This window comes from Pinus tabuliformis, chromosome 9 (assembly GCF_031772625.1).
Source record: "Pinus tabuliformis cultivar Carrire ecotype Pingquan chromosome 9, CPIR1, whole genome shotgun sequence".
Classification (NCBI taxonomy): Eukaryota; Viridiplantae; Streptophyta; class Pinopsida; order Pinales; family Pinaceae; genus Pinus; species Pinus tabuliformis.
The window spans coordinates 980,691,998-980,836,176 of record NC_142307.1 but is presented as its reverse complement, the minus strand read 5'-3'; the positions used below and the strand labels follow the sequence as shown (position 1 = coordinate 980,836,176).

Genomic DNA, 144,179 nt, shown 5'->3' with positions numbered 1-144,179 from the left:
AAGTGTTATTTTATGGATTTTGGGTAGCATCAGATAGGTCTTCTAGTCTCTAAGTTATTAGAGAAAGAAAAATGAGCTCTCCAAAACCGAGAAAAACTTTCGAGAAAAAACACTTAGAAACCACTCAATTAAATTAATTGATCAATAATTAAAAATCACCGTGTCTAACGTAGAAAAATTGATTAATTAATGAGTATTAATTGAGGAAATTGAATTTTGCTCTAGAGACTTCCAGAAAGTGATTTGATGAAGTCTAAGATGATCTAAGCCATTAATCATGATTAGATCTTGGTTGTTGAAGCTCCAATGAGATATTATAAGAGCAAGTCAATGGGATGGAGAGAGATACAATTGTGAGAGCAACCAAGCAAGGCGGATTGAGTTACCAAGTTCACAAATTAAGTGAAGGCGCAATTCAAGCTAGAGGGAGAGCATCAGAGAAAGGGAGCAACAAAAAAATTGGGAGAATAATTCCAAAGTTTTCCAGTGTTTCTCCAGTGCTGGAGTGGCATGAGATAGGAGGCCAACTTATTTGCAGAGAGGGTCGCAAAAGCTAGTGCAAATAGCTAGAAACCCTTGAGTGAGTTTCCAAGAGAGAGAGGATTCAGTTGCCAAAGGACATATTAGCTTCTAGGAAGTAGAGCGAGTCACTTCCAGGGGCAGAGGGAGGCATGACGACTCACTTGTAGCCAATTTACAGGTAGTGCGAGTTATCTAGAGCCAGTAGTGCAAGTAGCCAGAGTGGGGTTTGAGCAGGGTAGAGGAGGACAAATTGTTTAGCAGAGGAGAGATGGGTTCTCCAGATTATTTTGTCAGTATACTTGTCGAAGGATTGCCAATTGGGCATCTAGATTATTGTACTCTAAAATATTTTACATAATAATAAAATAAACCCTCATATGTTGCATCAATTTCCCCTTCAGGGTTTTTCCGAGGACTTTTAGTCCAAAATAATTATGTCAAATTTAGGTGTGTGTGTGTGTGTTTATTTCTTAATTCTTGATTTTACTTCTGCAACATTTTTTATTTGTCAAGAATGCATCAGTGAGTTATTTTCTATTTTTCGTAAATAAATAAACTACTAATTGATTAGGAGAATAATTTCCAGTTGATGCATTCAAGGAAATTTCACACCACCTTGGCATTAATGTCCATCACATCCAAGGGTGGCGGGCTTAGCCCCAAAAAGACTTTTATTAATGCCATTTGAAATTATTATTATTATTAGTATTATTAATTATAAAAAGAATTAATATATGAGTTAAACGTATAAACATTTAATAGAACATGTAACAAGATTCTTAAAGATTGAGATTCATTTAATTTTACTGTGGAGATTCTTATCTTAAAGATAGACTTTGTTACAATACCATGGGCCAATATCAAGGCTTACTAGACCACATGCCCAAAAAACCATCACTTATATTCATATGATATATATTTTTTAATTAATTAATTTAATTAAAAGGGTAGAAAGAGCATAACTACTTTGAATACCATTAAGAGTAATCTAAAATATACCATAAAAGTTAATCCCTACTATTCACTTAATAATCACTAATAATTAAATTAAAATTATGAAAATCATATTCCAAAATAAACATGTCTATCAATATAATTAAATAATCCAATCTCAAAAAATAAATATATACTTATCACTTCTCTAAAAATTTAACAATATTAATATCAATATTAAAAATAACATTATTCATACAAAATAATTTATCCACATTAACATAATTAAATAATCCAATGTCAACAATTGAATATGTCCTTATCACTTTTCTAAAAATTTATCACATGCAAAATAATGTATCCACCAATTGCGTGCGAGACTTCTGCGAAAGTTGTGTTGTAGTCCACACAATCCAAAGAACTTAATATCCCCATAAGTCTAAACTGATAGCAGTAGATAGATAGGTTTTTTTGGGGGATTTTTGGCAACCTTTTGATCAGATATAAAAACAACACATCAATCGTAGCATCGGGCTCAAAATATCAAATTAATTAAAAGAAATATTCCAACAAAATGTATTTTATCAGCCTTTTTCCTTCCTTTTGTTCATTTTTTTTGGGATGGAATATGTTACCAGCCTAGATCCATCTAGCTTTGGATCTATCATGCGCTAAGAGGGATCAAATCTCTTGAGGTGTAAACCTTCTATTTGGAATGTAGAATTGGAGGGAAGGTTTTCACCTTGAGGGCTTCGATCCCTCTCGGCACATGATAGATCTAGACTTAGATGGATCTAGGCTAGTTCCAGCTGAGGGAAACAATGTCATATTTTTAGATGATCATTATTATGTATATGTTTGAGATAAACTTAATAATTTGAAATTTACAATATGTTTTCTTTTCCTGAAATGACCATATAATTTTGTTCTTTAGTTTAGTCTATGTTGCTTTCCTTGATCAATCTCAACTGTTTTCTTCTGCTATTGTTATTGTCACCCTTGTTAGTTTTTCCATATTTCCATATTGATTATATAAAAAGTGTAGTTGAAATTATAGACCATTTAAATCTTTAACTCAAGCTATTGTAGTAAACATCTTACCTTTTCTCTCTTGCTTTCCAATATTAATAGGTTGAATTACTATAACAAAAAAATCAATGCACATTGTCAATATTTTTTGTGCTTACAGTAAAATCAATCACAATGTTAATCCAATCACTTCAAAATTAATGTACCATCATACATCCAGTTACATCAAATCAGAAATCAACATCTACACTGAAATCAATGCAAGTAATCAAATATGATTGGAAAAAAACATCTACACTGGAATCAATGCATCTAATGTAAGCAATTAGATATAATAAAAAATCAATATCTACATTGAAATCAATACATCTAGTAAAAGAAATCAAATATAATTAGAAATCAACATCTACATTGAAATAAACGCATCTAGTGCAAGCGATCAAATAGAATTAGAAAACATCTACACTAAAATCAATGCATCTAGTATAAGCAATCAAATATCATTAGAAATCAACATCTATACTGAAATCAATGCATCTAGTGCAAGAAATAAAATAGGATTATAAATCACCATCTACAATGAAATCAATGCATCTAGTGCAAGTAATCAAATAGGATTATAAATAACCATCTCCACTAAAATCAATGTATCTAGTGCAAACAATCAAACATAATTAGAAAAAATATACGCTGAAATCAATGCATCTAGTGCAAACAATCAAATAGGATTAGAAATCAACATCCATACTGAAACCAATGCATCTAATGCAAGCAATCAAATATCATTAAAAATCAACATCTACACTGAAATTAATGCATCTAGTGCAAGCAATCAAATAGTATTAGAAATCACCATGTATGTTAAAATAAATGCATCTAATGTAAGAAATCGTCTTCCTTCTGTTCCCCCTCCATCTATATCTATATCTCCCACCATATCTCCTTTTTTGTCTCTCTATCTCACCCCCAAACATACACACACTCTCTACATCTCTCCCTTGTCACTCCCTCTCTCTCTCTCCACTTCTCTTTATTTATGTCTTTCTTCTTCCCTCCCTCTCTCCTCCTCTTTCTCGTCCTTCCTCTCTATCCCTTTCTCTCCCCCCATCGTGCTCTCTCTCTCTCTCTCTCTCTCTCTCTCTCTCTCTCTCACTCACCCTATCACTTTATCCCTCCCTCTCTCCTTCTCTCTCTCCTCCTCTCTCCCCCTCCATCTTTGTATCTCCCTCTCTCTCTTAGCCTTCTCTCCCTCTCTCATTCCTCTCCTTCTCTCTCTCCATTCCTCCTCTTCTCTCTAATTTAGTTTATCTACTTTAGTGCAAGCAATCAAATAGGATTAGAAATCACCATCTACACTGAAATCAATGAATCTAGTGCAAGAAATCTTCTTCTCTCTCTCCTCCCTCTATCTATATCTATATCTCCCTCAATCTATCCTTATTTGTCTCTCTATCTCACCCCCCCCCCCAAAAAAAAACACACATTCTCTCTCTCTCCATATTTATATATCTCTCCCTCTCTCTATCTCTCTCTCTTCTTCCTTCTCTTCACCTTCCATCTATATCTCTATCTCTTTTTGTCCCTCTATCTCTCTTGTCTTTCTATATCACCCCCAAAACATAGACACTTCGTCTCCATATCTATCTATCTCTCCCTCCCTCTTCCGCTCCCTCACTCTCTCTCGTTCCCTTCTCTCCCTCTCTCCCCCTTCTATCTCTCTTCCCTCCTGCCCTCCTCTCTCCCTCTCTCCATCTCCGTTATCACTCCATCTCACTCTCTCCACCTTTCTCCCTATGTGTCTTTCTTCTTAACTTTATCTCTATCTACCTTGCCCTTTCCTTCTCTCTCTCACGTCCTTTCTCCCTTCCTTCCCTCTCTCTCCCTTTCTCTCCCACCTCCCTCTATCTCTCCCCCTCAACTCTCTCTCTCTCTCTCACACACACACACTATCTCCCTCCCTCTCTCCTTCTCTCCCACTCCTTCTCTCCCACTCCTTCTCTGTCTCTCTATCTCACCCCCAAGCATAAACATTCTTTCTCCATCTCTTCCTTGTCACTCCCTCTCTCTCTCTCCACTTTTCTCTCTCTATGTCTTTCTTCTTCCCTCCCTTTCTCTCCTTCCAACTCCATCTGTCTATCCCTCCCTCTCTTCTCCTTTCTCTCGCTCCCTATATCTCTCCACCTCTATCACTCTGTCTTTATGACTTTGTTCTTCCCTACCATATATATCTAGAGTTAATATATGTCATTATAATATAAAAAAATTAATATTGTATTAATTAAAAGTTATTAAGTTGAATAATATTAATAATATTATTATATTTAATAATAATATTAATATGAATATTAATCTTCCAATATTAATATTAGATTTAATGATGTTTTTTTAATCTTGTTTTTTTGGATTTAATAAATATTAAAAGATTTTACAACAAGATTTTGGATTTTTTGTGTTGAATTAACCTTTTTACTTTGATTTAAGAAATGGTAGTGGCTTTAATAAAGAGTAAAGATGTTTAAAATTTTACCTAATTTGGAATTTCAATGTGGTAAATTTTTTTGTTGAAGGTAAATTTATGATCCATTCAAATTCAACGTATGTGATAAAAGAACCATTAAACACATGAGATAATTGTATTGTAATTTTTTTTATCAGCATCATATAATTGTATTGTAATTTTTTTTATCAGCATCATATAATTGTATTGTAGTTTTTTTTATTTATATGGTTATTTTCATTTATGTTTCCAGCCAACATTAATTTTTTCTATTTAATTATTATTATTTATTGGAGAACACGGGTGGGACCGCTGCAAATTGATTCCAAACACCAAAACTCCAGAGGGGCCGGAGATGCTGATGGGACTTGCATTTATTTTGCTTGTTTCTTCCTACACTATGGGCGTACGGGTGACGCCTCTAGCGATTTGAACACAGGTGGAACAGCTGCAAATCGATTCCAAACACCAAATACCAAAACATTATTTAGATTTCTAACTTTTTATTTTTATGTTGGCAAACATTAGCTAAAATTTAACTTCGAGCACAAACATACTTACACATTAGGTCATACTTTTAAGCATGAATATACTTACATATCTAGTTCAAATTCAATAAGCCTCCAGGCACGATAAATATCTTAGAATATTTCATGGAGATTAAGAAAATCATAAAAATAAATTTTCTTAAAATACTATGCATCATACCTTATTTCATATGACTTAATCTTGTATTTTAATTAATCAATTTAATTAAAATACATTTAAAAAAAATATATGTTAAAAATACCATGCAGATTGGCCTCTCGCGCAGCATGGACGCTAATTTGTCGGTTCGTATCTCACCTCGAGGCATTCCTCTTAGAAGGAATGAGCTTCTTTGGCCAATTTGGATCCCTCATCCACCAACTGGATAAGCGACACCAGCGTTTGCTTTATGACCTCCGCCATTCTAGCTTTGTTTCTTCCTGTTCCTCGTCAGGCCCGCCTTGAACGGACTCAGATAATTGTCTTCTTTATTTTTCGAGCGGTAAGAGAGGAACTTCCTTTCGGATTCCCCTTTCACAGCGCAGAAGGTTCCTTCCATCCTGCATTCATACTGCCCATAGCGGCGACTGCTCTTGCCACGAAAACGCGGTGTTCCACCCCTAGTCTTTTGACAATTTCCACGTTGTGTTCAGATGAGATATTGACCTTGAAATCGTCAACATGGTGGATCTGGTCAAAAATCTGCCCAATGCGGAAAGGGGTCAAGAATATGAATTTTGGCTTGATGATTGAGTGATTTTTAAAAATCACAACAACATTACATTGAAAATGTAATCTACTGTTTCATAATATAAAATGTTCGAAGTTGTTAAATGGTTTATTCATATCCCCCATGTCGGGGTGACATGGCCCGGGGCACGAGGCAGGGGAATAAAGCAGCATGTCGCACTCTCCTAAAATATAGGGCAGAGGTGACAACATCGCAGAAGCTTCCTCGCCAAATGAATTGATGTCAACCTGAAATGGTCGTGTATTAGATGAAAATGCGCTGAAAGGGATTGACAATTAGAAGACGGGTGGGACAACTTGTAAATCGATTCCAAACACCAAAATTCTAGAGGCCGGAGTTGGTGATGGGACTTGCATTCATATTGCTTGTATCCTTCTACACTACGGGTATATAGGTGACACTTCCAGATGATGCCATTGAAATAGAGGTGCCATTGATGGTGTTGAGACTTTGAGAATCTTAGTAAGATGGTTGAATATAAAGTGCGATTGATACTGGTATTAACATTGTTTCATTCTATCAGCAAAGCCTTGAGCTTATTTGTGTTTTTGGGAACCTTTTTTCCCTGCAACCCATGCTTATTTAGAGGAAGTGCCAAACCCTTTTGCCCTGGTCCCTCTTTCCTATTGGCATTTAAACTTGAGGGATTTTGGAGTAGAAATTTGTGCAAAATTGAGTATTGTTGGGTTTGAGTGGGTTATGTAAGTTTTTTCATGGTGTTTCTCTAAGTGGGGAGAGCACTCAATATACCAAGGGACCCTTGATTTATTAGTGATGAAATCATTCATCCATACTACATGGGTTCTAGTTATCAACTATATTCTGAGTCGCCCTGTGCCTCATGAGATTGGCATGCTTAACACATAATTGGAAGTACATGTAATGTTAAGCTATAGAAATTATATAGCCTTTATATCTTGTTGCTCACTCTGATTTTAATTGACCGTATTTGGCAGAGTTTGTCTGCCCAAGTTTGACCTTTCCTTATCCACTCATTGCCTCTACTCTTCTCCCCTTAACTTTTGTTGGGCCGAGAGACATTCTTGTCAGCTCCCCCTTTGTTTGTTTGCTCCCATCCTCACCCATGTCCCTTGTCACAACTAGCACGCAGTGGACTAGCCTGATCCACAATCCTCTTCCCCTCTACATCCTTTAAGTAATCATTGCTTGACACCATGCCCTGCCACCAAGCTTGCTCCAAGAGGGGTGTTGGTGGTTGAGGAGATTGCAACAACACTCAAGCACACTCCAAAGATCACTCCTTTGCAAGAAGATATCACCAACAAACTCCATTGGATATCCAACATGAGATTCAAAAAATTTGGCAAACTCTCACAACTGACAAAATCAATATGTACACACCATTGATCTCTATTGGCACACTAAGCACCTGTTGGGAAAAGTCTTGATTGAGAGAAATAACACGCAGATGAATTACTTCTTTGCATGGAGGAACTTCAGTGGTCTTTTTAGGATATGGACAAGCGCATGGAGCATTTGCAGACAACAATACTTCGGGACAAGGGGCCAACTCCCCTAGGGAACCCTAAACAAGCAACAATCATTGTTATCCCTTAATTTCTTTCTTATGTATGCATGCCAATGTCATCCCTTAATGCCTTTCTTGTGTAAGCATGCTATTGGCAGTGGTGTCTTATCCAATTTGGCTCTCTAGTTTTATGTTTTTACATGTTTTAGCAGCTTTGTACGTGGTTGTTAGGCCATGATTTTGTACTCATGATATCCATACTATAGAGATTGTTCAAACTTCAAAGTCATTTTGAAGTTGTGGATCAAAACTCTCAAAATTTGCCTTTGGTCTAGTTTCCAAAGTGAATTTTGCCTTTGGTCTAATTTCCAAAGTGGTAGGTCAAAGAAATTTGGGAAAACGGATATATGTATGTGTTGTATATACTTTGTTAACTAACTTAAGATTTGGAGCTTACAAAAAGAAAGATCATTCATAAATATAAATATAATAAACATTAGTATAATTTAACTAGATGAATTTTTTGGTAAACTTGTAATATTTTATCATTTAAGTTACATTTGTTAATATAAAAATAAATTTAGTGTTTAATAAAATCATAAATATTCAAATGGCTTAAACAACTTACAATTGTAATATTCTTAAATTTCAAATAAAATTAACTAAAACATTTATGAAAAAAAAATCATCATTTAAATTATATTTTTAATATGAAAACAAATTCAATTATTTGAAAATTTTATGAAATATTTAAATTATATAAACTCAACCACTTAAAATTATATTCTTAATTCCTAATTATGTTTTCAATAAAATAAACTAAAATTTTTATTATATATATATATATATATATATATATATATATATATAATCCAGTTAAAAATACAATTCAAACAATAAATATGTCAAAAATTAAAATTTAATATGCTAAGACCTTTAAACAACTCCATCCAAATTCTTTGTATATAAATATCACCCTCAACCTTGTGCACCATAAAATTGCCTTGGTCCAAAATCTGCTTAACTTTTTATTTTCCAGATGGGTATAGTTTTCCCTTTTATCTCTGTTGAATCTTTTGGCACCAATTAAAAATATCTTTTACAATTTGTATTGCTTACCATATGGTTTTGTATTTCTTGGTTCTTACCTATTTAGACATACGAATATACTAACTTCTTGTACATTGTTATGGTCAATCTTGCATTCATATTTATTAAGTAAAATCAATTTTTCCTTTTTCTTTTCATGTTAAAAAAAAATTGAAAAAATATTATTTATATAAAAATTCAAAAAATATATTATTTATATAAAAATATATTATAAAAAAGGATTTTGGAGAAAAACTTTAAATTAAAATCTATAAAATTTACAGAATTGTATAAATAATTTTATCTCTAAAAATATCTTATAACTGAAAAGGAAACTAGAAGATGGTCATTTCAAATTCTTATAACATATTCATGTTATTGATTTGAGACTCAAACATAAATTTGTTGCGATGGTTGTTGAGAAATGGCAACAAGAAATTCCAGTTTAATTTGTTCTTGAATTAAACTGTGAATTAAATTCGAATTATATTCTCATAGCAACTTAAAATTAGTTAATTAAGTTTATTTAACTTAGGAAATTCGAGTTGGAAGCCTTTTTGTCATCATGTGTATGTTCTCCCTACTATGTAGGAGTCCAGTGTCAGTTAATTGTGAGTAGTAAAATAGAAGACTCAGTCTCATGAGCCACTTCAATTAAATAGTTCTCAAACTGATTGAGAGAACTAATAGTGAGATAACAGCCAGTGGTGTCACTAATGAACTCCACTAGTGCTACTCTAGTTAACTGAATATTTACTCTCAGAAACTCGTGCATGTCGATTCTGAGAAAGACCTAGTTGAGACTAGAGTGCAGGGACATTGTACTATTTGTTTTAGAATTTTCTGAGTTGCACTGATAGCGCATGCATTCAGGGACTGACCCTTAAGGGATTGTGTAGTTTTTAGAGGCTTTATTTCCCTTTAAATACAAGCTATCCTCCATAGGAATTACGCATTGGAATAAAGACTTGGAGAGCTTGTGAAGAGGCTAAGGTTTGGCCTTGAGCTTGTTTATGAGTTGGAAATTAAATTTACTGAGTGCTGAGATTGTTCTAGAGAGAACAAGCATTGTATTTTCATCTTGATTCTTCGGATGAATACAAAAAAATGGGGTTTTGAGCTGTGGTTTTCCCCAAATATTTATTGTGTTATGTGCCTTTAATTCTCTTCCTTTATTGATTATTGTTTGCTCAATGTATATGGGTTTCCACTGTAAAGAGTAGAAGTAGATTCTTGTTTCTTGCTTTAACAAATTGCAATAGCTTGTGAATCTACGGGATTTCCTACAATGGTAGATACTAATATTAAGAGCAGTTGTCGTTCCATGATGATATTTTTTGAACTGCCAAAATTCACTATATAATATCGATCTATATTGTGATTAAAATGCTAAATGTGAAATTTCAAGATTGTGGAATGATGATGAAGAAGTGTAAAAGATAACTTCTTGATACCATTGAGTAGTCGTTTACCCATCGAAAATGATTTAAAGTTTAAAATATGGTTAAGGCATTTAGGAAATAGCGTTAAATTAGGGTTGTTATCAAATTAAGTTATCTATTAGTGTTGAATATTAGAATAAGAATAATAAGATGTAGTTATTTTTTAAGTGAGAAAACCTATCATAATTTAGTTATCATCAAATTAGTATTGAGGATAATTATTTATGGTTGTTATCTATGAATGTAGGTTGGCTCATCACTATTATTCAAGGAAAACCACAATACCTGGAATGATTGGTTGGTAGTCCATAAAGGGGTAGGCTTTCACTCTTGCCACCTCTAGGTCTTGGGTTGTTAACCTCTTTCCTTATGTCTGAATAAGACTAGCTCTTAGCCAAACACATGCAGTTTTAGCGCACAATGTAGTTATCATAATGATGGAAAAATGTTAATTTGCTTATATAAAAAATTATAATAATAAAAATTATGATAATAAAAAATGAAAAAAATATTATAATAACGTAGTCTAAACATGTGATGATTTCACTCAGAAAATAATAGTTATTTTGGCACGGTTTTGACGAAATCTGGCAGAAAGTTTTGGAAATCTAGATTATAGCTACTCTAAGGGTTCTTGAGGGTGTTGAATCCATTTACACCATTAAAAAAAACAATTCAAACACTCCCACTTTCAGATTTTTGGAAAAAATCGCCCAATTTCGACGAGAAAATTGTCTTTGAGTGAAATTGTCGTGTGCTTAGACGCCCTATTATAATTGGGCTAAGAGACCCTTTCGAGCCCAATATGGGGGAGTTTTAATGTTTATCATTTTGACTCAATGAAAATTAAATTAAATTAAATTAAAAAACATAAATTTCTCTTTTTCCCATGGTCTTTTTAACCCATGGTTTTCTTTCATGGTATTTGTCTCTAATGTGGCTTATTTAAAGACTAGTAATTAAACCAGCCTAGATCCATCTTAACTCCAAATCTACCAAGTTTGGAAAAAGATCAAATTTCTTTTTACTGTAAAAAACGTTTGCACCTCAAGAGAGAAATTTGATCCATCTTTACACTTAATAAATCTAATGTTAAAATGAATCTAAACTAATTATAAAATTTTAGAATAATATATATATATATATATATATATTTATAATAAATAAAAAATATATTTATCACATTTTTAAATTTAATAAAGTAAATAAATACACAATTACATAATAAAAACAAAAATCAAAAGATATATGGCACATGTTTAAACAAAAATCAAAAGATATATGGCACATGTTTAAGTTAGATTCTAAAAACATTTAAAAGTTCATCCATAAAATGGAAAAAATGATATAATTGGGGTGGAGGGATTATAATTTCTCTCTAATAATTCCTTTCAAATCTCCCGATATGGTACACAAAATTTTTAAACTCAAAATGTGATTGTAATTATTTTTAAAAGTAAGGTTACCAACAATCTTTCTAATTACTTTTAAGCATATTGATTAGCTTCATTCTAGCTAAGTTTTACATAGATATTTTGAGAAAGAAGAATAATATAGGGTAAAAAGTTTCCCAAAAAAACAGTGAAAAGTTAAATTAAATTAGAAGTCATTATTGAACTTTGTACTATTATAGTTAAGATTTTTGTCAAAGAGTGTTGTAATAATAAAACTATTTTCTATTATTTTTTGAACTTTAGAAAATTTTACTAACTTCTTTTCCACTGGAAAAATCGTAATCTTTCATTATGATTGAAAAATTACATGTTGTAGATACCTTTCGGCATATGATGTGTTGGCCCTTAGCCATCTCTGTGAGCTTATTCAAAAATGGTGCTCAGTTTTTGTCAAAAAAAGATGCATAGATCCTCCATCACCACGCAGGGTGTTCGGTTTTCAGGAAATAAACATTAAACAAGAATAATGTACAAATGGGGAAAAGTCAAGCTTTTCGCCCTTTTTTCTTCTCAACCTTTCTCCATCCCCCCTGTGACTCTGTTGGAGTTATAAGAGCTAGTGTTGTATCAATCACAAGTTGAAGATTTTCTTTATCAGAGTCTGATGTGTCTGATATGTGTTGTCGTTTGGATCTGCCCATATCCATAGTTTCTGATATCCTTACCAATTGTGTGTCTATATGTTCTTGTGGATTTGTGTCTTCTACTTTTGACTCTTTGTTCATCTGATTGGTCTCATTGGGGGTTACATATTCCACCTCTTCTTCCTCCTTGTCATCCGAGAGAGGTGGGGGAAATTGCCACCCCTTTGCTTGTTTCCCCGTTTTCTTCTTCCTACGGTTGTCTTTTTTGGCTGTTGGACACGTGCTTTGTAGGTGTCCTGTTTGTCGGCATGTTCTGCATCTGAATGCGGTATTTTCATAATCTAGAACCTGAGTCTAGTTCCTATGTCTATGCTTCAGCTGAATTTGGTCTGGCAAGCCTTTGCTGAGGTCTACTTCCACACATATTCGTGCAAAAGTGTAGATTCTTTCCTCCAGTCGTTGGGTGTCCATTTTGATGTAGCGCCCAATAGTATTACTGATTCCAGCTAGTACTTGTTGATTCCAGAGATGAATTGGGAGATTGTGTAGCCGCAACCAAACTGGCATCTTAGAGACAACCATTGTATTTGCATCAAATTCTGGGAACCATGGTGTGATGAAGAGTCCTGTGGATCCCGAGAACCAAGGTCCTTCTTGTATTACGAAGTCTCTATCCTCCACTGAAATAAAGTTCACTATGAAAAAACCCTTAGAACAGAGATGTATTTCACATTGTGTGGTCCAGGTCGTGAAGATCCAATGAAATAGATCAGCCGGTCTGGGCCAAAAGCAGTTGAATCTACATATTATTGCTTGTCTTTCATATATAGTGCAGTATTCATCTGTTTCTGGTATATCTATGTTGTATTCTGGAGTATGACTTAGCTGTTCCACAATGTATGGCCTTGCGTCCATGCCTGTTTGATTTGGTGTTGCTCCATATGTATTTTTCCCTTGTAGAATGTTTTTGAAGGATATACTGCCTGTTTTTTTCCCCTGTTGTATTCTTGGGCTTTTTGTTGTACCAGTCCCACTTCCCTCACCCCTGTGAGGATTCCTGTTGTTGACTGTTGTGCCCCCTCTTATTCTCAGATTGAGAATTATTGTTGACAGCGGTGCGATTTTTTAATCCCTGAGGTACATTTTGTCTTGAAGTACTCTGCCCTCATATATCAGGTTCTGTGATCTGATGGGATATCCCAGTTGTTGCATTATAAGTTTCTGCATTTGTTTTACAGAGTCTGTCTCTTTTACCCAAAATAGTTTTGATTTTCCCGCCAGGGTTTTGACAAATACTTGGAAGCTATGGCTACTTACCAGGGATCCAGATCGTGTTGTCAGCTGTGCGTGGTTTGTCCTGCCCGGCATTGTAAGGTATGGATCTGTCTGAGAAAGATCTAACCCTGACAGCCTGTTCAGAGTCATTAACTCACCACCGTTCAACTTGCCTTTCATTATTTCTTCAGCGCTTTGGCCTCGTGTGCCATATAGGTGGGGTATCGTGGCCATTGTATTCACCCAGATCTGTACTTCGCTTGGGTTTCCGTCCTCTGTGTGCCTGATTTGTATGATACCAGGGCTACTAGTATTGCCATCTTCCATGACATGGTTAGTTGTCCCAGATCCATTCAGGTTCCAGACAAGAGCAGCGCTGCCAAAATCTTTTGTGCATAACAGGTAAAAGATATGCATTCTTTCCCTTACCTTAGGATTGATGTCGTATTCTCTGTCTGCTTCTATATTTTGGTCGACGTGGATCTCTTGTCCATGGATCTATGCCTGCACAAAGACTATTGCAGCAAGAACCCCCATCATCGCTCCATCTCTGAACCCTACGCACCTTTCGCTGATCCAGCTGGTCAAGATTTTTTCTCTGTTTCCCTTCGACTCCCTTCGCTGCTCTGCTCCGCGAGTTTCTTGCCCTACGGAGATGATTTTGCCCAGGGGGATGTATGAGCTCGAAAATCTTCCATAGATCCGAGCCATGGGCGTCATTGCAGAGGCCGTGAGCTCCTTGCGGCCATTGGTGCTTCTTGTCTCCTGCAGCCCGGACGCACTGGGAACCCTTGTTACAGCCATCCCCGCCATCGACTCCTTCCACAAGAGAATTCTCCTAGACTTACTAACTTATTCATTAAGTTAAAATCATCATAAAACTAATGCATTTAATAAGTTAAAACAATTTAAGCTCATTTTGAGTTGAGAATTGTTATAATAAGATTATATGAAAATATTATTGTCAAATTTAGAAATATTGAGAGATGATTAAGAGAAATTAACTACGGAGTCTTGAACAAGATTGTGCTCTGTTCCCTATTTTTTTTGAAATATGCATTGACAAGTTAAAACTTTCTTTGCAAGATGCAAGTTGACTTAGTTCAACTTAGAGTGGTATAGTCATCATCCTTCTTCTTATGACTATAACATTTTAATAACATTAAGATGCAAGATTATGATATAATAAAATCCAAAAAAGTTACTAATAATACCTTTTTTATATTGCAATAATAACTTAGAGAAAGTGCCTTCATACAATTATTATGAAATCTATATTCATTAGAAATATTATAGAATTTATATTGATGGCAAGTTCAATTAAAACATACTAATAAAGAACTGATAAAAAAAAAAGGTTGAAAGCTTATTATAATCTTGGAAACAAATATAAATTAACACGATTATAAATTAAGCTTGAAGTAAGAAAAAATCCATGGTCATTTAAAAAAAAAAATCATTGTCATTCTTATTATTTTATATAAATATGAAATTAAAAACATAATATATTTATAAAATTTTAAAAACAAAAAGGCAACATGTGCAGGAATTATCAAAGATTGAAGCAAAAGTTGGATGTCTCTCAAACCTAAATCATCCTGGTTACTTTTCTGCTACTACTAGAGTGTTTTTGATTTATCTGGAGGGTAGGAAGATGAAGGTATTAATGGACCAGGAAACAGAGTGGTGTGTTAAGAGCAGAGTATAGTGGACTGCAGAGGGTGACAGGAATACATGTTTTTTCCATAGGCGGACATCGTCCAGGACGCAACAGAATGTTATATGGAACATTATGGACAAAGGTGATATATCCCATTTCACTCAGGAGGCCATAGAAAGGGAGGTTGTTAGATATTTCAACTCACTTTACAGGGCCAAGATAGGTGAGTTCACTGACAAACAGATGGATATTATTAATCTATTCCCACAGTTCATAGATGAGAAGGAGAGGGGTCATTTGTAGGCTTCGGTGTCTAGTGTGGAGGTACTGGGTGTTCTTAATCCTTTGGAAAAGGACAAGAGTCCAGGGTCGAATGGGTGGTTTGTGGATTTATTTCTACATTTTTAGGACATTATGATGGTGGATTTGACATCTATGGTTGAAGAGTGAAAATAGTTAGGAGTGATCTTAGGATAGGTCAATTCATTTTTCATTGCCCTCGTATCCAAGGTCACAAATCCGTGGATATTCAATGATTACTGCCCCATATCACTATGCAATTTGGTTTATAAAGTCATATATAAGATCATTGTTAATGAGATTAAGTCTACTTTGTCAAAGAATATCACTATGAAGCAATTTGGCTTTCTGGAGCATATACTGATTCATGATGTTTCTATTGTTGCACAAGAGTGTGCCCACTCGATCATGTCTAGGCAGAGGGGAGATTGTCTTCTTAAGATTGACCTAGTCAAAGCTTATGATTATGTGGACTAGGAGATCCTCAGACTAACTTTACATAAAATTTGTTTCGGGATGTTATCAATCAGATGGATCATGATGTATGTCTCAACGGCTCACATGGCAGTTATCATTAATGGGCATCCATTGACTTTTTTTAGCAGTTGTCTATAACGCGACTTTTTGAAAGTCTTTCTGGCGGGTTTTTCCGGTGAAAATCCATCAGCAATTTATTGGAATCGCAAGTTTGATAGCTAGTGTCTGCACAATCAAAGCGTCCCAGGGGTTTTTCAGGGTGCTGAATCCAAATATGCAGTTAAAAAACCATTTTAACTGCAACAAATCATGATTTAATCTCAATTTCTTTCGCCGGATTCTGTCACCGGAATCTCCAAAAAGTCGCATTATAGACAACTCCCTTTTTTTAGGGTGTCCAGGGGGTTGAGAAAGGGTTGTGCTTTGTCCCCTCTTTTATTCTTGATTGTGATTGACTGCCTGAGTAGGAGGATTTTGGATGCAAGGTCTAGGGGGATTATCTCTGGATACAAGGTGTCTAGGGATGTGACTTTGTCACACCTGATGTTTGTTGATGACACCCTCCTAATGGGATAGGGGTATGTTTTGGAATGGAATATGTTTTTCTAGATCTTGGGTGACTTTGGGGAGGCATCTAGTCTAGTCATGCATCCTAGGAAATCAGTTCTATATGCAAGAGATGAGGGGTTGGAAGAGGTAAAGGAAATTTCCACTCTTTTTTGGGTTACCATACATTCAATGAGTGGTGGATTTAGGTACCTAGGATTTTTTATCAAACCAAATCGGTACTCGGTATGTGCCTAGAAGTGGTTGGAAATGAAATTTGAAAAGAGGCTAGCATCGTGGTCTAACAAATGAATTTCTTTGGGAAAAAACTTAGTATTGGTAAAGGTTGTGCTTCAGGGCATAATGACATATTGGATGCACATCATTTGTCTTCCAGTTGCAGTTATTCATAGGATCAAGGTGATTATGGCTAATTTCCTCTAGGGTGATGTTGGGGACAAGAGGAAGTTTCATCTTGTGAAATTTGGGGTTCTATCTAAAAAGGTATCTAAGGGTGGATGGGGTATATTAGATATGTAAATTTTTAATCGGGCAGTGCTGATCAAAACGTTGTTCAGGGTGGTCTCTACAGAAGGTTTATGGCATCAAATTATCAAAAGTAAATATTTTAAGAAACATTCTATGATTTCCTGGATTAGAGTGGGTGCACCTATTAAAAATGAGGCATCCCTATGTTGGAAGAGCTCGATGAAAGTCACCCCGTGGCTTGTGAGAAATCTGAGGTGTATTGTGGGTAATGGCGAGCTAGCGAATATTGGACTGGATGCCACAATTGGTACGTTGAGGTATATCTAATTGTCTCTTCCCCTAATTAATTCTTTACATAACAAAGATATTATTTACGTCAAGGATGTGATGGTGGATAGGGATCATGAGGGCTTGCATACCCAATGGAAAGGGGGCAAGACCATTGGACTCTACGGGGACCTTATAGTTGAATGGGAAAAATATATTCTTATTCTAAAAATAACGGGAAATTGTTTTACGGAGGAGGATGATCAATTGACATGAATGGCCCCAAGGTTAAGGTGAATCCCATTGTCAAAGATATTTATGCATATTTAACTAAGGGGTAGGCTTTCACTCTTGCCACCTCTAGGTCTTGGGTTGTTAACCTCTTTCCTTATGTCTGAAGAAGACTAGCTCTTAGCCAAACACATGCAGTCTTAGCGCACAATGTAGTTATCATAATGATGGAAAAATGTTAATTTGCTTATATAAAAAATTATAATAATAAAAATTATGATAATAAAAAATGAAAAAATATTATAATAACGTAGTCTAAACATGTGATGGTTTCACTCAGAAAATAATAGTTATTTTGGCACGGTTTTGACGAAATCTGGCAGAAAGTTTTGGAAATCTAGATTATAGCTACTCTAAGGGTTCTTGAGGGTGTTGAATCCATTTACACCATTAAAAAAAACAATTCAAACACTCCCACTTTCAGATTTTTGGAAAAAATCGCCCAATTTCGACGAGAAAATTGTCTTTGAGTGAAATTGTCGTGTGCTTAGACGCCCTATTATAATTGGGCTAAGAGACCCTTTCGAGCCCAATATGGGGGAGTTTTAATGTTTATCTTTTTGACTCAGTGAAAATAAAATTAAATTAAATTAAATTAAATTAAAAAACATAAATTTCTCTTTTTCCCATGGTCTTTTTAACCCATGGTTTTCTTTCATGGTATTTGTCTCTAATGTGGCTTATTTAAAGACTAGTAATTAAACCAACCTAGATCCATCTTAACTCCAAATCTACCAAGTTTGGAAAAAGATCAAATTTCTTTTTACTGTAAAAGAAGTTTGCGCCTCAAGAGAGAAATTTGATCCATCTTTACACTTAATAAATCTAATGTTAAAATGAATCTAAACTAATTATAAAATTTTAGAATAAAATAATTTTTTATTTTTTTAAAATTTATAATAAATTAGAAATATATTTATCAAATTTTTAAATTTGATAAAGTAAATAAATACACAATTACATAATAAAAACAAAAATCAAAAGATATATGGCACATGTTTAAGTTAGATTCTAAAAACATTTAAAAGTTCATCCATAAAATGGAAAAAATGATATAATTGGGGTGGAGGGATTATAATTTCTATCTAATAATTCCTTTCAAATCTCCCAATATTGTACACAAAATTTTTAAACTCAAAATGTGATTGTAATTATTTTTAAAAGTAAGGTTACCAACAATCTTTCTAATTACTTTTAAGCATATTGATTAGCTTCATTCTAGCTAAGCTTTACATAAATATTTTGAGAAAGAAGAATAATATAGGGTAAAAAGTTTCCTTAAAAAAACAGTGAAAAGTTAAATTAAATTAGAAGTCATTATTGAACTTTGTACTATTATAGTTAAGATATTTGTCAAAGAGTGTTGTAATAATAAAACTATTTTTTGTTATTTTTTGAACTTTAGAAAATTTTACTAACTTTTTTTCCACTGGAAAAATCGTAATCTTTCATTATGATTGAAAAATTACATGTTGTAGATACCTTTCGGCATATGCTGTGTTGGCCCTTAGCCATCTCTGTAAGCTTATTCAAAAATGGTGCTCAGTTTTTGTCAAAAAAAGATGCATAGATCCTCCATCACCATGCAGGGTGTTCGGTTTTCAGAAAATAAACATTAAACAAGAATAATGTACAAATGGGGAAAAGTCAAGCTTTTCGCACTTTTTTCTTCTCAACCTTTCTCCATCCCCCCTGTGACTCTATTGGAGTTATAAGAGCTAGTGTTGTATCAATCACAAGTTGAGGATTTTCTTTATCAGACTCTGATGTGTCTGATATGTGTTGTCGTTTGGATCTGCCCATATCCATAGTTTCTGATATCCTTACCAATTGTGTGTCTATATGTTCTTGTGGATTTGTGTCTTCTACTTTTGATTCTTTGTTCATCTGATTGGTCTCATTGGGGGTTACATATTCCACCTCTTCTCCTCCTTTTCATCTGAGAGAGGTGGGGGAAATTGCCACCCCTTTGCTTGTTTCCCCGTTTTCTTCTTCCTACGGTTGTCTTTTTTGGCTGCTGGACACGTGCTTTGTAGGTGTCCTGTTTGTTGGCATGTTATGCATCTGAATGCGGTATTTTCATAATCTAGAACCTGAGTCCAGTTCCTCTGTCTATGCTTTAGCTGAATTTGGTCTGGCAGGCCTTTGCTGAGGTCTACTTCCACACATATTCGTGCAAAAGTGTAGATTCTTTCCTCCAGTCGTTGGGTGTCCATTTTGATGTAACGTCCAATAGTATTACTGATTCCAGCTAGTACTTGTTGATTCCAGAGATGAATTGGGAGATTGTGTAGCCGCACCCAAACTGGCATCTTAGAGACAACCATTGTATTTGCATCAAATTCTGGGAACTATGGTGTGATGAAGAGTCCTGTGGATCCCCAGAACCAAGGTCCTTCCTATATTACTAAGTCTCTATCCTCCACTGAAATAAAGTTCACTATGAAAAAACCCTTAGAACAGAGATGTATTTCACATTGTGTGGTCCAAGTCGTGAAGATCCAATGAAATAGATCAGCCGGTTTGGGCCAAAAGCAGTTGAATCTACATATTATTGCTTTTCTTTCATATATAGTGCAGTACTCATCTGTTTCTAGTATATCTATGTTGTATTCTGGAGTATGATTCAACTGTTCCACAATGTATGGCCTTACGTCCATGCCTGTTTGATTTGGTGCTGCTCCATCTGTATTTTTCCCTTGTAGAATGTTTTTGAAGGATATACTGCTTGTTTTTTTCCCTTGTTGTATTCCTGGGCTTTTTGTTGTACCAGTCCCACTTCCCTCACCCCTATGAGGATTCCTATTGTTTACCATTGTGCCCCCTCTTATTCTCAGATTGAGAATTATTGTTGACAGGGGTGCGATTTTTTAATCCCTGAGGTACATTTTGTCTTGAAGTACTTTGCCCTCATATATCAGGTTCTGTGATCTGATGGGATATCCCAGTTGTTTCATTATAAGTTTCTGCATTTGTTTTACAGAGTCTGTCTCCTTTACCCAAAATAGTTTTGATTTTCCCGCCAAGGTTTTGACAAATACTTGGAAGCTGTGGCTACTTACCAAGGATCCAGATCGTGTTGTCAGCTGTGCGTGATTTGTACTGCCCGGCATTGTAAGGTATGGATCTGTCTGAGAAAGATCTAACCCTGACATCCTGTTCCGAGCCATTAACTCACCACTGTTCAACTTGCCTTTCATTATTTCTTCTGCGCTTTGGCCTTGTGTGCCATATAGGTGGGGTATCGTGGCCATTGTATTCACCCAGATCTGTACTTCGCTTGGGTTTCCATCCTCTGTGTGCCTGATCTGTATGATACCAGGGCTACTAGTATTGCCATCTTCCATGACAGGGTTAGTTGTCCCAAATCCATTCACGTTCCAGACAAGAGCAGCGCTTCCAAAATCTTTTTTTCATAACAGGTAAAAGATATGCATTCTTTCCCTTACCTTAGGATTGATGTCGTATTCTCTGTCTGCTTCTATATTTTGGTCGACATGGATCTCTTGTCCATGGATCTGTGCCTGAACAAAGACTATTGCAGCAAGAACCATCATCATCGCTCCATCTCTGAACCCTACGCACCTTTCGCTGATCCGGCCGGTCAAGATTCTTTCTCTGTTTCCCTTCGACTCCCTTCGCTGCTCTGCTCTGCGAGTTTCTTGCTCTATGGAGATAATTTTGCCCAGGGGGATGTATGAGCCCGAAGATCTTCCATAGATCCGAGCCATGGGCGTCATTGCAGAGGCCGTGAGCTCCTTGCGGCCATTGGTGCTTCTTGTCTCCTACAACCCAGACGCACTGGGAACCCTTGTTATAGCCATCCCTGCCATCGACTCCTTCCACAAGAGAATTCTCCTAGACTTACTAACTTATTCATTAAGTTAAAATCATCATAAAACTAATGCATTTAATAAGTTAAAACAATTTAAGTTCATTTTGAGTTGAGAATTGTTATAATAAGATTATATGAAAATATTATTGTCAAATTTAGAAATATTGAAAGATGATTAAGAGAAATTAACTACGGAGTCTTGAACGAGATTGTGCTCTGTTCCCTATTTTTTTTTAAATATGCATTGACAAGTTAAAACTTTCTTTGCAAGATGCAAGTTGACTTAGTTCAACTTAGAGTGGTATAGTCATCATCCTTCTTCTTATGACTATAACATTTTAATAACATTAAGATGCAAGATTATGATATAATAAAATCCAAAAAAGTTACTAATATACCTTTTTATATTGCAATAATAACTTAGAGAAAGTGCCTTCATACAATTATTATGAAATCTATATTCATTATAAATATTATAGAATGTATATTGATGGCAAGTTCAATTAAAACATACTAATAAAGAAATGATAAAAAGAAAGTTGAAAGCTTATTATAATCTTGGAAACAAATATAAATTAACACAATTATAAATTAAGCTTGAAGTAAGAAATAATCCATGGTCATTTAAAAAAAAAATCATTGTCATTCTTATTATTTTATATAAATATGAAATTAAAAACATAATATATTTATAAAATTTTAAAAACGAAGAGGCAACATGTGCAAGAATTATCAGAGATTGAACCAGAAGTTGGACGTCTCTCAAACCTGAATCATCCTGGTTACTTTTCTGCTGCTACTAGGGTGTTTTTGATTTCTCTGGAGGGTAGGAAGATGAAGATATTAATGGACCAGGAAGCAGAGTGGTGTGTTAAGAGCAGAGTATAGTGGACTGCAGAGGGTGACAGGAATACATGTTTTTTCCATAGGCGGACATCGTCCAGGACGCAACAGAATGTTATATGGAACATTATGGACGAAGGTGATATATCCCATTTCACTCAACTCACTTTACAGGGCCAAGATAGGTGAGTTCACTGACAAACAAATGGATATTATTAATCTATTCCCACAGTTCATAGATGAGAAGGAGAGGGGTCATTTGGAGGTTTCGGTGTCCAGTGTGGAGGTATTGGGTGTTCTTAATCCTTTGGAAAAGGACAAGAGTCCAAGGTCGGATGGATGGTTTGTGGATTTATTTCTACATTTTTAGGACATTATGATGGTGGATTTGACATCTATGGTTGAAGAGTGCAAATAGTTAGGAGTGATCTTAGGATAGGTCAATTCATTTTTCATTGCCCTCGTATCCAAGGTCACAAATCCGTGGATATTCAATGATTACTGCCCCATATCACTATGCAATTTGGTTTATAAAGTCATATCTAAGATCATTGTTAATGAGATTAAGTCTATTTTGTCCAAGAATATCACTATGAAGCAATTTGGCTCTCCGGAGCATATACTGATTCATGATGTTTCTATTGTTGCACAAGAGTGTGCCCACTCGATCATGTCTAGGCAGAGGGGAGATTGTATTCTTAAGATTGACCTAGTCAAAGCTTATGATTATGTGGACTAGGAGATCCTCAGACTAATTTTACATAAAATTTGTTTCGGGATGTTATCAATCAGATGGATCATGACGTATGTCTCATCGGCTCACATGGCAGTTATCATTAATGGGCATCCATTGACTTTTTTCAGGGTGTCCAGGGGGTTGAGAAAGGGTTGTGATTTGTCCCCTCTTTTATTCTTGATTGTGATTGACTGTCTGAGTAGGAGGATTTCGGATGCAAGGTTTAGGGGGATTATCTCTGGATACAAGGTGTCTAGGGATGTGACTTTGTCACACCTGATGTTTGTTGATGACACCCTCCTAATGGGATAGGGGTATGTTTTGGAATGGAATATGTTTTTCCAGATCTTGGGTGACTTTGGGGAGGCATCTAGTCTAGTCATGCATCCTAGGAAATCAGTTCTATATGCAAGAGATGAGGAGTTAGAAGAGGTAAAGGAAATTTCCACTCTTTTTTGGGTTACCATACATTCAATGAGTGGTGGATTTAGGTACCTAGGATTTTTTATCAAACCAAATCGGTACTCAGTATGTGCCTAGAAGTGGTTGGAAATGAAATTTGAAAAGAGGCTAGCATCGTGGTCTAACAATTGAATTTCTTTGGGCAAAAAATTAGTATTGGTAAAGGTTGTACTTCAGGGCATAACGACATATTGGATGCACATCATTTGTTTTCCAGTTGTAGTTATTCATAAGATCAAGGTGATTATGGCTAATTTCCTCTAGGGTGATGTTAGGGACAAGAGGAAGTTTCATCTTGTGAAATTTTGGGTTCTATCTAAAAAGGTCTCTAAGGATGGATGGGGTATATTAGATATGTAAATTTTTAATCGGGCAGTGCTGATCAAAACGTTGTTCAGGGTGGTCTCTACAGAAGGTTTATGGCATCAAATTATCAAAAGTAAATATTTTAAGAAACATTCTATGATTTCCTGGATTAGAGTGGGTGCACCTATTAAAAAGGAGGCATCCCTATGTTGGAAGAGCCTGATGAAAGTCACCCCGTGGCTTGTGAGAACTCTGAGGTGGATTGTGGGTAATAGTGAGCTGGCGAATATTGGACTGGACGCCACCATTGGTACGATGAGGTATATCTAATTGTCTCTTCCCCTAATTAATTCTTTACATAACAAAGATATTATTTACATCAAGGATGTGATGGTGTATAGGGATCATGAGGGCTTGCATACCCAATGGAAAGGGGGCAAGACCATTGGACTCTACGGGGACCTTATAGTTGAATAGGAAAAATATATTCTTATTCTAAAAATAACGGGAAATTGTTTTACTGAGGAGGATGATCAATTGACATGAATGGCCCAAGGTTAAGGTGAATACCATTGTCAAAGATATTTATGCATATTTAACTAAGGGGCAATTATGCAACCCTGAATTTGGGTCGTTTCAAAATAGACTTGATAGTCTTCTTTTTATTTTTTTAACAGTGAATCTCAAATAATTTTGTGTCCATGTATAATAATCCATGGAAATCATTAAAAATAGTAAAATATGGCCCAAAAAAAAGAAAAATGATCAATTGCTCCATAGGTTAGTCATAGATTCCCGCCGAAAGAGAAGCTTCCCCCAGTTCTACATTATTCACAAAATTTGTGTGTCATACGATGAAGTTATCTCTCCAATTGTCCTCACCTGCACATTCATTACAATTCAACGTTTGTCATCCCCTTGGGTCATTTCTCTGAAACAAGAAATCTGTGAATATCTACACGTCAAGAATTAAGGTTCATTCGAATATCAATTCAGAGAGAGACACAAAGTGATTTGCCGAAACTTGTGCGATACATGTCTTTAAAAGTGTGCTTGTATACTACGAGTGGATGCACAATTGAGAGAGAGACAAAGTAATCTGCCGAAACTTCTGCGATACAAGTTTTTAAAAGCGCGCTCGTATACTACAAGTGGACGCAGAAACAATTGTGGATAGGATCGCCCTTCAAATTTGTCTTAATTTCATTTGGAAAGACATGTTCATCTAACCCTTCAAGATGAAAGGTTATAAAAAATTGTACTTTTGTCCATACAAGTGTATATTAAATAATTGCTTCATTAAAAAGAATGTCGGAATGAAATAGTGTTTTTCTAAATATCTAAATTCTTAAAAATTTAAATAGTTGCTACATTAAAACACTATAAAATCTCAATAAAACTTAGTAAATAAGTAAACATTTTTCTGAAATTCCACGGAAAAAGGTAAAAAATAAACATTTGTTTCTTCTATTTGTTCAATGATCTTCAAAAATATTTGGACTTATATCATTGAAAATATAAATCTATTCACCCGATGGAAAAATCTTTTTTAGTTTTCATTTGTTTCCTTCTATCATAAATAACATTTCAATCTACCTCATTTAGAGCATGAGGTGCACTAAGAGACAAAAACATTGACATATCTAGTGTCTCCAATGAAAGTCTTGATCTATCATCAATTTTTATCCTGTTTATCACTAAGAAGCTTCTAGTGTCTCTAATGAATGAAAGTCTTGATCTATCATCATTTTTTATCCTGTTTAACACTAAGAAGCTTCTTTCACACACTTTTATGCTTGTTGGGATAACAATAATAGCTTGCCATAATTGCACTAAGAGACAAAAACATTGACATATCTAGTGTCTCCGATGAAAGTCTTGATCTATCATCATTTTTTATCCCGTTTAATACTAAGAAGCTTCTTTCACACACTTTTATGCTTGCTGGGATAACAAGAATAGTTTGCCATAATTGAATCAAATATGGAAATCCTTCAAACCATTCAGGTTCCTCTCCACATTGATTCCATACTCCATGCACATGTTTTTTGGAGTGTGATTTATAAATAGTGTAAATAAATTCATCAATTTCACCCAAACATCTAGCAGTATCCACAATACGTGATTCCTCAACACTAAATTTTTCACATAAACATTTCAACCATCTTTTTGTTTGAGAGTCTTTATCATTCACTTCTTCATAATAATGCCAAGGACAAAAAAACTTAGCAGCATCAAATATATGTAAATTTGTGAATCTACTATTTAGATATTCAATCACCTTTACAACAAAACATTTTCCCAAAAGAATACAATCATCTAGTGTCCTCGATATTTGCATCTTTGGAAAAATTTCAAACCTTAATGGATGTAAATGCACCATACCTATGTTATCTGCAAATTCAATGGCTCCTCCTTGTGCTTTAACTAAAAAAGAGGACATGTGCACTGCACCTACCCCAAAAATGCTTCCTAAAAATCATTTGTGAAGCATGCTAATAGAAACATCTAAAGTAATGCCAATAGATGTCATATCATCATTATCCTCTTAGAACTTTTGATTCAAAATATTTAATTCAATGAGCACAACTACAAGTAGATGGATGCAAAATTTCACTTGAAGTATTGTTGCCAACTCATACATCATTTTATCCCCTAACTCCCAATCCTTTAACAAAGCAAACATCAATTTAACAAGTATTTCCATGAACTTGCCTCTAAACAGCCACCTATTTTGATGAATTTGTAAGACCTATAACTTAGTGATTTGAAATGATTTTATTATCTCTTTCAATTCTCCATGTCTTTTAGTTGATTTCCCAGGCCATGAATAAACTTTGTTTGCAAAATTGTCAATATATTGCAACTCTGGAAAATGAGATGAAGCATCATTATCTGCTAATGCTTCCCTATGAACTATGAAAAGGATATCTAATAAACTAGGAGCATCTCAATGAAGCTTATAAGCTAAACCTTCATGAATACCCCTCATGGTAGTTGCACCATTCGACCCACAACCCACTAACTTCACCAAAGATAGATCCATTTATACTAAAAGAGTTTTCACTTCATACATACGTTGAGTTGTTCCATCCTTTATTCGAAGCAAAAATATAAACTTTATTACACATTGACCTCTTCCTCCATTTTTCAATAATGTAATATAAACAATCAAATGGTGTTCCATAGTTTGATCAATGCTTTCATCAACTAAAATTGAGTAAAATGGGCTATGTAAAATCTCATTTTTTAGTTTGTCCCAATACGCCTCTTTAACAACTCGAAGAAAATCTTTCCCTAATGATGCATTTGTGTATGAAAAATATTCATTTGTTAGAAGCATGTGTGGAGTGCATTTATAGCTATTCAAGTTACATATTGACTTATACATTTCTAAAGATAAATAATGTATAGCAATGAAGTACATGTTTTCAATCACTGATATAATTCTCTCCTCGACATCTACCATTAGTTCGATATGTTTAGTGATTGGAATATTACTTTGTTTGTTTTCTCCCTCCAAAAGTTGTAAAAATAATTTATGAGCTTCTGATTCTGCATGGCCACTTAGACCACTAACTTGAAGAGTGGTACTTCCCTCTTTTGCAAATGGAGTGTCTCTTTTAAATTTAACACACTAAGAACATTTTATCCTTTCATTACCATTACAATATTTTACAACATAAGCCCATGGAAATATTGTCTTCCATTTAGATTTGAATATTCTTTTGTGTTTCTTTGATGGGTTTTCTCTTTCAACAAGCTCTACACTATCTAATTCATCATCTTCATGTAGATGAGCATCAACTTCATTTTGAAGATTACATGGTTGATTAGAATATTGTGGGAGACCACATGCATTAAGAATTGACAATTGTTTTTTATCCTTCTTAGGGTGGCCGATAGGAGACATTTTTCAATATTTACACATATAATATCAATAAAAACAATAGAATAAGTGAATACATAAATTCAAAATCAATAACATATTTGTTGGTGAAAGAAATAAAAACAAATTCATATTAATACAAAACAATTATAATTTTTTTAATTATGGTCAATTAGTTGATGGACATGGTATGATGGTCTAACAAGATCACTTTCATTCAGGTTCCAATTCCAAAATATATTCTCTTGTCTCCCTTTACATGACGAAAGATCAATTTCAAAAATATCTATCAGACAATAAAACATATTCTGAATATTATGGGACTTTTTCTCTTCATTAATGTGAAAAATAAAATAAAAAAGGAAATCCATGGATTGCGTTGCCAAACTTCAAAGCTTCATAATTTTTTTTGTAAGTGTTCATTTTCCTTGGATTTATTTTTTTTAGCTTTAATGCTTTTAAAAGTTAAAAGCCGAAATAATAGAGTTAAAAAGGAAACATGTTAATTAACTTGAAAAATATGCCTACAAACTTGAATATTCAAAGTTGAATAGAACAAAATAAAGATGAAACCACTGCAAGGAAAAGACCTTCTAACGGAGGTTATAATACAAGTTAAGTTGTGGATTACACTACCAAACTTCAAAACTTTAGAAACATCTTTGTAAGCGTTTATTTTCCTTAGATTTATAAACTTTAGCTTAAAAGATTTTAGAAACAAGAGCTAACTAAGACAATTGAAAAAGAAACATATTTAACTTGAAAAATCAACCGACAAGCTTTAGTATTCAAAGCTAAATATTGCTCTTATATTTCTAATTTGGATCTTTAACAACTTAAACTTATCCAATCGACAGATAATTCAAAGGAAGCTAAATTTACACACCTAAATGTTGATGGGTGCAATTATAGAAGAAAAAAGATAAGGCGACGCGAGTCTTTAGGAATCAAAATTCAACAAACTTAAGCTTTAAAAGAATAAAATGAAAAAGAATATGAAAACTTCCAAACAAAAGATGAAAATCAGGAAATATCTTAAACTAATTAAACTCCATTCTAATCAATTTAAAGATAAGTTAAGTCAAAGTTTTAAAAAAGCATTTCACGTTCACTTGAGAAAAATTCTCAATGTTTCTAGTCCATGTTCCAAACAATAAAATCACCTTCTTTTGCTCAATAACCTTGAGGCTACTAGTTTTAGGTGATTTAAAGTTGGCCTTTAACTCCACAATTTCACTACTGGCTCGAGGCTGACAAGATAATAAAAATCTGATTGCTATACACAACAACACAATAAGTCCGACAACAAAAATAGGCATGCGAAAGGATGAGAGATCGAATCCTTAGGCACCTATTAGTAATGAAAGTGTATACACCATGAGGTATGATATCCCTTGCTTAATAATTCCAATCAATATTACTTGGAGCCTCGAGAGTGAAAACTTTCAAGCTCAGGTCATAGGATTTTTCTTGCATGAAGCTAGGAGAAAGAGCGTTCAAGGATAATGGATGCATCATGCAGTCATGTAACTTACAACATGTAGGGAGAGGCACATGATGTTTTTGAATGGGTATCCAATACGCTCTGCCACCCTATGTAGGGTGTAATACGATCAACTTGGTGTTCAATTTAATTATAGGTGAAGTTTATTAATTGAAATTGAATCTTATCTCACACAAATTTGAATACTGCTCCAATCAAATCATAGTTGTACTATTATCACATGTGATTAACCACTGAGATTAATCAATTTCTAATCTGTAAAAACATATTTTTAAATTTAAAATCATTTGTTAATGACATTTTCTCATTAAATTTATAGCTTTGTACATAATGTAAGAGTATTCTATTGCTCACAATATTGTATTAAAGTACATATAATACCTCCTTATATAACAATGGAGGAGGCCTAGTGTTGGTTAAGGATAACTACAAACAACTAGGAAAATCAAGTCGCTATGTAAGCTTACAACTCACCATACTTAGCTCATAGGGAAATGAAGTGTTGGAAAATACCAACTCTATAACCCCACCTTAAGCGAAACATAGGGAGTAACTAAAGAAGAAATAAAATAAAGAATAGGTTCTAGAAATGAGGCCTGATTAGGTACCCATGTAAAAATTCTCATAAGTGAAGAAAGAGAGAAAAACATATAAGAAAAAACTCCCCCAAAAAATATAGAAAGATGTCAGTGCTCAAATTATCATGGAGTTAAAATTGTATATCCCATAACGATCCACTGAATGGAAAGAACATAGGTCTACTCCAATCAAGAAGTACAAAATCATGAAGTACCAATACTCTGAATATGAGAGCCATGAAACCTTAATGAGGTCGGTCAATCTATGAAGTAGAAATGTTGGAGAGGCGCAAGGGAGGTGTTGACGGTGTTGGACCCGCCAACATTTAGGGCATCTCCCCGGTAAGAAGTCCCAATTAGACCTCATACTATTTGGAGTAGGAGTCCCAGCAGTGGGTGGTGGTGTAATTCCTTGACCGTGGTAGCGCGTAGAGATAAGTATGATAAATTTGGGTTGAAGCAAGTGTGTGAACTTGTAGTGAGTCAAGTGATATGCATGGGGGTTCTAACACATGGAGGGGAAAAGGAAGTGTGCCCCTTAGAATCCTGTAATAGTACGCAACTTGAAAGGAACACACAAGCGAAATGACAAGATGAAATGCGGAATAGTCCACAAACTAAAGTGGCGGGTTAATCCAACAACACACAATCAATAAGATTCATACAATTGCATACAAAGTAGTTCATAAGAAAATGTGTAATTTAAGCAACATTCATTGCTAAAGCAACCACAATAGTCCAACTACAATAACAACATATTCCTGAAAGCGTGTTGGCTCTGTTATTATTATTATAAGTGAAATTTCCATCCATACCTACACCATTGACAACTACTAGCCCCAATAGTGGAAAACTATAGCCAAGAACACCTACTCGTCCAAATAAGTATACTCGCTCTATGTTGTGGAGAAGTTAAGGCTCGTCACAATAATCCCAAGCCTTTTCTAAGTCTAAGCCTAGCCAAAAGATTGGCTCCCAAAAGCTTGGTCTATGAGTTATGAGATTCTATTTATAATAAAGGGTGGGGTAATCCTTGACATTCCCCTTTGTGACTCTTTGACTACCCTCATGGCTCTTCAACTTCTTTACAAATAACTCATGACATTACATAGTGACTATTCACATTCCACTAATGACACTTGGAATTTCACTTACAACATATTTACAAATAATATACATTTTCCACATGTACCCATGTGAGACAAAATAGGCTAGAGACAACCTAACAAGGCAAAACACTATGACTCAGAAGTTTGGGAAAAGACCTACTCGGCAACCCCTACTTGATGCTTCTTGGCCACGTACTGATACCAAACATTGTATTGTGCGATGATGTCCCCAAATAGCTTGATGGTGTCTTTCTGATAGCGGACTCTTACCTCCATAGCTTCTGGATATATGGTCTTGGAACATTTTTCCAACTCAAACTAAAGCATGTGCGTCATGGTTTTGACCATTACAGGACCACCAATGTACTTCTGCATGTTTTGTGCACTTAGCTCCAAGTCATCGCTAGTGGCCTCTCAGCTTAGTTGCTCCATGTACTTGTTGATCTCTAACTGGACTTGGTTATTGTGCTTAGTTTCGATGAGGGAACTAATTGACGGGAGCATCCAAAATCCTATACAATCGTGCATATGAAGCTTGTATGCTCATGACGAACGGGGTGATCTGCTCATAGTTCTAGATCAACATTCAAACCTTTGCTTTTTCTAGATCTACCTGCGGCTTCACCATCTTTGGAAAGTAAAGTGGGGCACCTTTGTATCGCATTGTCCACTCTTAAACATGGAAAATGATAGCATATATGTCCTTGAGATTTTGGGCAAACCTTTTTCTATGTTGCTGAAAGCCATGCAGATGGACAATCGCCTTATGCACAGTTACGAATCTATCATAGAGCTTCTGAATGGTAGTCTCAAGTGTTGATACTTTAGTAGGTATCGCTTTGCTCATCTTTGCCATTGCGAAATCTACACTCTACTCTTTGGATTGTTCTACATATTGCCTAGCTGCCTGCATGTTATTTTCCATCTATTCATTCTTGGCTAACAGGAACTTGAAATTTGAGCTTGTGGCTCCTTCATAAGCCAAAGTGGCATCGATCATGGAAACTAGAGGCTTTCTAACATCTGACACTATCACCCTTTCCTTCATGAATGAAGGTGACACGCGATCATCCGGGAAATGATTTCTCCCCTCCTGTACAATCTTCTTCTGCAACTCGTCAAATGATAGATTGTACACATCCATCACCAGATCATCATCAAGGAGAACAACTTCTCCTTGCTCACTTGGGACTAGTTCTAACACTGGAGGTGGTGGAGATTGAGAGGTGACCTCGGGTGCTCTCAACATGAGGTCAGTGTCTTGGTCTTGTGGCTCCTGCCCCAACTCCATATCTGTCACTACACTCAGTTGCTTAATCTATTGAAAAAGCACCCGATCTTGGATCTACTCACCCTCTTCTTCAGCTTCTGATTGTTCTGACTCCTCAACATGTATGGGAATTGTTTGCTCTGTCATCGCACCTTGCCTTTCTTCTTCCTCTTGTTTCTTTTTCTCTTCCCTCTCTCTCCTTCTCAACTCCTGCTATTCCTTCAACTTCTTCTTAGTTTCCTGCAACTTCCATTCTTCTTCCTCCAGCCTTTTTCTTCTCTTTCTTCCTTCTCTCTGCTCTCTTTTAACACTACTCCCTCTTTTCCTCCACTGCCAAAGCTACTTTCTGATTGATTCGATATAATTTCATCTAGTAGATTTGCTTAGCCTTTGGGTTCTTGGAAATCTTCCTCCTTCCCTTCTCCTGTGCTGGTTTGCTGCTTATTGCTACTATTGTTGTTAATTCCTGGACTGTTGCTGCCAACAGAGAAGCTTTCCATGTTGTGGCTATACTGACCAGCTCATGGAGCTTGCATCCATTGTAACAGTATCTCCAAGGGTCCTCCTCGTGCTAGTGGAATGTCCAATAGATCCATGGTTAGTACACCTTCGCACAATGGTTCTTTCAAATACCATGGGGATCATATGGAATATAGTGTTTGGTGTCGAACTAGAACTTCATTATCTCCTTAGCTTCGGCACCTACATCCTTCAAGCTCTTAATATCGTAAAATCCAATCCGCAAAGGAAGAGGAGGCCATGGTGTCTTCGTCCTCCTATGCAACCTTGCTGATAACCCTATGGATATGTTGTCTGAGACCCCTTGCATGACCAAGTTTTCCATGGCATACCTTGGTAGAACATGCAGAGCCTTCTCTCCGCCAAACATCCCAATGAGGAGGCCATTGGGTGAGGCACACCAATCTGCAATGTCAAGTATTGCCTCCATCGTTTCATGGGACATGCAAGGTGGATCCTTCTCAAAGATAAAATTGTACAATGGGATGATGAAATCGTTAGTTAGCCTAGCCATAACTCCTCGGTAACTACAGTTGGAAAGAAAATTGCAATAAATGTTGACGACAGTCTCTTTTTGGTGTCCATGTCCAACTCATGCCAAGAAACTGATGTTGAGTACAGATTGCATCAAGTAAATATGTAGGCATGTAGAATATCACTTGCTCATCCTTGGGTGGATTCTGGGCATTAGTCACATGGACTTTCAACTGAAGAGCCAACAGATCTAGCCATTTGAATGGTTTTCCATCACTCACCAGTTGGTCCAACATAAACACCCAGTTTTCAGGAAAGGTCTTCGTGCTCTCTTGACCCTATAATTGACATGAAAATATGATAAAGAACTCGTAAGCCTTCCTGAGAGACTTTGTCTTGTAAACATGATTGGGTGTCATTCTGAAATTCATTGTCTCTTTCACCCAACACTTTACAATATCCCTAATGTTCACAAAGTTGTGGTGGCATAGAAAAGTGAGTCCATGTGGTTCACCGGATGAGGTAAATGATACATCTAAAGATACTTCTCTATCCTAAAGGTGAAAAGTTGTATCCCACTAGCATTTCTCAATGTCATAGTCTCTAGATCTGTGTGAGACAATCCAGTGGATGATGTTCACACATGGGAAGGAGGGGTACCTACATGCAACCTTGTGTAATCCTAATCGGTGGATGCTGATGTAAACCTGCCAAACCTCTAAGTCTTCCTTGAAGTCGTCAGCAAAGATATGCTTGATTTCTTGCCATGTTAACTTCATGCCCTTCTCAATTAACAAATAAGTGTCTGCATAAATTGGCAAATTCATTGACACCTTCTCAACTTCTTCCCAAGTGATACTCTCGACAGTATCCTTTGATGCAGCTCTCCTGGACGCCATGTTACTTATAACTACTATAGAGTTTCTCAACAATTGTTGTACCTGGAGATAGAGAGGACACTCATGGCATGCTTATGTTAGCTTGACACCAAAAGCACTTCAATAACAGACCAAGAAACAAACTGGTAAAATGTTGCAAGGGATTGTGAAATCTTGGCTCATAGAGGTGACTGGATGCCAGCTAGAACTGCGCATTGCGCAGTCCCAATAGGTAGTGGGGAGGTCTTGCTTATTGGAATTTCACAATGTGTAGTTCAGTCTGGGTACAGGCCAGGAGAGACTACGCATTGCGTATTCTGAGTGGCCAAGGCTCAGGGATGGCTCTTGGAATTTCACATTGCGTAGTTGGAGCTAGGCCTGGAAAACCCCTATGTAATTCTAAAAGCCAAGGTTGAAGCCTTGAGCTCCATAAATTTGCAATGCATGCTTGGGAAAACGCGATATGGGCCAAGGAAGTCCAGATCTGCCCAAGGGGAGTGAGAAATCGAATAGATATGAAGGATTGTGTGATGTTGGGTGCATATATAAGTGAATGATGATGCATGCAAGTGAAACAAGTGTAGGAATCAATCAAACTGAAGGAAAATGAAGCATGTGGAGAGAGTTTTCACAATGGCAACCGTTAGTGCAAAAGTTGGGTGATGCATGCAACACTTGGGAAAGGCAATGAAAAACTTAAAACAACACTCCTACAAGCTAAAAAAAGTTAAAAAAATAGTGTTCATTCAACAAAACGAGTGAAACAACACTCTCACGAGCTAAAAAAGCAAAAGCGACATAAAAAGCAGCAAAAGCCTAGAAAAGAAAGACTTACCTAGAAACACAACGAAGATCGGACCAAAGTTTCCTTGATCTCCTCGGGAATGCCAGAGCTCCAAGATAAAATGTGAAAATGAGCTCGAGTAGCATCATTTAAATAGGTTTGGTTGATTTAGGGTTTATGACGTGAAGGCCAAAAATCAAGGAAAAAACAACACTTGGTGACAATTTCCAAAATAACTCAAGTGTCACCTCTGGGCTGCTAAAAATAGATCCCTATTTTCTAGGGATTCTTTTTTGCTTTTTATTTTTTATTTTTTTGGGAAAAACTGCCATGCATGGCCTGGAGAGATTGAGTGGTTTTGGGAAGGACTGGGCAACTCACTAGCTCATGCACTGAGCAACTTTTGAGGGAGAAGCTTTTGCACAATTTCTAGGATGAGTGGCTCTGGGCTGTGTCTCAAGCTCTGCTCAATTTACCAATTGAAGGCTAGTTATCAGTTTTCTCTACGCAATTTTGGAGCTGAAGGTTCACTATCAAATTGGATTGCAAAATTCCCAAGAGTAAGGCTAGTTTCCCTCAAGGATTGCGCAGTTCACTAAGGAAAGGCTCGAACCGGGTTGAAACAAAGTCAAGATATCAACTTGTGGGTTAGGCAATAAAGAAAGTAATAATACACAAGCCAAATGAAAAATATAAGGCTCAATCAAAGCATAAGTACCCGGTTCAGTGCGAGATGAGCTGTTGTGATTTAGGAGGGAGGCTCCAAAACGACGCATAGTAAAAATTTTGGAGGGTGGTTTTAGCCGCTACAACATTGGTGACACACTAGTAGAACTCCGTCTCTCTGTATGGACTTTATCTCATGTAAAGTGAGTCTAACGCTTCCGGAAGTATTTTTCGATTCTTTGATTGTCATAGCTTCTTCACTATCTTGAGTTAAAGATGTAGTCCCTATCATTCTCTTTATCGGCAACACACATACCAACCCAAGTCAACTGAGTTGTTTAGATTGGGGATAAGGGGTATATAGATGCACAAGTAATATAGACTGTCAGAGTTTTAGTTTCATCTCTGGTGTTGCTCCACTACCAGTAGATCTGGACAATACCCTAGCAGAGTCACTTCATGAACACAAGCATTGCTCCGCTACCAACGAGCCAGGACAGTGTTTCAGTAGAGTCATTTGCTTCACCTCTCTGCGCAGGAAGCCTTTCTCTTTTTTCGCCTTTATTTATTTATTTATTTATTTTCCTTTCATTTTTTTTATTTTTCAAAGAACTATGTATAGGCACTTATTTATTTTAGAGGCAGAAGAGGGATCCCGACTTATTGAGAACATAAGAGGTTGTCCCTTCACAGAAGGATGTTTATATACACCTATAACATACTTGTTAAGGCCTTCCCCCTCTCCTTACTCTACTTGACTGAGTTGACAAGGGTTAACCGAATATATAAAACCGATTGGAGTAGGTAGTACTAGTTAAGAGTGCAAGCTTTTTTATTTCAACATGACTCACTCTGAAAGGAACACATTTTCCATCAGGGTATCATCGACTAGAAGAAATGCAATATATTCATAAAGAGAGGGAATAAAAACATAACCAAGTGTTGATAGTTGTACAAGTCCTCTTGTATTTCACCCTTCTTGTCTAAAGAAGCCAAACACAATTTCATGTGGAAACTAACCTAATGGTGCACAAGAAAACAAGCAAAGGAAAGAAGTAAGACAAAGCAAAACAAAGTAAACAAAACAAAACAAGAAAACAAACACTACTTCTACTCCTAAGATAGGCAGAGCACGGGCCAACTCACATGAAGTGATATTTCCAATAGAGCCATCGACGCATTGGTTGACCCATGTAGGCGATAGTATGATTGACAAGAAATATATTCAAGCATACCAATAGACGAGAAATATAAAGCAATTCAAACCAAATCGTTTGAAGTTTGAATGTGTCCACAAAAAAGAAAAGATTGAAATCACATGAAAGACACTCTACAGATGTATCACGGTGTTCTGTCACATTATGCATGGAAGACAAGCATGTACACACCTTCAAACATGAAAAACGAGAAAACATGAAGAAAGAAGAAAACTTTTGCTTCGCAACAGTGCTTGCTATGTATGACTCCTCCAATGCATGAGAAATAGGATCGTGTGATTCTGGTGGAGGATGCGAAAGTTGTGAATTGGATTGATTTTCAACGTGAACGGGAGAGTGATGAGGAGCCTAGGGAGATTCAACAGATTTCTGATCAGAATTGGAGCTGACCTCAAGGCTACGATAACCTAACATAACCATCATCTCAGTTTGAAGTGTCTTGACAAATTGAGGATTTTCCACTTCAAAGGCCGGTGGCTGAGAAAGATCAACAATAGGTAAATCAGAATCATGATCAAATGAGTGAGTGAAAATATCACGACAACCACGATACAAAGATTCAATATGAACAATGATGTCCTCATAATCTCACGAATCGTAGAGAGGGGTTGATGAAAAAAAATTCACCCTCTAAGTTTCCAGAAACGAAAGATGAGAGATCGAGTGGATCCGGGAAGATAGATTTATCCTCTCCATAATCAAATGATAGACTGACATCCTGTGCGTTCTGTGAATGGTCGGAAGTGGAAACATCCGGAGATGGATTTTCACAAGAGGAATCATGATTGGAAGAACCACAGAAGATGTCAGGATAAAGTGAATGAGGTGTAGAAAGAAGGAGATTTCACCTCACTGCAACTTCTTGTTCAGATTCCCACACATTCTCATAAAAAATGATAGTGCAGATTGACGGTTCAACACAACCTCCATCCACAACTTGATCCTCGTGAACATCACATGTGGAAAATGGAATGGATGAACACAACACACCAAAAAATGGAGGATCAGAGGAACTAGTGGATGGAGGTTGAGCGGATGAGACCACATGACAACCATCAAACTTCAAGTCCAAATTTGCGTAGAAATCCAGAGTAGGTGGGTTAGGAGGAGATGGTGACAGTTCAACAGGTGGGTCCATAACTTCTCCCACCTCATCCTGTGGAGCTAGAGCTGTTTTATGAGAAGGGGATGGTGGGTCAATAGGGATAGCAAACTCATCCGTCTCAGATGTAGCAACTCCAAAATCGAGGTATGTTCAGAGAGAGTCAGAAGTTTGTAACTTGTGCCGATTCTCATAGAGGTAAACAAGATATTGAAATATTCCTTCCAAAAATTTCCAGTCAAATTCATCTTCTAGAAATTCAAAGAAGTAATGAAGAAAACAATCATAAAAGTGCTCAAGTGATTCGATAGGTGCTTTTCACAATTTTAAAAATTTGTGCTGAAGTGCTTTATGGTCATAAAGAATGAAAGAAATTCTCTGAACATGTGCTCAAAAGAGTCTATTGAGGTTGCGGCCAATGTGTCACACCATTGCTTGACATGCCCTTCGAATGTGAAAGCGAACAACCTAGAGGCGATGTCATCCAAGGGGACATCATTCTTGTCACAGAAGCCTAAAAAGAAAATTGCATGAATGAACACGGGTGTTCTGTTTTTTTCATCAAGTTTTTATCTTGACAAGTAATTTATAACACCCACTGACACATTGAAATCAATAATGTGAGAAAAACATGTCGAGGTTGTGATTGTGATATAAGTCATAAATGATGTGCATAAATTCAAAACAAAATTCAAGGGCTTAGCTTGTCATCTGACCCTCCTTCTAGCACCATAAACTTTGATGATACTGGACCCGCCAACATTCATGGGATATGCCCAGTAAGAAGTCCCAACTAGACCTCAGATCGTTAGGAGTAGGAGTCCCAACAATGGGTGGTAGTGTAATGCCTTGATTGAAGTAGCAATTGTGTGGCCTTGCAGCGAGTCAAGTGAGATGCATGGGGGTTCTAACACACAGAGGAGAAAAGGAAGTGTGCCCCTTAAAAGCTTGTAATAGTACACAACTTGAAAGGAACACACGAGAGGAATGACAACACAAGCTGAAATGTAGAATAGTCCACAAACCAAAGTGACGGGTTAATCCAAAAACACACATTCAACAAGATTCAAACAATTGCATACAAATTAGTTCATAAGAAAATGTGTAAGTTAAACAACATGCATTGCTAAAAAACCTAGAATAGTCCAACTACAATAACAACATATGCATGAAAGCATGTTGGCTCTATTATATTAATACAAGTGAAATTTCCATCCATACATGCACCATTGACAACCACTAGCCCTAATAGTGGAACACTACAGTCAAGAACACCTGCTCCTCCAAATAAGTATGATCACTCTACGCTGTGGATAAGACAAGGCTCGTCACAATACTCCCAAGCCATTTCTAAACCTAAGCCTAGCAAAAATCTTGGCTCCCAAAAGCCTAGTCTATGAGTTATGAGGTTCTATTTATAATAAAGGGTGGGGTGACCCTTGGCATTCCCCTTTGTGACTCTTTCACTACCCTCATGACTCTTCAACTTGTTTACAAATAACTCATTCCATTACATAGTGACTGTTCACATTCCACTAATGACACTTGGAATTTCACTTACAACATATTTACAAATAATACGCATTTTCCACATGTACCCATGTGAGAAAAAATAGGCTAGAGACATCCTAACAAGGCAAAACACTATGACTTAGAAGTTTGGGGAAAGACCAACTCGGCAACCTCCACTTAATGCTTCTCGGTCACGTACTAATACCAAGCTTGGTAATGTGTGATGATGTTCCCACATAGCTTGATGGTGTCTTTCTGACGACTCTTGCCTCCATAACTTCTGGATATATGGCCTTGCAACCTTTGTCCAACTCAACCTGAAGCATGTGAAACATGGTTTTGACCATGGTAGGACCACCAATGTACTTCTGCATGTTTTGTGTGCTCAAATTCGAGTCATCGTTAGTGGCCTCTCACCTTAGCTGCTCCATGTACCTATCGATCTCTAACCGAACTTGATTCTTGTGCTTAGCTTCGGTGAGGGAACTGATTAACGGGATCCTATGCATTCTTACCATGACATCTAAACTCTTATACAACCGTGTATATGAAACTTATATGCGAGTGACGAAGAGGGAAAGTTTCTCATAGTTCTAGATCAACATCCAGACCCTTCCTTTGTCTAGCTCTACCTACGCTTTGTCATGTTTTGGAAGTAAAGTGGGGCCCCTTTGTATTGCATTGTCCACTATTGCACATGGGCAATGGGAGCATGTATTTCCCTGAGAGTTTGGACAAACATTTTGCTCCACTGCTGAAATCCATGCGAATGGAGAATCGCCTTATGCACGGTGACGAATCAATCATAGATCTTCAGCATGGTAGCCTCAAGTGTTGATACTTCAGCAAGTATTGTTTTCCTCATATCTGGCATTGCAGAAGCTGTGCTATACTCTCTGGATTGTTTTTCCTCTTGCTTGGCTGCCTGTAATTTCTTTGCCATCTGTTCATTCTCAGCTAACATGAACTTGACATTTGAACTTGCGGCTTCTGCATAAGAAAAAGTGGCATTGGCCATGGTAACTACATGATTTCTAACATCTGACACTATCATCCTTTCCTTCATAAATGTAGGTGATGCGTGATCATCCGGGAAATGATTTCTCCACCCCTATACAATCTTCTTCTACGACTCGTCAAATGATAGATTATACACATCCATCAATGGATCATCATCAAGGAGAAAAACCTCTCCTTACTCGCTCAGGACTGGTTTTGACACTGGTGGTGGTGGAGATTGAGAGGAGACCTTGGGTTCTCTCGACATGAGGTCAATGTCTTAGTATTGCGGCTCTTGCCCCAACTCCATGTCGATCACTTGAATCAATTTCTCAATCTGCTAAGCAAGTTCCCAATCCTGCATCTGCTCACCCTGTTCTTCAACTGTCAGTTGTTCTGACTCCTCAACCTGTATGGGCGTTGTTTGCTTTATCATCACGCCTTGCATTTCTTCTTCCTATTGATTCTACTCATCTTCCCTTTATCTCTTTCTTAGTTCCTTCTCTTCCTTCAACTTCTTCTCATTTTCCTGCAACTTCCGTTATGCTTCCCCCAACCTTTGCTTCTCTTTCTTCCTTCAATCTGCTCTCTTTTTCCATTGCTCCCTCTTTGCCTCCACTGCCAAAAATTCTTTCTCAGTGATGGGATCTACTTTCATCTTGTATATTTTCTCATCCTCTCGGTTCTCAGCAATCTTCTTCTTTCCCTTTTCCTGTGCTAGTTCACTAATTATTATTGTTTTTGTTGTTTCTTCCCATGTTGCTACTGCCGACAGTGCAACTTTCCATGTTTTCCCTATATTGACTGGCTCATGGATCTTGGAGTCATTGTAACAGTATCTCCAAGGGTCCTCCTTGTGCTAGTGGAATGTCCTGAGGATCCATGGGTAGTACACCTTCACACAGTGGTTCTTGCAAATACCATGGGGATCATACAGATTAGAGTTTTTGGACCTGAAATGGAACTTCACTATCTCCTTAGCTTCAACATCTGCATCCTTCAAGCTGTTAATCTTGTACAATCCAATCCATAAAGGAAGAGTAGGCCATGGTGCCTTGTTCTTCCTATGCATCCCTACTGATAACCCTATGGAGATGTGGTATGAGACCTCTTGCATGACAAACTTGTCTGTGGCATACCTTGGTAGAACATGTAGAGCCTTCTCTCTACCAGACATCCTGATGAAGGTGCCACTAAGTGAGGCATACCAATCTACAATGTCAACTATTTCCTCCATTGCTTCTTGGGACATGCAAGGTGGATCTTTCTCAAATATTAACTTGTACAATGGGATGATGAAATGGTCAGTTAACCTTTCCATAACTCCTCGGTAGCTGCAGTTAGAAAGAAACTTGCAATAAATGTTGATGGAAGTCTCTTTTGGTGTCCATGTCTAACTCATGCTCGGCACAAATTGCATCAAGTAAATATGCGGACATGTAGAATCTCTCTTGCTCATCCTTGGGCAGATACCAGGTGTTAGTCACATGGACTTTCAACTGAAGAGCCAACAAATTTGACTAGTTGAATGGTTTTCCATCACTCGCTAGCTGATCCAACATAACCACCCAATTTTCAGGAAAGTTCTTCGTTCTCTCTTGGTCATATAATCAGTATGCGAAGATGATCAAGAACTGGTAAGCCTTCCTAAGACACTTTGTCTTGTAAACATGATTGGGTGTCATTATGAAATTCAATGACTCTTTCACCCATCACTTTACAATATTCCTAGTGTTCACAAAGATATGGGTGGAATAGAAAAGTGAGTCCATGCGGTTCATCGATTGTGGAAAATGGTACATCTGATGATAGTTCTTCATCCTAAAGGTGGCAAGTTGTATCCCAATGTCATAGTCTCTAGATCTATGTGTGAGGCAATCCAGTGGATGATGTCCTCACATGGGATGGCCGGGTACCTACATGCAACCTTGTGTAAGATTGACTGGTGGATGTTGATGTAAACCTGCTGATCCTCTAAGTCTTCCTTGAAGCCATCAGCAAAGATATCCTTGATTTCTTGCCATGTTAATTTCATGCCCTTCTTAATGAAAAATTGAGTGCCTACATAAACTGGCATATTCACTGACACCTACTCAACTACTTCCTTAGTGTTACTCTCAATAGTATGCTTTAATGCGGATTTCTTGGAGGCCATGTTACCTGTAATTGCTAGAGAGTTGCTCAAAAACTGTTGTACCTAGAGACAAAGAGGACACTTATGGCATGCAAATGTTAGCTTGAAACCAAAATCACTTGAAGAATAGACCAAGCAACAAACTGGGAAAATGTTGGTAAGCATTGCGGAATCTTGGATCACAGAGGTGAATGGCTGCTAGCTGGAACTGCGCATTGTGCAGTCGCAACAGGAAGTGGGGAGGTATTTCTGACTAGAACTATGCAATGCACAGTACCAACAGGCAGTGGGGAGGTCCTGCTAACTAGAACTGCGCAATGTGCAGTTCAGTCTAGGCACAAACCATGAGAGATTGCAAATTGCACAGTCTTAGTGGCCAAGGCTTGGGGATGGCTCCTAAAACTACGCATTGCACAGTTGGATCTAGGCCTGGGAAACCTCTACGCAATTCCAGAAGACAAGGTCGTGGCATTGAGCTCCAGAAATGCGTAGTGCATGCTTGTTAAAACCAAATCCGGGCCAAGGAAGCCCAGATCTGCTCAAGGGGAGTGAGAAATCGAACAAATCTGAAGGATTGTGTGATGATGGGTGAAGATCTAAGTGAATGATGATGTATTCAAGTGAAACAAGTGTAGGAATTAATCAAACTGAAGGAAAATGAAGCATGTGCAGAGAGTTGCCACAACAACGATAGTTAGTGCAAAAATTGGGTGATGCATGCAACACTTAGGAAAGAAAATGAAAAACTTAAAACGACACTAATACAAGCTAAAACAAGTTAAAACACAGCATTCGTTCAACAAAATGAGTGAAACAAAACTCTCACGAGCTAAACAAACGAGAAAAAAAGTAGCGAAAGCCTAGAAAAGCAAGAATTACCCGGAAAAGCAATGATGATCGCACCGAAGGTTTCTTGATCTCCTCAGGAATGCCAAAGCTCCAAGATTGAATGTGAAAATGAGATCTGGAAGTATCTATTAAATATATTTGGTCGATTTAGGGTTTATGATGTGAAGGCCAAAAATCAAGGAAAAAACGACACTTGGCGGAAGTTTCCAAAATAACTCAAGTGTCTCCTTCAGGATGCAAAAAATAGATCCCTATTTTCTAGGGATGCTTTTTCGCTTTTTTTTTTGTTTTTTTTAGGAAAATCTTCCACGCATAGCCTAGAGAGCTTACATAGTTCTTGGAAGGAGTGGGAAACTCACCAGTTCATGCATTGAGCAAATTTTGAGGGAGAAACTTTTGCACAATTTTTGGGTTGAGTGGCTCTAGGATGCCTCTCAGGCTCTGCACAATTTCCCAGTTGAAGGTCGGCTATCAGGTGGCTCTACACAATTTTGGAGTTGAAGGCTTACTATCAACTTAGACTGCACAATTCCCAAGATCAAGGCTAGGTAGAACTCTGACTCTTTGTATGGACATTGTCTCCTGTAAAGTGAGTCTAACTCTTCTGGAAGTATTGTTCAATTCTTCGATTGTCATAGCTTCTTCACTAGCTTGAGTTAAAGATGTAGCCCCTACCATTCTCTTTATTGACAACACACATACCAAGAACTAGTACAAAATGGCTAATTAATTACTAAAAAAATGACTAAAATTTGCATATAAATGACCATTTTTCAGTTGGTGATCAGTAGTAGCTAATTTACAGTGTCTTATAATGTGACCAAATTTTAGTCGTTTTTAGCTTAGTCATTAATTGGTTGTCTCAATTTTATCGACTAGTAGTATATTTAGTCATTAATTTAGTCATTACTTGCCACAATTAATGACCAAATATACAAAAAATATATTACTATATAATCATCTGAGAAAACCAACTAATGATCAAAGAAATATGACCAAAATGTTGGTTGTGTTATAAGATACTGTAAATTAGCTAATAATAGTCATATATATGCAAATTTTAGTCACCGTTTGAAACCAATTAATGACCAAAGAAATATGACTGAATTTTGTTCGTGTTATAAGATACTGTAAATTAGCTACTAATAGTCGTATATATGCCAAATTTAGTCATCGTTTGTAATCACAAATTTATTATTTATAGTAGTCATTTATATTTTTTGGTATTTTCATATTCATTATATAAACGACTAATTTAGTAGTTTATATTCGTTTCATTTACTTTCATTAATAATCATTATAAACGACTAATTTAGTCGTATATTTGTTTTATTTGTGTTCATCATTAATCAATGTACACTACCAATTTAATAGTTTTAGATTGATTTTATGTGTTCATTATCAATCAACATAAATTAATTAATATGATTTTGCGACTAAATTGAAAAAATATCATACAATGTGCATGTTCATCGAATATGAAAACAAAAAGTTACATATGTTAATTACAATACTAAACACTATCAAGTGCAACTATAAATAATTTCAGCCAGAAATTATATTATATGAAATGTCAAGCACTACAATATGATTTTCCAACTTAATATTGGTTGGACTACATCAATTTACACATGAAATGTTGTTTCATCACTTCAAAACATTATCTTTGTGTTTCCAAGACATTGCAGGTGAATTCACCAACTCTGAAGACTTGACCATCAATCTCTATGTGTGTGTCTTATGTAGGATATTGGCTCTAAGGGTATCACTAGACCGATTCTATTCTCTCTCTTTTTTTCATTTGTCGCTCCAGTTTTATTGTTCTCCTCTTTCTTCAATTCTTGCTTCTTACCATCAATATTGAGTTCCTTTTCTGAAAACAAAATAATATGTAGTGCAGAGTGTAATACATGAAAGATGATGAACACTAGAATATAAAATAAAGTAGACTATAAAGGATTTATATAACATATACCTCAACATCATCAATGCCAAAACCACTTTTCCCCATAAAAGCAAGGAACTCTAACAAGTTTTCTTCGGTTGAGCGATAGTGGCCACTATGTGGCTAGATGACCTGTATAAACAAATAAAATAAAATGTCACCATAGAAAAGAACACCTTAGTAGTTCTTGTTATCAATCTTTAGCAAAATCTTAGCCACAATCATGCCAACTAAGTTACATGCTAAAAAGCTTAAGTTGTAAATAACTTATGAAAACAAATAATCTGAGGTGTGATGTCTAATCCTTGTCATTTTATTCACAATAACATTTCATTCTCTAACACATGAACTTGGTCAAGTATATAAACAACATGTGCTCAAATAACGTGAAAGTAAACTTTTCCAATAGTCATGAAAGTCTTTTAACACAAAACAATTAAAATGATTTCAATCAATATCATATAATAATAATTTCATCTTCAAGCTTTGGATGTTGTTTAAATAGACATGATACCAAGTATTTTCAATTTCATAGTTAAAACAAAAAACAAAATTAAAAGAAATGTTCAAAATACAATCAAATAATAAAGAGAGGATGTCATGGAATGGACATTGCAATTATAAAAAAAAAAATTACTTGTCCATCGATATTGTCTTTTCTAGCATTCCTAAATCATTTGTTTTCCCAAAATAACCATGAGGTGAAAGAAAAACAAACATTAAAAACCATAGGAATCCCTACTAGAAACATTTCCAAAGTCGATGACTCAGGTGCCTGAAGGATCTCTAACAACAAATGAATCATATCCAAGACATGATCTGCATTGTCTCTCCATCCTTTTTCCAATCACATTTCCTGGAACCTACCCACATGAGAATAAAGTAACAATGAAACGAAGGCATTGACATTTGCTTTTATTGTTTATATCTATAAACTTTGAATTTGATTTTTTTTAGGAACATATTAATTCATATTTAAAGTCTTCTTGCGATGAGAAGGTATTAATCAAGTAGGGCATCACAAAAATCGACATCAATGAGGTCCTCAAACAATTTCTCTAATATCAATATTTTTCTTGCTATGATATCTTGGATTGAAAAAAGAACATATCTGCAAAAGAAAAATCCATATATTATTTAATATGTTCAAAATTGTATATGGTGTATTCTTAGGTAGCTTTTTAAGACGTTCCTCTGTCTTGACCAAAGCGGCTTGTAGCATGGTTAAACTTTGTATCATTTCATTCAACATCAATTTATGCAAGATAAATGTCACACATTATTCTTTCCCATTTCTCAACACGCTACATATGATAAATTGAAAGTCACATAAAACCAAGAGCAAATCCATTTCTAACCAAAACAAGCAAACAAACAGTGCCTCTAATAAAACTTCACACCTCAAAAATTACTCTGCCACGTTCTTAGGCTAAAGGTGAGATTCTTTTAATCATCTTTGGGTCATATTTCATAGGATTTTTGTATGTTTACCGTGATGTCAATTTGGTACTAAAAGCAATACATAAATCCAATTTCATATCAGTGAAATTCAAGTATAATTCAGAAAAATAACGTCATTGCAAGGTAGTGGAGAGAGAAACACCTTCATAATTAGGTTTCTCTATTTTAGTTTGATTCGAGTTGAGTTTGTGTTTGAATATATAGTTTTCACTAAAGAAGTGAAATAGAAAGATGAGAATCGAAAGAGCCCTATGAATTTTTATTCAATTCATATTGTATATCTTTAAAATAGCCAGGCCATCCTTCTGTGTTTTTTGATAAAGATTCACTGTGCATAGAAGAATAATGAATTAAATATCAAACACAATGATGTAATATATTAACCAAGGAAAGAAAAATGACATGGTTGTGGTATTTATCTGCTTGAAGGAAATCCAACAATGATTGCATGCTTTCTTTATCATGAAATAGTCTTGAAGACAAATGTTAGTTCAAAAATTGAACTCCATTACCAATGGAAGATGAACGTGTTGGGTAAGGAAAGGATGCATTGAAGGGCTCAAGGTCTATCTCCAAGACATAGTTATCCTTGTCACTACAAAATACAAAGTTGTCATCATTTGCTTATATAGGTAAAAAGGAGAGTGAGTCTGTATTCGTGCACCTGTGAGAGTATATGGAAAATATATCACTAGTGTACCCTAGAGCACCATATTTTTCTCCTCCACAAATACTAGTGTACCCTCAACACTATTGTATAGACCACTAAAGGATGACATTGTTTATTATACTTAACACTATTGTACAATGTTCTAACTACAACCCTCCTAAAGGAAGAGCATTGTGGTTGGAACGCTATCCAAACCACATGGATAAACTAACTCTAAAGACATGGAAAAAACAAAACCTTGAAAATCCATGATTTTTTCCCAAGGGACATGAATAACACCATTTTGAGAAGAAATTTACGAAAGAAATCATTGCCCATAACCTTCTTCTTACTTCCCATAATTATCCTCTTTCTAAAAATGCACTAAATCCTACTCCCAACGCTCCAAAACATAATTAAAATGGTTGTCGTGGTTGTGGTAGCTTTTTTTTTGAAGAAAATGGGTGATAGGAAGAGGTTTCTTGCAGGAAAAAAAAACCAAGAAAACAAATGTTGATGTAAATGATAGACTTAATTCAATTCATTTCTAGATGCATGATAGAACAACATAAAGACATATTAACCTTAGATTTATTAAACTCGGAGAGAGACAAAAAACCAAAATACAAATCTTTTAATACTTAAAACATTTCGATGTGTGTGTGTGTGTGTTTATCTTTTGTGGGAGCATTGGCTTCAACAATTTTTATTTATTTATTATTATTTATAAGCTTTACCTAGTGACATATCTCAGCTATATTGGCCATAGCATGTACCTAACCTCTTTAAATTTAGTTATAGAACCCTCACCTAGTTACATCTTTCATCCATATTGAGTTGTAAAGAGGACCTGGCTACTTTAGGTGAAATTATAGATCCTTCATCAGACATAACTAGAATTTGACAAGGGCAAAGGCTAACCTATATAAAGGCACCTCTTGTGTCACAAATGTAGCAATACAACTCACCATTCTGTACTCTATTCTTTTGTGCACATATCCATTGGAACTGACCATTCAGGTTATACTCTTTGATAAGTCTATGCATTTTTTCAATTTCAACAACTTCTTCTCTATCTTTGTACTTTGATGGGTTAATATCACCAACAACCACAACAAGGTTAACTAGCTCCAGCTCTAGATAAAAGCACACATGGAGGCATTTCTAGCTCCAATGGGGCTTGGAGAAGACAAGAGGAATAGGGCTAAGGCTGTGGCTTCTAAATAAGGAATCATAAGGTAGCCACTTCTTGTAATGAAAAATAAATCTCTACTTTAATCGACCTTGTAGTTATCACCTCTGTCAAAATCAATTTCATCTATTCTATTGAGGGCATGTAACCAACAAATATATTTGTATATGATGATATGTTTTCTACATTGATAACATTTCACATCATAAGGTTTTTTATTATTTTGTTTATTTTTTCAATCGAGTTACAACATTGTACATGTTGAATTGCATAAATGTCTAATTACATGTTGAATTTGCCACAAACCATAGGAATGAATACTCTCTTACGATCAACCCACTAGTCTCAATATATATTTTTTCTTCTTTCCATTATCGACGCACATAAAGTGATCTTCTATTAATTGGTCGACAAGTTTCCATTAAAAGTGAACACAAGCATTGCTCCGCTGCTAGCGAGCCTGGACAGTACCCCGTGGAGTTATGTGCTTCACCTCTCTGCGCAGGAAGCCTTTCTCTTCTTTCGCCTTTATTTATTTATTATTTATTATTTTTCAAAGCACTGTGCAAAGGCACTTATTTATTTCAGAGGCAGAAGAGGGATCCCGACTTATTGAGAGCAGAAGAGGTTGTCCCTTCAGAGAAGGATGTTTATATATACCTCTAACATACTTGTTAAGGTTTTCCCCCTCTCCTTACTCTACTTGACTAAGTTGAAAAGGGTTAACCGAATATAGAAAACCGATTGGAGTAGGTAGTACTAGTTAAGAGTGCAAGCTTTGTGATTTCAACATGACTCACTCTGAAAGGAAAAAAAATTCCATTAGGGTATCATCGACTAGAAGAGATGCAAGATCTTCATAAAGAGAGGGAATAAATAGATAACCAAGCATTGATAGTTGTACAAGTCCTCTTGTATTTCACCCTTCTTGTCTATAGAAGCCAAACACGGTTTCATGCGGAAAGTAACCTACAGGCGCACAAGAAAACAAGCGAAGGAAAGAAGTAAGAAGAAGAAAAAAAAACAAGAAATAAAACACTAATCCTACTCCTAAGCTAGGCAGAGAATGGGCCAACTCACGTGAAGTGATATTTCCAATGCAGCCATCAAAGCATTGGTTGACCCATGTAGGCCATAGTATGATTGACAAGAAAGATATTCAAGCGTACCAATAGACAATAAATAGAAAGAAATGAAAACCAAATGGTTTGAAGTTTGAATGCGTCCATAGAAAATAAAATATTCAAATCACATGAAAAACACTCTGTAGATGTATCACGGTGTTATGTCACATTGCACATGGAAGACAAGCATGTACACACCTTCGAACATGACAAACGAGAAAACATGAATAAATAAGAAAACATTCATTTCGCAATAGTGCTTGCTACATATGACTCCTCCAATGCATGAGCAATAGGATCATGTGATTTTGGTGGAGGATGTGAAAGTTGTGAATTGGATTGATTTTCAATGTGAATAGGAGAGTGATGAGGTTCCTGGGGAGATTCAATAGATTTCTTATCGGAATTGGAGCTGACCCCAAGGCCACGAGAACTTGACATAACCATCATCTTGGGTTGAAGTGCCTTGACAGAGGAGTTTCCACTTCATTAGAACATGGATCATCAAAGACCAGTGGCTTAGAAAGATCAACTATAGGTAAATTAGAATTGTGATCAAATGAGTGAGTGAAAAGATCACGACAACCACGATACGAAGATTCAAGATGAACAACGACATCCTCATGATCTGAAAAATTGTATAGAGGGCTTGATGAAAAAAAATCACCCTCTAAGTTCCCAGAAATGAAAGATGAGAGATCGAGTGGATCCTGGAAGATAGATGTGTCCTCTTTGTAATCAAATGACAGACTAAAATCTGCACGTTCTGTGAATGATCAGAAGTGGAAACATCTAGAGATGGATTTTCACAAGAGGAATCATGGTTGGAAGAACCATAAAAGATGTCAAGATAAAGAGGATGAGGTGTAGATAGAATGATATTTCCCTTCACTGCAACTTCTTGTTCAGATTCCCACACATAATCATAAAAATGTTAGTGCAGATTGACAGTTCAACACCAACTCCGTCCAACAACTTGATCCTTGTGAAAATCACATGTGGAATATGGAATGGATGAACACAACACACCAAAATCTAGAGGATTAGAGGAACCAGTGGATGGAGGTTGAGTGGATGAGACCACATTACAAACATCAAGCTTGAATTCAAAATCTACGCAAAAATCCAGAGTAGGTGGGGTAGGAGGAGATGGTGACAGTTCAGCAGGTGGATTCATAACTTCTCCCACCTCATCCTATGGAGCTAGAGTTGTTTTATGAGAAGGGGATGGAGGTTCACTTGGGATAGAAACCTCATGCGTCTCAGACGTAGCAACTCCAACATCGAGGTATTTTCGGAGAAAGTCAGAAGTTTGTAACTTGTGCTGATTCTCAGAGAGGTAAACAAGATATTGAAATCTTCCTTCCAAAAATTTCCAGACAACTTCATCTTTTGGAAATTCAAAAAAGTAATGAAGAAAACGATCATAAAAGTTCTCAAGTGATTCGTTAGGTGCTTCTCACAATTTTAAAATTTTGTGATGAAGTGCTATACTGTCATAAAGAATGAAAGCAATTCTTTGAAAATGTGCTCAAAAGCATTTATAGAGGTTGAAGCCAATGTGTGACACCATTTATTAACGTGCCCTTCAAACATGAAAGCGAACAATCCAGATGCGATGTCATCCGAGGGGACATCATTACTGTCACAAAAGTCCAAAGAGGAAATTGTGTGAATGAAGAAACCTGAGCAACCTATTCAGTGATGCATTCGAGATTCTAACACAGAGATAAGATGACAGTTATCTAGTGCTAAACATCAAGAGATCAAGAACACAGCATATCAGGCACAAGCTTAGAACAGAGGAAAACGAACAGTGAGTAGTTAATAGCAAAAGAAGCTTGTATTTGCTGAAAATGAAGATGAGATGCTGCAAGTGACAAAGTGTCTACAGTCTCCAGAAGTTGAACCTTACATCAAATGCCAACCTTGATTACATCTTGCTCCTGGATATTTATAAGTTTTTGTTACAATGGCACTTGGCCGTTTAGGTATGGAGGGGTCATAATTGACCACCAACTGCATTTAACCACCTGATGGAGTCTCTGAACGAGGTTGCTTGTTTCAGTGGGTGAATCCGATCTGTTTAGGTGTTGTGTTGTCCTTTAGGCAGTTGGAGTGCTCGTACTGGTGGAGTCCATGACTGATAAATTCAGTTACAGAGTCGTGTTGTGTCCTTTTCTCCTTTGGCCATGCTTTATGTTAAATATGGTTGTTGGGGATATTACTGTAACTGATGCTGGCAGAGCTGGTCATCTCCTTCTTCGGGCAACAGAATGGTCATAGGACGTGGAATGCATGGGTAGGTGGACGATTTGGGTGAGCGAGAAGAATGACCGTCGGATCGGGGAAATGAACAGCGGAGATGGCTCGATGGAGGCTATCGGCCGAGGTGGGAGTGGGGTGTGTTAGGGCCGTTGGATCTTCAGCGGACAGATCGAACGGTCATCGGGTAACAGAGTTGCACGAGCGTTTAACGGGCAAGGGTGGTTTGGTCGGGTGGTAATAGTTTTCATCGCACTGCTTTCAGGCGCTAAGTGGTAAATGCCCGGGGCCGAGCAATTCCACTCAATGATCGACACGTAGCAACGGATGAGAGAGGAAAACTGCTCTCATCGCGTGCTATCACTCAATCAAGTTGACGGCACGATGTATGCAAAGACCGTCGGATCGGGCAGAGATGCATCTGACGGTGAAAATTGGTCGAGCGAGTCACCTTTATCAAGTGCGATGTGGGCCGTTAGATTATTGGGGAATGATCAACGGTGGGAAAGTGATGAGGGGTTTATGAGCATGTGAGGGCGTATGGGTAAGGTTTTATGGTTGGTTTGACTTTGCGCTTAGAACTAGGGCCAAAAGGGACTTTGTCGGATTTTAGAAGGTTTATTTCGGGAATGGGAAAGGTTTAGAGGTGATCGAGGTAAAGGGAGAAAGGGAAAAGTGACCAATGTGAGCCTCCTTCCAACACCACCAAATAGACCATGCTTCTTTCTGACCTTAGAAATTCAGTGCTACATAGCAAAGCTAACAAGACCAAATTGACAACCTCCACTTGATGCTTCTCGGTCACATACTGATACCAAGCTTGGTAATGTACGATGATGTCCCCAAACAACTTGATGGTGTCTTTCTGATAACGGACTCTTGCCTCCATAACTTCTGGATATATGGTCTTGGAACCTTTGTCCAACTCAAGTGAAGCATGTGCAACATGGTTTTGACCATAACATGACCACCAATGTACTTCTGCATGTTTTGTGTGCTCAACTCCAAGTCATCGTTAGTGGCCTCTCACCTTAGCTGCTTTGTGTACTTGTCAATCTCTAATCAAACTTGGTTCTTGTGCTTCTCTTCGGTGAGGGAACCGATTGATGGGATCTTGTGAGTTCTTACCATGAAATCTAAACTCTTATACAACCATGTATATGAAGCTTATATGCTAGTGACAAATAGGGTGAGTTTCTCATAGTTCTAGATCAACATCTAGACCTTTGCTTTATCTAGCTCTTCCTACGGCTTTGTCATCTTTGGCAAGTAAAGTGGGGGCCCTTTGTACTACATTATCGAGTCTTGCACATGGGCTATGGGAGAATGTGTTTCCCGAAGAATTTGGACAAACATTTTGCTCCACTACTGAAATCCATGCAGATGGACAAACACTTTATGCATGGTGACAAATCCATTACAGAGCTTCCGCATGGTAGCCTCAAGAGTTGATACTTCAACAAGTATCACTTTCCTCATTTCTGCCATTGCAAAACCTATGCTCTAATCGCTGGATTGTTTTGCCCTTTGCCTGGCTCCCTGCAATTTCTTTGCCATCTGTTCATTCTCAGCTAAAAAGAACTTGACATTTGAGCTTGTGGCTCTTGAATAAGAAAAAGTGGCATCGGCTATGGAAAATACATGGTTTCTAACATCTGACACTATCACCCTTTCATTCATGAATGTAGGTGACGCCTGATCATCTGGGAAATTATTTCTCTTCCCCTGTACAATCTTCTTTTTCAACTCATCAATTGATAGACTATACACATCCATCACCGGATCATCATCAAGGAGAACAACCTCTCCTTGCTCGCTCGGGACTAGTTCTGACACTAGAGGTGGTGGAGATTGATATGTGACCTTCGGTGCTCTCGGCATGAGGTCAATGTCTTGGTATTGTGGCTCCTGCCCCAACTCCATGCCCATCACTTCAATCAATTGCTCAATCTGCTGAGCAAGCTTCTGATCCTACATCTACTCACCCTTTTCTTCAACTTTCAGTTGTTCTGACTCCTCAAACTCTAGGGGTGTTGTTTTATCTATCATCACGCCTTGCCTTTGTTCTCCCTCTTGTTTCTACTTATCTTCCCTCTCTCTCTTTCTCAGTTCCTTCTCTTCCTTCAACTTCTTCTTAGTTTCCTGAAACTTCCGTTCTGATTCCTCTGGCCTTTGCTTCTCTTTCTTCCTTCGTTTTGCTCTCTTTTTCCATTTCTCACTCTTTGACTCCACTTCCAAAGCCGCTTTCTCAATGATGGGATTTGATTTCATATTGTAACTTTTCTTAGCCTTCGAGTTCTCAGCAATCTTCCTCTTTCCCTTGTCTTGTGATGGTTTTCTACTTATTGTTGTTGTTGTTGTTTCTTCTTGGAGCTTGGAGTCATTGCAATAGTATCTCCAAGGGCCCTCCTCATGCCAGTGGAATGTCCCATGGATCCATGGGTAGTACACCATCACATAGTGGTTCTTGTAAATACCATGGGGATCATATAGATTATAGTCTTTGGTGCCAAACCAAAACTTCACTATCTCCTTAGCTTCGACATCTGCATCCTTCAAGCTCTTAATCTTGTACAATCTAATCTACAAATGAAGAGCGGGCCATGGTGCCATGTTCCTCCTATGCATCCCTACTGATAACCCTATGGGGATGTGGTATGAGACCTCTTGCATTATCAACTTGTCCGTGACATACCTTGGTAGAACATGTAGAGCCTTCTCTTCACCAAACATCCTGATGAAGGTGCCACTGGGTGAGGCATACCAATCTACAATGTCAACTATTGCCTCCATCACTTCTTGGGACATTCAAGGTGAATATTTCTCAAATATTAACTTGTACAATGGGATGATGAAATGGTTAGTTAAGCCTGACCAGTGGATGTTGATATAAACATGTTGATCCTCTAAGTCTTCCTTGAAGTCGTCAGCAAAGATATCCTTGATTTCCTTCCATGTTAAGTTCATGCCCTTCTCACTGAATAGTTGTGTTTCTGCATAAACTGGAAAATTCACTGAAACCTACTCAACTACTTCATCAATGTTACTATCGAGAGTATCCTTTAATGCGGCTTTCTTGGAGGCCATGTTACCTGTAATTGCTAGAGAGTTTCTAAAAAATTGTTGTACTTGGAGACAAAGAGAACACTTATGGCATACATTTGTTAGCTTGAAACCAAAAGTACTTGAAGAACAAACCAACCAACAAACTGGGAAAATGTTGGTAGGGATTGTGCAATCTTGGCTCACAAATGTGACTGGCTTCTAGCTGGAACTGCGCATTGCGCAGTCCCAATAGGCAGTGGGGAGGTATTGCTTACTGGAACTGTGCAATGTGCAGTTTAGTCTGGGCACAGGCCATGAGAGACTGCACATTGCATAGTATCAGTGGCCAAGGCTTGGGGATGGCTCCTGGAACTTGTTAGAGTCGGTCTTGTCGCCCTCCATCAGGATCAAAACTCTTTGCATTTTGCATATGTAGGTGTCTCATCACTGTCAATTTTTGCATCCCATTAGGCATGCCATAACCCTGATGGAGGAGCTGGTATATTTTTCCCCTCTTGGCATTGCTGGCTCAGGTCATTTCAGTCATTAAGCTCTTTCAAAGCTTGTCTTGTCTTGTCCTGAGGTCAATTTCCTAGGTCTAGGGTTTTGGTCAAAAATGTCTACAAGGTCATGTTTTTGAAGGTCAATAAGTGCTCAGCAAGCTAGAGGGATGATTGTAAAGATGTTCATTCGAAATTTTTTATCTTGTACAGTTAATTTTTTACCTTGGATTTAAAAACTCTGTTTTTAAAGCCAAGGTCATTTTTCAAATGTTTGTAAAAAGTGATGAAATTTCAAAAGACTTCAGTGGACAGTATGCAACCCTGGTCCCCTTGCCAAGATCCCTCAGATGATCTACCTGCAAAAAGAATCAAGCAAAAGCACTAAATGAGTCAATTTCAGGACAAAGGAAACCAAAAAAGTCAGTTTTATAAAGTGTCAAAGAGAAACATTAGAAAATGGGTTTGAGCATGAAATTTATTCAAATGGAAATTATAAAGACCCAATCTCCCTCCTTTTACTCTCATTGTGCATCCAAAACACTTGCAAGAGAGATTGGGCGAGCTTCCAAGCGAATTTGGGCGAAACTGGTCGAAATTGGGAGCAAGACAGGCGCGCGACCCGTCAGGAGGCTTCCCGCAGTTCAAATTTTCAACGGGCGCGACCCGTCAGGCCCGCGCGACCCGTTGGGCGAGGTGCGCGACCCGTCAAGCAACCTTCCTCCCAACTCATTTCAAATTTGCTCAAGCACCCTCTAAATCATCAAATCGCTTGAGGTAGGTTCTCTAAGCTTGGAAATGGTTGCTGGTTAAGTTGAAAGCTATCATGAGTGTGTTTTTAATGATCAAATCGTGCAAGAAAAACCACTCCATATGGCTATTGTAAATTTGTAGAAAGATGTTAGGGTTTATTGCTGTTTCATTATTTTTCCCCTTGTAATTATTCTCTTCATTCCCATTTCATTTTCCCTATATTTCTATGTCAATTTCCCTTTTTAAATTTGTAAAGAAAATAAACCCTACCCCTTTCCCTTTAAAAATAAAAAAATCACATCCTAACCCTACCTCTCCTTATGGCCATGTAAACATATGAATTTGATGATGTATATGCAATGATGTTTACAGTGTATTTCCCTAAATTCCCTGCTGTATACATGTTTTCCCATTTTCCTTGTAAAAATGTCCCTCCCCTAACATTTCCCTCATGTTCCTTGTCCCTTTGAAACAACATATAAATCAACTTTTTACAGGCAGAAACAGCAGTACAGTTTGTCCACTTTACTCCTTAAACAATGTCAAAAACCGAAACTTATGAGCAAAGTCATGACCAGTCATTAGCTTCAGAGATTGAGGTACAGAGGAGGCCTCATAAGGGTGGAAAGGGTGGACACCATAAGCGAGAGGAGCCCACCTCTTTAGCAGAGTTACAGGCCTGTCCTATGGCAGTCACATGTTTCCAGTATATGTCTTGCTACGAGTTTTGTGAGAGAATCTCTCGGATTCAGCACCACAGAGAGTTGGCTCGCTTATTTGTTTTACACTTGCATGATGGACATGTCAACCTTGCAGGGGTGAACTTTACATTGACACCCGAGGTGATCTCACATGCCACAGGGATACCTAATGTTGGGGAGGTGTGGAATAAGCGCAAGGTGCTGGATAATGTTCACTTTGAGCCTTTTGTCCGGCCACCATTCATGAGACGTTTGGCAGGTGTGTTTCCATTCAGGTTTCTCAGGAGCGAGTATGCTCCCATGATGAGGCTCATCATGCACTATTTTACCTATGAGGGCAGATTTTCACAGGTATATTCATACCATATTCGCCTCTTGATGCACTTCACCCGAGTGAGGATGATGAACATCCCTGTTTTCTTCTATCAGAACATTCAGAGGATGGTGCCCATGTTGCAGAGGAAGAGCCCGGCACAACAGTATAGGAGCCTGTACCATTATGGTTTGATTCAGCTTGTAGTATTGCATCAGTTGGCTCAGCAGGGCATCTCATGGGAGGAGTTCATCTCTCGTGAGTTTTTCACAACACCACCCTCGCCACATCCTGAGGTTGTTCACGAGGAGGGAGGACCATCCCAGCAGCATGACATCCCTGTCACTAGACATGCCAGCTCCTCACCTCTGGTTACCTATCAGAAAGGCCCGAGGGCCTTATTTGTAGCAGCTCGGCGAGTACTATCTCCACAGCAGGTGGAAGGGGTCTCGCCTTCATCATCAGCTCAGCGAGTGTTATCTCCACATCAGGTGGAAGGGGCCTCGCTCTCTTCAGCAGCACAGAGGGGCAAGCAGCCCAAGATTGATGAGGGGCCATCAGGAGTTCCAGATATTGAGCTTGTTGATCTTGAGGCCATTTCTCCGAGCCAAGAGGCAAAGGAGGTCATTCAGCATCTCGGAGCTGAAAATGATGCCTTGCGGAGGAGATTAGAGGGTGAACAATGGACCATCACATACCTGGAGCAGCGCAACAAATAGTTGGAGGAGGAGAAAGCACTTGATTAGCTGTGGAGGATTCGTAGTGACCGAATCTTGAACCGAAGAAGACCCAGTGACCCATTGCCCGCTGACCGAGAGTCCATGCTCATCCAGGTAAATACACACTTGGAGAAGCTGTTGGCTAAGGCCAACCAAGAGTAGAAATTGCTGAGGAACATGAAGAACCATTATTGGGCAAGAATGCATGTGTGCAAGGCAAAGATGAAAATGTTTCAAAGGCGGTTGACCGAGGCACTAAAACGGAGAAAGAGGCCAAATCCCCTCCGTATCTTGGCTGAGGCTTCACTCAAGGATCAAGGCACTAAATAGCCTAGCCACAGCACAAATCCCAAATTTTTTTGAGAATTTTGGGTGAATTTTGGCATTTTTTGGCAATTTGCAGGTTTTTCCCATTAATGGGTCTCACCCCCCGCACGACCCTTCATCATGGCAACTCCTTTTGACCAAAAATCAGCATTTCCAGATTTTTCATGCAAAGTTACATATGCTCATGGATGGACTTGAGATTTGGTGAAGTTTTGGGCCTCCAGAAAGTCAAAAAACTAGCAAAAAATGACTTTCTGCCACTTTTTTGAATTGCAGAAAGCAGTCTTGGGAGATTTGATTTTTGACAGGGCAAATGAACTCCAAATTCAAAAATTCCAGTTGGGTTGGAAAGTAGACTCACAGACCTTTCCAACAAGCCTACTCTTGCCCAATTTGGCCACCTGAAAGTGCCCCAAAGATGGCTCCAAAGGCGCGCGACCCGTCAGGCAGGGGCGCGCGACCCGTCAGGCAGAATTTTCCAAAAATGCACTGTACAGCCCAGAAAACGCAGATTTGACTCAGTTTGACTTTTTGGGGTGAATGATGATTCTCTTTGATGTAATTATGGTACTTTTTAGACACTTTTACTCTTATGTAACATTTCTAGAAGATTCATTCATGAAAAGGGTAAATATTAAATGAATGAATTGGTTTCCAAGTTTATAGAGGCAAGTTGTTTTGACTGCCTAGTTTGTAGTGCTTAGTTTAGAAGTGGTTGAAACAGCTCCTAGGATAGTGAGCTCGACCCATGGAGGCATGGAAAGAGGTTAGATCATCTATATTATGTACTTTCTTGCTCATTTTCATGGTTGGACTCTTGAGGGAGAAACTATCATTGTATTATTTCACTGTATCTCTGCAATTTTTGGCTAAGGAAGACCAGGGTTTTGCAGTCCTCTTTGGGATTCTTGTGGACTCATGTGTTGATGGTGTGTTTCTCAATGTACTTGTAAGCTTGATTATGTGATTCATTTCCTTTCTTTTACTTCTGCACATTAAGAAAACGAAGTGTTAAAGTAAGAATTCATGGCTGTCATGCTCTGCTTTTAAGTTTGTTTAATTTCAATGTTTTCTACTGTTTAAGGAGAATTCAAAGTTATTGTTTGCTCTCCTTAGCTCCTCACCTATCATTTTGGACCATCCACCTCAATCAAAAGCATCAATACTGTCTCCTACCTCGCCCCAAAGAACCCCCTGCAGAAACTGTGTCCAATCCCCGCACCCAAAATTGCCCTCTCCTCAATTTGCCACCAAAAACCCAAAAAACCCCAAATCAACCCTTTTGATCAGTTTACTAGCCTAATATTAGTGTTACCTTATTGGTCATCTCATCTATTGAAGATTTTACCGAGATAGACCGGAGAGAGCCTTCTCCTGCCCCGTAGGGCTAGCTACGAGGCTAAATGGTTTGATGTTGCCTTGAGGTTTACCTTTCTCAGCCTGAGGTGAAATTTCAAGCGCTAACATACTGGCGACCATACTGGGGAGAACAAACTTGTCTGTGGATCGATGTGTTTGTTTCATAAGTCTTAGACGGAGCCTGAAGTTACGCCAGGTAGCCTTCGAAACGCTTTTGCTTTGCATAAGCGGAAGTAGATAAATGCTGCTTCAGTCAATCTCCGTGAGCTTGTGGATACAGCACTTCATTTGCATTTTAGCCCAGTACATGTATCAAGTTCAGATCTGATTGTTGATTGTGGACAACGATCAGACACTGACAAGGCTGAAATCATTCACTAGCAACTCCTTCACTGAAAACTCCAGAGATCAATGCTTCATGGTGACTTCACTGCAGAGAGATCAGTAGCTTTGAGATTTTCACGATGGATCGGATTGCAAGAAGATACACTCCCTTGAGCCGAGATCACATTCCAGGTTTTCCGAATAAAATTCCGAAGGTAGATTGGTCAAGGAATTTGCCTATATTTAATGATGATGGTAAGAAGGATGCTGCTTTACATCTAGTTAGATTTCATATGCATATTCGCAAGTTGAAGGTGGATTTTCCTGAAGATTGCTTGATGAAGATATTATTGGCCACTCTCGAAGGTAAAGCCGAATCATGGTATGAAAGTTTGTCACCTGCTTGTATTTACTGTTTAAAGGATTTTCATGCTATGTTCATTGAAAGATATAAGGACTCTTATCCATCATTGAATTTAGTTCAAGACTGTTGCAAGCATGCCTATAGTTTTATTGAAAACCTTGAGAAGTTTTATGAAGATGATAATTTCATGGATGAAGAGATCATGGAAGCCCTGTATGAAAAGCCGTTTCAGCAGCACATAGAAATCTTAGAGGATACTTGTCAAGATCAGCAAGTTGAAGATGGCCATATGGCTGTAATTGATGAAAGAGAAGCGCTTGTTTCAGATTTGCCCACAGAAGAAGACAGCGTGTAGGGTAGCCAAGATTCAATTTTAGAATGTATTGCAGTCAACTCAGCTATTTCAAATCAAAATTCAGATCATGGTGACCAAGAATACCTTGTGTTGAATCCTATAAAGAAGAACTCGACTGTTGAGATCAGCTGGCATGAAGAAAACGAAGTTACAAATCTAAGTGCTCCCACCTCACCGGAACTAGATCTTCATGAGGAGGTCATTCAGTCAGCTCATGAACAACAAGGTGAGATCTTTGCTCAAGCAAGTGAAAAAGTTTTTCTGCATGAATTTGTGGTAGACGATATAAATGATCATCTTGTGCTTCAAGGACCATCTTAAGTTTCTTCTCTTATGATTGATGAATGTAATAAGGAACATGATAACCTGGCCCTCATGTCATATACAAATGACCTACAGCACATTCACACCACAGAAGATCATAGCATACAGGATTACCTTTCAGATTCTTCATATGTTTCATGTTTTGAAATGTTATTTCAAGAGGAGATCTACTCACCTACTTGTTCAGAATTTTTTGAAGCCCGTGAGCATACTTTTACCGAAGCACATGATGAAGGCAGATCAGAATTTGAAACAAAAGACACCTTGTTCTTTCAGCAGGAGGTGGCAATGTCAAGTCTTCATGTTTTCCAGGATCCAATGGCAGATTTGTTACAGTCAACAGTGAAAGTGATTATTGCAGTGTTCAGTGATGAAGGAGATCATGGTCAGCTATGTTTTTGGATGCCTAGTTATCAGTTTGTACTGTTGACCAGAAGATATGATAGGAAGAATCAATCAAGAAGGCATCTGCTTGATTGGTTGCATTGGCATTTTGATATAGTTTGATGTATATTGTCTTGTAAGAAACACAGGTGGTTGTCATCATGATTTCAAATCTTGATGGACTGCTACCCTTCAATAAGCTTTGTAAGTTCTTGTTTTAGTTAAGTCAGTCATGAGTCATTTGTGAGTCAGTTTTCAGTCATGTAGGTTTCATAATCGAGTCGGTTTGAGTCAACTTTCAGTTAAGTTTCAGTCACTTTTTAGTCAAGTTTTCATTCAATAAATGTGTAAAAGTTGACTCCATTGCCCAATGTTAATAAAGCACTGGTCTGCTCTTCCAGAGGTCTAAGGTTCTTGGTACCTCCAAGGAGATACCATCCCCATTGGAGCCAATGTTAGAGTCGGTCTTGTCGCCCTCCATCAGGATCAAAACTCTTTGCATTTTGCATATGTAGGTGTCTCATCACTATCAATTTTTGCATCCCATTAGGCATGCCATAACCCTGATGGAGGAGTTGGTATATTTTTCCCCTCTTGGCATTGCTGGCTCAGGTCATTTCAGTCATTAAGCTCTTTCAAAGCTTGTCTTGTCTTGTCCTGAGGTCAATTTCCTAGGTCTAGGGTTTTGGTCAAAAATGTCTACAAGGTCATGTTTTTGAAGGTCAATAAGTGCTCAGCAAGCCAGAGGGATGATTGTAAAGATGTTCATTCGAAATTTTTTATCTTGTACAATTAATTTTTTACCTTGGATTTAAAAACTCTATTTTTAAAGCCAAGGTCATTTTTCAAATGTTTGTAAAAAGTGATGAAATTTCAAAAGACTTCAGTGGACAGTATGCAACCCTGGTCCCCTTGCCAAGATCCCTTAGATGATCTACCTGCAAAAAGAATCAAGCAAAAGCACTAAATGAGTCAATTTCAGGACAAAGGAAACCAAAAAAGTCAGTTTTATAAAGTGTCAAAGAGAAACATTAGAAAATGGGTTTGAGCATGAAATTTATTCAAATGGAAATTATAAAGACCCAATCTCCCTCATTTTACTCTCATTGTGCATCCAAAACACTTGCAAGAGAGATTGGGCGAGCTTCCAAGCGAATTTGGGCGAAACTGGTCGAAATTGGGAGCAAGACAGGCGCGCGACCCGTCAGGCCAGGCGCGCGACCCGTCAGAGGGGCGCGACCCGTCAGGAGGCTTCCCGCAGTTCAAATTTTCAACGGGCGCGACCCGTCAGGCCCGCGCGACCCGTTGGGCGAGGTGCGCGACCCGTCAAGCAACCTTCCTCCCAACTCATTTCAAATTTGCTCAAGCACCCTCTAAATCATCAAATCGCTTGAGGTAGGTTCTCTAAGCTTGGAAATGGTTGCTGGTTAAGTTGAAAGCTATCATGAGTGTGTTTTTAATGATCAAATTGTGCAAGAAAAACCACTCCATATGGCTGTATGTAAATTTGTAGAAAGATGCTAGGGTTTATTGTTGTTTCATTGTTTTTCCCCTTGTAATTATTCTCTTCATTCCCATTTCATTTTCCCTATATTTCTATGTCAATTTCCCTTTTTAAATTTGTAAAGAAAATAAACCCTACCCCTTTCCCTTTAAAAATAAAAAAATCACATCCTAACCCTACCTCTCCTTATGCCCATGTAAACATATGAATTTGATGATGTATATGCAATGATGTTTACAGTGTATTTCCCTAAATTCCCTGCTGTATACATGTTTTCCCATTTTCCTTGTAAAAATGTCCCTCCCCTAACATTTCCCTCATGTTCCTTGTCCCTTTGAAACAACATATAAATCAACTTTTTACAGGCAGAAACAGCAGTACAGTTTGTCCACTTTGCTCCTTAAACAATGTCAGAAACCGAAACTTATGAGCAAAGTGATGACCAGTCATCAGCTTCAGAGATTGAGGTACAGAGGAGGCCTCATAAGGGTGGAAAGGGTGGACATCATAAGCGAGAGGAGCCCACCTCTTTAGCAGAGTTACAGGCCTGTCCTATGGCAGTCACATGTTTCCAGTATATGTCTTGCTACGAGTTTTGTGAGAGAATCTCTCGGATTCAGCACCACAGAGAGTTGGCTCGCTTATTTGTTTTACACTTGCATGATGGACATGTCAACCTTGCAGGGGTGAACTTTACATTGACACCCGAGGTGATCTCACATGCCACAGGGATACCTAATGTTGGGGAGGTGTGGAATAAGTGCAAGGTGCTGGATAATGTTCACTTTGAGCCTTTTGTCCGGCCACCATTCATGAGACGTTTGGCAGGTGTGTTTCCATTCAGGTTTCTCAGGAGCGAGTATGCTCCCATGATGAGGCTCATCATGCACTATTTTACCTGTGAGGGCAGATTTTCACAGGTATATTCATACCATATTCGCCTCTTGATGCACTTCACCCGAGTGAGGATGATGAACATCCATGTTTTCTTCTATCAGAACATTCAGAGGATGGTGCCCATGTTGCAGAGGAAGAGCCCAGCACAGCAGTATAGGAGCCTGTACCATTATGGTTTGATTTAGCTTGTAGTATTGCATCAGTTGGCTCAGCAGGGCATCTCATGGGAGGAGTTCATCTCTCGTGAGTTTTTCACAGCACCACCCTCGCCACATCCTGAGGTTGTTCACGAGGAGGGAGGACCATCCCAGCAGCATGACATCCCTGTCACTAGACATGTCAGCTCCTCACCTCTGGTTACCTATCAAAAAGGCCCGAGGGCCTTATTTGTAGCAGCTCGGCGAGTACTATCTCCACAGCAGGTGGAAGGGGTCTCGCCTTCATCATCAGCTCAGCGAGTGTTATCTCAACATCAGGTGGAAGGGGCCTCGCTCTCTTCATCAGCACATGCAGCACAGAGGGGCAAGCAGCCCAAGATTGATGAGGGGCCATCAGGAGTTCCAGATATTGAGCTTGTTGATCTTGAGGCCATTTCTCCGAGCCAAGAGGCAAAGGAGGTCATTTAGCATCTCAGAGCTGAAAATGATGCCTTGCAGAGGAGATTAGAGGGTGCACAATGGACCATCACATACCTGGAGCAGCGCAACAAACAGTTGGAGGAGGAGAAAGCACTTGATGAGCTGTGGAGGATTCGTAGTGACCGAATCTTGAACCGAAGAAGACCCGGTGACCCATTGCCCGCTGACCGAGAGTCCATGCTCATCCAGGTAAATACACACTTGGAGAAGCTATTGGCTAAGGCCAACCAAGAAAAGAAATTGCCGAGGAACATGAAGAAGCATTACTGGGCAAGAATGCATGTGTGCAAGGCAAAGATGAAAATGTTTCAAAGGCGGTTGACCGAGGCACTAAAACGGAGAAAGAGGCCAAATCCCCTCCGTATCTTGTCTGAGGCTTCACTCAAGGATCAAGGCACTAAATAGCCTAGCCACAGCACAAATCCCAAGAAATTTTGAGAATTTTGGGTGAATTTTGGCATTTTTTGGCAATTTTCAGGTTTTTCGCATTAACGGGTCTCACCCCCCGCGCGACCCTTCATCATGGCAACTCCTTTTGACCAAAACTCAGCATTTCTAGATTTTTCATGCAAAGTTACATATGCTCATGGATGGACTTGAGATTTGGTGAAGTTTTGGGCCTCCAGAAAGTCAAAAAACTAGCAAAAAATGACTTTCTGCCACTTTTTTGAATTGCAGAAAGCAGTCTTGGGAGATTTGATTTTTGACAGGGCAAATGAACTCCAAATTAAAAAATTCTAGTTGGGTTGGAAAGTAGACTCACATACCTTTCCAACAAGGCTACTCTTGGCCAATTTGGCCACCTGAAAGTGCCCCAAAGATGGCTCCAAAGGCGCGCGACCCGTCAGGTAGGGGCGCGCGACCCGTCAGGCAGAATTTTCCAAAAATGCACTGTACAGCCCAGAAAACGCAGGTTTGACTCAGTTTGACTTTTTGGGGTGAATGGTGATTCTCTTTGATGTAATTATGGTAATTTTTAGACACTTTTACTCTTATGTAACATTTCTAGAAGATTCATTCATGAAAAGGGTAAATATTAAATGAATGAATTGGTTTCCAAGTTTATAGAGGCAAGTTGTTTTGACTGCCTAGTTTGTAGTGCTTAGTTTAGAAGTGGTTGAAACAGCTCCTAGGATAGTGAGATCGACCCATGGAGGCATGGAAAGAGGTTAGATCATCTATATTATGTAATTTCTTGCTCATTTTCATGGTTGGACTCTTGAGGGAGAAACTATCATTGTATTATTTCACTGTATCTCTGCAATTTTTGGCTAAGGAAGACCAGGGTTTTGCAGTCCTCTTTGGGATTCTTGTGGACTCATGTGTTGATGGTGTGTTTCTCAATGTACTTGTAAGCTTTATTATGTGATTCATTTCCTTTCTTTTACTTCTGCACATTAAGCAAACGAAGTGTTAAAGTAAGAATTCATGGCTGTCATGCTCTGCTTTTAAGTTTGTTTAATTTCAATGTTTTCTACTGTTTAAGGAGAATTCAAAGTTATTGTTTGCTCTCCTTAGCTCCTCACCTGTCATTCTGGACCATACACCTCAATCAAAAGCATCAATACTGTCTCCTACCTCGCCCCAAAGAACCCCCTGCAGAAACTGTGTCCAATCCCTGCACCCAAAATTGCCCTCTCCTCAATTTGCCACCAAAAACCCAAAAAACCCCAAATCAACCCTTTTGATCAGTTTACTAGCCTAATATTAGTGTTACCTTATTGGTCATCTCATCTATTGAAGATTTTACCGAGATAGACCGGAGAGAGCCTTCTCCTGCCCCGTAGGGCTAGCTACGAGGCTAAATGGTTTGATGTTGCCTTGAGGTTTACCTTTCTCAGCCTGAGGTGAAATTTCAAGCGCTAACAGAACTAAGCATTGTGTAGTTGGAGCCAGGCCTGGGAAACCTATACGCAATTCCTGAAGCCAAGGCCATGGCCTTGAGCTCCAAAAATGCGTAGTGCATGCTTGTTAAAACCAAATCTGGGCCAAGGAAGCCCAGATCTGCCCAAGGGGAGTGAGAAATTGAACAAATCTGAAGGATTGTGTGATTTTGGGTGTAGATCTAAGTGAATGATGATGTATGGAAGTGAAACACGTGCAAGAATCAATCAAACTGAAGGAAAATGAAACACGTGTAGAGAGTTTCCTCAACAACGACTGTTAGTGCAAAAATTAGGTGATGCATGCAACACTTGGGAAAGACAATGCAAAACTTAAAACAACACTTCTACAAGCTAAAATAAGTTAAAATGTCAATGATAGTTCAACAAAACAAGTGAAACAACACTCTCACAATCTAAACAAATGACAAAAAAAGTAGCAAAAGCCTAGAAAAGCAAGAATTGCCCAGAAAATCAACGACAATCACACTGAAGGTTCCTTGATCTCCTCAGGAATGTCGGAGCTCCAAGATTGAATGTGAAAATGAGCTTTGGAAACGTCCATTAAATAGATTTGTTCGATTTAGGGTTTATGACATGAAGGCCAAAAATCAAGGAAAAATGACACTTGGTGACAATTTCCAAAATAACTCAAGTGTCTCCTCCGGGCTGCTAAAAATAGATCCCTATTTTCTAGGGATGCTTTTTTGCTTTTTGTTTTTTTTTGGGGAAATATTCCATGCACAGCTTGGAGAGATTACGTAGTGTTGGAAAGGGTTGGGCAACTCACTGGTTTATGCATTGAGCAACTTCTAAGGGAGAAGCTTCTGTGCAATTTTTGGGCTGAGTGGCTTTGGGTTACCTCTCATGCTATGCACAATTTCCCAGGTGAAGGCTAGTTGTCTGCTGGATCTATGCAATTTTGGAGTTGAAGGCTCACTGTCAACTTGGAATGCACAATTCCCGAGAGCAAGGCTAGTTGCCCTCAAGGATTGCGCAGTTCACTAAGGCAATCCTGGAACCATGTTGAAACCAAGTCAAGAGACTGACTTGTGGATTAGGCAATATAGAAATTAAGAAGACACAAGCCAAATGCAAAATATAAAGCACAAGTACCTGGGTTAGTGCGAGATGAGTTGTTGTGATTTAGGAGGGAGGCTCCAAAACAAAGCATAGGAAAAATTGTGGAGGGTGGTTTTAGCTGCTACAACATTGGAGACACATTGGTAGAACTTTGACTCTCTATATGGACCTTGTCTCGTGTAAAGTGAGTCTAACTCTTTCGTAAGTATTGTTCGATTCTTCGATTGTCATAGCTTCTTCACTAGCTTGAGTTAAAGATGTAGTCCCTACCATTCTCTTTATCGACAACACACATACCATTAAGCCAAGTCAACTAAGCTGTTTCGATTTGGGATGAGGGGTATATATATGCACAAGTAATATAGACTGTCAAAGTTTTAGTTTTGTCTCTGGTGTTACTCCACTGCTAGCAGTCCTGGACAATACCCTGGTAGAGTCACTTCAGGAACACAATCATTGCTCCACTGCAAGTGAGCCTAGACAGAACCCAGACAGAGTTACTTGCTTCACCTCTCTCAACAGGAAGCCTTTCTCTTCTTTCACCTTTATTTATTTATATTTTTCATTTCATTTTTTCATTTTTCAAAGAAATTTGTATAGTAACTTATTTATTTTAGAGGCAGAAGAAGTATCCCGAATTTTTGAGAGCAGAAGAGGTTGTCCCTTCAAATAAGGATGTTTATATATCTATAACATACTTGTTAAGGTTTTCACCCTCTCCTTACTCTACTTGACTGAGTTGACAAGGGCTAACCGAATACAGAAAATCGATTGGAGTAGGCAGTACTTGTTAAGAGTGCAAGCTTTGTGATTTCACCATGACTCACTCTAAAAGGAACATATTTTCCATTAGGGTATCATCAGCTAGAAGAAATGCAAGATCTTCATAAAGAGAGGGAATAAACAGATAACCAAACGTTGATAGTTGTACAAGTCCTCTTGTATTTCACCCTTCCTGTCTCAAGAAGTGAAACATAGTTTCATGCAGAAACTAACCTATGGGTGCACAAGAAAACAAGCAAAGGAAAGAAGTAAGACGAAGCAAAACAATGTAAGAAAAACAAAACAAGAAATAAAACACTATTCCTAATCCTAAGCTAAGCATAGCACGGGCCAACTCACGTGAATTGATATTTCCAATGCAGCCAGTGACTCATTGGTTGACCCATGTAGGCAATAGTATGATTAAAAAGAAATATATTCAAGCATACCAACAGACAAGAAATATAAATCAATTCAAACCAAATCATTCAAAATTTGAATACGTCCACAGAAAAGAAAAGATTGAAAGCACATGAAAGGCACTCTACAAACGAATCATGGTGTTCTATCACATTGTGTATGGAAAACAATCATGTACACTCCTTCGAACATGACAAACGAGCAAACATAAAGAAAGAAGAAATTTTTTGTTTCGCAACAATGCCTCCTATGTATGACTCCTCTAATGCATGAGCAATAGGATTGTGTGATTCTAGTGGATTTTGTGAAACCTGTGAATTGGATTGATTTTCAATGTGAACAAGAGAGTGATGAGGAGCCTAGGGAGATTCAACAAATTTCTGATCGGAAGTGGAGCTAACCTCAAGGCTATGAGAACCTGACAAACCATCAGCTTGGGATCAAGTGCCTCAATAGCTTAAGGAGTTTCCACTTCATTAGAAGATGGATCATCAAAGACCAGTGGCTTAGAAATATCAATAGTAGGTAAATCAGACTCATGATCAAATGAGTGAGTGAAAAGATCACGACAACCACAATATGAAGATTCAAGATGATCAACAACATCCTCATGATTTGACAAATCATAGAGAGGGGACTATGAAAAAAAAATTACCCTCTAAGTTTCTAGAAATGAAAGATGAGAGACTGAGTGGATCCGGGAAGATAGATTTGTCCTCTTTGCAATCAAATGACAGACTGAAACCCTGTGCGTTTTGTGAATGATCAAAAGTGGAAACATCTAGAGATGGATTTTCACAAGAGGAATCATGATTGACAAAACTGTAGAATATGTGAGGATAAAGTGAATTAGGTGAAGACAAAAGGATATCATCCTTCACCACAACTTCTTGTTCAGATTCTCACACATAGTCATAAAAAATGATAACACAAATTTATTGTTCAACACCAACTCTGTCCATAACTTGATCCTCATGAACATCACATGTGGAATCTGGAACAGATGAACACAACACACCAAAATATGGAGGATCAAAGGAATCAATGGATGAAGGCTTAGCAGATGAGACCACGTGACAACCATTAGGCTTGCAATCCAAATATGCACAGAAATCCACAGTAGGTGGGGTAACAGATGGTGATAGTTCAACAGGTGGGTTCACAACTTCTCCCACCTCATCCTACGGAGCTAGATATGTTTTATAAGAAGGGGACAGAGGGTCACTTGGGACAACAACCTCATCCATATCAGATGTAGCAGCTCCAACACCAAGGTATGTTTGGAGGGAGTCAGAAGTTTGTAATTTGTGTCGATTCTCAAAGAGGTAAGCAATATATTGAAATGTTCCTTCCAGAAATTTCCAGTCAACTTCATATTCTAGAAATTCAAAACAATAATGAAGAAAGCAATCATAAAATTTCTTAAGTGATTCGTCAGGTGCTTTTCACAATTTTAAAATTTTGTGATGAAGTGATTTATGGTCATAAAGAAAAAAAGCATGGCATAATTATTTGAACATGTTCTCAAAAAAGTGTATAGAGGTTGCGGCCAATGTCTGACACCATTGCTTGATGCGCCCTTCAAATGTCAAAGCGAACAACCCACGAGCAATGTCATCCAAGGGGACATCATTCCTGTCACAAAAGCCCAAAAAGGCAATTACGTGAATGAGCAGGGGTGTTCCATTTTCACCATCAAATTTGTATCTTAACAACTCATCTATAACATCCACCGACACATCGAAATCAACAACATGAGAAAAACATGCTGTGGTTGTGATTGTGATACGAGCCATGAATGATGTGCAGAAATTCCAAATAGACTTCAACGACTCATCTTGTCATCTGACCCTCGTTCTAGTGACATAAATGTTGATGGTGTTGGACTTGCTAACATTCAAGGGATATTCTCAATAAGAAGTCCCAACTAGACCTCAGATCATTTAGAGTAGGAGTCCCAACAGTGGATGGTAGTGTAATGCCTTGACCGTGGTAGTGCGCAGAGATAAGTATGATAACTTTGGGCTGAAGCAAGTATGTGACCTTGCAGTGATTCAAGTGAGATGCATGGGGATTCTAACACACAGAGGGGAAAAGGAAGTGTTCCCCTTAAAATCTTGTAATAGTACGTAGCTTGAAAGGAACACACGAGTGGAATGACATCACAAGCCGAAATGCAGAATAACCCATAAACCAAAGTGAAGGGTTAATCCAACAACAAACATTCAACAAGATTCATACAATTGCATACAAAGTAGTTCATAACAAAATGTGTAAGTTAAACAACATACATTACTAAAACAACTAGAATAGTCCAACTACAATAACAACATATGCATGAAAATGTGTTGGTTCTGTTATTAATATTATTAGTGAAAGTTCCATCCATACATACACCATTGATAGCGCTAACCCCAATAGTGGAAAATTACAGTCAAGAACACCTGCTCCTCCAAAGAAATTTACTCACTCTACACTGTGGAAAAGCCAAGGTTCGTCACAATACTCCCAAGCCTTTTCTAAGCCTAAGCCAAGCCAAAAGCTTGGCACTCAAAATCATGGTCTATGAGTTATGAGGTTCTATTTATAATAAGGGTTGGGTGACCCTTGAAATTCACATTTGTGACTCTTTGGCTACCCCCACAACGCTTCAACTTCTTTACAAATAACTCATTACATGACATAGTGATTATTCACATTCCATTAATGACACTTGTAATTTCACTTACAACCTATTTACAAATAATATGCATTTTCGACATGTACCCATGCGAGACAAAATAAGATAGAGATATCCTAACAAGACAAAAAACTATGACTTAGAAGTTTGGGGAAAGACCAACTCGACAACCTCCGCTTGATGCTTCTCTGTCACGAACTGATACCAAGCTTGGTATTGTGCGATTATGTCCCTAAACTACTTGATGGTGTCTTTTAGATAGCGGACTCTTGCCTCCATAGCTTTTGGGTATATGGACTTGGAATGTTTGTCCAACTCATCTTGAAGCATGCGAAACATGGTGCAACATGGTTTTGACCATAATAGGACCACAATGTACTTCTGCATGTTTTGTGTGCTCAAATCCAAGTCATTGCTAGTGGCTTCTCACCTTAGCTGCTCCATGTACCTGTCGATCTCTAATTGAACTTGGTTCTTATGCTTAACTTCGGTGAGGGAACTGATTGATGGGATCATGTGCATTCTTACCATGACATCCAAACTCTTATACAGCCATGTATATGAAGCCTGTATGCTAGTGACGAACAGGGTGAGCTACTCATAGTTCTTGATCAACATCGGACCTTTGCTTTGTGTAGCTCTGACTGTGGCTTCATCATCTTTGGCAAGTAAAGCAGGGCCCCTTTGTACTACATTATCCACTTTTGCACATGGGAAATGGAAGCATGTATGTCCTTGAGAGTTTGGACAAACCTTTTGATCTATTGCTGAAAGCCATGCAGATGGACAACCACCTTATGCACGGTGACGAATCCGTTATATATATTCTACATGGTAGTCTCAAGTGTTAATACTTCAACAAGTATCTCTTTCCTCATCTCTACCATTGCAGAACCCGCGCTCTTCTCTCTGGATTTTTTTGTCTCTTGCCTGGCTTCCTGAAATTTCTTTACCATCTATTCATTCTCGACTAACAGGATCTTGACATTTGAGCTCGCGGCTCTTGCATAAGCCAAAGTGGCATCGACCATGAAAACTAGATGCTTTATGACATTTGACATTATCACCCTTTTCTTCATTAATGCAAGTGACACGTGATCATCCGGGAAATTATTTCTCCACACCTGTAAAATATTCTTTTGCAACTTGTCAAACGATATATTATACACATCCATCACTAGGTCATCATCAAGGAGAACAACCTCTCCTTTCTTGCTCGGGACTGGTTCTAACACTGGAGGTGGTGGGGACTGAGAGGTGACCTCAGGTGCTATCGGCACGAGGTTAGTGTCTTGGTCTTATGGCTCTTGCCCCAAATCCATGTCTATCACTTCAATTAGTTACTCAATTTGTTGAGCAAGCTCCTGATCCTACATCTACTCACCCTCTTCTTCAACTGCAAGTTGTTCTGACTCCTTAAACTGTATGGGTGTTGTTTTCTCTGTCTTCGCACCTTGCCTTTCTTCTTCCTCTTGTTTCTACTTCTCTTCCCTCTCTCTCCTTCTTAGCTCCTACTCTTCCTTCAACTTCTTCTCAGTTTCTTGTAGCTTTCATTTTGCTTCCTCCATCCTTCTTCTCTTTCTTCCTTCGCTATTCTCTCTTTAGTCAACATGGTGCATGGTGCAACATGGTTTTGACCATAATAGGACCACAATGTACTTCTGCATGTTTTGTGTGCTCAAATCCAAGTCATTGCTAGTGGTTTCTCACCTTAGCTGCTCCATGTAACCTGTCGATCTCTAATTGAACTTGGTTCTTATGCTTAACTTCGGTGAGGGAACTGATTGATGGGATCATGTGCATTCTTACCATGACATCCAAACTCTTATACAGCCATGTATATGAAGCCTGTATGCTAGTGACGAACAGGGTGAGCTACTCATAGTTCTTGATCAACATCAGACCTTTGCTTTGTGTAGCTCTGACTGTGGCTTCATCATCTTTGGCAAGTAAAGCAGGGCCCCTTTGTACTACATTATCCACTTTTGCACATGGGAAATGGAAGCATGTATGTCCTTGAGAGTTTGGACAAACCTTTTGCTCTATTGCTGAAAGCCATGCAGATGGAAAACCACCTTATGCACGGTGACGAATCCGTTATATATATTCTACATGGTAGTCTCAAGTGTTAATACTTCAACAGGTATCTCTTTCCTCATCTCTACCATTGCAGAACCCGTGCTCTTCTCTCTGGATTTTTCTGTCTCTTGCCTGGCTTCCTGAAATTTCTTTACCATCTATTCATTCTCGACTAACAGGATCTTGACATTTGAGCTCGCGGCTCTTGCATAAGCCAAAGTGGCATCGACCATGAAAACTAGATGCTTTATGACATTTGACATTATCACCCTTTCCTTCATTAATGCAAGTGACACGTGATCATCCGGGAAATTATTTCTCCACACCTGTAAAATATTCTTTTGCAACTTGTCAAACGATATATTATACACATCCATCACTAGGTCATCATCAAGGAGAACAACCTCTCCTTTCTTGCTCGGGACTGGTTCTAACACTGGAGGTGGTGGGGCCTGAGAGGTGACCTCAGGTGCTATCGGCACGAGGTTAGTGTCTTGGTCCTATGGCTCTTGCCCTAAATCCATGTCTATCACTTCAATTAGTTACTCAATCTGTTGAGCAAGCTCCTGATCCTACATCTACTCACCCTCTTCTTCAACTGCAAGTTGTTCTGACTCCTTAAACTGTATGGGTGTTGTTTTCTCTGTCTTCGCACCTTGCCTTTCTTCTTCCTCTTGTTTCTACTTCTCTTCCCTCTCTCTCCTTCTTAGCTCCTACTCTTCCTTCAACTTCTTCTCAGTTTCTTGTAGCTTTCATTTTGCTTCCTCCATCCTTCTTCTCTTTCTTCCTTCGCTATTCTCTCTTTAGTCACTGCTACCTCTTTGCCTCCGTTACCAAATTTTTTTTCTTAGTGATGGGATATGTTTCCATATTATAGCTTTTCTCAGCCTCTAGGTTCTTAGAAATATTCCTCTTGCCCTTGTCTTGTGCTATTTTTTTGCTTATTTTTGTTGTTATTGTTGCTTCTTGCGCTGCTGCTGCAAACAGAGAAACTTTCCATGTTGTGGTTATACTAACTGGCTCGTGGAGCTTGGAGTCTCTGTAAGAGTATCTCCAAGGGTCCTCCCCATGCCAGTGGAATGTCCCATGGATCCATGGGTAGTAAACCTTCACACAGTGGTTCTTGCAAATACCTTGGGGATCATATGGATTATAGCCTTTGGTGTCGAACTAGAACTTCACTATCTCCTTAACTTTAGCATCTACATACTTCAAGATCTTAATATCATACAATCCAATCCACAAAGGAAGAGCAGGCCATGGTGCCTTTTCATCCTATGCAGACCTATTGATAACCATGTGGAGATGTGGTATGAGACCTCTTGCATGACCAACTTTTCCATGCATACCTTGGTAGAACATGCAAAGCCTTCTCTCTGCTAAACATCCTAATGAAGGTGCCACAGGGTGAGGCATACCAATATGCAATGTCAAGTATTACCTCCATCACTTCTTGGGACATGCAAGGTGGATCTTTCTTAAAAATCAACTTGGACAAGGGGATGATGAAATGGTCAGTTAGCCTTTCCATAACTCTTCGGTAGTTGCAGTCAGAAAGCAACTTGCAATAAATGTTGACGACAGTCTATTTTGCTTTCCATGTCAAACTCATGCCAGGAAAATGATGCTTGGAACAAATTCCATCAAGTAAATATGCAGACAAGTAGAATCTTGCTTGCTCATCCTTGGGTGGATTCTGGGCATTAGTCACATGGAATTTCAAATGAAGAGCCAACAAATCTGACTAGTTGAATGGTTTTCCATGACTCACTAGTTGGTCCAACATAACCGCCCAATTTTCAGTAAAGGAATTTTTGCTTTGTTGACCACATAATCAACATGAAAAGATGATCAAGAAATGATAAGCCTTCCTGAGAGACTTTGTCTTGTAAACATGATTGGGTTTCGTTTTGAACTTCGATGACTCTTTCACCCAATGCTTTACAATATCCCTGGTGTTCACAAAGTTGTGGGTGGCATAGAAAAGTGAGTCCATGCGGTTCACTGCTTGTAAATGATACATATGATGATAGTTCTCCATCCTGAAGGTGGCAATCTGTATCCCACTAGAACTACTCAATGTCATAGTCTATGGATCTATGTATGAGAAAATCTAGTGGATGATGTTCGCACATGGGAAGGTGGGGTACCTACATGCAACCTTGTGTAAGCCATATAGGTGGGTGTTGATGTAAACCTATCGATCCTCTAAGTCTTCCTTGTAGACGTCAACAAAGATATCCTTGATTTCCAGCCATGTTAACTTCATGTGCTTCTCAATGAACAACTAAGTGTCTGCATAAAATAGAAAATTCACTAACACCTTATCAACTGCTTCCCTAGTGCTACTCTCGACAGTATCCTTTGTTGTAGCTCTCTTGGAGGCCATGTTACCTGTAACTACTAGAGATTTTCTCAACAACTGTTGTACCTGAAGACAGAGAGGACACTCATGGCATGCAAATGTTAGCTTGAAATGAAAGTCAATTCAAGAACAAACCAAGAAAAAAACTGGGCAAATGATGGGAGGGATTAAGCAATCTTGGCTCACAAATGTGATTGGTTGCTAGCTGGAACTACCTATTACGTAGTCCCAGTAGGCAGTGGGGAGGTCTTGCTGATTGGAAGTGTGCAATGCGTAGTTCAGTCTGGGCACAGGCCAGGAGACATTGCCTTGTGCAGTCTCAGTGGTTGAGGCTGGGGGTTGGCTCCTAGAACTTTGAAATTAGATCCAGGTATAGGAAACCTTTGCGTAATTCCAAAATCCAACGTCAAGGCCTTGAGCTCTGGAAATGTGCAGTGTATGCTTGGGAAAACAAGATCCAGGCGAAGGAAGCCCAAATATGCCCAAGGGGAGTGAGAAATCAAACAAATCAAAAGGATTATGCGATGTTGGGTTCATATCTAAGTGAATGATGATGCATGCAAGTGAAACAAGTGTAGGAATCAATCAACCTGAAGGAAAATGAGGCATGTGGAGAGAGTCATTGTGACAATGACCGTTAGTGCAAAAACTGGGTGATGCATGCAACACTTGGAAAAGGCAACTTAAAACAACACTTCTACAAGCTAAAACAAGTTGAAACACCAACGATCATTCAAAAAAATGATTGAAACAACACTCTCATGAGCTATACAAAGAAAAGCGACAGAAAAAATAGCAAAAGCCTAGGAAAGCAAGACTTACCCGAAAAAGAAATGATGATCGCACCGAAGGTTCCTTGTTCTCGCTGGGAATGGCAGAGCTCCAATATCGAATATTAAAATGAGATTTGATAAGGTCAACTAAATATATCTAGTCGATTTAGGGTTTATGATACGAAGGCCAAAAATCAAGGAAAAAGAGACACTTCGTATCAGTTTCCAAAATAACTCAAGTGTCTCCTCTGGGCTGCTAAAAATAGATCCCTATTTTCTAGGGATGATTTTTCGCTTTCTTCTTTTTGTTTTTTTGGGGAAAAACTGCCATGCACAGCTTAGAGAGATTGCGTAGTTCTGGGAAGGACTGGGGAACTTACTGGCTCATGCACTGAGCAACTTCTGAGGGAGAAGCTTCTGTGCAATTTTTGGGATGAGTGGCTTTGGGTTGCCTCTCAGGCTCTACACAATTTCCCAGCTGGAGGCTGGCTGTCAGCTGGATCTATGTAATTTTGGAGTTGAAGGCTCACTGTCAACTTGGACTACACAATTCATGAGAGCAAGGCTAGTTTCCCTCAAGGATTGCACAATTCACTAAGGCAAGGCTAGAACAGGGTTGAAACCAAGTCAAGAGACTGACTTTTGTGTTAGGAAATAAACCAAATAATAAGACACAAGCCAAATGAAAAAGATAAGGTTCAATCGAAGCACAAGTACTCGGGTCAATGCAAGGTGAACTACTGTGATTTAGGAGGGAGGCTCCAAAATGAAGCATAGGCAAAATTTTGGAGGGTGGTTGTAGCCGCTACAACAGGAGGCAAACACTGTCAACTTCTCTTAAAAAACTTCAAAGAAAATAGGCATTGGTAAAGAACCATGACAAAAGCTTCAAATAGAAGCAACGCCATCAACCAACAAACAAAAAATAATGCATGTAAGTATGGAAAACTCAACTCAAATACCATACAACAACACTCTTGAAGTTTTATGAATGTTGTCACAAACCAATGACAACAATATATGTAACCACCATCCTCCCACATTTACCCAATTTCAGAGGCCTACCGAGGTAAACATGTGATGAAGAGTTACTATGATATGACCTTACCTCCTAGATACAATTAATAAAGTGGGGCCAACAACTAGAAACTTACTGATTTCCCTCTAGTACTATAGGATCCTCAGGAGCTAAACAACCACTCCAGGTGCTGAATCCCTGAATTAACTTTCTTTTTCAATGTTATAGGTCCACAGCCGCTCTGATGACAAGGAAAGAGACTGACTGTAACCCTCTATTTGTTCTGATAACCCTGCCTCCCAATGATTGCAGTCTAGATTTCCCAGTTCTTAGCCCATGACCTCGAAATCTAAGCCACCTTTTTAGGGCCTGACTCCCAACCACTACCCAGAACTTGATGAGACTTTCCAAAACAATAAATGACACAAAGACAAAGCATTTAACAAAAAATTTGACCAAGGACTTGACCAAGCTTAACCATGATAGTAATTTCGTCAAACTTATTGAGAATAAGTAATCTACATGTCATGAATACATATCTGGACATAGGGATCTGATACTCATCTGAGATCATCAAGAAGGTATAATTCCCTCTCATAATAACATAAATGACATTTGTTATCTCATGCATTCACTAACCATTCATTAACTAGTCAAAATACATTAAGATCCATAGAAAATACACATCACATGATCAACATATAAACCATGATAGAACAACCATCAAAGCCACATATTATCAAGAAAAAGTATTCATAAAAATACCATAGGAAAAGCGCTCGTATTAACATATGAAAAATCCAACCAATTCAAGGACTTCCACGTACCACCTAACCATAGATTGAGCTGAACCAAATCTCTCTTTTAGCCAATCAACCCCGTGCCATATTTCAAGTAAGAATGTGGGATATCATGTAATAAACCAAACAGAACTAAACTAGGGCTTCCAGAGGCAAAACCACCTCAACCCTCAACCAATGATTCCACCTCACTGTTGGACATCACTAACATCAACAAATCAATCTGTACCCAAGATTTCTAGGGCTCTAGAGTGTTTCTTCCAACCCCACTCCAGGACCAGTAACTCAACCCACAGCTACCCTAGGGCTCCAAAGAGTTTGTCCAACCAAGGCTCCAAGACTAGTAACTCAACCCACCAAGGGCTACAGAGCATTTCTCCAACCAGGGCTTCTAGGACTAGTAATTCAACCCAAGTTGTTCCAGGGCTTCCAAAGTGTTTTTCCAACCAAGGTTCCAGGGACTACTAACTTAGCTCACATCCATAAGGAACATGAGCACCAATTAGAAAAAAAATGGGAAAACCCATAACACCATGGCTATCCAGGAAATGGCAAGGTTACACAAAACCATTGTCAATCCAGGAAATCCTCCATGTCAATGATAGATCATAACTAAATAACCACATGCATACACCATGCATGCCAAAAATAGCAAGGAAATCATACATGCAACTTGATACCTGCAAAGAAATATGGTTGTAGTTGTTGATCCTATTGTCCCTTTGCTCTTTCCTTCTTTCCTTTTTCGTTCTCCAAATCCAATGTGCTCCAAGAATTCTCCATGAGAACTCTAAGTGTGCAAGAGTGTGTGAGAGAGAGAATAAAGAGAGAGCTCCAAAACTGAACTAAAAAAAGGCTACAAACTAATCCTCATAAGCCGTTTTATCATTGAGGCGTCTATTTTCTTCATTTTCCTCTATTTTCCCTTCAATTTTCCTCACATGCATTTCTGTCACCTTTCACCTTCCTTTTCTCTCATTTTCCATTATTTTCATAAATAAATGTCAATTAATGCCTCTTTTCCTTTTCTAATGCCTTTGCAAATTTCCACAGACATAAATTAATCACAAGTTATCCCCATCGCTATGTTTTTGCCCAATATTTATCTTGGAATACGTGTTCCATAACCTTGGTCTTATTTTTCCTTTATTAACTTTATTACATGAACTTTTAACAGGGTTGTTATAGAACCCTCCCCCTTTGGGGAACACCATCCTCGGTGTTCAATGACACTTATAAACCAACAAAAAACATGTTGCCCATGGAGCTTTATAACACAACTCGATGCAACATTTACATCATATCATTCTAATGAAGACATAACCACATATCATGAGCACCATACCACTTATTGGAGCTTTATAACACATCTTGATGCGGTATTTACATACTTATGCATATATAGACATAACCAAAACACAACATCAAACATATACCAAAATACATATGCTCAACCAGTGAATAAAGAAGGATACATATCCTACATCTGATCAACCATATCCCATGTAGCTTCATCGAGCCCAAAGTGCTTCCACTGCACTTTAACTTGCTTGATTGCTAGATTCCAAAGCATGAACACCTTTCACTGCAAAATGAACTGAGGTTCCAAATGGAATTCTCCTTCTAGCTCCACCTGCAATACAGACTTTTCAATCACATTATCAACATATTTCACATATTTCTTAAGCAATGGCAAATGAAAAACATCGTGAACTTTCATTATCAGAGGCAATGCAAGTCGATAGGCTATTGGTAAAATCCTCTCAAGAATCTTGAAAGGACCACAATACTGAGGTGCCAGCTTTGCACATTATCCAATCCTCAAGGAGCTCTCCTTTGGCTTAATGCACAAGTACACCTATTCACCAACCTGAAACTCCTTAAATACCCTATGTTGATCTGCATAACTCTTATGTCTATCTTGTGCTACCTTTAAATTCTTCTTGATAACCTGCATTTCATATTCCATCTCTGCCAACATGTTTGGTCCAATCAATACCCTGTTCACTGAATCACTCCAATTGATGGGAGTATTACAACTCCACCCATAAAGTGTCTCAAACAGACTCATCCTCAGTGACTCCTGATACCCATTGTTGTAAGAAAACTCAACTAGTGGTAGATACTCTTCCCACTTCCATTGTTGATGCATAACTTACATTCTCAGCATGTCCTCTAGAATCCTATTGAATCTCTCTGTCTATCCATCTGTCTATGGATGATATGTTGTACTAAAAGCCAAATTTGTACCCAAACCTGCAAATAAATCTTTCTAAAACCTGGAAGTGAACTTGGGATCTGTGTCAGATACAACCCTCTTCACAACACCATGCAATCTCAGTATATATCTGATGAAGAATTGAGCTACCTCACTAGTTGAATTTAGTAGACTTAGCCACTATAAAGTGTGCTAACTTTGTCAATGTCCACCACAACCATAATAAAATCATGTTGTCTAGATGTCCTCGAAAAACCTGTGATGAAGTCCTTGGAAATGACCTCCCATTTCCACTTTGGAATCATAATCGGTTGTAATAACCCCCTGAATCTTGCAACAAACTCTGCCACCTCTTTCTTCAAATCCAGCCAATGGTATAACTTCTTAACCACTATCAATGTCTTTTGATGTTCTAGGTGACCTGAATATGGATTGACATGAAATTCCCACAAGATAATCTTCTTGAGCTCGTTGTTGTATGACACATAGGTCATGTCCCTAAATCTAACTAAACCATTTGTCGTGAGATGATAATCCACATCCTGTTCACCTGTACTTTGCTACTACAACTTGTACTTAAGATGATGGTACATGTCGTCTTGTTGTCCTTCCTGCAACATCCAATCCTATAAATATGTCCCATCTGAACTCATAGTTGCAATGTGATTTACATGTACTCTTATGCTAAGAGAATTTGCTTCCCTGTTCTTTTTACCCTTAATGTATCTTATCTCGAAGTCAAACTCAATGATCCCCGTGCTCATTTAGTTTCCTTGACTCGTAGCATACTACCTATCCCTCTTGCATCAGGAATCCAACAAGTCCTCTTTTGCAAGCATTTGTACATACCAAAAACTCTTTATATGGATCTTCAATATTTATAATTAGAGCATTTGTAATAAACTACGTCAGCTACTCAAAACTAGTTGCACATTCCTTTGTCCATTCAAATTTCTTTCCTTTCCTCTGCAAGGATGTAATAGTATAGGAGATCCATGAGAATTTCCTAATGAACCTCCTATAGTAACTTGCTAACCCCATAAATGATCTGACCTCTTCCACATTCCTAGGAGTTACCCATTCCATGATAGCTCTGACCTCTTTTGGATCCACTGCTATACCCTCCTTGGAAACCACATTCCCCAAGTAATGAACCTCTGTTAGAAAGAAATTGAATTTACTAAGCTTAGCATACAGCTGATGTTTTCTAAACAACCTTAACACTATTGCTAAATGTTCGACATATTCTTCCTCATTCATAGAATACATCAATCATCAATGAATACAATCACAAACTTGTCCAGATAGAGACACAACACACTATTCATAAAACACATAAAAGTAGCTGGGGCATATTCAAACCGAAAGGAGATACTACAAACTCATAATGCCCATACCAGTCTAGAAAGAATTCTTGTAGATGCCCTCTTCTTTGATGTGTACTTGATGATATTCTAATCTCAAGTCGATCTTTGAGAACACTACTATTACTTTAAACTAGTCAAACAAGTCATAAATCCTCGACAAAGGATACCCGTTCTTAATCATCACCTTGTTCAACTGTTTGTAGAATATGAATAACCTGAGAGTAACATCCTTCTTCTTCACAAACAACATAGGTGCACCCCAAATGTATCCCTTGTTAAGCATTTCTTTTACCTGCAACTTCAATTCCACTAATTCTAGAGTGCTCATCCTGTATGGTGCCTTTGATTCTGGTGATGCTCCCAGCATTAGGGGAATTTTGAGGTCTAAAATGGGCCTCTTGAGAAAAATTTACAACCAAAACAAACTTGATAAGAACCAATAGGATTCAAGATGATGATGTCAACCATGGGGGATGATTCATCATTTTTGGAGTAAAAAAGTAAAAAGATTAAAAAAAATAAAATAATAAAACTACTTTTTCAACTCGTATTTTCAACTTATCTCCCTAATTTTTTACTCAAATTTGGAGCAAGAGTACTCATTGGATGAAAAAATTAATTCCTCATCCAAGGAGTACCCATTTTTTATACTTTCAATGAACCTACACGAAAAATGAGAAAAACATGAAAAACATGATTGCAATCACGTTTTTTCATGTATTTATAATTTTTCGTGTAGTAGGGTCCATAGAAAGTATGAAACATGGGTACGCCTTGGATGAGGAATCAAATTTTGCATCCAAGAGTGTTGCCGCTCAAAATTTTAGTAAACCCATAGGGAGATAAGTTTAAAATACAAGTTGAAAATATAGTTTTTTCTTCTTCTTTTTTGCATCTAAAATTTTATGATGTCATCTAACGTTATTTGATTATATCCACTATTATTTTATAATTTCATTTCGAGGCCCATTTTAGACCTTAAGATTCCCCTAATGCATCAACTCAATAGAAAATTCCACTTCCCTGTAAGGCGGTAACTCTGAGATCTTTACTGGGAATACATCCTGAAACTGCTGCAAAACCAAGTACCTATTCAAAACCTCAACATCCTTACCTTTTTCACTGGAAATATGCACTACAAACAAGACACACCCTTTCCTACGACTATGCTTTACCTGCATAGTTGTAACCATTCTAACTGATGTCACCTTCTTCTTAACTTGCAAGATTATTTGTTCTTCATTGTCATCCAGGCATTCAATAGCCTTATAATAATATTCCACCTTAGTCCTATGAAGATAAAACCAATCGATACTGAGAAGCATATTGTACAAACCCAATGAAAATACATTCAGATGCGTTGATGTATACCTACCATTCAACTCAAATGCACAAGATCTTACCCATTGATGCACTCTTTTCTTTGCACCTATAGCCAACTGCGCTAACCAAGATTCTACATATACTTATTTATTCAAAACACACTTATCCACCGGGTCAGGATTGATATACCTATAATTATATTTAGAGTCAATCAAAATAGAAAAAACTTGATCATAAATCTTACCTTCCATCTCCATAATAGATGCCTAATGATCAACCTACCTATTACCCAAAGCTGCATACACTCGAGGAATACTTTTTCCAACATCCCCAACCATTTATTCCTCCTGAGCACTGTAAATCTATTGTCTTCCACCCTCATGCTATGGATTAATTTTCCTACAATGATCCTGGCCACAGGTCCAACACTATAAAGGCTTCATTCCATCACCATTGTTTTCCCCCTCAGATTGAAATCCATGTCCTCTATCAGTTGTCTTGAACTTATTGTGTGGCATTTCATTCTCTTTGTTTCCTATATTTCGTAATATTCCTCGCTTATTATCCCACTTTCCCTTATTCTTATCATTACCTTTCTAATCATGTTTAAATTCAGACCTGTACTTTGATTGCTAATAACCATGATTCAACTTTCTGATGGCTTCCTCCAACGATCTAGGCTTGTCAAACTCAATTTTGTCTTTGAATGATACTAGAAACCCACTAATGAATCTATGAATCTTCAATTTCTCCTCCTTAAGATAAGACACATACCTAAAAAACTCCAAGAATATACTAGTATACTCCTCATTGGTCATAGATCCCATATTTTTCTCATAAAATTCCTTCGCCCTGTCATCATAGTACCTCTTAGATAGATACTTCTTCCTTAAAAGTCTCTCGAACTCCAAGTCAACTCCTCTTGCTGAATACCTATGACATTCTTTATATCTTCCAACCAAATATCTGCCTTTCCCTTAAGACCGAATGTAGCTATCCTGACCTTCATATTCTATAAGTACTCATGTAATCTGAAGAAATTATTCATCCCAAGTGACCAAGATTCTACATCCTGTGACTTCCTCATTTCTCCATCAAAGGGAGGTGGCTTTGCTTTCTTAAACTCTCTTGGAGTGTATTTTTATTCACTCCTCCTATATGGATGGTAACATTGATGACGATGTTGTCTCTCTAAGCCATAACTAGAATGAAATCCATGGTCTTTATCCCTCTTGTGAGGTGTATCCATGAACCTACCATCTCTGACTTATCATCCCTCTCAAACCTTGAGTGAGACCTACTTCCATATGCGCCATTTTTTCTTTCCTCCTATCCATGATTGTACCTAAGTGGTCCCTGTCTCTGCAAGTCTAAAAAACTCTAAAGGATAACTACATTAACCTCTTCTTGTTGCTCTTGTGCCATAGCAAGTCTCTCCTATGACTGACTAGTTCTGTCATTATCTTCCTTACAACTTTTGATCTCTTCTTTCAAACTTCTCAATGTGTTTGCTATGTGAGGGGAATACTCATCACCATGCTTCTCATATGATCTATAGGGAGAATCACTTTAACTATAGTCCGCCATTTTTCTTGTCATGTTTGATATTCTACTTCCTAAAAACATACCATGTCAGATAACCAAATATAAAAAAAATTAAACATACCTCAGTGAAGTTCATGGGAGGCCATCTTGTCTCCACCAATCCGTCTAGATTAGCATAACATATGTATATATATATATAATTAAATCAACATACCAACATCAACATCATCAACCTATACATGATGACACAACTTCAAAAATGACCTATACCATGCATATACGACAATATAACAACATGCTTGCATGACAAACACATTCCGCCCATCCAGTCCAAGTGTTGAACCTGGGAGCTTTGATACCACTCTGAAACCACCCTCCTCCCATATTTACCCAAGTTCACCAGCCTACCGAGGTAAAAATTGTGACGAAGAGTTACTATGATATGACTTGACCTCTTAGATACAATTAATAAAGTGGGAATGACAACTAGAAACTTACTGATTGCCCTCAAGTACTACAGGACCCCCAGGAACTAAACAACCACTCCAAGTGCCCAAAACCTTCAAGTTAACTTTCTTTTTCAGTGATTTGAAGCCCCAATCGCTCTAATGAAAAGGAAAGAGAGAGACTATAACCCTCTAGTCACTTCGATAACCTTGCCTCCTAGTGATTGTAGTCTAGATTTCCAATTCTGAACCTGTGACCTCGAAATTTGAGCCACCTTTTCAGGGCCTGACTCCAAACCACTACCTAGAACTTAATGATACATTCCAGAAAAATAAATGACACAAAGACAAAACCTTTAACACAAATCTTGACCAAGTAATTCACCTAACCAAGCTTAACCATGATAATCATTACGTCAAACATATTTAGAACATGTAACCTATAGCTCATGAATGCATATATGAACATAGGGATCTGATACTTATTTGAGATTCATAAAGAAGGTTTAATTCCCTCTTGTAATAGTTGTAATAACATTTTTTAGCTCATGCATTTACTAACCATCCATCAACTAATCAAAATACATGAGGAGCCATAAACAATACACATCATATGATCAACATATAACCACAAACGAACAAAATATAAACCGTGATAGAATAATCATCAAAGCCACATAATATCAAGTACATGTATTCATAAAAATACCATAGGAAAAGAGATCTTATTAACATATTCAAAATCCAACCAAGTCAAGGACTTCCACATACCACTCGACAATAGATTGAGCTGAACAAATCTCTCTTTCAGCCAATCACCCCCGTGCCATATTCTAAGCATGAATTTGGGATCTCATGGAATAAACCAAACAAAACCAAACTAGGGCTTCCAGAGGCAAAACCACCTCAGCCCTCAACCAATGATTCCACCTCATGGTCGAACATCACTAACATAAATAGATAGGTCTCTACCCAAGCTGTTCGGGTCTCCAGAGTGTTTGTTCCAACCCAACTCCAGGACTAGTAACTCAACCCACAACTTCCGTAGGGCTCCAGAGCGTTTGTCCAACCAAGGCGCCAAGACTAGTAACTCAACCCACCAAGGGATACAAAGCATTTTTGCAACCAAGACTTCAGGAACTAGTAACTCAACCCAAAACCAGAACGAACATGAGCACCAATCAGAAAACAAATGGGAAAACCCACAACATGGCTAGGCAAAACCACTGGAAATCTAGGAAATCCTCCATGCTAATGATAGATCATAACCAAATAACCACATGCATACACCATTCATGACAAAACTAGTAAGGAAATCTTACATACAACTCAGTACCTACAAAGCAATCCAACTGTAGTTTTTGATCCCACTGTCCCCTTGCGCTTTCCTGCTTTACTTTTCCTTCTTTCTCCAAACCCAATGTGCTCCAAAAAAAATCTAAGTGTGAAAGAGTGAGAGAGAGAGAATAGAGAGAGAGAGATCCAAAACTGAACTAACAAAAATCTACAAACTAATCCTGAGAATCCTTTTTATCATTAAGGCCTCTCTTTTCTTCATTTTCCTCTATTTTTCCTTCAATTTTACTCACATGCAATTCTATGACCTTTCACCTTGCTTTTCTCTTCCATTATTTTCATAAATAAATGTCAATTAATGCCTCTTTTCCCTTTCCATTGCCTTTTCCGATTTCCATAGCCATAAATTAATCATAAGTGATCCCCATCACTATGCTTTTTCCCAAAATTCATCTTGGAATACATGACCCATGACCTTGGTCTTATTTTTCCTTTATTAACTTTATTACATGAAATTTTAACCGTGGTTGTTATAATACCTGTCACCATCTAACTGCCCCCCACCCCACTAAAAATAATTAGAGAACGATCAGGAATCAATAACCTCTATTGTTACCAAATTCCCCCCTCGAAACACAACTAAGAGAATAGTGGCAATCAACAATGAACAACAAATGCAACACAACAATATGAATTCTACAAGAATTGGTTTAAATGACACCATGACCATCCATTGATCCATGCACAAACAATATTGATGGTCGACACTGGTCCATGATTCATTCTCTCACGTCTCTTCTGTAATGATTTGAAATCAAGACTAGTAATTGACCAAGAATGTTGATTCTTGGGTAATTTATTCTAACAAGAATGTGTAGATCACATAGTTTTTGCCTCTACAAAATCAAAGTTGAGTGCAACAACACTTTCATTCATAATGACATTTGCAACCATGTCACCAATCTATTTATCAGAATAAGTAGGAGCATTTTCTTCCAGCACCTTAGTTTGAATTCATTCAACAACAAATGAGACCTCTCTAGTCTCAAAAAAATTGGATGTAGATGATGAGGCAGTAAGAGGATCATATCCAAGACCTAATCTTGATGTATGCACAGTAGGGTTAATAGAAACAACAATTCCTTGTTCGTTTTTCCCAAGTCCTCCTCAAGTATATCCCATTTTTCTCAGAAATTGAAACCCAATACCTATAGTATGTTTTTCAAAATTGGGTGCAAGAAATGAATGTGATGAGTCATGATCATCAACATAAGGTTTCTAATATTCCACATCGTTAAGTGTGGAAGAATATGAGTCTGGTAGCTCAACATCAACTATCTCCATCTCATATTTCTTAAGACAACTAACTTCCAATTTAATTTGTTGTTTAGAATCTTGTAGCTTTTGAATAACCACATCCTTCTCAATTAATTGTTGAGACAATGCATCATAATCTTGTATCAAAAGTTTATATTGTTCTAACATTATTTATTTTAAATAGTTAATCTCCATAAATAACATGCTGATTATTTTTTTATTCGATTTGCTTCTTCAAATTTTCTATTTTTGAGTCAGAAAAAGACTCAACTTCCTCCTCCAAGTCATCAAGGAGGTCAATCTTCTCTTGAAATTCATCTGTAAGAATATAGAAATATTTTCTCATGGTTTATTCCAAATATTCAACATTCTTGATTTTTTCAGTGATTGAAGTTTACAACCTATTTTTAAGTGTTGCAATTTATGCTTGAAAAATAGCTACCATTGTGTTGTCACTGCTACAACGCCCTCTGAAATTTCACTACATGCAAATTTTGGAGCCTACTATCACTGTCGTATATAGTGTTTCCTTTATCACCAAGTGTCACGTTAAGTTACTCTATGAGTTTCAAGTGTCCTTGAATGATCTCAAGTGTTGTCGAATTGATTAGAACATCTTTAGGTTCATTTCATGGTCATAACATCTTTATTGTTGTAAAATGACACTTTTGGGTCCCAGTCGCACATACTTCACGCTTCATACTTGGGGAATGTGTAAAAATTGGCATTTTAATGTATTTTTTCATCATTGTTTAAGTTTATCTAAGTTTTCTCGATGAGTTGATATGAGTTATGCATGGTTTTATGTTTAAACTCATCATGTTCGCCACTTGCCTTATCACCCCGACATAGACAAATTTCGGTTGCAAAACAAGCTCATTAAGGCTAAGAGTGAATGAGCACACTTTGAATCCTTGATGGGAGACCCTTCATTATTTGTAAGTGTGCCCTACGTCGTCCTTGAGAGCTAGGTGCACTCCCAAAGCATGAATCCCCTTCCTTGTTCCAAACTTCACCCTCCAAAATGAAAAAGTCTTCCGTGAGTGCACTCCTTCAACTCGAAGAAGTGTGCCCTCCTTAGGTGCATTGGCACACCATGAAGACTCAAAGAGAAATCCTTCAGCCTTCCCCTATACGCCATGTGCCCTCCATACCTTTTAGCGCATGAGCGCACTCCAAAGGCACGAAGCTTTTCTCTTCACCCTTCAGAATTGTGCCATGAGCCCTCTTTGGTCTCTTGAGCACATGAGCACACTCTAAAGGCACGAAGCCTCACCCTTGAGCCTTTGGACTTGCGCCATGTGCCCTCTTGGTCTCCTTTAGTGCACTCTTTCGACCTCAAGGAATGCGCCCTCCTTGAGACCACTCCTTCGACCTGAAGGAATGTGCCCTCCTTGAAAGCACTCATTTGACCTAAAGGAATAAACCCTCCTTGAGAGAAAACCTTCAACCTGAAGAAATACACCCTATTTCTCTCCCTTGAGTGCACAACGCACTTGGGAAGCGCAAAGCCTTCCCCTTTGTCCTTCAAACTTGTGACATGTGCTCTGCCTTGACTACCTTATTCCCTTGAGCGAATGGAAAAGCCTACAAGCTTCCCTTCTTCAGCCCTTCATCCTTTCAAAGTGCACCCATGCGTCTAGAAGCACCTTTGACCCTTTTGAACACCGAAAAGGTATAAACATAAAATATGCATAAAACATGGTAGATTAGGAGATTTTTAGGCTGATAGTTTCTCATCATGGTTGATTTCAAAATTAGGTATTCTAACTACCCCATGGCAATCACACACAAGGAAGATCAGGCAAAGAGGATAAACAAAGGAAGCATGAAAAGAACCAAGAACACACTTGAAACTTGATGATAAAAGCACCTGAAACACTCCAACATTGAAGACCCTTTGGAGGGTGAAAGTGCCATGATCAGAAGATAAACAAAGATAAAATATAGAGTGGCATTCGTGTCACCACTGGAGAAAGTCCATGTCATCAATCACTATCAGTCCCATTCATCAAATATAGTGACATGTCAAGTCTCATCATATGCTGATGTGTAAGTCACGATGTAGTATTATAATAATTTAAAAGCAAAAATTTAATGTGTGGAATCCAAGAGTCATATGTGGAATGTGGAAAGACACTTTTCCATATATGGACAAAATGTCTTTATGAGAAGTCCAAAATTCAGATAGAGAAGTCCAAAAGACATTGGAAGTTCAAGAGTTGTTTAGAACTCCAAAGGACACATTAGAAGTCCAAGAGTCATGAGGGTAATTCAAGAGTCATGTGGATATGAAAGGGCATTCCCCTTATTGTAAAAGCAACCTCACAACTCAAGAAAAGCGATTTTGGAGGCTTAAGCTTTGGAGAGCTAGTCTTGGCTTCTCTACTTAGCATAGGAGAGAAAAAATATTATTTGGGGAAACAAGGAGTGACTTAATGTTCCACTATTGGAACTAGTGTTCGCTATTATAATTGACATACTTGGATATTTCACCTTATAATTAAAGCTCTATGAGTCAACACCTTTTCGTGCATGTATCGCAAATGTTTTAGGACTATTATTGGGATGTTTACGGTATATGTTGTGTTCATATGTATTGGAGAAATTGAACTATTTCGGTGGCTTTGGTACTCATCTTGTTGAATGTGTGTTGTATTCTATTTAATATCGTTGTGTGAACTATTTAACTAACGAATCTTTCCATGCTCTCGTGTGAATCTTCTAGGATAGTATTATTAATTTCCTCTTAGAGACTCATTTCTTGTCTCCCCTCATGAAGGTTTACTTTTACATCCTGCAATTAGTGCTTCACAAGGTCAACTAACTTGCTTATTCAAGGTTTACGTATACAATCTCTTATGTTATCCATTGAAACTAAGACAAACCTTTGTTTTATGGTGGTCAGGTCAATAATTTGGATGGGGCTCCTACTCCAAATGGTGTGAGGTCTAACTGGGACTTCACATTGGGGAGAACCCCTCCCATCAACATTTTGGCGCTAGAAGGAGGGCCATATGAAAAGTTGTGCCCATTGAGTTTGTTTTGAATCTATTATCTTAAATGGCTCTTTCCCAAATCATAATCCCAGGATGTTTTTCTAAGGAGCTTGATTTTACCATCCCTATGGAAATCATTCATGACTTGTATCAATTCAAGTTTGATGGTGAGATTAAACTAACTGGCCTCAAACACTTCTTTCAATTTATGATTTTTTTCTCTCTAATGGAATACATTGTAAAGATGTCATGGCCAGGTTGTTCACCCTCACATTTGAAGGTCGAGTTAATAAATGGTGTCATATGTTACCTGCTACTTCTATCCACTCATTTGAGAAAATTGTTAGGGAGCTTCGTGAAGGTTTCAACAGGTATGATTATTAAGGTGTATGTGATAAAATTGATTTACTTATATTGGATCCTGGTGAATATACAAATGAATTTCTTGATTGGTTTCTTCACCTTTGCTATGAATTTCCCGAGGGATTTATTGGTTCATATTTTATTATGGAAAAAATTTAGAATTTGATTCTACTCTCCTTGAGATCTTTTGAATCCGAACCCCTAGATGATTCTCTCTCCCCAACTTTTACATACAATGGGATAACTCAATTTTTTTAGTAGGAACCTATTATTCCTTTTGTTCCTTGTCCTACCCCTTTTCCAATACCAATTTGGATGCCCCCTAGTGATGATGTTAAAGTTGAGAGATCTGAAAATCAAACTATTGATCTGTCCATTCAACCTCCATCCAATTCTTATGATTCACATCTTACTGAGGAAAAATTGGAATGGTTCAGTAATTGCATGGAGCCTGAAGTGAAAGTTGATCCCTCGAGTTTTCAAGGTCATATTAAAGTACATAAGTCCAATCTTGAATCTAATCCAAATGAAAACCTGATTGTCTCTGGGGATATTCTGAAACCTCTACCACCTATGTTTCATGATTCCTTGATTCATGATCCATTGCTTTCACCTACTTCAACTTTTAATGATGTTCAATATGTTGTTTCAAGCGGTAATCAAGAACAAGGTGGTAGTATTTCACATGCAGAGGAGAAAAGTGTTGAAGATATGTTTTATCTTTCCCCTCTCTTTTAAGATGATAATATTTCCTTCTTGGCTAATCTCCAATCGTTTAATCTTGATAACCTGTCAAATGACTCTGAACCTCGCATCCAAGTTGAGACTTTGGATAACCATCACCATGATATCCCTATTTCCATTAACACATATGGTGGTGAATATCCAAGTACATTGGATGATATCTTCTCTTCTTATGAGGGCTTGGATTTGCGAGGTATCGATTCAAAATCTGTCTCTCACAATTTACAATATCCATTTGTGAATTGGGATTCTCTTTTAATTCAGAATGATCCTGAATTTTCTTTAATTCTTACATCTTTGGATGATAAATCTGAAGTGGTTAGTTGTCAGGCTCTTAAATCTTTGGAAGATCCTGGTTAATTTGAGTGTCATATTGGTATGCTTATCTTTGACCATTATATTGATGACAATGAATCTAACTCATTGTTCTTTCAAGTTCAATCTTATTTAAGTGCAATTGTTGTTCCTCCTCCTGAGTCCTTCAATATTTCTTCATCTTTAGAACATTATTCATTGCACCCAAGATATGTTTGATAAGTATGTCACCCTAGAAGCCCCCATAAATCATTTCGATCTTTATCCAACTGATCATGGTTGTAATCATGTACAAGATTGTGTGATACTACAATCAGAAGAAGAAAAGTTTGAATCTATTATTCATGATATATTAATTTGTAAATATTTCATAAGTCAAGAGGAATATGCTCCAACTTTGAATGATCAAGGGATTGAGTTATTTCAATTTCATGTCCATCAAGAATCCGATATGCTTAATCCTAAATCTGATCAAACCAATGACATTGATAGTTTCTTCATTGATACATCAGATGATAGTGGTGCATGTCTACCTATTGATTTTTCCAAGACACCCAGATTTGATGATCCACCATCAGAAAGTTTAGAGACCTGTCAGGAAGTCGAGGCACTTCAGCTCCTACTGATGGTTATGTCAAGTTCTCGCAATCCTATTGAGATCTTTGAACTAAGTTGGATCTATATTTTCATGCATAGATATTTATTTGACATTCATCCATTGACTATGAGTTCATTCTCGAGGAACTTTTAATGTTTCCAAGTTAATATTTTAAATCCTCAAGATCAAATTTTTTATCAAATGAAAGATTCTTGTTTGGTTAGCTCCTTTTCATGTCAACCCCAGAGTTATACCAAGGGTTGGAGAGCACATCTTTCATGGATCCTCACAGTTTCAAAGTCTATCATTCTTATTATCAAGATAAAGGTCATTTTGGGTTGAAGGATTTTTCTCTGTTAAACCCTTCCGAATATGATAATATTATTATCTCTTTTGTGCATATCATGAATCTAATAATATCTATGGAACATTTCCTCTTATGGAATAAATGTAATTAATTCAACCATTCAGCCAACAGAAACCCTTCTGTTAGTATTGAGGTTGATATGACATACATTTCTAACCTTTTGTCAACTTAGTATCCTGATTGGTTTCCTAGTTCTATAATCTCAATAATTGTCTTGAATGCCCTCATATTTCTTTTTGTTGACTATGCACGTAATTGGATACAAAGGGAACCAATAGAGAATCAAGAATCTTATATGTTAATCGATCAATTTGATCATAATACCAAAGATTCTCATTGTGATTCGAATACATTAATTGAAAATTCCTTTTCCCATAAGTTCAATGGTTTTCAAATTGGTTGTCTTGAGTATCAAGATCCTATCATTGAATGGTTAGAGAAATATTACATGTCAAGCTCCCATGAAAATAAAAAGTTTCGATCTTGTTTAATGCTCTCAAAAACTAATGAACGTGTATTCACAAGCAACCTACAAGGTTTGCATAATCAACATTTTAAACAACAAGGTAAAGTTCAAAATGAGATCAAACTAGTTGGTATGTCACATCCTTTTGGTAATAAGCTAGACCACCATTTTATTGTGCAATTTTTCAAATTTATTATCTTTTCTACTGTACATAGTTTTATATTTCTTTTAATTGCTCGTATCTTTGCGATTGCAGGCTGGGAATGACGATGGCTACATTGGAAATATCATTACAGTTAGCCCTAACCTTCTAGCTGATTAGGTTAGGAGTAGGCTTAGTCACATTTAGTTCCTCTTGCATTCATCCTCCTTTTTGATCTAGTCTTTGCATCTTCTTTGTTTTTGTATGATGTTTTTGGCTTCAGCCTCCATTTGCTTTGTCTCTTGTTTCTGCTTTTGGTTTTGTGTGCCTTTCTTTCGTGTTTTCTTAATAAGACCTTGTGTGAAAAAGTGCATGGCTCAAAAGGGACTTTGTCGTGGAATAAAAGAGAGTGTGACCAGCACAACGCTTGGATTTCTGTTTTTCTCCTTCTTTGTTTGGAAAAATGCCATAGGTTTAGCTTAGTCTAGATGGAAAAAAAGAGGAGAACCTTGAGGGAACCTATTAGATTTACGCCTATGCTAGTGTCTAAATTACTCAACTTGGTGTAAATCTACCTGTGTGTTAATGCTTATCCAATCTAGTAGAAAAAGGCTAAGGGGGAAATCTAAAGCGGGCAAATTTATATCAGTGGTCTCAAAATACTTCTCTGAAGGGGAAACCTTATCTAATCTAAATAATTCGGGATCCCTCTTCCTCTTGTTGAAAATAATAAGTGACAATGCACAATTCTATTAAATAAATAAATAAAAGGTGAGAGAAGAGAAAGGCTTCCTACGTGGGGAGGTGAAGCAAGCGACTTCACTGGGGTACTAACTAGGCTCACTTGCAGCGGAGAAATATTTGGGCTCCTGAAGTGACTCTATCAAGGTATTGTCTAGGATTACCACTAGCGGAGCAATACCAAAGATGAAAAATTTTATTCTAAATATATCATAAACTCACCCTACACATTACCATTTCGTGTATTGAAACAATTGTGATAGGGTGTATCTTTTATTTGTGTTCAATCGGGTAGAGAAAAGTGAGATGCTATGTGTAAAGCTAGGGGAAATCGAGGAAATCAATACTTCCTGGAGTTTTGACCCTTAACCAAAAATTATTCAAGACAGAGGAGCTGAAGTCCACCCATTGTGTCGCTACTACAACACCCTCCAAAATTTCACTACATGCAACTTTTGGAGCCTACTATCACCGTCATATCTAGTGTTTCCTTGATCACCAAGTGTCACCTCATGTTATTATATGAGTTTTAAGTGTCCTTAAATGATCTCAAGTGTCGTCGCATTGATTAGAACATCTTTAGGTGCATTTCATGGTCATAACATTTTTTTGTTGTAAAACGACACCTTTGGGTTGCAGTCGCGCACACTTCACTCGGCGTACTTGGGGAATGTGTACAAAGTGGCGTTTTGATGTATGTTTATCATTGTTCAAGTTTTTCTAATTTTTCTAGATGAGTTGGTATAAGTCACGCATGGTTTTATGTTTAACCTCATCATGTTTGCTCCTTGTCTGATCACCCAGACTTAGACAAATTTCAATTGCAAAACAAGCTCATTAAGGATAAGACCGCATGAGCGAACTCCTTTGACTCGAAGAAGGGCACCCTCCTTGAGTGCACTGACACACCCTAAAGACTTAAATCCCAATCCTTCAACCTTCCCAGATGAACCATGCTCCCTCTAGACCTTTGAGCACATGATCGAACTCCAAAGGCACAAAGTTTTTATCTTTAGCCTTCAGACTTGTGCCATGCACCCTCTTTGGTCTCTTGGGTGTATGATCACACTTTGAAGCCATGAAGCCTCACCCTCCAACCTTTGTACTTGCGCCATGCGCCCTTTTTGGTCTCCTTTAGTGCACTCTTCAACCTCAAGGAATGTTCCCTCCTTGAGAGCACTCCTTCAACCTGAAGGAATGTGCCCTCCTTGAGAGCACTCTTTCAACCTAAAGGAATGAGCACTCCTTCAACATGAAGGAATGCGCCCTCCTTGAGAGAACTCCTTCAACTTGAAGGAATGCACCCTCTTTCTCTCCCTTGAGCGTACAATGCACTTGGGAAGCCTAAAGCCTTCCCCTTCATCCTTTGTACTACGACATGCCCCCTGCCTTGACTGCCTTATTCCCTTGAGAGCGTGAGTGCATGACGAAGCCTCAAAGCTTCCCTTCTTCAACCCTTATGCCTTTCAAAATGCGCCCATGCGCCTAGAAGAACCTTTAACCGTTTTGAGCACACCAAAAAGGTATAAACATAAAATATGCATAAAACATGGTATATTAGGATATTTTCAGGCTAAAAGTTGCTCGTTATGGGTGATTGCAAAAGAAAGTATTCCAGGGACCTCATGGAAATCACACACAAGAAAGATCAAACAAAGAGGATAAATAAAGGAACCATGGAAAGAACTAATAACACACTTGAAACTTGATGATCAAAGAACCCCAAAGACTCCAAAATTGAAGACCCTTTTGAGGGTGAAAGAACATGATTAGAAGATAAACAAAGAGAAAATACAGAGTGGCAGCCGTGTCACCACTAGAGAAAGTCCATGTCATCAGTCACTATCAGTCCTAGTCATCAAAGATAGTGACATGTCAAGTATCATCATATGATGATGTGCAATTCATGATGTAGTAGTATAATCATTATAAAGGACAAAATGTAATGTGTGGAATTCTAAGATTCATATGTGGAATGTGGAAATTCACTTAGTCATATATGGAAAAAATGTCTTTAGGAGAAGTCCAAAAGACATTGGAAGTTCAAGAGTTGTTTAGAAGTCCAAAGGATACATTAGAACTCCAAGAGTCATGAGGTAATTCAAGAGTCATGGGGATATGAAAGGTCATTCCCCTTATTATAAAAGAAACCTCATAACTCAAGCAAAGGGCTTTTGGAGAATTAAGCTTTGGAGAGCTAGTCTTGGCTTCTCTACTTGGTATAGGAGAGAATAATTATTCTTTGGAGAAGTAATGAGTAACTTAATGTTCCACTATTGGAACTAGTGTTCACCATTGTAATTGGTGTACTTGAATCTTTCACCTTATAATTGAAGATCTATGAGCCAACACATTTTCATTCATGTATCATAAATGTTTTAGGACTATTCTTGGGATGTTTATAGTATATGTTGTGTTCATATGTACTAGAGAAATTAAACTATTTCGGTGGCTTCAGTACTCATCTTGTTGAATGTGTTTTATATTCACTTTAATATCGGTGTGTGAACTATTTCGATAATGAATATTTCCATGCTCTCGTGTGCCTCCTCTAGGATAATACTTTTACTTTTCTCTTAAAGACTCACTTCTTGTCTCCCGTAGTGAAGGTTTCCTTTTACATCCTGTAATTGGTGCTTCACAAGGTCAACTTACTTGCTTATTCAAGGTTAACGTATATAATCTCTTATGTCATCCGTTGAAACCAAGATGAACCTTTTTGTTATGGTGGTTGGGCCAATACTCCAAATGAGACTCCTACTCGAAACAATGTGAGGTCTAATCAGGACTTTATATCAGGGAGACCCCCTGTATGTTGGCGGTATCCAACATTGTCAACACATCGATTGCAACTAAAGGACCTCTTTACGAAGCTCATGTGGTGCCTTCTCATGAAGTTCTTGCAAGCTTTTACCCATCTTGAAAAGACCAGGTTGGAAAAGCAAAAATTGCTTCAAAACAAGGCTAAAGATGATAACAACAATGAATTTATGCTTCAAAGCATGATACAAATCAGATATATCCAATTAGGTTGGCATAAATACCAAAAAAAAAAAAAAAAAGAGTGTATCACAACCACCCAATATAGCTCTCCCATAAAAATCCTTTTCATAGCTAATAATTTTTGCCCATATTCCTTCTTTTTTTTAATAAGTCTTTTGCCTTTTTCAGATCCAAAAAACAATTTTATGAAGTGCCTTTTTCCTTTTATGAATAGGCTTTCTCCCCGTTTTTGGAATTAAAAAACTTTAATTAAGTTCCTTTCTCCATTTCTAATATAGTCTCTCCTTTATGAAAAACCAAAGAGTATTAAAATACACTTTTCACTTTTATTTAATAAAAAATCATGGGAAAATTAAAAGGACAGGAAAATTGATCACGACAAAACCTTGTCAAATTTGAATGGGGTCTTGAGATGATTCGTTGAATGACCCCTCGACAACCTCTACACTCTACTTTGGCTGCTTCAAGCGTTCACCGAATCCGTATGCGTTGTGATAACCATGCACAACGATGCTTTATTATGCAAGGAAAGTAATAGTAAACACCCACCACATAAATTATTGAAGGGGAATTAGTGAACATCATGCAAAGAAAATAATAGTAAACAACTACCTCAACAATGATTTACTATTGAGTTAGTGAACATTATGCAAAGAAAGTAACAGTAAACAACCACCACGACAATGATTTATTATTGACAGCGTAACTTGCCTTGATATAGGTTTTATATTTATCTTTTAATATCCACGGTAGGAAAATGGATTTTCCAAATCTGCAAATACTACTCTGAGATAGAGGTGATTGACATTCTCTATCTGTAAAACTGTAATTTAACTACTGAAAAATTTATGTTGTAATTTAATTATTGAATTTTTTTGATTAATAACCTAAATATTTGTATGGCAAATTTAAGATTTCAAAATTTTTTTAAGGGATCGGAAAGAGAGTAGATAATGATTTCATTTTTTTTAACGGATAGGGTGAAGAAAAGAGAGTAGATAATGATTTCAAATTTTTTTTACGGATCATCATCCAATATGTTGAAGAAAAGAGAGTAGATAATAAGGTTTTAATTTATTTTTTAAATAATGAAAATTCTAGATTATAATAGTTAAAATTTAAATATTTTAAATGTTATATTAGTTTTTAATGGTGTTAAATCTATTTTTATTATCAAAAATGTGATTTAAATTTTTTTAGCAATGAAATTTTTTGAAAATTTTTACACATTAAGAAATTCTCCATCTATATAGAGAGTAGATAATGCCCTTAAAAAATAACAAAAACAAAAGTTGCATAAAACGTCTGTGCTCTAGGGACATTCAATTGATAAATAGGGTTGAAATCACCCATCTCAGATAGCCTCTGGCTCAAGCATGCTTCACTGTGGAGTTTTCCCCACAATCAAGCCCACTTAGCTTGCTACTCCATTTGCAAAACCTTAGCAACTATCGTGCCTCATGAACCATTCAAGTAGAGTTCATTCACTCTTTTGAATTAAGTATTAGCGATTTTTGCAATGCATTATATTACACGATGCAATGAGTGCTAAGTGAATTATTCAAAAATCATGAAAAGTTAGTCAATTACGACGAACTCTCATGAAATTGATCATTAATAAATGACTTACTTAATACAATTAAATTCCAAAAAATAATATCAAATATTTTAATATTATTAAATTATATATATATTTAATTAAATGTAAATTTTAATATTAATTGATGAATTATAATTTTACTTTTCATATTACAATTCACCATTATTATTATTATTAATTTTACAAAATATGATTTAATATAAGGCAGTGTGAATAAGTAAATATCACTGCATATTTATCATTACTGAGTTAATTTGTAATATAAGGCACCGTGAATAAGTCAATATCACTGCATATTTATCATTACTATGCTAATTGCTTCCCAAGCAACCATGTTTAAGAAAGCAAATAGTCTCATCTTTTCACATGGAGAAATTCAATCATTTAAACTTCTTTTTATCGAGAGATGAATACAAAACTAACAAACTAACATTCTTTTTATCACGAGATGACCAAAACTAACCAATTGCTATTAATGGAATGACATTTGTATGTGTATTATTGATTTGGTAGGAACACTATAATTCTAATGTTGCCGCAATAACAATAAACCTTCTTTAAGTATTTTGAATTTTATATAAAATTAAATATTTATATTTTTCAAAATTATAAATAAATAATTTATAGTTAAAATTAATTTTTGAATTTAGGTTTTTGTGATTTATAATTATAATATTGGAAGTAATAATTATGTTCAAAGTATTTGGTTGACGCTTTTCGAACCAATTAGTGTGATTCATTATCAAGACCACATGTAGAGTTAGATCTAGGCAATAGAATAAATAGTGATAGCGATGGAAAGAGCTGATAATGGCTAGCTTTGACCCACAATATAAAATATTCAATAAGGATGAGGACTCTAACTAATTTATGACTAAATCCCTATAAAAATATATTTATTAAAATAAAATAATACCCTATATGGTTACAAATAACTAATGATGACTCTCCCCAACTTTATTGTTTATTCATTCTATTATTCAAAGTTGGTTTTATTTAGTCAGTGACCATTAGTGTAACTATTTATTAATTTATTCTTGTTAGATCTAAGACTTTTGTGATCCATAATGTTCAAGTAAGTCTTTCGGATTAATCACATTGCTAGGATTTGGTCGACATTTTGAACCAACTAATGTGGTTCATCCTTGTCCTAAGGATGAACCACATTAGTTGGTTCGAAACGTCGACCAAATCCTAGCAATGTGATTAATCCGAAATACTTACTTCTAATTTATTCTTATTTATTTATTTAGTTAATCATAACTTGAAATAAAATAAATAACTTAACTGTTTCTTAGTCAAAATTTGTTAGGGAGAGTCATCATATAGTTATTTGTAACCATATAGGGTATTATTTTATTTTAATAAATATATTTCTATATGGATTTAGTCATAAATTAGTTAGAGTCCTCATCCTTATTGAATATTTTATATTGTGGATCAAAGCTAGTCATTATACTTTAACAGTTGAATTATCAGCTCTTTCCATGGCTATCACTATTTATTCGATTGCATGAATGTGACTCTACATCTAGTTCTAATGATGAACCACACTGGTTGGTTCGAAATGTGTCGACCAAATACTCTGGATGTGATTATTAACGAAAGATTCCCAACATTAAAATTAATTTATATTTGTTTATAATACATAATAATAATTTGTATAATATGTTTTTTTTTTTAAGAATAAGATAGATAAATATTTAACAACTTTATAATAAAATTTGTAGACTAAAATGGTTGCATAATTTATTTATTTTCACCATAATAAAGAGAAGAAAAAATCAAAAGTAACATACAAGTGTACAAAACAACGTTAAAACATAACATATTCTTCAAATAATATTCAATAGCTATAAACTAAATACAACTTACCAAAACATATGATTTGAAAATAGATACTAAAAATTAACTGAGTGACTCATAGTAATCTCTAGAAAAGCACAAATAGGCAGTATTATGACTTATGGTAAACAAATATTCCACCCCTCTTAATTAGAGAGGAATCCATTCGTCATTAAAAAAAAAAGAATATAACTAGTATCTAAAGTGTGAGCTCTTCTAAATAGTGCATCCTCCTTAGTGTTCCATTCCCTGTAAATATGCTGAAATGTAAGATATTGAAACTTTTCCTTAATGGCCAAAAAATTGTCCTTCCAAAAACTAGGTTTAGCACTTGTAAGGAAGAAAATGTTTGTCATCCAATCTGCTTTAGGCTTAGAATCCCCACAAACTTGTAAATATAGTATCTTATTGTAAACAACAAAAAAATACGAGTCCAATAAACAATTACCTCAACCTTTGTGTTTGTGCCCTAGCCCATATTCAACAACCAAATCTAGTAAGATAGATTTCCTGAGAGTCTAATGAAAGCACCCCACCACAAGCACCTTCTTGGGAGGCTCCATCAAAGAATCCAATGGAACAAAACCGTGAGATAATAGGAAAAATAACCAATCTCAAAGACTTAGTTTTTGAAGTCTTAAAATACTCAAAGAAACCAAATCAACATTGAAAGAAATATTTTCAAACACAAAGTTGTTCCACATTTGAAAATTGTTTTTGGTTTTAGGAAACCAAAATGGGAACACAAGGCTCCCTATTTTGAGAATTATATTGATTTAATGTAAAATCTATTAAAAACATAAATCGAAATATTATATTAACTCGATATAAATATAATTTATGTAACATTATTATAAATGAAACATTAATACAATGTATGTTTATACAAATTTATGCAAATTCATATAATTTTTTTATTAAAAATATAAATATGTATTGAAAAATTATTCTCTATGAAAATTAATCTTTGGAGTATTTCTTACAACTACTTTTGGTTGGCTAAGAGTTTGTCTTCCTCAGATTTAAGAAAATGGGTTAACAACCTAAGACCTAAATGCATCTAGTAGGAGCAAAAGTCTGCCCCCTTATGGACCACCAACAAGTAACTATAGGTGGTGTGGTTTTCCTTAAATAACAATGATGAGTCAACCTACATTAGTAGATAGCAGTCAGTGATGATTGTCTCCACTGCTAGTTTTAAAACTGAGTTATGATAGATTTTACCACTGTAACTTTAAATAAAAATAAGATACCCCCCACCCATCATCTTCACCATTCTTCATTGAGGCTCTAGTTAGGGTGTTTTGTTCAACCCATAGTCAGAGAACCAACCTAAAATTTTACCTCCAACTCTAGGAGAGGTGAGATTCCTTTTATCATTATTTCAGACAGTGAAATGTGTTGTAAGGGAGTCTGCATGAACACATGTCAACTGCGGCATGGAGACATTTCTTAGAGAATAAATGGATAGAAAACCTGTAGTCAGTAGTCATTAGCAGACCCGCAATAAAATCCTTGATAGTTGATAAAGTGAAACTCATATCAAGAAGGAACTACCAAAGTGGAATGATTTTTGCTGACCACTTTCCGTCTGATTGTAGGGAAATTTTGGTTTCTGATGGAGTTTGGGAGACAATTGGAGTATATTTTTTTTGAATTTATATTGGTATTATTTTAAAATATCAAAACATTAAGATACAGTTGTCATATGTCTATGATTTAATTGAGAAACTCATGGGTAGTCTTAATATGCCACACGGGAAACCAGATATATTGGCTGTCTAAAGTTCTGAAAGTATGATTAAGATAAAAACAACTATTGGAAATAAACAAGTCTATCAACTACTAAGTTGCAAACGTAAATACTACTATGGAACAAGATAGAAAATCAAGAATCCGAGAAATTCACTAAAGCATGATCCTTGGCATATGAGCCGAAGGGGTTAGAGGCTTATAATCGGATAGGAGATGGCTCTCCAGGTGGGATATCTTGGCATCCAAACTATCTAAGAACAAATTCTAGTACTGTTGGCCACACTTGATGTTATTCAGGGTAAAGAAAATGTCACATTGCTCTTCTTGCTTCTCCTTTAGAAATTTTCATAGGAGGGTTTTCAATTGCTAATGAATGGTAATTGAGTTAAGGTATTGTTTTGTTTTACCCTATTATGACCAAGATCAAGAACCTAGTTGGCGACCTCTTCAAGGATATCAAAATCAGAAAATGTTTGACGATCATTGTAATGCCCTACCTGATCCTATTATCTTACATTATCTTATTAGCCTACTTTTTGAGCAATTCACTTTTTTTGCTTGATTCTAATAAGTATTATTTGTATAGTACGAGGTATGCGTATTCTAGCTACATACCGATACCTCACATGAATACACTAGTATTCTAAAGCTTAGATGATTAAATAAATGATTAATCTTTATTAGTGTTTAATTAACCTTAAAATCTTGGCTTATAATTATTAAGTTATATTGGTATATACTTATTAATATTAAATTTATTAGATTCTTGTGAATTTGTAATTTTACTAATATGACTTAATATTAATATTTTATTATTATTTATTATTTCATTTCCCAAAGTTTGACAAGTTGTCTCCCCAAATTTATTTCTAGATAAGATATAGGGGGAAAAGTCAAGGTTATTAAATTAAAAGGATAGGGGGTATTCATGGCCTTAATGGTAGGTGGTTGAGGTGGATGAGTGGGGGAGACATAAAGGGAAGGAGGATGAGAGGAGAAGGGGAAACTTTGGTCTTTATTTTTGGCGTTGGAGGAAAAATTTGGAGGCAAAGGAAGAAATCAGAACTTAGGAGATTGGTTTTGGTTGTGAGATTGATGTTGGTTGTGGTTGGAGAGCATTGGACCTATTTTTGGACACATTATTATAGTTGTTTTTGGACTTGAGTTCGTAAGGATAGGGAACATGTGGAGGTTCTTTCGACAGGATGGCAAATTCAGTTGGGAAACCCAAGTAGGAGCACCCCAACTAAACCACCAGATTAGGTATTCTTCCATTTGTTTTTTATTTATGTAAATTTCTACAAATCAAATTTCTTACATGTTTAATATGTTATAAATAAAATTTTATTTATATGTTATTGTCAAATAATTGTGTGTTATAAACATGTGTTTTTTTTTTGTTTTTTGTTTTTAATGAAATTAGGAGATAGATTTAGTTTTAGTTAGAGGACCCTAGGTTGGGTCTTCATAATCATTAGTTATGAGAGTCTCAAGGTGGAAAATTTGTCATCTCAAATAGCAAGGGGGTGGCTGAGTGGTAAATGACTACAACTTCCTCAGCCCGAGTTTGGGCTCAAGTTCTTCATTAGGCCCCATGACCTCTTCCCCACATGACAACTACACAAGCATTTCTGGGGAATGGTTCTTAGGGGAAGGCAACACCAATTACAAAATGATTGATTCAATGTATTGGAGTAGAAGAAGGAATGACAACTACAGGGCATATCAGGAGTAGAGTTGAAGCAAGAGTCGAGGAGGTGATTGGTCATATTGAGTAAGAAACGAAGGTTAGAATGGGAAAATAGGACAATAGAAGAAATTCATGGAAAATGGAAGAGGTGCCAATAGTTGCCACTGCACCTCAAAGTAGAAAGCCAATTTCCAGTAGCCACAATATACTAGGCTAAAGTAAAATTATCAAATGCAAACCCAAAATAAATGAAACTAGAACTGATAAGAATAGGGCTTAGCACCCCACATGAATTTGTCCCTGTTGTCGGAAAATAAAAGTTTTGATGAGTTGTAGAAGTGGTCGCAACCACTACAACTATAAACTCCAACTTTGGATCAAATCCCCGAAACCTGTGAGCAATCTCATTAGCGCAGTCGACAACGATAGTTACAACATCTCCTCGTTTACTCTGTTTATCCCATTTTTTCCCATCACCATTTAATTTTCTAGGGCCTAAACATAATTTAGTCACCTTAGTGCCATTGTCAAAAGTAGACAACCACATATTAGGAAAAATCATGCTGTGAAACCCCAAGTTTACAACACATTCTCCATGCAATTTCCCCTCCTCGAAAAAATCCCACCTATGGTGGGGGCTGAACTTGTAGATGACATACGAATCATAGTAGGAATACATTGCAAATAAAGGTGAAACACGGTTGGAAACTTTCCATGTCTATAAATTCCAATATGAGCAATTAAATGCTTGATGCATGAGGAGGGATGGCCATGCCACCACCTCTCTTAATGTTTTGTGAGGCGGTGGGGTGGCAAGCTTGTCTCCAACCTTCTGTTGACATACACTAGTCACCCCGATCAAGAATATATTGAAGTATAATTATCTAAATTGCAATTAGTTAAAATTTGGGTGAGTTTAATACTTGATGGTGGAAATTAAAAGAAAATACAAAGATTAAACACATCTCCACAGTTCGATTTAGAAGTTCCATTCCCATTACAAAATATAGACACCTATTAACGTGAAAATAAGATGGCATATATGCCACATCTATTTACTCAACTATACAATATTTAATATTATGAATAGTATACAAATCATTACATTTGAAAACTATATAAATCTAATTACTTATTACCAATTACAAAATTCAATACCATTTAGCTTGTAAATAAATAAATGTAAGCATATATTAAAAATACTTTAAATGAAATGGTCTAGGTTAATTCTTTTATGTTTTTTTATTTTATTATTATTATGGAAATTTGATAATAAATTTTTGGGTGAAACTATGGTTTTGTGTTATTTAAAATGTATTTTTAAATACATAAATAAATTTAACTATCTAAAAAATACTTGAAATATTTAGATTCACAAAATTCAATATTAAACTTTTAAAGATATAAATGCTAACATAATATTGTATATAAAATGTTTTAAACCAAATAATTTTAAATTTTCTATATTTTTTTAAATAAAAATTAAACAATATTTCTTTACAAAAGTATACTTTTATGTTATTTAAAATACATTTTTAAATGTATAAATAGATAAAGACCTTCGATAACTATGAACATTAACAATAACCAAAATTAAAGTTTATAATCTTATTCTTTTGAAAACACATCATAAGAACAAGTAAAGATCCACAAATATACATATGAACTAGCATTTTTCAAATACAAATTCCTTGTAGCATATAAATTACTTTGAGAATGCTCCATCACTGAAATTTGAAAGGTTTAGCACTCCTACTCTTAAAATACACATTATAAAGGAATTAACTATGGCCATAATTAGTTTTTGTGTGTGTTCATTTTGTAAATAACACATGTAATATCTAAATATCATGTGTATATTTATTTCATATATATGTTTTATTCTATAATATTTGCATTCAGTTTATTGCAAAACTATACAAGTTAATAAATTAACTCTTATAATGTTTTGGCTTGCATTAAAATATATAAATTTGATAAATATATGGTAAATTAATGTTTTGGCTTGCATTAAAATATATAAATTTGATAAATATATGGTAAATTTAATAATAAAATAAAGTAAAAATAAATTACTAACATATTTTTCTCTCTATTTATAAATTTAATTAAAAAATCATTATCTTCTAAGACCTTTTTGAATACCCCAACACTCGAAAGCCCCTTTTTTCTAGCTCCCTTTTTTCTAGCTCTTGGTGAGGACTCGATGCAAACGAATCTCCTCAAAGTCAATTCTTGACAAAGGTAAAACAAAACATTTACAAAAGGGAGTGGGTTTCCTTAATTTAGTTTAAGAAAGTAGAGACCCCTAAGCGGAGGATATTTTCATAACCATCTAAAAAATCATCTAAAACGATAGGGTTAGTCAAAGTCAAGTCTTCATTTAGGAGAAGAGAATGTAGAGATAATTAAGATATTCTTCAAGTGTTATGCAAATCTTTAAGAAGAGGATATTTTCATAACCATCTAAAAAACCATCTAGAAGGATAGGGTTAGCCAAAATATTCATTTAAGTGTAGATAATATGGAGATAGTTATGATATTCTCCATGTGTTATGCAAGTCTTCAAACATATATGGGAGGTAGGTGATCAAGTCAAGGGAGTGCTACAATATGTTGAAAATAAGGCCAAATGAGTGACCAAGTTAAACCAATAAATTTGGTCTCGAAAGAAAGGAGAGAATATAGAATTTTTTTATGTTTATTGCATATTTCAAGTGGAATGGTGCGAAGACAATTAGCCATATAGAGTTTCCCATTGCTTCAAAATTCCAGAGTGAAGTTCCTTTATCACGTTGGCCTACTATGACTTTGTTTAATAAGAAGAAATCGTGAAATGTGATCCTGATCTCGTGATAACCCCAACACTTGAAGTAACAACTGGGGAGAAATAAGTTTTCTACTTAATATTATGTTAGTATGAGGATCGAAATATATCATGTCTTCCAAAATAAGGTTGTTCCACTTGAAATCTCAAAATCCTGATCCCGGCCTACAATAACCATCCCGGCCTCACAATAACCTTGATACCCAAAAATGCCAGTTGACGAGAAATAATCTATCATTTAACATTATGTTAATATTGGGATTGGGATTTCAGTAACTTGATAAACCATGGGTTATGTGGAAAGCCTAGCAGGAAAATTAAATGTTTAAAAATAATTTTTAGATAAAAAGTCGATTATGGAAAGCCATGGAATTTATGGGGGAAAAGACACTAAATGATAATTTTTTACTCACCAGACAGTTAGATGACAATTACTCCCTTAGAGATAAATTATTTGAGTTGGGAAACGAAGCCAAGAGGGGGATGAGATGATCTTGAGGTAACTAAAAGGGGGAGAAAGAACATTAATTCCATGAACAAGTTGTTGTTAAGGGAAGGCATGATGCTTATTCTTGAGCTGGATGGAGCTAGTGGAATCCGTAAGTTAGACTTCTTGAGTATGTGAATTCCCTAAGTTAGACTTCTTGAGTATGTGAATTCCTGGGCTGGACTCCTAGAGTCTTGATGCCTTTGGATAGACCATGCTAGGTCTTTATCAATAACTTCTCTGGAAGAGGAAAAATTTCTTGGGAGAGAACTGGTGGTGGTCGTTCTCATTGGTTGGGAGGAGTGGTATTTATTCCCTATGGATTCCCTGGTAGCCTACACTTAAACATGTAAGTATTTATACACTCTCTATAAATTACCTCTTTCTGTAAATTATTCCTTTCTGTAAATTATTTTAGTGAAATGTTTTTGTAACTAGTTGCAGTAAAATGTTCCTGGTTGAAGGAAGTGAACAATGCAAACAGTGGTATGAAACATTATCTTAATGGAAAATTATGAGTATGAGTTTGAATTAGTTATATCATCTAAGGAAACACGGGTGAGATTAGTTCCTTGGACAAATAAAGCAAAGATAAACAAAATATTCATTTAGAAAAATGGTTATTCTCTGCATGATTTATTTGTATAACTATGTAAAGGGTGTAATAGGAAAAAAAATGTTTCATAAAGCTAGAAGATTCTTTTGTTCGATTATAGACAATAAATCTGTGTCTGAGGGTCAATTTCAAGCCTAGGATGGTCTGGACTAGCTAGCTTGAAACAATCCCTAAACTATTTAAAAAGGACAAAGAATTCTTGGAAATAAAATCCTAGCAACCTTAAACATGCAAGTGTTGTTAACTGTTTATAATTGTCAAATGAGATTATAGAAAGGGAGAACAAACCTATTTTCCACTTAGGAAATAACCATACGAGGGGAGTTTCCTCGGTTAAAGAAAGCAATTATACTATGGAAACCAATATCACTAGTACATGTGAGGTTTATAGAACTATTATAGATATATGTTATTAAGATGTAACCAAGAAAATGCACACAAACTATAATTAAGGTTTACCTTCAACAACTTACAGAATCACAGATAGGAAATCTTCAAGAAGCACTTTTGAACGACCCACATAGGTCTGTGGCATTTCTTGGGTTATACGGACGGTTTTAGATATATTCATGACCTATAAATATATATTTGTTGCTACCATATGATATCCTCTTGGATATATGCAATATGTGGATACACAAACACCACGGTTTATTCAATATCATTATCAAAATGAATAGATTCAAGATGGACCACAGTACTTTTACGAACATATATACACTAGCAATTGTCCCAATAGGTACAAAGAGAGGCCGATAGGAGAGGCCGATAGGATTAGTAAAAGGAAAGAAATTGTATAGATAGTCAAGCATATACAAAGCTCAGTAGTGACGAAGGCACTCATGTTGACCATCCTGTACCAGTACATTTGATACTCATGTTGACCATCCTGTACCAGTACATTTGATATTAAAAGAAGGAAGCCAAAACCAAACCATTCAGATCAATATAGTAAATGTCAATAGAGATTATTGGCAACAGGGGTTTTTTTTTAAATAAAAAGTCAATTACAACATTGTTCATTCATGCATTCTATATTCTTTTCTAGTAGTGTTTTTCTTTCCTACATTAGCCATATAGACACTTTAAGCTTCCCACCCAAAGAGAGAACGTGGATATGCTTATATATTACCTAAAACATAGAATTACATTTAAGAACTTTATTTAACCAATCCAACATAATAAATGATAGAAACATAAGAAAATTATGCAATGTAAATCCAGTCACCCATTAAGAAAATTATGCAATGTAAATCCATTCACCCATTAATAAATTGGAGGTAAATCGATGGATCCTCCATCCTTATATTCTTCATTTATATATTCTGTAATCATTTACTTCTGCTATAATTGTACAAATTGATTCCACGTGAGATATAAATGTTAATATTTGGACATAAGCACATCTTCTCGTGTCTGAATATAAACTGTATATAACAGAACTAAATGCATTCTTATTACATTGACTTGTATTCAATGGGAAGAAAGAGTGATACATATAAACCAATGCCTTCCCAATCCAAAATTTTGGCATGGACAGTAAGCTACCAATATCATTCTCACCACTATTAATCAGAGAATCCAAAGCATCATAGCCTGGTATCTGCTGTCAATCAATCTCCTTTTGTTGTGCACATTCCTTTTGTTTGTTGTGCATAAATAATTCATGGATGGTGGTAGTCAAAGTGTATTTTCTTCTGCATATCTCCTGCATTTTTCAACAAACAAGACAAGTGCTGGGGCATGGATGCAATTATGAGGATTAGCAGATGTCTGTTTCATTTCTCTATTATATTATTCACACATCCACTGAACAAAACAATGAGAAGATAGGAATGCAATGCATCATACAGAAAAATAAATAAGACAAGGAGCTTAGAATAGATACTCGAGATTTCAACAGACAGTGGAAACAGCTCTGTCCCTGCCAGTGAAAAACACAGAAGAGAACACTAAGAAAACACTCAAATAACAGAATTCTGAGAACAAGGCCATGGCTCTTCTGCAAACCAACATGTTAGTGTACATCTCTTGGTAGATAAAGATTGAAATTTCTAATAAATGAGACAGATGTATAAGCATTGTTTGGTTTTAGTCTACAACGGAACATTCTGATTTACAGCGCTCGGAAAGTTAGGAATCATAAAACATGAACATGTCACCGTAAATGAAGCTTTGAATTTTTTTGAAATAAAACGAATGTTTTGGGGAAAAAATAAAATACTAAAAAGGAAAAAAATAAGATAACTACCTTCTATATTGAGAGAAGACATATGGATTTCACAGCTCGTGTGTAGCAGCGCAGTAAATCAACATGTAAAAGGTCGTGTTAACCCAGAAACAAAAAAAATTGAGCATAAAATAAATATATGTAGAGGGCATATGTTATGTTCATTCAAGTTTGGGAGCACCAATGGCTCTTACCCTTTTATCAACTATTTTAATTGATGTCTGGTTTGCTTGACATATTCATATGGCTTATTCATTGTAGTTTTTTGGTGAAGAAACATAAGATTAAATTTCATTAGTTTACAAATAAAAATATTATATTATCCTTCCTACACATCATCTCTTAGCATCTGCTCACCCATCAACAGATGCAATCTGGACTGCAAATGATTATATTCTATTGTCCTCCACATCATCTCTTAGCATCTGTTCAGCCATTAACAGATCCAATGTGGACCTTCAAATATTTAGGCAGGTCTTCAAAAAATAAACACTTGAGTAGCCTATTTTTAGGCACAAAGATATTCACTGTAGTAGGTAGCAACAGAAAGCAGTAATCAGCATTTTCTTTATTGGGCCAATGCCAAATTCAAATTTCCAGGATCAGAATTTCTGTTTTCAAACTCTTCTACTCTAATGTTCAACCGATGTCAAACCCTAATTTCCACAAATAGAAATCCTCTTGTAATCACCTTGGCCATGACCATGAACTTTGACAACTTACTTTGCTGCCAACCGGAAATCAGTCAAGCAAAAGTGTGAAACACAAATTTCAACCACCATTTTTATCAATGTATAGATTTGAATATCCTTCCTATACATCAGCTCTTAGCATCCGTATGAGCCATTGATTCAAGGTCATTCCTCTCTGTAAGACATTGGTTCTGCACTAAGCTGCACAAAATGCTTGCCCAGGCTATGTACCAGTCCCAGAAATGCCCAGAAATGCAGAAACTGGCACAACCAGCAGCCAGACATATGCCTTTTCTTTTGTATTTTCCACATAATATCTAAATCATTTATAGTTGCTGTTTTAAAGAAACAAATGTGATTAAAGAATTTTCATTCAGATTGAATGTGTCTTTGAAGTTTGGAATGTAGCTTGATGGCTCAAAGATCAAAAACAATACAGCAGGCTTCCTGTGAAAGTAATGCAAGAGTTAAAAGTTTAGATTTGAGATTTCCAATCTATCCTACTTTGTCCTTACAAGTAAAGAACTAATGCAGCTTTTCATTTGAAAGGCCAAGTATTGAGAGGTTAGTCCAAGTTAGGCCCTTTGAAAGGCACTTCAGTTAACGATTCATCCTTGATCTATTCATACCGTATTTGTTTGCTGTAAATCATGTCATGACAGTTCTTACTGTTTTGTTAACTTACTGCCTTAAATTATTCTTAGCATGAATAGCTTACAAAAAATATATATAACTGACATTAGTCAAATTTCTGATCAGTCTCAAAATTAATAAATGCCACAGCTATTTGTCATTGGTAATCTATAATTCAATGTCTTTTCTGCCAGTGTGATAAGATTGGAAAATGTTTCTTTCAGACATTCAAATATTGTTGCCTTACTAATCATTTTCTCTTGGGATTCTTAGGATCCATCTATGAGCAATATGTTTTTACAACCATTCAAAAATTTCGAGGAAAGTGCCCAACATCTCACTCAGGAAAATGGCCTCAGGCAATCAACTTTTACAATGGCATCAGAAACAGAACATGAGGTTTCTAAACTAAGAATCTTTTATTGACTGTAGTAAACAAATTGAGTTGAAATTATTTGCCAATGGTAGTAAAACCTAACATCTGGATCACGTGTCTTGGGATAAACAACTTTCTTTCATCTTCCAGTCTCCTGAAATCTGGTTGAAGCCAAAAGGCGATGACCTAGAGCTGTGTATTGGACGATCAAAAAGTTACAAAAGTGAGTTACAATCATCATTACCCTCATTTTTTATAGCCATACAAGGTCAAAAGAAACCCGTAACATCAGATTTTATTGGTAACTCGTTTTGATCCACTGACTGATTTATTCTTTCCAGAGCTTGAGGGAGGCACAAATGGGTTCTTACTGGTCCATGCAAATGGTGGTCTGAACCAAATGCGAACTGGGGTATGTTCACAGTCAATATCATTGAAATGCAATTTTCCAATGATACTTGATCTTTCTAACTTTAAAAAAATATTTTTCAAAGTATTCTTAAAGTGGTTTTAGTGTGTTTGGTGCTCCATTTCACATGTTAACCTCTATGGACAGCTAGAGGTAGTTAATATCTTTTTTTTTTCTGTATGCAGATCTGTGGCATGGTTGCTGTTGCAAGAATAATGAATGCAACTCTTGTTCTTCCTTCTTTGGATCACACCTCCTTTTGGACTGATCCAAGGTTTTCTTACTCGAATACCTTTTCTTTGGATGTCAATCAGCATTTAACACTGACTCAAATAATTCAAACCATCTTGACGATCTTAATCTCATGTTTTGTGCGATGACTTTGAAGATATATTTGATTGGAATCATTTTACTAAAACATTGAAAGAAGATGTCAGAATTGTGAAATCCCTACCGGCATCTTATGCGAAAATTGAGCCTTTACAAAAAGCCCCGATATCATGGTCAAAGGTTGGATCACTAACTTTTCAAATTCTTCTAGTGTTTAGAGTTTGATCTTGTAAAGTTGGTCAATATCCCAAAGAATGCTCCAAGTTTCTTATTATACTATGTATTATTTGGATACAGCATACATACTACAAGGAAGAAATGCTCCCCTTGTTGAAGAAGAATAAGATTATACACTTTACTCTTACAGATTCTCGACTTGCAAATAACGGACTTCCTAATTCCATTCAAAAGCTGAGATGCCGTAATAACTATCAAGCCCTGAGGTACACAAAGTCTATAGAGGAGCTTGGGAAGAAAACTAATTCGTAGCAATTAATCGTTTGCTATCTGTAACGATGTAGATATGAGAAAGACATGTTAGCATTCACTGGCTGTGCACACAACCTTACATTGGATGAAGCAGAGGAGCTGAGTGAAATGCGATACAATGTAAAGCACTGGAAGGAGAAGGACATTGATGCTGAAGACAAGCGGAAGCAGGGAGGATGTCCTTTAACTCCACGTGAAACTGCTCTTTTCTTGAAAGGCTTGGGCTATTCACCAACAACAAACATTTACATTGCAGCAGGGGAAATTTATGGGAATGGCAGCATGAGAGCTCTGCAAAATGAATTCTTAAATGTATTTTCACATTCAACTCTTGCTACAGCAGAGGAGCTTGAGCCTTTTAAAAACTATCAGAATAGACTTGCTGCATTGGACTATATTTTAGCTCTATAGAGTGATGTGTTTTTGTATACTTACGATGGAAACATGGCAAAGGCTGTTCAAGGGCATAGACGGTTTGAAGGTTTCAGGAAAACTTAAATCCTGACAGGTAAGAGTTTTACCCTTTTTACTTATAGGAAGTATATCCGTATAACAACATTTAACTAAAATCGAGCTACCAGAAAGAAGGATATCCCTCACTGTGAAGCCAATGCACGCAGCAGCTCAAATTTTCATGAACAAAAATGCTGGGCGATGTGGCATGTTCAACCTCGCAGAAGGCGCCATACTGGCCTCTGTTTTATAGCGTCAAGTTTTGGACATACCAGTAAATCAAACAAAGAAGAACCCCCAAATAAAACCGGTAAAAACCTATTTCAGATTCAGAGATTAGGAAGCTAGAAATTAAAAGGCAAAAACTACATACCTTGGATACCGGATACCGATGCAGTGAGACGTCTGAGGAGTTCAAATTTGCTGCGGCAGGCTTCAGGTCGAGCAGGAGCACAAAGATGCGGAGAAAATATGAAGCTTAATATCGCAGGGGAACCGAATAAGGAAATACGAATAGGGATTTAAGGGAAGCAAGGTGATGTTTTCTGTTCCACCAGGCGCGGGCGCATCCTTCAACTATGGCAAGGCACAGTGAGTGGGGCGGCGGCATCCATGAATACCTCCGCCCCTTCTTCGCAGCGAGGCCGACCACTGAAAGGGAAGGGTAAGTTGTGGCATGCGGTCCGTCTTCCCGATAAGGTATGCAGGCCGATATTCCTGGTATGCAGGCCGATATTCCTGAACAAAGACGAAGAGCGGCAGGTGTGTGAGGTATTCGTCTCCTGTTCGAAGACTAACTTCGCCAGCTGTCAACCTACAGTAGTTTTCTGAACAGAAGCGAATGTCGCCAGGTGTCAGTGTCAGAAGCAGTGGGACGACGAAAGGTCCCGTTTCAAAGAAAGGCCTATCGGCCTAAATATATATATATATGTATATATATATATCAAGATCATAAAAGAGAAACAATAACGCTATTTATACATTTAAACAATGATATTTTTCAATCTAATTATAAACGCTCCGGGCATGATAATAAAACGTAGAAAACTATAATATTAAAATAAGACTGGCCGCAAAAACCCAATATAATCGAAAATATATTGAAGATCTTATCAAACTATATAATTTGTAATAGTTGTTAATTCAATCCCCTGTGGGAGGGATCTAAGGGAAGACCCTAATGAGTCATGCTCAGAAAACAACAACAACAATACCCAACATCCAGATTATGGGTTAGGGAAGCCTAATAAACTCAAACAAAACCTCGAGTTAAGTCGTAAACTCATACATGATAGCCTGGCCCTGGAAACCTGAAAACAAAATAAGTAGTGGCGTAAAAACCTGTTGAATTAAGCAATTTTTCAGATCAAAAGGGGCAACTTCATTTCATTAAAGGGAATGTGGTCAATTCCTAACCTGTGGCCAACCAAGAACAAAAAGGAGCAAGATGTAAGCGAGTCATACTTATACGTTGCAAAAAATTTGAAGTATGTAAAGAAATATATAAAAACAAATTACGTTAGGGTTTCCTGGTGGTCAGTGGACGCCATCTTGAATAGAGTTATTTAGATTAGCTCGAAGCCATGCTGGAGTGGAAATTGTGCGATAAATAAGAATGGGGTTTCTTAAATGGATTAGTATCTTGCAAATGGAGTACTTGAGGTCTAATTCTGCTGCAATAACAAGAAAACCCCAATCTAGCTATGATTTCCCTGAAAGACGAAGACGTAAACGAGAGAAATGGAAAATAACTACAATAGTGCGCATACCCGAGAAAATATGGAAAACAGACAGAAAATTTGTAGAAGGCGTTGCACTCACTGTATGTGGGCGCAACATTGGAAGCCATAACTCCAGCTAATTGTTAATTAGGATTGCAGAACCAACAATAGAGCTCTCCAAACAGAGTAGTGTGCAAATACGTTGACGTTGCGGTGGAAGGGCAGGGTAGTTACCCTAACCTCCTTGTTTACAATTGCACTGTTCGATTGAGAACCCTAAACTTCAACGATGATGCTCATGACACTTTTTAAGTGCCAAACCCGCCTCAAGTCCTCATACGTGCATGACAACTGGAACTTTGGGAGGCCACCTAGGGGTTAAGTTAGTTTAGATGCATCGAAAGTTACTATATTGTGGGCATAAAATAAGTCATAAGTAACCTTTAAATGAATCAGCTTTGTGTGCATTCCTTGTGAAGGTTAACTCAATGAAACTTTAAAACTATAGTGAATATGTTAATTAGAAGACATTGAAATTGGAACTAAGTCTAAATAGATCAACCATTGAGTTAAAATTATAATAACAGGAATTTCTTTCTTTGAAAGTAATAGGAAAAAGGAGATTGCAATAAAAGGAAAAAAAAGGGGTTAGCTCGTTTCTTATAATAAAAGTCAAACATAGTGAAAAGCTAAAAAATATATATAAAAGTTTGAGAAGGGATGTTACAAGTGGTATCAGACATGAAGGGTTTAACACTGTGGCTTGATTAAGGGCAGATGCTAGCATCTGTGTTGTATTCTATAGAAAGAAGAATTGAAAGTGGTGACCTTGACTACAAAATTGAATTCAGAACCTTAACTAATTAAACCCCTGAGTTGAGGGTGTAGTTGGGTGAAGAACCCCTGTCTGTACCCATTCCGTTATTTAAAGATAGTACAATATTGAGGGTAGGAATCACCAATTGAGAGTCGACAATATATAGTAAATGAGACATCAAATAAATTTTTATGAAAAGAGAAGTGATGAATTCGGTCATATTGGAATGATTTCGAAGGTCCTGGTATCTGAAGACCAATTGAATTATTATTCGGGTACCCTTAATTATAAAATTGGTATGTTGAGTGTCTAGGAGAGTAGATAGTTGTGTGGACCACCTAAGTATTAACACATGTAACTTAGTGGATCATATCCCATGACTGTGGATAGTGAATAAATAAGAATTTGTAATCTATGATATTAATTGAAGTAAAATATCAAGTTTTCATATTGTTAAATAAGTATAAAAACTATTTTCACATAGAATGGATGATGGTTTACTGAAAGAGTGAAAAGTAACTTGGTCAAATTTGAGAGGAGAAAATGGAACCCTTGTGATTAAAAAAAATGTGTAAATACGAGCTATTAGATGTATTTTGGGTGATCCACAAGAATCATTTCCACAAAATTAAGCACCAACAAGTTAGTGATGGAAATAACAAACATAAATGTATGTGCTAATAGTGCAACCCATAAAAAATTAGTGACGGAAATAACAAACATAAATGTATGTGCTAATAGTGCAACCCATTAAAAAAAAATAATAATAATGCAAAAATAACCAATGAACTTTCTTATTAGAGAGTCCCTTGATGATGAGAATCATCAAAAACTAGTTACCACAGTGAAAAATTGCCACACATCATCAACATGAAGGATTGTACATAAAGAATTTCATAATTCCTCACAATTTTTTTGTGTAAGGTGAGATATTGAGGCCAATTGTAGTTAAAATTTTAGGAGGAATCCATTTTTTTTCTCTTTGAGTCAAAGAAAATCATAAGAATTAATGTTTGGAATAATAAAAAAGGGTTGAGAACTGGGGCACATAAAGTTCATTTCAAAATAAAAAAACAAATAATAGTATAAACAAAAAAAAATCATCAAGCGGATTAATACCTGTAGTAGAATTGTTGGGTGAAATCCCTGTTTAAGAACCATTGAAATGAAGGTGAATTGTGAAGAACATTGGTAATAGCTTGGAATGAAAGACTAGTCTCAGAAATAATAAGTGAGCAATATGAATGGAATTTTTAAGTTGAAAATAACATATTAGCTTAAAAATTAATTGGTAAGTATAATTAGAGCCGATTTCAAAAATATGCCAACTTACTAGGAAAGGAATCCAGATAACTTTTTATTTTCTTAGACGTGGAGGGCACAAGATTATTCTAAACTACAGACTCATAATAATATGTGTCAATAGAGTTGTTGAATAAATACATGATCAAGAATCTGTGAAGCAGGGATAAGTCATGATATATGGTGGATGATGATCAATCTAAAAAATAATAAAGAAAGCGATATAATTGGAATTTTTGGTTTCAAAGAAACACAGTAATTGTATCGGATTTATTCCCCAACCCCAAATGGAAATGGGAATGAATCAGAACAATGTTGTTGGTATCCTAAAAATATCTACTACACATCAAATGTAGCACACATGAAGTGAGTAATATCGGAATATGTTTCAAAACATGAAATTTAATATGAGCATCGCAAGACTCAATAATTCTGTGAGTTACAGACTCACAATACTGAATCATAAAATGATTTGATAAATGTAACTGTTGGAAAGTGGGAAGGGTAAGTACGATTGAAAACAAGATGAAAAGGGTATTTTTATTGATTTTAATGAGTGTTAAGAGGAATGATGATGTACATGAATGATTGCATGCTAAATGTAATGGGAAATTTAGTTAAATTCTTAGGATTACCCTGCTGGTTTGATGCTTTTCCCAAAGGAATTTTGATTAATATCCTAAGCTGGAAGGGGGACAACACACACACACACACACATATAAATATATAGACGTACTACAATGAATGTGTATATTAAGTACTTCTAAGAGTCTAGTGTTTTAATATGACTCAGGGAATGGATAGTGAGTACATATAGAGTGTGGTAAAAAACGGTAGGTGGTCAAGTGAGGTAACTAAAGAAATACAACACATAACGTGTAAACGTTAAGTTGTGGTGAAGAGAATATTGGTAGCATATTAGCACCAGAAAGAATATGTTGGTTATCAAGAAATGTGCTGAAAAGAAAAATGCAACATGCTACCAGTTAAAGTTATCCCAAACAGGTACCTTCTAGAACTACACTGACTTCTCTAGGCACAAATGGAATTTAATCAATGATTGATGGGAATGAACATATAATTATAGAATCACTCTGTTAAGGCAACCACGAATGATGCAAGGGGAAATACCCCATGACACATATGACCAGGTGAATTTCAGTATAGAAGGGTCGTGAATCCAAGAAGAGAGTTGTGGAACCCCACCGGTTAAGCAAGTTAGAGTTGTAAAATGGTAAGATTTTATGATGTAATTTGTCATTCCGTTGTGGATTGTAAGCATGTATATATTACTCTAAGTTGTGCCCTTGAAATGTCATAGCAATTTCTTCTTTGTATCACCTTGTTATTTTAAGCCTTGATGGTTTATGCACAAAACCCTAGGTAGGTTTGCCCACCAAATATAGGGTCCAAAAAAAATTTTCCCGGGGCGCTTCCGTGAACCTCGTGGAGGGGGTCTACCACCCCTCTATAAACCCCACGAAAAGGTGGGTTTCCGCCCCCTACAAACCCCTGGACAAGGGGGGATGCTGCCCCCCCCCCCGTCGTGGGGTAGTTGTGGAAAGAATATAACATGCGCCCAACATTCTCCCACTTGTTGTTTTCTTTCCACAGGGGGCCACAGGAGAGCTTAGTCATTGGTCCAACCCCGCAATGCCTATTGTTTCTCTACACCAAGAGAACTTCTCAGTGCTCACAGACTTTTTCAATGCATCTGCAGTATTCTTCAAAGTGTCCACCTTTACTAGCAACACATTTTTTTTCCTCAACCATATCCCTCACAAAGTGTAATTGAACATCAATGTGCTTTGTCTTTGAATTATAAGCAAGGTTCTTTGCGAAGAAAATTTCACTTTGGCTGTCACATTCTATCCTTCCAGATCATTGTACGAACTCCATACTTGAACACAATCTCTGCAACCAAACTGCTTCCTTGCTTGCATGAGTGGCTGCCATGTATTCTGCCTCTGTAGTTGAAAGTGCCACTACATACTCTCTCTTACTCATCCAACTAACTGCACCTCCAAATAGGTTAAACACATACGCACTTCTAGATCTTCTCTTATCTAGATCTCTTGCCCAGTCTACATCAACAAAGCCACAGATGTCTAAAAATCTATCTAATCTTAGTCTTCCTTGGTAGCACAAACCATAATCACTAGTGCCACGCAAATACCTAAAAACCCGCTTCACTATTGTCCAATGCTCCTTCCCCGGTTTTGACATAAACCTGCTCAATACTCCCACTGCATGTGCAATGTCTAGTCTAGTACAGACGATTGCATACATCAGGCTACCGACTGCACTTGTATATGGAACACGAGACATGTCATCTTCCTCTTCTTGCGTCTTGGGACACTGTTCAACAGATAAATTTACACCTACAGGGATAGGAACCTTCACGGGTTTACTATCTTGCATATTAAACATTTGTAGTATTGTCTCGACATACTTCCTCTGATTTAACCAGAGCTTCCTCTTTGCAAGACCTCATTTAATCTCCATGCCCAAGATATAGTTTGCAACACCAAGATATTTAATGTCGAATTTGGAGGACAATTGGGTCCTCAAATCCTAGATAATTTCTTTGTCATTTCCAACCAACAACATATCATATAGATACAAGACCAGATAAATAACATGGTCACCAATTAATTTAAAATACACACAGTGATCTACTTTTCTTTTGGTGAAGCCAAGTCCCCATATAAATGTATCAAATTTCTGATACCACATCCTTGGTGATTTTTTTAACCCATACAGAAACTTTTTAAATTTGCATACTAGTTTTTTCTTACCCTTCACCACAAAGCCTTCAGGTTGCTTCATGTAGATCTCTTCTTCTAGATCCCCGTGAAGAAATGTTGTCTTCACATCCATTTTTTCTACCTCAAAATCAAAAGCAGCAACAATAGATAAAAGTAATATAATAGAAGCTACCTTCGTAACAGGAGAAAAAATACCACCAAAATCAATTCCCAGCACCTGGGAATAACATTTTTCTACCAGCCAAGCTTTGTATTCTCCACCTTGCCTTCTGCATTCATCTTCTTCTTAAACACCCATTTGCTGCCAATGGGTTTCCTTCCAACCGGCAACTCCACCAGCATCAGGGGAGTTTTGAGGTCTAAAATGGGCCTCCTAAGGATATTATAAAATAACATCATCAAATTTTAGAGGGAAAAAAGAAAAAGTTATTTTTCAACTCGTATTTTCAACTTATCTCCTTGTGGGTTTACTCAAATTTTGAGTGGCAACACTCGTTGGAAGCAAAATTTTATTCCTAATTCAAGGAGTACCCATGTTGAATACTTTCGATGGACCCTACTCCACAAAAAATGAGAAATACATGAAAAACGTGATTGCAATCCCGTTTTTTCATGTGTTTCTCATTTTTTCCATCAAAAGTATGCAACATGGGTACTCCTGGGATGAGGAATTAAATTTTGCATCCAATGAGTATTGCCTCTCTAAATTTGAGTAAAACCTTAGGGAGATAAGTTGAAAATATGAGTTGAAAAAGTAGTTTTATTATTTTATTATTTTTTAATCTTTTTAATTTTTTTCTCCAAAAATGGTGAATCATCCCCCATGGTTGGCATCATCATCTTGAATCCTATTGGTTCTTATAAAGTTTATTTTGGTTGTACATTTTTCTTAGAGGCTCATTTTAGACCTGAAAATTCCTCTAATGATCACAAGCCTCATTTTTGTGCAAAGATGCCATTTCATCAACCATGACCTCTTTCCATAGTTTGCCATCCTCTTAATCTATTGCTTCCCTCAAAGTTCTGGGATCGTCATCAGTAATAGATAAAGACAATTTTGAACAGGAAGCAAATAGACTATACCTTTCTGGCTGCCTTCTTTCTCAAACTAGTCTTCTCATAGCTAGAGTTTCTGGCTTGTCATTTTCTAATTCCTCTTCTGCTATAGAGTATGATTATTCGTCCTTTAGCTCAAACTCTATCTTCTCAGATTCCTTTGGTAGGAATTCATGTTTAATAACAGCTTTCAACTCTCTAAACACCACATCTTGGTTGTACACAACCTTCCTTGTTTCTAGGTTCCAAATCTTATAACCTTTTAAACCATCCTTATACCCAATAAAGATGCACCTTTAAAATTTATTATCCAACTTTGCTCATTTCTCCTTTGGAACATGTACATATGAATCACATCCAAATACCCTTAGATGTGAAAGAGAAATTTTCTTACCATTCCATACCTCTTGCGGAGTCTTATCCTCTAATGTTGATGAAGGTGATCTGTTGACCAAGTAACATGCAGTCTCCACCACCTCTGTCGAGAATTCTTGTCCTAACATGTAACCACTGAGCATGCTTCTTGCCTTTTCCATCAATGTCATGTTCATTGTTTCTGCAACTCCATGTTTCTAAGGTGTGTATGGAGTAGTGTTCTACTGTGCTATACCACACTTCTTACAGAAATATTCATATTCCTTCTTGCCAAACTCTCCACTGTTATCTGTCCTTAGCACCTATATCTTCTTCTCTGTTTGGTTTTCCAATAGAGCCTTAAATTCATTAAACTTGTCAAATATTTCAGATTTCTTCCCGAGGAAATATCCATGTATTCCTTGAGAAGTCATCTATAAATGATACATAGTACACAAACTTACCTAGTGATGGAATAGACACAGGTCCAAACACATCACTGTGCATAAGCTCTAATCTTTGCTTTTCCCTTTTAGCACCAAAGGGGAAACTCACCCGATTCTGCTTCCCATATACATAATTTTCACAGAAATAAAAATACAGAGAGTAGTTAGACATACCTTCTACCATACCATTACCAAGAAGTATTCGAAGGCCCTTCTCTCCAGTATGTCCAAGCCTTTGATGCCATAGCATGGTATTTTCTCCAAAGACCAATAAATTTTCTGCTCCACTTTCAGGAACCACATAACTATTGCACCCATCAATAACAATACTACCCTGAATATTGTACAGATTTCGAATCCAAACTCCCCGCACCAATACCAGTGCTCCCTGAATCATCTTGCAAGTATCTTTCTCGAAAAGTGTTTTTACACCTGCATCATCTAGCTTGCTTACAAAAATTAGATTGCTGGCCAATGTAGGAATATGCAGAATACTCAGAAGTGTTCCAATCCTTCCACCTTGAAACTTCAACTTGAATTTTCCATAACCAATGATTCTAGCCTTCCTGTCATCCCCTAACAAGATATCACCACCATCATATTTCTCATACTTGCAGAACCACTCTTTATGGGGAGTGAAGTGAAAGGATGCACCTGAGTCAATCAACCATGCCTCATGATCTACATGTGTACTTGAAGAAGAAGACAACTACACATCCCCACCTTCATCTGAGGTTGTTTTCGCCTCTAGAGAAGGAGCATCATCATATCCCTTTCCTTTCTCAGGAGATTTAGATTTACAATCCCTTTTGAAGTGCCCTTACTTTCCCAATTTCCAACACACATTTACAGGTTTTCCTGGAGATTTAGATATCTCTCTAGATTTAGATCTCCCACTCGAGGACTTATTTTTGTTTCTGTATTGGGACCGTCCTCGTAAATAAAAGGCATCGCCATTATGGCCCTCCATATTTTTTCGTCTCATCTCCTCCGACCGCAAGGATGAGACTATTTCATCAACTTGTAAGGCAGTTGCATTGATACCTATTGCAACAACCAGACTATAACATGACTCTGGTAGAGAACATAACAAATTGATGCACTTATATTCATATGAAATTTTAATATCAATCAATAATAACTGGCTTACCACAGTATTAAAGGAATTCAGATGCTCTGTCACCGAGTCTCCGTCTTTCATCCTTAGGTTATACAACTTTTTATGTAGAAACATTATATTCAATAGAGTCTTAAATTGGTACAAAGTCCCTAACTTGTCCCACAAAGTCTTTGTCGAATCTTCCCCTAATACATTCAACAATACTGAATCTAAGACACATAATCGTATTGTGCTCTTTTCCTTTCGATCAAACTTCTCCTAGTCTTCAGCTGACATTGATGTTGGTTTAGTGCCTGGATCTACCACGATCCACTGATCTTTATCCACCAGCAGATCCTCCATCTTGAGTTTCCACAACTCAAAACTCTTACCATTAAATTTCTCGATCTCTATCTTTCCACTGCTCACTATCTTCTTTCACCCCAAGAATTGATCCCACAGATCTCCCATTGAATAGGATCTACCACAGGGCCGAACAAAACCCCTTAGCAACAAAGGCAACCCCTTGAAGCCGAAACAACTCTGGTACTAAATGTAGGTTTTAACCCCGTACAAAAATTACCTACATACGAATTTTAAAAATAGAAAATAAACAATGGTGAGAGCATAAAACATATAACATATATACACACCGATTTTCCCTTGGACCCCAAAACTGGGACTACTAGATTGATTTTTCATTATATTCCTTTCAATGTTACAATACATATATATACATGTTGAAGCATCCATAAACCTCAATCCATTAACCCTGGATTAGAACATAATCGTAGTTCCATTGATCGGATCTACAAAATACCATGGACAGAAAACTGTCATGCCCAAAACCATGTGCGAAATCCATGCACAAAACCATAGGTAGGTTTGGCCACCTAATATAGGGTCCAAATTTTTTTTTCCTAGGGCACTGCCCCAGACCCCATGTAGGGGGGCTACCGCCCCACTATAAACCCCCCGATAAGGGGGGATATGGCCTCCTTGCAAACCACCTAGCTGTGCCCCGCGCAACATACAGGGGGGTCTACCACCCCCCCTCCCCCACCCCGTGCGTGGGGTAGTCGTGGAAAGAATATAAAACACTTCCAACAGTTCTTGGTTGAACCTCTATATACTCTCTGTAAGATAGAAATCATGCTACGAATCATGCTACGAAAGTGAACTATAACTCAAGCTGGAGTGTAGTGAAGGCCATTTTAATTCAAAAAGGCAACCTGGAAACTGAAGATTTCATGTAAGAACCATATTCCAGCCTGTGTTGAAAGGATAGAAGCAAACATCGAGGACGATGTTTCACTGAGGGGTGGGAGATATAACACCCCTCAGTGAAAAGTAAATATTTAATCTACTTTTACTTTGGTAACTTGGTAAAACATGGGCTATGTGGAAAGCCTAGTAGGAAAATTAAATGTTTAAAATTATTTTTTAGAAAAAAAAATCGGTTATGGCAAGCCATGGAATTTACGGGGTAAAAGGCACTAAATGATTTTTTTTTACTCACCATACAGTTAGAGGAAAATTAATCCCTTCCCTAGAGATAAGTTATCTCACCTGAGAAAAGAAGCTAAGAGTGGGACTAGAGGAACCTGAGGCAACTAAGAGGGGGAGAAAGAAGATTAATTCCTTTAACAAGACGTTAAGGGAAGGAAGGACATTGTTAGTAGGGTAATATTGAGCTGACTGGAGCCAATGGAATCCCTAATTTAGACTTCTTGAGTCTGTGAATTCTTGGGCTGGACGCTTACAATCTTGATGCCTTTGGATAAACCTTGCTAGGTCTTTATTAATAACTGCTCTAGAAGAGGAAATCTTGCTTGGGGGGAGAACTGGTGGTGATCATTCTCATTGGTTGGGAGGAGTGGTATTTATTCCCTTTGGATTCCATGGTAGCCTACACCTAAACAAATGAGTATTTATACACTCTGTAAATTACCTCTTTTTGTAAATTATTCATTTCTATAAATTATTTTACTGAAATGTTTCTGTAACTAGTTGTAGTAAAATGTTCCTGGTTAAAGGAAGTGAACAATGCAGACAGTGGTATTAAAAGTTATCTTAATGGAAAATTATTGTTATGAGTAAGCCAGAATAATATCAAATTAGTTATATCATCTAAGGCAACACAGGTCAGATTAGTTCCTTGGACAAATAAAACAAAGATAAGTAAAATCTGCTTTTGGAGAAACTGTTATTCTCTGCATGATTTATTTGTATAACTATGTAAATGGTGTAATAGAAAAGCATTGTTTCGTAAAGCTAGAAGATCCTTTTTTTTCAATTATAGAAAACAAATCTGTGTCTGAGGGTTGGTTTTAGGCCTAAGATGGCCCGATTCAACTAGCTTGAAACAATCCCTAAACTATTTAAGAAGGATAAATAGTTATTGGAAAGAAAATCCTAGAAACCTTAAACATGCAAGTGTTGTTAACTGTTTATAAATTTCAAATGAAAGTACAGAAAGGGAGGACAAATCTATTTTCCAATTAGGAAATAACCATATGAGGGGAGTTTTCCCGGTTAAGGAAAGAAATTATACTACGGAAACCAATATCACTGGGACATGTGAAGTTTATAGAAGTGTCATATATATATATATATATTTATAACCAGGAAACTGCAGGGTGAAAATGTGAAGTTGGGTTACATTTTTTGCCCTTTTTTGAGAAAAGAATATCATTTTTAGATGCCCTTCAACTTTCAACAAGCCAAAGAAAATTTTCTATTTATAATTTCATTTCACAATAAATAAAAACTTGTCATAAATTTTATTAGCTTTCTATTACTTATTTTTTAGAATTTCTTTATTCACGTTTGATATGTCAACTTAGCAATTGTTTGACTGTGTGTTTTTTAAAAATCAAGGGATTCATAAAAGCCATATTTTTTAGCACTAGTGTATTCTTTTTTAACTTAGAGTTTTTGAAAAAGAAAATGTGTTGCAACAATACAGATAGACTCTACTTCGATATCATTATATTTACGAAACCAAGTGATGCACATCATAATTACTAGAATTTTTTGAATTGAACCAATATGAAAAAACTACATATTTTGAAGATGTTTGGCATAGCATCAAGTTTCTCAATATATTAGTTATAAACTAAAAATCTAAAAACTACCCATTACAGAAAACAAACCAATGTAATGAACCATCAATTTTTCATATTTTTTTATAGTGTATTTAAGAAGATACAAATTTTTTGTTTCACTGAATCATAATAAACTTACGAAATTTTTTGCACACATTTTATTAGAAAAATAATTAAAATTAGCAAATTTCTATGAAATTTCATAAAATTTATACTTACTGAAAGTGGATTCAATTATGCGAATGTTGGTATTAGTTTTGAAAGTAAATTCACTAAATTTGATGGATTTTAACCATTTTGAAGTTGGAGAAAGGTAACCAGGGTCGGGTTGTTGTAGAGTTGTAGGTTAAAGTAGTTCAGCCGAACTAAAAACACATTCGGCCAAACTTGTGTTTTTTGTCGACGTTCGTTAAAATAAACGAAAAATTAATTCGGTTGAATTAATTTATAATTTTGTCCGAAAATGAGTCAATATTTTTCTTCGGCCACAAAAATAAAACAATACGACCCTCCGGAAAAAATGTTCTACCCGAACGATATAAATAAATGGAGCCGAAACATTATTTTCACACTCTTTCCTCATTTGGAGTGAACTTTTAAACTAAATCTTTTGGGATGAATTTTTAAAAGAAATTTTTTGGGTTGAATTTTTAAAGTGAGTTTTTTGGGTTTAAATTTTAAGTAAGTCTTTTGAGTTGAATTTTTAAAGTGAGTTTTTTCGGCTTAATTTTTAAAGTAAATCTTTTGGGCTAAATTTTTAAGTGAGTTTTTTGGACTGAATCTTTAAAGTGAATTTTTTGAAAGTAAATATTTTTGGTTGAATTTTTAAAGTGAATTTTTTTGAAAGTAAGTGTTTTGTGTTGAATTTTTAAAGTGAGATTTTGGTTTAAATTTTGAAAGTGAATTTTTTTTGCAGGATTTTGAAATTGACCTTTTTGGGTTGGATTGAATTATCATGGGGAATAAAAAAAAAATGCAAGAGAAAATATGATCGAATAAGAAACATTGAGGCTCTTAGAGAATGCATGAGAAACTATTACAAGAGAAAGAAGGAAGAACGCTTAAATATTGAAAGGGAAAATCAATCTCAACTAGAAGTTGAAGCAGATATGTAAATATAAATTGTATAAATGATATTTAAAATTTAACTAGTGTATTGTGAAATTTAATTTTTATTTGATCAACTAATTTGAAAAATATTTTGCAATGTAAATAGAGAGAAATATTCCTCATAACATTGATGATGAGATTGAAAATGTTGAAAGAGAAAGTGAATTGATGATGTTGTAAGAGATTTAAGAGAAGAAGTTGAATCATCATCAAGTGTATATATATATATATATATATATATATATGTCATGTGTATTATTGAAATTATACATATTTATTAATTTCAATTTCATTCAAACTCTATTTTTTAATTTAATTATTTAATGAATATTTATACCCATTTACATTTAATTTTCATATGTACAGATGAAATCAATATCGATGATGAGATGTTAGAAAATGTTGACACTAACATATATGGAGATAAAAAAGTTGACCATGTTATACGATATCATGTTAAGCTCATTATTGATAGGTTCTTCAAAGATGAAAGTGTAACCATTCAAGCTCAAATTTTGAGAGGTCTCTTAACATCACAGAAATTAAAAGAAGGTACAATTCTATTGGGTATTCGAAAATCAACAAAAGATAAAAAGGTGAAGGAAAATGTGATTCAAAATATAAGTAGTGCTTTAAAATCAATTGGAAGATCTAGAAAGAAAAGTGATATAGATGCACGTAGAGCAATAAAAATGGCAGTGGTTTCATCAAGTACTAAAGAAAATTGTTTGGTAAAATCTATTGAATAAGCATTAGGGACCTCACGAAAAACATTGCACATACATAAGAAATTTCGATTGCAAATAGATGTAAATGATGAGCTCACTTGTTGGACAGTTATTTCTAGGCAACCATACAAAGATAGACTTGGAGAAGATGTTAAAAAAATACTATATGAATATTGGATGAAAAATTCACGTGTTTCACCAAAAGCATGGGATGTGATGTGGCGAAGAATATCACGAAATCAGTATGAAGAACATGCAAAACATATCATGGACACCATTTAGATAGATTTGTTCAATAAGTTCATAGAATAGAATCATGGAATTAATGTTTCAATCAATACTTTTGTGCAACAAAAACCATGGTATGTTAAACCTATCACTATACACGACACTTTTTGTTGTCGTTATAATGTGGAATTTCAATTATATTATGACACCTTCTTTATTTTTGGTAAAACATTTTGGAAAAATTCACCTCCTCCTTCCACTATCCATGGTTTCATATCCAAAATTCTACGTGCAAGAGAAATTCATGAATTAATTTACCAAAAGAAATGTGTTGCTAGTAAAAAATATGATCATTGTGGAAATTTGACTTTATTTCACAACAAATATTCTATTGATAAAGATGATCAATCATTGTCTAACTTAAAAGTGAAATGGAAGAGATATGACTATATCCATACATCGATTAGTTCAAATAATAATACAAGTGCTAAAAGGATTGATTTATAGGAAGAATAAATTTCCGTGATAGAGATTTTGAAGAAATTTGAAACATAAATTTATAAGTACACCAAGAATTCATAAAGAGCTTGATGGCAGGACCTGCAATTCAAAAAAACCCATGAATTTTTTCCACCAGGGACCATTTTGTCAATAGTTCATTTTGCAAATAATTACACATTTATTGCACAAAATGAAATACAAGGTGAATATTATCATTCTGTCCAAGTCTCAAAGCTTGTCCATATTCTATATAGACATGCTAAAGAAAATGTTGATCATATACAAAGCACCAGTGAGAATCAACATGTTATTAAATATTATCACTATTATATCAATGATGATCATACACATGATACACATTTTCTACAACATTTTTTTGATTAGATTTATGACTCGTTGAAAGGTCGTGGAATAAAATTCAATGAATACTGGATATGGTTAAATGGATGTGCAAGTCAATTCAAATCTTCACGATCATTGTTTTGGTTGTGTCCTCTTCATAATAAAACCAACATTAAACATTGTTGGAATTTCTTTGAGGTTGGTCATGAAAAAGGAGAACATGATGGTACAGGGGCATGTATAAAACGAGAACTTCGAAGATATCAAATGGACCACTCTACAAACTAACTTATCTCAATTGAACAAGTTGTTCAATGGTGCGATGCTGCACTAAGCCATCAAACTAACCTATCAAGGGAGGTATGGAGCTATGTACATATATACAAATTAACTTGTATATAGTTTTAATATATGATAATTTTTATTAATTTTCTAATTTTAAACATTTATAAATTATATAGTTTAAACAATATGACGATGATTATCTTTGATATATAAATTTTATTTTAAATAACATATTTAAATCCTTGTTTAAATTTACTATAGGTTTTTTTGGCATATTGAAGTCCAAGATGTGGATAGATCGATTACATATGAAGCTGAAACAGTAAAAGGGACTCAAAAATTGCATTCAATTAAAACAAAGGATTACCAAAATGCATTTGCATTTGATAAAAGAAAATATTCTTGTTTTTGTCTTGTTTGCATAGAGGACACACAATCCAATGATGTTTGTGAAAACAATATGTATGTAAAAGCTTGGCAACATACATAATTAAATACAAAGGGGAAAATGTGAGTTGCAATTTTCAAAGAGATGAAATCATATGACACTATAGTATCATTTGAAGGTGATCGAGTTTCTCATCTTATTAGAGAAGGTAACATTTCAATTTCTTTCGAAGGATATATATGTTTTATGTTTTTAAAATCATTGTGTATAAGTATATAGATAATCATTAAAATATAGAGATCTAGAAATAGATAATAAAATCAAGTCCATGTTTATAAAAATAATGTTATGTTAATTATGATCTGAATTTACACTTGTTTTATTGTGCAGAAGTTTTTTTTGTTGTAGTTGGACCCATTAACAACATAGAAAATGTCAAGTATTATTTGATATAGTGCACTGAACGAAAGATGAAGTTATTGGAAGACTATGATGATAACAATTTTATATATGAAAGAGGGTTTATTATACTGAAAGGTTATTTTTCCAAGAAACTCATCAAACTGAGAGTAATGTTTATTTTCAAGACTATCAACCCGATGTCATAAGTTGTCAATATAGTCACTTGGTGTGTGCAACGCGCATAAAGTTGATAGAAGTTCAATCAAAAAAATAATTGAAAGCTAAAAAATGGAGAATGTGAAAAGCTGACCATGAACGGCTCATTGAGGATGGCATTCAATTAGAATTTTTTTAATTGAACTGCCAAACAATTTCTTCTCCTTGGATTCATCTTTGAGAACTTAGAGTTCAAGTACATTGTTAGCCTTTCTTTTTGTGCACTCTTAAGTTGTACATTGTTAAGAATGTGTTGATGTGAAAGCGATGCTCATTGGGTCTTGTATTGAGTTACAAAATTATATGTATACTACCTGTTATGCAGGTGTATTTAGGATTTGATGTTATTGATATTATGTTTGCGTGCATGACAAGTAATTTATATGTATACATTCTCTGGCCTTAAACGATTTCATGGATGAATGCAAAATGTATTAACCTTTCTATACATTAATGCAATTTAATGTACATACCATATTTTATAATGCAATTTTAAGTCATGATTGTTCTAGACATCTACATCGAATTATAAGATTCATTCAAATGAAAAATGTACCATGTTTTGTAATTTGCAATTTTACTAGATTTGTTTTTAGTAAATTGACAAAACAACGTAAAAAAAACCTAAGAATTGCCTACTAACATTATAGGAATGATTGAATGCAAAATGTACCAACTAAATGCAAATTTACTTTCATTGCTACATATTCATGAACTTAAATATGTAAAATCTTTAAAAGCATCAAACCATGCATGCACCATGCAAATTGTGGGCCATGTTTTATAATGCAATTTTATCTAGTATGTTTGTGCATTCAAACAACTTTATATTAAAAGTTAACTATCAACCGACATCCATAGCAGTCTTTCTATACATTAATGCAAAATGTACCATGTTTTGTAATTTGAAATTTTAATAGATTCATTTTAAATAACTTAACAAAACAACGTTAAACAAAACTTAAGAATCACCTACTAACATTATAAGAATGATTGAATGAAAAATGTACCAACTAAATGAAATTTTACTCTCATTGCTACATATTCATGAATTTAAATATGTGAAAACTTTAAAAACATCAAACCATGCATGCACATCATGCAAGTTGTTTGCCATGTTTTATAATGCAATTTTATCTAGTATGTTTGTGCATTCAAACAACTTTATATTAAAACTTAATTATCAACCGACATCCATATTAGCATTTCTATACATGAAGGCAAAAAGTACATACCATATTTTATAATGTAATTTTAAGTTATGTTTGTTTTAGACATCTATATTGAGTTAAGAGATTCATTCAAATGAAAAATGTACCATATTTTGTAATTTGCAATTTTAATATATTCATTTTAAATAACTTGACAAAACAACTTTAAACAAAACCTAAGAATCACCTACTAACATTATAAGAATGATTGAATGCAAAATGTACCAACTAAATGAAAATTTAATTTCATTGCTACATATTCATGAACTTAAATATGTAAAACCTTTAAAAGCATCAAATCATGCATGCATCATGCAAATTGTGGGCCATGTTTTATAATTCAATCTTATCTAGTATGTTTGTGCATTCAAACAACTTAATGTTAAAAGTTAATTATCAACCGACATCTATAGTAGCCTTTCTATACATGAATAGAAAATTTACATACCATATTTTATAATGCAATTTTAATTTATGATTGTTTTAGATATCTACACCAAATTATAAGACTCATTCAAATGCAAAATGTACCATGTTTTGTAGTTTGTAACTTTGCTAAATTCATTTTAAATAAATTGACAAAACAAATTTAAACAAAACCTAAGAATCATCTACTGACATTATAAGAATGATCAGGAGAAATGTACCAACTAAGTACAAATTTACTTTCATTGCTACATATTCATGAACTTAATATGTAAAACCTTCAACAACATCAAACCACACATGCATCATGCAAATTGTGGACCATGTTTTATAATGCAATTTTATCTAATATCTTTGTGCATTCAAATAAATTTATATTAAAAAATTTAACTATCAACCGACATCCATAGTAGTCTTTCTATACATGAATGAAAAATGTACATACCATATTTTATAATGCAATTTTTATCACTGTTTTAGACATCTACACTGAATTGAAAGATTCATTCAAATGCAAAATGTACCGTGTTTTGTAATTTGCAATTTTAATAGATTCATTTTAAAGAACAAGTGAAAAAACAACTTTTAACAAAACCTAAGAATCATCTACTAACATTATAACAATGATTATGTAAAATGTACCAACTAAATGCAAATTTACTTTCATTACTACATATTCACAAACTTAAATATGTAAAACCAAGTTTTAAGCATCAAATCGTGCATCATGCAAATTGTACCATGCAAAATGTACATAAACTCCAAAATTAGCATGTATTAAATCATAATAAAGAGTTCTAGATTTAAAATATGTCCAAAATTTATATCATTATAAAAGTAAATATATAATAAAAAAAATTTCAATTAAAAATATGCATCAATTCATAATAAAGAGTTTTACTTTAAATATGTTCAAGATTTATATCATGATAAAAGTAAATATAACATTAAAAGGTTGTCAAAAAAAAGTTGCATCAATTTAGAGAATCTCGATGAAATATATGATCTATCAACCTCCTCCTGCTCTCATTTGAATCATGGGTGCCCTGCACAACATGTGTAATTGAATATATACATAAGATTATGTACCTTAAAATTAAATGAGAATGTAATAATATTTTTTTTTTTATAAAAAGTTTCAAATTCCATGCAATGCCTCATGGTGTTCCCCCTCCATTGTGACTTTGTGGTGTTTTCCATGCATTGCGCCCTCATGGATAAAATGTACAATACACACACACACACACACATTTATATTAAAATTTTAAAATTGCACATGAAAATGCATAAACTAGATCAATATTAAATAAATCAAGTATCAAAATTTTCAAAATGTCTAGACGATTCAATCCCTGTAACCAAATAAAGTTTCAAATTCTATGCAATATCTTGTGGTGTTCCCATTGAATTTATCCCTTATGGATGCCTTGTACAATAAATGTACATGTATATATTAAAATTTTAAAATTGCACATGAAAAAGCATAAACTCGCAATGTTAAAAAAATTGTTATACAACATTTTCAAATTGTTTAGATGATCCAAACCCCATTGTCAACTCCATCGCTAAAGTCCCTCGAGAATGGAAATCATCTCCACAAACCTAAAATTTTAAAATTTTAAAACTATCAGATATAAATCCATCTCATTTTTTAATGAAACTTTCACTTCAATTTATAACAAAACATAAGTGAAATATTCAATACTTGTGACAATTGAATATTTGACACATCTCCTAGTAGGGAGGAAGAGGGTGGCACTATGTCCAAAACATCGAACATAATCAGAATCTGTTAACATTTAATTATATATACATAATTATTTCTTTTAAAAATATGTCCTCACAATACCGATATAATAAAAGTAGAATAATAATTGTATTGAAACATGAACTCTTAAAAAAAAACTAACATCTCTAAAAATATCTTGATTGGAACCTGAACCTGGGACCATGAAATTATCAAAATTTTCATTCAACAAACAAGTTAACTGCAAATGGTGAACATATGATACATTTGTGTTATATTATATTTGAAAAAAATAACAAAATGTATGTGAATCGACATTAACACATACATTACAAATTACATTAAAATATCCACCCTAACCATTAACACATATTGATCCCACACCCTCTTCCTCATGAACAATTAGGTCTTTCCAACCATTACGACAACCCTTTGCATATGATTTAAGCTCCTCAATATTCATATTATATATCTCCTCATTTGTTTTATATACAAAATTAGCATGTGCATTAGCTCGTGCTCTTTGTCGATTTAGACCGATATCAATTCCAGTCAATGCACTCGTCTATAATGGAATCTCTTCCTTCTTGACCAATATGAGAAGTGGCATCCATCTCTAATCGCAAAGTTACCAGACGAGGAGGTTGGTGTACCAAAGGTGGCAGAGGGCGAGACAATTCAGTGTCATGTAATTTTCCCTTGTGATCATATAACCAACCTCTCTCAGTACCATAATATTTAGATGGAAGGTCATTATAATCGAGTTTCATACCCACAAATAATTATGTATAAAATAATTTTACAAAATAAATTGGAACCTTGTCATTCCATGGCAGCTTTCGATATGCTACAAGGAACCTATCATACAAATGGTTGGCTATATCAGGGTGCTTGAAATATTGCACCTTGAGCATCTTTCTTTCTGGCCCTTCTTTGAAAGTAAACATAGATTTTGAATTTTCTTTTGTAACCCTTTTACTAGCCTCGTCCCATTTATTAAGACCCATTACTGCTTCTTCTCTACACCTCATCATAGCTATAAATCAAACCATAGTTGGCTTCTTGTAAATATCAAGAAATGAGCTTAGAAAGTGCATAACTATTTCTAAGCTTTCTCGACTCTATGCAGGGAGCTCTAAACTCCCAAGATCTTTCCTCAATTTTGAATAGTGTCTTTTTCACTTTTGTAATTTACATTGTTGGAGGTTTGTCTACCAAGGAAGCTCATCAGGAATATCAGATGGATAAGTGGTAGTTGGTGTATGGCCTTCTTCTTGGATTGCCCGATTTCACTTATGTCTACTTGGAGCAACATTTTCACCCTTTGCATCAATATATACAATTACATAAATATAAAAACACGTCAACAAATGTATTCATACACATTCAAGATAGACATGTACACGCATATGTACATATAATTCATTTACATGTACATATTTGTTTTAACATAAAAAAAATAAAAATAAAAAAAATAAAAAATTATATAATTTACCAAAATGATGATGATCATGATGATCTGATTGAGATTGATGACCACTCAGAGAATGTTGACCACCCTGAGATTGATAAGCACCCGAAGAATTTTGACCACCCTCACGTAACGACATAGTGAGCGAAGCTTCTAAAAAAAATAGAAAATCAATTCAATATATATGTGTACATACATATGATTCTACCTATTTATCATTTAAGTAAATGCACATAAGCATATCTATATATATATATATATATGATGGCCCTCCATTGATTGAGTAGATAGTCTTTTCGACCTAGTTTGAGATGCTCCTAAAAAAATGAAATTTATTATAAATTAATTTAAAGCTAAATTGGTAAAAAATAAATTCCATATGTATACATGTACATATGATTATATTCAAATATCATTTAAAAACTTGCACATAAACATATATCTACCACGATCATGATGGACCTCCCCCGATTCATTCAATATTCTCTTTGATCCATGATCTCGACCTCCCCCTATAGTAGATGCATGAGATTCTATTGATGCTTGCCTCAAAGAATCATGTGGAAAATGCTCATCCATGATATGGATATCTATAGATATATAGATGCATGATATTTAAAAAGTTACCTCATGCATTTACAATTCTTTTTAAAATTGCTATTTAAAAAGATCAAGCATTGAGAAAATTGTTGTAACCCTTGAAGCTACCTCATGCATTTAAAATTTTTGAAATTTCTATTTAAAAAGATTAAGAATTCATAAAATTGATGTAACCCTTGAAGTTACCTCATGCATTTAATTGATGTAACCCTTGAAATTACATCATGTATTTAAGATCTTAAAATTGTTATTTAAAAACATTGAAAGAATTCAAAAAATTATTGTAACAATCTGAAGCTCTTCATTTAAAATATACTCAAGACTAAAAACATATATTTTGAAGCATGCACATTTTGAAAATTAAATACAAAATTTTCTAAAACATATCAAGTTCAACGAGTTGTGCTTACATATTGGCGGGCACACTTGGTATAGAATTAAAAAAACACATGGTAATTAAAAATGACACATTTATAACTAAAAAACACACACATATCAAAGATATCTTACAATGTCCATCAATAAATATTGATGGAGAGCTTCTTCACACTAATTCATATTTCACACACAAATCTTGAATTGGCATTGCCCCATACAATAGATCACTAGACATCCTATTAACATTTGCACAATGTCTTATGCTAAATGATTGAAATTCACTAACAATTTTTTTTGCTTCTCCATACAGTTGTTTTAACCTCTCCATTTTAACTTGGTACACATCTTTCATCTGATTGCACACAAGTTCAGAATTGGTGAAGACTACAATTCCATTGGATCCATACTCTCTAGTTGTTCCTAAGCCTTCTATCAATGCAATATAGTATTCTTCATTGTTTGTTGTTCTTCCAGGTACATTCCTTTTCCTTTGGAGGATTATGTTCGTCAAAATAACGCCTAACACATAAGTAATCACTTCTTGCCCTAGATTTGGATAACAAGAAACTTCTATGCATAATGTGCATTTTTCAACCATGTTTAATGGGCTTTCTGATCCTTGTAGAAAAAAATTCAATAAAATGAATTTAATATATTTATACCTATTGTGATTAAATAATTGAATGATAATAAATAAATCCCTTAGTTTAAGGGAGAATGATAATAAATAAATGCCTATTGTGATTGAATAATGGAATACTACAAGGATTTAACCTAGTTTCAGGATCATCTTCTATGTTCTCCTTCAGAATTTATACATGTGATTGATAGTTTCATCAATAAGTTATAAATTATGATGTTAGAAATTTATTGATTTTAAGAACTAGGTCTATATAAAATCACTATTTAAATGCATGGCCAAGCGTTTGTCCATTGTCAAATCGATGGTTACATTCAAGATCCCTATCATTATCGCATCACTCGAATAATGATATCAATATTTAATTCACGATGCATTGAATCAAAATCAAAAGTGGAAAATGAAGAGATTTTAAAAGTTATGCATACCTTGGATGAAGTGAGAAAACAAAGGGCATAGGAGATTACCTCATGATAAGTTGGGAAAATCTTTGACCTAGTACTATAACTAGGTATAGGAAATTACCTTATGATTAGTTGGAGAAGGTTCATGGATATTGGATCAACTTAATCTAGATGGTGTAAAGATTTTGATTTAATGTATAAATATCAAGTGATTTTCTATTTTTCTTGGAATTTACATGATTATATTTTTTATAAGATGTTGATGTTTTGTCATTTAAATTATATTTTTGAATGTAGAAATATATTAAGTGTATTGAAGAACTCTACGACATAGATTTAACAACTTAAAATTATAATTATCCCAATTTCTATCCTGACTTAACCCAATATTCACTTAAAAATGTGCTAGGAAAAGCCTAAAGAAGTCACCTGGTTAAAGTACTACAAACATAAATATCATATTGTATCATCACAAAATCCAAGGAATTTAATAAATATGATATTGTATCATCACAAAATGGAAGAAATTTAATGTGTGAACAAAACATTTAGTGAAGGGTTAGGTTGTGCAAAAGATCATTGTTTAGACAAATCTGTCGGAAGGCTAGGTAGCAGGAAAGGTTGTTTCTACTTGGTTGGATGGTTGGAGAATTGCAAGAGGAAACCAACTAGAGATCTCTAATTCAACGCAAATACAAATCTCTAATTCATTCAACTTAGCTTCAACCCAACGGAAAGTTGAAATTATTTACTAATCTATTTTTATGTTCATTCCACACATACAAATCTTTCTAATTCAACTTAGCTTCAAATCACCCAAGTTCGAAAGTATTTCTTATTTTTTTTTCATTTTTGGAAATTTAACACTTATTCTACCTTGTTATAAAATTTTCCTATTAAAGATATAATACATGTTTATTTATAGGCCATACATGGGTCTATTTATATTCTTCTTTTAAAAATAGAGTTAACAGAGGAAAAAAAATAAATAAATAAATGATAGACCAGTTTTATTCTAGTAAATTTAACACTTATATTGCCTTGTTATAAAATTTGCTTCCTAAAAATATAATACATGTCGTTTATTTATATGAACTAAATGGGTCTATTTATATGGCCTAAATGGCTCCCATCCATCCATTCACAGACGGTAATGACTAATCCGAGCCATAAATTTTCCTTTAATATAATCTACTAGCAATTGCCCCAAAAGGTGCAAAGAGAGGCCGATAGGAGTGCTAACTTGAAAAAATTGCATTTTGGTTTGAAATAATAATTGTTATATTAAATTTATATTGTTTATTGTATTTGTAGTTCTTTTTTTAAATTTATAATTTGCAATAATATACATCATGAAAAAATTGCATTTTGGTTTGAAATAATAATTGTTATATTAAATTTAGATTGCTTAGTGTATTTGTAGTTCTTTTTTTAAATTTATAATTTTCAATAATATACATCATGAACGAGGTCAATGCCCATTAGATTTTTAGTAAACTTGATTGAAAATTCTGAAAATATTTTGAAATCTAATATACAACTTACAAGACATAGATTAGATGGTCAATTTTCAAAATATTTCCAAATTCATGTGACTCATATATATATATATATATATATATATATATATATATATATATATATATATATATATCTATATATATATATATATAGATATGTGTGTGTGTGTGTGTGTGTGTGTGTGTGTGATGATGATGATGATAGTGGTTAACATCCACTGAGACCAAAATGGTCTATCGGACCTATAATTTTCTTAGTTTTTAATTGTCTGGCTCCTCGTCTTTCTTGGCAAGATTGACGTTGTAGCTTTCTTTTTTTTCTCTACGGTCTTCCAACTTCATTCATCTTGCATCTCCTTCATATATATATGAGTAAATATAATAAAAGTTTAGAAACTATGTTCTTTTTATAATAAAATAATATTTATATCTCTATAAATTTAGTGAAGCACAACTCACTTAGCGAAGCCAAATGCGGTTAGAGATATGGTCTCGCTTTTAATTTTTTTATTAGGGTGATATTAATGTAGTTATATTGGCATAGGTTTGATACTAATGACAACAATAGCTTCAGTGGTTGTACAAGGAAATGAGATGATCAAAAATATGTAGGACGAAAGTGAGATCACCATTCTTCTCTTTGCAGATGTGTTGCTTTAGTTTATGTTTTATTAATTGCATTTTGTTTGGGTGTTTTGCATAAATCTATTTACAGAGTTTCTATATCAATGTTGTATCCTCCCAATGCACATCATTGGGAAACAAAATACCTAAACCCTATTGCAATTTTTGTTTTCTACACATGGACTACCCTAGTGCTACAGCATGTCAATTGAAATTTGCCATCAGGATTGTCCTCCGTAACAACCCTGGTGAAAATTCCATGTAATAAAAGTAAAAAAAACCATAACCACCGATGATGGGACACTTATTCCAAGCTGAATGTTGGGCAAGGCATCCTAGGGGATGTTCATTTGGTTTTTTATGGCTAAGGAAATTGGAAAAGAGAATGGCTAAGGCTTTGGAAAGGAAAAATGGCATTTTGGGCACATTTATTTATGAAAATAATGGAAATTAGGAGAAAAGGGAGGTGAAAGGTCACAAGTTGAATGTGAGGAGGAAAATGAAGGAAAATACTGGAAAATGAAGAAAATAGAGGCCTCATCCATAAAAATGCTTCTGAGGATCAGTTGGTAACCTTTTATCAGTTCGGTTTTTTAGATCTCTCATTATTCTCTCTCTCTCATACTCTTGGACACTTAGAATTTTCTTGGAGCACTCTTGGAGGGTGTGGAAAACTTGGATTCTTGGAGCAAGAAGGCAAGGAAGAGAATGAAAGCGCAAGAAGGCATCAACATCAGAAAGTACATCAGATTTGCTTGTAGGTACTAAGTTGCATGTATGATTTCTTCACTAGTTTTGGCATGCATGACATATGCATGTGATTTGTTGGTTGTGATATGTCATTGGCATGGAGGATGGCTGAGATTGACAGTGGATTTCCTAGCCTAGACATTTCCTAGATAGCCATGGTGATTGTGGGTTTATTTCCTTGTTGGTTTTTTATTGCTTCTCATGTTTCATTAGCTTGGGTTGAGTTACTAGTCGCGTAGCCTTGGTTGGACAAACCCTCTGGAGCCCTAGAACATCTTGGGTTGAGTTACTAGTCCTGTAGCCTAGGTTGTACAAACGCTCTAGAGCCCTTGGTGGGTTGATTTACTAGTCTCGTAGCCTTGGTTGGACAAACGCTCTAGAGCCTGGTAAAAGTTGTGGGTTGAGTTTCTAGTCTCGTAGTCGAGTTGGACAAATGCTCTAGAGCCCTGGATGGCTAGGATAGAGACTGATCTGATGATGGTTTTGGTGATGTCTGACCATGAGGTGGAATCATTGTTTGATGGGTTGAGGTGGATGGCCTTTGGAAGCCCTAGATGAGTTTTGATTGATGTGTTCTATGAGATCTCACATTCATGCTTGGAATATGGCACGGGGGTGAATGGCTGAAGATAGATTTGGCTCAACCATTTTACGGTTGGGTGGAACGTGGAAGTCCCATCGTAGATTTAAATTTTGCATCATTAATTAAAGGTTATTTCTCCTTGTATTTCTATGAAAAATTTGATGGATTATATGTGGTCTATATGACTATACTTTCATGAGTATATTTTGCTGCTATTATGTTGGTTATGTATATGTTTTATGATAGCAGCCATGTGTGGCTCTCATCATGTTTTTACTTATAATTGAATGATCAATGTATCTATGACCTAATGGATGGAATGGTTATTGATGTGTTGAGGCATCAATGGTTCTTAGCGATTTTCAACTAAGTATGAGACCTCTATGCTCAGAACTATGAATTACACCTATAGATTACACATTTGTAATATGTTTGACGAAATACTTGTCATGGCTAGTAGGGTGATTCAGGTGGCTCCAGAGAGACACATAGGACAAAGAGGGCTTATGAACGCTTGAAAATCAAAGTGGTCAAAATGACTTCAACCCAAGACCAGAGCGTAGATCTCGTTGTCCTAATCGCGGAGGTGCGAATGGTTCGTCAATCCGAGCTCGTAAAAGGGAGAACAATCCAGTCAAAGTTTTGGTCAAAGTTGGGTTGTGGGCTAGGTTTAAGTGTCCTACAATTTGACTGACCCCGAGGCATGAAACATAGCCCTTGAAATCAGTCGAAATTGTGGCCTTGTTAATTTTCCCAATGACCCTTATTTTCTAAAGATTTTAAAAACACCCCTACCTTATAAAAAGGTCAAAAAAATTATTATGAGGTGGCGGGCCACCACCCCCGCCACCCCAAAACTTCATAACAAAATGAGTTATTAAAAGGCCGATGGGCCATGAACCCCTTCGACCTAAACCCAACCATATAACAAGAAACAATATTTAAATGGGTCGGCAGCCATGACCCCGCCGGACCCTCCAACCTCCTCGCATAAACGTTAACACATGTATTAATGGGGGTGGGCACGGGCCACCTCCGGTGGACCCGGCCCACACCCCGATACCCCAACCACCATATTAAAAGTTTCCATCACTTGGAATATGGAACCGACGGCGGTCGAACCCACTCGGCCCATGTGGTCGGCCCAAAAAACGTTAATGCAACCAAACATACCACATTAAATAGCATCATGCGCCATGCAAGTGGATACAGAGTCATGGGGGCGGGCCACCCAATGTGGAACCAACCCCCACTTAAATCATTCGGTTTAAAACTCAAACTAAAATGTGTTTAAAAAAAAAGAGGGGCGGGGATTGATCACCCGACCCCTCCTCCACTATTTTTGACTTTGAACCAATCCTCCTAACTACATACATTGGTTAATCCACCAGAGGTAATTTATATAAACCAGAATTTGTGGGCATGCAAATTGAGGCGAATTAATTAATTTTTAATGCAGGAACCATGAATTTTGCAGGAGGGCTGAATTTTCACTTTGTTAGAATTTGACAAATTTTATATGGATTCAACACCTCTCGTCGCCACGAACACAATGGCATTGTTTGTGTCTCCATCAGAGTTCTGCATTTTTCGGCCATTTTTTAATATGGACGTGGAACCATGATTGCTGCGAAGATAGGGAGCGGAACCATGCGCCTTGAAATTTTCCCGAGGAGGTAATTTTTCCATGTCAGAATATAGTCAAGTTTATACTTGTTTTTCACAGTTTTCCACAGGGATCGCAATGGCGAGATCAGATTCGCCATCTGAGTTGCAGATTTCTAGTCCACCCATGGAGCAGAATCTTTGAGGAATCCCAGGGGAATCTAAAAGATTCCTTGAGCCCCAGATTCTCAACTTCTTAGAATTCAGATTTTGGATAGTCGATTTTGCACTACTCGACGCCACAAATTTGATGGTGCATTCAGATTTGTCATTCTCTCATTTCATTTTCTAACCACTTTTCTAAGTGCTAGTGCAGATGTCCACATTCATGTGCAAGCAGTTATTTTCATGCAATCGATGCCATGAGATCGATGGTCCGAACAACTTCAGCAGTTTGACATCCGCTTCTTCAGATGGCCCCTAGTTGTGAGGTATATGATGTGTTCATGTACTTCTTCTTTATGCATTATGCTGCACAGATCCTTGATTGATGTTGATGTAGGATCTTGTTTCTTACATGTTTTCATGATTCCTTGGTTGATGTGATGCAAAATCATCTATGTGATGTACTTGTTGTCATGATTCGTCATGTTATGTTTTGAGATCCCTTTGTTGTATGTTTCTGGGATACTCTTGTTGTTGTCATGCATGTTTTTGCATTGAGATCCCTTTTATGCCATGTTGGAGGGATGCTCATCATGCATGAGTTTTATGTCATACTGATAAGAGTCTTTTGATTGAGAGTTCTTGTAGCGGAACATATCTTAGAGCCACTCCTGCATGAGGGCATTTTCCTTGTATGATATCGACGTCACCTCTATGTACATCACCACTATTGATAGCACTTAATGCAGCGGCCTACACCATATTGACACCAGGGCCCAGAGACATAGTCCCTCCTAGACAAACTCTGTTATCAACGCTTATGTTTTTATGTGTTGATGATTGATATGTTCCTCTTCTTTACAACATGCACATGTATTACTTTATGTTCTTTTAAAATGCAATTTAACACATCACGAAAGTAAAAGGTCTTGGAAGGGTCCTTCATCACACCCGGACCTAGATAATAGGGTTCCAATCAAGGTCTTGTAAAATTATTTTCTTTAGTATTGTCATTTCCATGTTATCTTACTAATTTGAAGGTATGGATCAATTCTGGGCAATGACCTGGGCTTTGAGCCTGAAAAAGTGGCTTAAATCCCGAGGTCACTGGCACAACAGTGACCATTCTGGTCCACAGTCGCTAACAGGTAGGCCAGTGAGAGCAACTTTAGTTTGTTGGCCACCGCCTTGCCCATAGCATGAGAGCA

The 144,179-nt window shown here is 36.3% G+C and overlaps 1 long non-coding RNA gene and 1 pseudogene across 10 annotated transcripts; one reads left to right on the top strand and one right to left on the bottom strand.

Moving 5' to 3' along the window:
- Nucleotides 1-52,025: 52,025 nt before the first annotated feature.
- LOC149152015 (O-fucosyltransferase 28-like) lies at nucleotides 52,026-114,036 on the top strand (annotated as a pseudogene). The gene is made up of 6 exons (XR_016263290.1): nucleotides 52,026-52,162; nucleotides 112,443-112,519; nucleotides 112,638-112,708; nucleotides 112,891-112,979; nucleotides 113,083-113,215; nucleotides 113,333-114,036. The product of XR_016263290.1 is annotated as an O-fucosyltransferase 28-like (transcript).
- On the bottom strand, nucleotides 109,779-115,974 carry LOC149152014 (uncharacterized). Of its 9 annotated transcripts, none has more exons than XR_016263761.1 (4): nucleotides 115,799-115,974; nucleotides 115,496-115,650; nucleotides 114,351-115,287; nucleotides 109,779-110,289 (listed from the first exon to the last, which is right to left on the bottom strand). It is a non-coding gene; the product is annotated as an uncharacterized LOC149152014 (long non-coding RNA). The 9 variants fall into 9 exon arrangements; XR_016263760.1 differs by lacking the exon at nucleotides 115,799-115,974 and adding an exon at nucleotides 115,747-115,761; XR_016263755.1 differs by lacking the exon at nucleotides 115,496-115,650 and having other exon boundaries at nucleotides 109,938-110,101; nucleotides 110,254-110,289; nucleotides 114,351-114,804; nucleotides 115,799-115,957.
- Between the last annotated feature and the right edge of the window lie 28,205 nt (nucleotides 115,975-144,179).